This window comes from Malaclemys terrapin, chromosome 1, assembly GCF_027887155.1.
Source record: "Malaclemys terrapin pileata isolate rMalTer1 chromosome 1, rMalTer1.hap1, whole genome shotgun sequence".
In the NCBI taxonomy this organism is placed as follows: Eukaryota; Metazoa; Chordata; order Testudines; family Emydidae; genus Malaclemys; species Malaclemys terrapin.
This window is the reverse complement of record NC_071505.1, coordinates 117,791,213-117,935,391: the sequence shown is the minus strand read 5'-3', so window position 1 is coordinate 117,935,391 and position 144,179 is coordinate 117,791,213. Positions and strand designations below refer to the sequence as shown.

The 144,179-nt window shown below is 43.6% G+C and overlaps 1 protein-coding gene across 3 annotated transcripts; it reads right to left on the bottom strand.

Moving 5' to 3' along the window:
- Positions 1-39,193: 39,193 nt before the first annotated feature.
- On the bottom strand, positions 39,194-138,289 carry BCAT1 (branched chain amino acid transaminase 1). 3 transcript variants are annotated; one of them, XM_054036507.1, is made up of 12 exons: positions 137,481-138,289; positions 110,339-110,410; positions 84,522-84,722; positions 83,406-83,462; positions 81,509-81,619; positions 77,929-78,048; positions 71,158-71,321; positions 69,545-69,687; positions 59,722-59,807; positions 58,708-58,848; positions 56,897-56,971; positions 39,194-50,050 (listed from the first exon to the last, which is right to left on the bottom strand). In XM_054036507.1, the coding sequence occupies exons 1-12, from the start codon at positions 137,484-137,486 to the stop codon at positions 50,009-50,011; spliced, it is 1,218 nt and encodes a 405-aa protein (XP_053892482.1). In that variant the 5' UTR covers positions 137,487-138,289; the 3' UTR covers positions 39,194-50,008. The 3 variants fall into 3 exon arrangements, with proteins under 3 accessions (XP_053892482.1, XP_053892478.1, XP_053892487.1); XM_054036503.1 differs by lacking the exon at positions 137,481-138,289 and adding an exon at positions 111,704-111,784; XM_054036512.1 differs by lacking the exons at positions 83,406-83,462; positions 137,481-138,289 and adding an exon at positions 111,704-111,784.
- Positions 138,290-144,179: the final 5,890 nt, after the last annotated feature.

Genomic DNA, 144,179 nt, shown 5'->3' with positions numbered 1-144,179 from the left:
AAGCTCATTAAAGTTTGGGTTCAATGAATAATCCTTCCTGAGTTTTCTCCAGGCTCTAACAAATTCATATGCTAAAGTGGTTTCTCCTCCTTTTTCTCTGTGTAATTAACTGTCCTAATCTCTAGAGAACCTTACACGGACCCTGCTGTTCTGCTACCAGTTTTGATCCTGTGACAGGTCTACACGATAGCATTCTCAAGTTAAGAGTCTCCTTGGCTATGCCTCTCTCCTCCATTGTGCACAGTGCCCTCCATGAGTTGCTACACCAAGCAGCTTTTAACTGTCCTAACTGCACACGCATATGTCCTAATTGCACAAGCCTTGCCTAGCACATTGTTGTAGTAATAACGCCAGTATCCCACTATCATTGCTTGTATACGAGTAGCCTAAAGAGTTGTAATGAGTGTCTACATCCTCAGAGTTGCTTCTATGTCCAGTATTCACAAGCACACATGCTAGTCCATCTGGGCTCCTAGTGGGGAAATTACCCACTAGAAAAGCATCTGCTCGAGGCTCCTTTTTTACATGTAGAACTCAAGTATCTTCAGGGGAGAAGAATACTGTTATATTGGGATAGAAACTTGTAGATATACCATCTATCTCTTGCAGTCCACTGCCGCAGACATTGTCCTTGCCAATCCATACCACAGTCACCCTCCCTGTTAACCAGGCAGAACATCCACTTGCCCCCCTAAGCCAGTTCTCCTCTTCAGAGCTGCACAGGATTCAGTGACCAGCTGAATACACTACAGTGATACACTATAGCTGCCAATGACCAGCGAAATAGAGATGACCCCTCATGACAATTCACTGGGAGAGAGGCTCATCTCACGGAATGTTATGGGGATGCTGGACTCCCTCAAGACTGTATCAGAGAAGATCATATAGACAGGACCCAAAGGAATCTCTCTCTCTTTGAATCACATATTGCTTTACGCCCCCAAATCTCCACCAGAGCAGTGCACGTAGTCTGTAAACCAAACCAAGTCCTTGATATATGCACGACCCCCCAGCTACAGCAAACGAATGAGATCACCTTAGATCCATTGATATCTGCCTCCGTCCCTCCATCTTACTTTCCTGCCACCATGCTGCCCATCACTAGCACCCATTAAACAGCACAGTGCTCTGCTTTCAGCACAAGGAGAGTGGCAGAGTTATCCAGCATCCTAGTGGTAATAGTCTCCCACATAGCACCTGACCTAGATGGTCCTTCAGGAAGGTGGCTGTTCCAATAGGCAAAATTAATTTATATAAAATATGAATGAGAAAGAGAGAGAGAGAGAGACTGACTCTGATGGTCAACAGCATCCGGTCCCCGTCCCCTCTTCCTTAAGAACTCAGTCTATCACATAGTCAGATCAACTCCTTTGGTTTTACCCGTAAGCATCATGAGGTCATGAAAGAGCACATCACACGCTCGATCCATGACAATTTCACTGTTATGCAAATCACGCTCAATGCTGCCTGAAAAAGTGTTGGCAAGCTGCTACTGAAAAGTGCATGTGCACAAGTTCTCATCAGAGCATAAAGAAAAAGCCAGAGAAAGGGAAGTTTTTAGCTTTTGTTTTGAACACACAAAAATGCCTTGTAGGAGGGATGAGGTCTCCAAGCACACCTCCTTGGGCAAGGCATGTAACTGCAGTTCCCTGTCTCAGTTTCCCTCCAAGTATCAGGAATAACCTACTCGTATGCAGATTCTTTAAGTAATATTCCCCCTCTTCTGGGATCTAATGTATTAAACAGCATCCAGCTCCCAAAAAAGTTCCTCTTTGGCCCCCTCTTCGGTTCACGGTTCCATGGTCCTCCTTTCTTAGGGCTGTATGGTTGAAACCCTGGCCTCCCCAGCCTACAAACTCTCCCCTGAAGTTCAGGGTTTGCACAGTTCTCCTTCTGGAGCTGTGCCCTAGCTGAGTTCTTCCTCTCGGCATGCTCTCCTTGATTGGGCTAGGGGCCTCCCTTTTCATTCACCCACCCAGTCACCTGTCCAATCCCTTGACCCTTCCCAGGTGGGTCTAATAACTCCAAACACCTGTCTGGGCTGATTGGGAGAGAGGGGAAACTTGTCCTACCCTATCAACAAGGCTCCTGGCCCTAGGCTCTTAAAGGAAAAATGGCCTGTGCCTTCCTACTCCTTCCCCATCCCAGACACTAACTATCCTCTGGGATCATCTACCCCTCACCCTATCGTCCCTAGACAATTGGAACAGGGTAACTGCCCTCCCAGACGGCCTCCTCTGGCCCTAAAGCACAAGTACCCCATTACACACTTGAATGGATTTAGCTGAAAATTAATTAAACAACCAAAGCGTGTATTAGAAATATAAAGCTTAAAGTTCAAGTTGTGGAGCATATGCACTTGTTGCTTGCCTGGTCACACAAATCACATGATATTGTTTTTGCTCCTTGATTGGCAGTCTGGGGCAAAACTGCCATAGGAAAATAATTTAATATTCACTTTGCACAAGTATTCATTTGTACAAACCTAAAATTAATTCTTTATGCTTATTAAAATTCAGTTGCATGAATGTTCATGGAAAGAGATCCCGGAATGGACACAAACGAGGCCAGTGTTAATTAATATAGTATAAAGATTTAAATGAATATTTGCAGAGATGTTTTTAAAGCATTCATTCGGTTCTATTTTAAAATCTTCAGAAAGGTTTTTGAGGGATGTCTTTAAGAGAAGTCCAGTATTATGGAATATATTTGTTCTGTAAACCACAATTTTAATATTCTGGGCATTTTTATTCTGGCCATTATATTTTTTAAAATGGGTTGCACCTTTTTTCTTTTAGAGGCACTTTAGTAACCATGTTGTTTCAGGATACAAAGGACTACAGAGCATTGCCCACTCTGAACAGATCCTCTGAATGGAGCCTTTGTTTTCCAGGCTGTTTTGGTAGGAAATGGTTGCTATTTAGGTCTCCAAGAGGGAATATAAAACTATGCTCACCTAATCAAACAGACCAGTAAATACAGCAGTTAATCTGACAATTTCAAATTCCTGAATTGCATTTGGAGAAACAATTTAACACAAACAATCATTTAAAGCCTGCATAAATCATACACCTTGGTTTAAGATGCAGGATTTGTTTTAATTATTGCAAACTCACAGTCTTAAGTGACATTTCCAGCAGCTGGACATTTAGTTGAAAACAAAAAAATGGAAAAGGCAGACTTAATTCTAAAATATATCATCATCAGAGATATAAAAATCAAAACAAATAAAAAAGCAAACAAACAAATTAGGGGCCATCATACAAAAGGAGAATATATTTTTATCATAGGTCTATTAGATAAAGAATAATTGTCCCATATACTCTACATAATAGCTGTACATGACTACAATACCTCATGAGCCAAACTAGTTATTGCTCTCTCCAGCAACAAAATGTTCCTTCAAACTAAGCTGCTCAGTGGATATGAAATGGCCTGTTTTGTTCAAGTTATTAACAGATTTACAATTGCTTCACAAAGTTACCTTGAACAGGTACTCAATGAGTACTTCAAGAACAAAAGGGAGAAGGGGAAAAAATAAGTGAAAAAAAATTCCACCTGGCACTTAAATGCAACACAGAATGGCACTTTAAAACAAACAAACAAACAAACAAACAAACAAAAAAGCCTTCTGGTTTGGATATACTGAAATATACAATATAACTAGCATATTCATACCTTATGCCTTTTCAGAACAATGGCAATAACCTCTTGGGTGCATGTCCTTGCAACACAGCAAGGTACTTTGTCCAATGCTCACTGAGTTTTTAAAGCACTAGCCAAACTCTCTCTCGCCTCTTTAAAAAAAAAAAGTTCCTGGCTTTTAAAAGAGCCATTGTCACTTCTGACTGAATGTTTATTGTACTGTCTCCTGCACAGCAGAGGGCATTCCACCTATAAAAAGTGATTATATAGCACTGGGACAATTTGAATACTCTAATCAATGCTAGCTAAAGTGTAGATAAATAAACGTTTACAGTGCCTGAGCTCCTACCCTCCCTGGAAATTATTGTTAATTTATTAAAGCAATAATCCCGGAACAATAAATTACAATGCCTTTTGTTTTACTAAACCCATCTTGCAGCACGTTTAAAAAGCATGGCTTTATAAATATTGCAACGGGCTAGGGGGAGATTTCCCACCAAGGCTTTATGTCTGTCCCATTATGCAAGAGATTAGACTGTAAAAGCAAAAACTTGAAAGTCAGGAGACATTGGGCAAAAAATAATCCTTAAATACAGAAACTGGCATGGTTGTAGGTCGGTCCTTTTTTTGTCTGTTTGTTTTAACTCATTCAGTACTGAAGATACCTCCATTACATTTCTTATATCCAGTGTACTCTTTACATGTTATCATTTCAGAACTTGGAGATTTGAAAGCACAACGACCACAGCCTGAGCTCCATTTCACTGTAAATCTGGAATAGCTCCATTAATTTCAATGGAGTTTTTTTGGAGTTACACCACTGTAACCTAGATTAGTCTTGTAAATTAATTTCCTTTTGAGACAAAAAAAGAATATCTAAACACCAAACCACTTGGACACTTGGAAATAGCATCAACTTATCAACTACTATCCTGTCTCAGGCCTCTTATTTTTCATGAAGATTGTTGATGTTGGAGCCATAGTGGATCCTTTATGTAAGCCTGGCTTGTTACACAATGTGATAAACATTATCTAAAGCAGCCTGGATCAGGTGATGATGCAAACTTGGCCCAAACCTGAGAGCTCTAAGATGGATGTGAGGTAGGGTTACCATACGTCTGGTTTTCCCCCCCGTCGGGGGGGAATTTCCAAAAAGCCAAACATGTCCGGGAAAAATACTCCCAGCTTCCGGCATCCCTGGCTTACCTTAGAGCAGACTCCAGCGGCTGCAGTGCTCCCTGACTCCTGGGTTCTGTAAGAGCCAACCTGCCCGAGCGCTACCGGCTTCGGGCAGCCCCCATGCCTCCGGACCCTGCGCCCCCGGAGTCCGGGAGGGGAAGTGCCCAGCTGGCAGCGCAGAGTCCGGAGGCATGGGGGCTGCCCGAAGCCGGTAGCGCTCGGGCAGCCCTTTTCGCGTGGCTGGGAGGGAGGAGGAGAGGGAATGTGGGGCGCTCAGGGGAGGGGGCGGAGTTGGGGCAGGGACTTTGGGGAAGGGGCAGAGTCGGGGTGGGGACTTTGGGGAAGGGGCGGAGTTGGGAAGGGGAAGGGGTGGGGCCAGGGCCCTGTGGAGTGTCCTCTTTTTTAAAACCTTAAATATGGTAACCCTAGTGTGAAGAGAACTGGTTGCTGGCAACTGTGGTGGTGGTTGTTGAATATATGGGAGTGGGCCACAATTGGTTGAGTTGGAAGTAGAACTTCCTGATTTACAAACTAAGAGTGCCACATATTTTGATTTGTCCTCTGAATTTCTAACTCTTGGGTTTAGCAATACTGCCAATTGCCAGATGGGCAGCCTCACTTCAGATTCTGCTTCCTCATCAGCTGGGATCCATGCCAGGCTAGCTTCAATTAGCTTCTGCAGTGACGCAACACATTCAAGCTATTTCACCTCGCTATATCTACTCTATGTCTGCTGTCATATGTGCCTTAGTAAAACACCTCTTCTTCACTACAGCTGCTGTGTCTGTTAAATGTGCACAGCACTATGCCTTTTTTTTATCCCTACATCACATGCCTGCTGGGCCTCATGTTCAGGCTTCATGTACCAACCATGAGGTGAAAATTTCAGTGGGATTACTTTTACGGTGCATCTGATACATTGCATATCTTGTGTAATTACTGGGGTTATTCTGGACCCCAAAATCCTAGGGCACCAGTAGTGTGCCCAGGGTATTGCATCTTGGAGGCAAGCACTGTAGCTTCTTCAGCAGATCAGGCCTTGTAGGCACCAGGCCTGACAGATCCCAATAACAACTCAGACATGTTGTGGCTAAGGGAAAGGTTTTTACTAGGGCTTGCAGGAAAGGGGAAAGGTTGTAAATACTCTAGTTACAGAGGCTTAAATAGTTACAGTTCAAAGTGTACAATAGTAATTCTTGTTTGGGTCTCTGGGGCAGTCCAATTGAGAGTAAGGGCTCTTTAGGCCTAATGCCTGAGCTGCCTTCTTCACTCCAGGCTCTATTCAAACAAATAAGCATTTGCAGGTTTCCAAGCTAGGTTCAATTGGTATCTCTCATGGAGCCCCTTTGCACGTTCCCTGCCGAGCCACTGCAGCTCCACCCTAAGCCCCACACAGACCTGCACCCAGCTGTGATGTCTGACAGTCAGAGACAGTTCCACAAACAGCTCTGCATATAATTCCTGGGGCTTCTCTCCTACTCCCTACTGCCATGCAGTTCCCACCCCCAGACAGAGTCTGGCCACTTCCTGGTTCAGGACCTTTCCCCTTACCAGGTCAGGGGAAAAGCAAGTGCAATGGGAAGGGGGTTGGTGGGAAACATAGTCCCTTGCTATGCAGATCCATCACTATTGTCAACATCTATTGCAAACTTTAGCCGTTCATCTGCTCCCAGGCCAAATTTGGCTCACAGGGTTGGTAAAGTCTCTGAGCATTTTGGGGACCTTGGGGATGAAAAAAGCTATATAATGTAAATATTATCATCTACCCATATGGGGCCTGATGCTGAACCACGGAAATCAACGGGAGTTTTGCCATTGATTGCAACAGGAACAGAATCAGGCCCATAGTAAAAAAGCTGCATCCAAAATACAAGGACATGCATTTTTTAAAATTAAATAAAAGACAACACACATATTTAGTGATATCTGCAGATAAGCCATCACAACATAAACAGTATCCCAGAACTACATGATATTCTAGGTTTTTGCTATACTGTAGATTAAGCTCCTCTAATGGCTCTGCAGCTACCGTATAAATTATCTACTCTCTAACAGCATCCCTAAAGCAGATGTAATTAGGGATCTTTGGAGCCAAGATATGCATATCTTAATTACAGAACCAATATGGGATATTATTTGTTCCAACATTTAAAAAATTCTTCATGGACACATCTAATTTAACAGAAAGTTATTTTTACGCTTACTTAGACTTGAAAGCACACAGTTGGGATGGCTATTCCGAGTGTGATCTTGCATCTGTGATCTGGGTGAATAACTTTACTGCACCTGTTCCAAACTTAGAAAATTCTGGGTGGAAATATGAGGCCTGATTCTCCAATGCCTTGCACCTTGTGTAATTGTTAAATACTGTGCAAATAAGTGTAAAACATTACTAGATCAGAATTCTTCATTCCCTCCCATCAGTGGTAGTGTTTTATGGCTGTTTTGCACAGGTATGAATGGCTATACAAGGTATAAGGCAATGGAGAATCAGACCCTTAATCTCTAGAATTCAAGTAATTGCAGATTTATCAATTTCTTGGGTTCCATATTAGTGCCACTTTGGAGAATTATTTAGCTAGCAGAAGAATATCACCCATTCTGGAAAAAACAGTTCAGACTTCTTGTGAAACCAAAATCTCAAATCCTTATCTAACAGATTCAGTTTCTACCCCTGAAATGAGTGGCTGACTCATGGTTCTCAATGATTGCACCACTATAGAATGGCTATCGTATAAGTCACATAAAATATTACATCCATCTGTGGATATCTGATCTGCAATGCTCAGGTTTTTATAAATAAGCTAAAACTAGATCAATAACTTTGGTCTAATTTCCATACCTGGTACCTTCTTCTTTCAGGTATTTCCTCTCTCTTTTCCTGAAAGGATTTTCTCTCTCTTGTTCCAAGAGTTCTCTTAGCATTATCTATCCCTGTTAGACAAAAGTTTGAACCTCTAAGATAATGGCCCTTCCTTTCAGGTTCCCCGTTCTGTCTCTGTCCACCCTTAAGTCCAGACAGAGGTGTGAACTAAAGGTCTGACCAGAAGATTAACAACCTGATTGCCAGTCCTCACTCTGAGACTTGGACTAGTCACTTATCCTCGCTGCCTCAGTTCTCGCATCTGTAATTGGAAGATATTAATACTTACTATTCTCAACATATGGCCTCGGTGAGGATTATAATTCCAGAGTGAGGGCTGTTGAATAAATGCCTGAGTAATCAGATTAAATCAGTCCGCAGTTTTCCAAATCACACCCTAAAATAGTTATTAGAGATGGAGCTGAGTGAATTCAACAAAAAGTATTTGTGAATTCTCAGTTGAATAAAATAGAGGAAATCACCTGATCTCTTTATTTGCTTTCCAGTTTTCCAGTTCTAGATCTTTATCCTGCATGCCTCACTGTCTTCTGTACTCTCCCCTGACCTGAATAATTTTGTCTCATCTGCAAATGTTGACCCCTCCTTTTCCTGGTCATTAATACGTACTCTTTATATATTGTGATGAGTTGGATCACAGAAACCCCTTTTGGGACTGCCACCTGATGTGCCTAGACTACCTCTGAGCCTGTTTTCCCTGTCAGTTTGGGACTTCATTGCCCTGCCTGGTTGTGCCAGGCATGATAGCCTGCTACTAACACAGACCCAGGTCTGAACCACATCCCCCAAAAGCTGCAGGCTTAACTGAAAACAGCTTAAGAAGTGCTCCTGTCTCCAGCACTCAGACACCCAGCTCCCAATGGGGTCCAAACCCCAAATAAATCTGTTTTACCCTGTATAAAGCGTATGCAGGGTAAACTCATAAATTGTTCGCCCTCTATAAAACTGATAGATGTGGATTGCCACAGGCACGCAGGAGTGAAAGAAAATGCAGGCCTGTTATTTACCAGGCTGCACGTGGCAATAGACTATATTGGTAAGGGATGCAAGGAGAGTATGGGTCACGATGCAAACTGCAGACACACACACACACAACTAAAATTAATAAATTTAAAGTTTTATTGGGGATAATTACAAGGGGGAAGGGAGCAGCGTTTGATTAGCTAATAGAGTTAATGAAACTTAAAACACACAATGACTAAAATATCTACTAACAATATTTATAAACAAAGATGCAGCATTTAGTAATAACTGATACTTACAAATAGAAACCAACGCATAACGACCGGCAAACGTAGAAACTCTGTTTGAAACACGTGAGCTGAGAGAGAGGCTTCGAGGTGATCAGGCTCGGTTACGGGTGTACACAGGATACACAGGATTCGTTTTTCTTTCTCCTCTCCCTGCCTGCACATGGCAGGCAGGCCCATAAAGTACCAACTATGACATCATAGAAGAGTCATAGGGGACGGGGTCCAAAACCTGTTTGTGTTCGTTTCTGATTGGCACAAGCAAAGTTTACATCAAGTAGGGGAGCAGGTGCCTCAAAGTCTGGCTTTGCCCCCAAAAGGTGTGGAAATGCATATTGTTTTAGAATGCGTGCAACACTGAATGACAAAAGAAGAGGCCAGGGCAATACCGGTATGGGCAAGTTTTACAGGATGCAGACAGGAACTCATCTCAACAATAGAGAGATATGCACAGCTGTTTCCCCCCACACACACACACTAAACTTACTCTGGGTTAATTAATAAGTAAAAAGTGATTTATTAAATATAAAAAGTAGGATTTAAGTGGTTCCAAGTAAAGACAGACAGAACAAAGTAAATTACCAAGCAAAATAAAACAAAAGCACACAAGTCTAAGCCTAATACAGTAGGAAACTAAATACAGGTAAATCTCACCCTCAGAGATGTTCCAATAAGCTTCTTTGACAGACTAGCCTCCTTCTAGCCTGGGTCCAGCAATCACTCACACCCCTGTAGTTACTGTCCTTTGTTCCAGTTTCTTTCAAGCATCTCTTTGGGGTGGAGAGGCTAACTCTTGAGCCAGCTGAAGACAAAATGGAGGGGTTTCCCCAGGGGCTTATGTAGTCTCTCTCTCATGGGTGGAAACCCCTTCCCTTCTCCTATGCAGAATCTAGCTCCAAAATGGAGTTTTGGAGTCAAATGGGCAAGTCACATGTCCATGCATGACTCAGTTCTTTACAGGCCGACACCACATTCCCAGGAAAGCTCAGATGTGGATTGGCATCTCTCAAAGTTCATGGTTAGTTTAAGTGTTTCTTGATTGGGCACTTACTAAGAATAGTCTTTTCTCAAGGAACTGACCAACTGCTTCACTGAAGCTACTTAAAATCAAACAACTACATAGCCAATATTCATAATTTCAAATACAAAAATGATACATGCATGAAAATAGGATGAATATATCCAATAGATCATAACCTTTGCAGAGAGATATGTTACATGGCATATCTAGCATAAAACATATTCCAGTTATGTCATATTTAAACTCATAAGCATATTTCTATAAAGCATTATGAGGTGCAACGTCACACATATCTCCAGTCCCTCAATAAAGATGTTGAGTATATTCATCTTTAGTGCTGCCAAGATCAAACTTTTTTGGATAGTTACTGGGAAGTGGGGGGAGCTGCTCTGTAATAATTCATGCATACTGTATTACTTTATTTGACCTGGTTATTGCAGTGTTTGCTGTATGAATAGGTTGGTTTAGCTAAATAGCTGGATGTTGGAAAAACAAGCAGGAAGATAAGATAAAATATTGTCATGTAAACACTCTAGAGGGTATTAAAAGACAATGTTCGAGCTACTGTCTGGGAAAATCCTACTTCCTTGGCCCTTTGTTACACAGCTTATCTTGCCAATGCTGGGAAAGATCAGATCAAAAGGACCATAAAGAGATTAAAAGCTTCCCTCTCTCTGGAGAGGAAGCAGTTCTTTGGGTGTTGTGTGAGGGGAAAAGACTGGCACACACACACACACCTCTGTTTGGGGTCTAATACCCAGCCAGACCCACTGCATAAGCACGGTTGGTAACCAATGCACTGTAGCTCAGGACCTGGCCTAAGAGCAGGGATTCCACTCTGAGAGAGGTGAGGGCACAAGGCCTGAGGTGAATTAACTAAGAGAGAGACCAGGGGAGGGGTCAGAGGTGCAGCTAGCCTTAAAACTGTGACAATATGTAAGCAATAAGAATTAAGGGCACAGGGCATTTCACCTGGGGATTAATGACCAGACTGAAGAAGTGGATGTGACAAGAGTCATTGACCAAAACCACCCATTGGGTATGTCTACACTGCAATAGAACACCCACATCTGGCCTGTGTCAGCTGACTCAGGCTACAGGGCTGTTTAATAGTGGAGTACGCATTTGGGAGCTTGAGCTCTGAAACCTTCCCCCCTTGCAAAGTCCCAGAGCCTGGACTCCTGCTTGAGTCCAAATGTCTCCACTGCTATTTTATAGCCCCACAGCCCAAGCCCCATCAGCCCAAGTCAGCTGACATGGGCCAGCACGGGGAGTTTTAATGCAGTATAGACAAACCCATTAAGACCTAGATAAGCCCTATACTCATGTTGCTATTGCTATTCGAAGACTAAAATGAAATGAAAAAAAAATATATGATGAGGTTTTTTAATGGTCGGTACAGTTTCAAGTGTCAGTGCATTTCTAGATAGAAAACGATAGCACTATTCCCATTTCTAAGGCATTGTGAGGTTACATGACTTGCCCAAGGTCACACAGCAAGAGAGTGTCAGAGCCAAAGTCAGACTCCAGGAGTTCCTATCTCAGTCCACTAAACCATGCTCTAACATCAAATAAAACTAACAATAACACTTATCACTTAGTACTTCGCATCATCAGAGTCCCACTCAAACAATAATTAAACACTGTTGCTGAATTCTGGATAATTCTATGACCAATAAGAATGTTTGAAGTTATGCAAAGTAACAGTAATCATATCTCATTGGTCACAGAGTAAATTGGTTGTCCGGCATCATATTGGCTCAGAGGGTGAGGGAAGGGAGAAACAAGGCAGGCCCTCTGGAAGGTGGAGTCAACCCCAGGAAGCAGGAACTTCCCAACAACAGCTGAAAGCAGTAGTGGCGACTGGGACCAGACAGTATCTCTACATGTTAGTTCAGTACTTAGCATAACAGGGCCTCATCTAAAGGGCATTACAGACAATGGGAGTTTTACTGCTGAATTCAGTGGGCTTTGGATTAGGCTCTTACTGAGGGAAAGCTAAGTCAAAGAGATGAGTTTTGCATTTAGGACCTGAGTCAGCAAAAGCACATAAGCACATGCTTAACTTTAAATCCATGCTTGAGTCCCATTGAGCCAGTCCCAGTGCTTAAGTGCTTTGCGGAATTGGGACCTTAGTTCTGAATGCAGTGAAGCCCATGATCATTCTTTACTCTTGGTGGAGTGAGTTTCACACTCTAGATCCATATCCTGTGAACGTTCTATCTCCTGCACAGTACCTCTCACGACTGGTTGACAGTTTTGTTGGAACTTAGCTGTTTCTGGTAGAACTTCGCTGTTGTAGGAGGTCACCATCCTGTAAGGAGAGTCAGTCCCCTGGAGAGCTTTGAACCTCAGTACAGAGATGTTGAACTGGACAGTGCAGAGCACTGGAGTGATGTCTCCAGGGCGGCTTTTCTTATTTATCAGACAGGCTGCTTGCTGCATTTTGTACCAGATCAGATGGAGGTTTTCAGAGTGTGTGGCTTCTTTCCTAGATAATGTAATTTCAGTGGGGCTCTGTGCAGGTGCAGGAGTCTGCCCACACAGTTCTATTGGCAAGATTGGGCCCCAAGACTGGAGGTTACAAACATGTGGAACATCATGGCCAGATCTGTAACTCATAGGAAAAAAGTGTCTTCTTCTGGCTAGATATAAAAGGATGTGGGTGCTTTTGGCCACCTTGATTGTTTGGGCATTGAGGATTCCCTGGTCACGAAGGAGTCCAATAGATTGTTGAGTGACTAAATAATTTGAGCGCAGATGTTAGTGGAGGATTTATAGATGAGGCAAGTTTTCCTGCTTTCTGCTAACAACACCTCAGTCTTGCCTGGGTGGCATTTTTTGGAGGGAGGGAGGTAGTACTGCCAGAGCCTTCCACCGAGACATGTAGCTACACACCACAGTGTGGGTGCAGCCTGCTTTTCACTATGGCATGTAGCTACACATACCCCTACATGCCACCACCAGTCATGTGCAGTGTAGATGTAACCTTAGAGTGATGGGAGAAGGTGGGCCTGAATGAGGATTGAGTGTGCACGCTCCTATACCAGCTCAACTCCACTGCCAGGATGGGCAGCATGCAAACTCCTGGCTCCTCCTTGCACTGTCTTTCTCCACTCCCCTGATGGGACTGATGCCACTGCCCATAGTAGACTCTCTCCACCTTTGCATGGTGGAAGGAAAGGCAAGGACTGAGAGGATTTCTACGCCCTATTTAAGAGTCCAATGAGGATGATAAAGTTCCCTGTGCCATCTCCTCAGCTGAGCCCCAGCAAAGTGCTAACCAGAATTCTAGCCCATAATATTCAGATTCAGAGACATTAAAGGGAAAGCACTTAAGCACATGCTTAATTTTAAGCCCTGTGGCAGCCCATGTAAAGTTAAGTGTGTGCTTAAGTGTTTTTCAGTATCAGGGCCATCAGTTCAAATTTACTAGAGAAGATTAATTGCTTGTACCCTGACCCCCCATCACCCAGTTTTTTAATAAGCTCTAGCAAAAGCAGGGAAGTAGCATCAGTTTGCAATAACATTCCTTTCTTAACATTATTGTGTCAATTCCTTATTTGTCCAGGCGCTGAATCATCCCTGCCTCCTCTGGAACATTGCTCTGGCTGTTGTGAAACTTATTGGTGAGGGCAGCAGAGCTGATTAACAGCAAGGCAGCCTGCTTCTGAATTCAGCCAACAAACTGCATATGACCCATTTCTCCCACAAAATTTGTCTGCTTTGTGAGTTTATTGAAAATTATGTAGGGGATTTCCCCTTTTCCTCCCTTCCCGCAACAAGAAAATGCTCACTCAGCCAAGATGCAAAACCCTGTTGTTTGGCCCTGGTGGCAACAATAGATGCAGACTTCTGTGGGTTCCCCTCTAGGTACCACAGAATTGCATGATTTCCATGCGAATCAATGCTGCTCTGTGTTTCCCAACAAGGAATGAGGGGGCTGGCTCACCCCAGTGCTCTGTGAGATTCAAACCAGAAGCATTTTTTAAATTGTTGGAAGCAGAGTACCTGAGGGGATATCTTAAAGTTAAGACAGTATGGTAAGTGGTGCATTAGATGGACAGATAGGTCACTCAAAGCTACCTGCTGCCCTAGGTAAAACTTCAGTATGCCACCCCCTTCCTCATAGGTCTAGGGTAGTATATTTGGCCCAGCTGCCTTTCCACCATGACAGAGGGATGGCTGGGCCAAATTTGAATGAATGGCATTGAGACCTGCTGCATAGGGTCATAGTGCCACACAAATTTGGCCCAACTGCCACTCCATCATGATGGAGGCACAGGTGGGCCAAATCTGTCACCCTAGGCTGCTGCCCAGAAATCTGCCACCTTAGGCAACTGCCTAGTTTGCCTAGAGCTAGAATGGCCCCTGGATAGAGGGGGGGAGAGACTGTCAGAAATTCAAGTGGAGAAGACTTCACATTTGTACAAGATATTGCCTGCTCCAACAGACATATTGGTCTGAATCTGAGTGATTTTATGAGCAAAATAACTTGAAAATGCCTCACAATGGGAAAGATTCAACTCAGTTACTAAATGAAGACAGATTGGATTGAACAAAGTATTCACTACTAAAACAATTCCACTGATTAAGGGTGCTATGTGGACTCTTCTTTGCTTCCAGTTCAGGGCACAAGAATGGAAAAAGTGTCTTACAATGCAATCAGTCAGCTTTGGCACAAGACTTCTGTCACTGGTGCTGTAGCCACCTTCCTTCCTGCTTGAGTTGTTACACACCATCCACAAACCAGGGTGATTTGTGCTGGTGAAACTGGAGAAGAGGTATTTAGGTGTCATTCTATTGAAAGATGAGGACAAAATCATTACAAAGTGCTACCAAACCACTGGTAGAATTGTCCATCAGAAAAACAATATTCTCCCTTGGATCTCACTGATAATACCCAAGTTCCATCAGCCTTAGAGACTGTACCAACAAAACTTATCCCTTACCTTGACACAAGTGGTGAGTCCTAACCTCAAACCACATAAAAGTCAGTCCATGATAGGGTCAATATTTCCAATTGCTCAAGCCCAAATGCCATGTCACGAGTGTGGCTAGCTAGCTGAGTGGAGCCTCTGACTACCAGGAATAGTCTCCTAGCTGGCACTGTAGCCAACTGAGAAAAATCAGCATTAATGTAGGTGACTGAATTAATACTGCAAAGCAGAACTGGTTAAAATTTTTTGTGCAAACACATTTTTCAATAAGAGCTTTTTTTCAAAGTGAAATTTTTTGCAGAGAACTTTCATTTCATTCAAAGTTTTCCAGATTTTCAATGAAAAGCTAAAAATATTTTTGGCTTTCTTTTTTGTTTGCTTTTTGTTTTTGTACTACCTTTGAGACATTTCTTCCCCCTTTTCTTTTTCCCACTAGAAAAGAAGAGGGGGAGGGGACTAAACAAACAAACACTCAAAAGCTTTTCAGTATTTGAATTTGGGTTTTTTGTTTTTTTGGATTTCAAGAAAAAAAACGTTTTTTGATTTTAGTTTTTACTGAAAAACAAAGTAAATTCATGGAAAAATTTTTAAACAGTCAAAACAATGACCATTTTCCCACCAGCTCTCCTGCATAGCTGTTAGGGGCACCAATATGAATGACATAAGAACAGGCCAATGCCTTCTTACAAAGGAACCTCTTTCCAGGGTCAGTTAACGTTTTTTGTTCTTTTTCATATTCACACTTTTCTGTGGTTGGATCCAGAAGCAGTATTATTAAAAGGAAAGGCAAGTGAAATTAATTGAGTTGGTGAGAAAAGGGTTAAGCCTTTTAGTAATATTTATTGTATCACACAGATTTATTTGTTACACTGACCTATTTACGGAAACAGTAATTAATACTGTAACAAATATGTGGCCACATAGGAACTTCATGAATGGGTTTAGTGTGAAAAAACTGGTGGTTGGTGGCCTGTGATATACAGAAGATTGGACTAGATGACCTCGTGGTCCCTTCTGGTCTTAAACTGTATGGGCTTGTCTACACTGCAATAAATCACCTGCAGCTAGCCCAGGTCAGCTGACTCGGGCCAGCTGCAAGTGTTTTATTGCCATGTAGGCATACCCAATGAATGACTCAGTTTTGCACACCATGGTTACCTGGAATTTCACAGCAATAGCGGGACAGAACCTAGAACTTCTTCTTCTGAAAGCACAGACCTCCCCTAGAGGAGCATCACTGCCTGTGAAACACAGGGCATTTGAATTGGAACCTGAACGCTGCTCCAACAGTAGCTGTAACCGTTGGTCTGTCCATGCTCAAGAAGAGAACATTCTTTTTTTATTTTAAATTCGCAAATTGCATCACAATGCATTGGTCAAGTGTGTCTGTGAAACACATCCCTGCAGTGGATAGAATCAAAGATTTGTAACTATGTGTCATATACTACTCACATTTCTCTATTGTGCTTAAAAAGCCAACAGAGGTCGAGGAGATGGTGCTTAGATTCAGAGACTTAGGCAGAGCATATCTTGTAGACATCCAATCTTAACTGACAGACCCCAACTGATGGAGAATTCACCATCATATCCCTTGGTTAGTTGTTCCAATGGCTGTCTCCTGACTCGCCAAGAGTCTTGCCAGCTGCCTCCTGTAGGTGGCAGTGCTTTACATTTTTCTCACACAAAGCAAGAGATGCTGTAAGTTGCCTATTGCTGTATAACACGAAGGCTTATATGACAAATACTATGGGCCAGATTTTCAAAAAAAAACTCAGCTCCCAGTTAAGCACCAAAAATAAGCAGCACAGTGAGAGCTCCTGGGTGCTGAGCACTTTGGAAAATCGGGCTCTTCTCTTCGTGCGTAAATGAGCTCTGAGCAATTTTGAAGATCGGGCCCCATGTCTATATGAGGGAAAATTTGAATATGATACACATTTAATCTATTAGTTCACAGTTACGCTTTCAGAAACAGAAGACTCAAGATCCTGACTCTCAAATGTCCTTCATTTCAAGAGAGGTTACCTATTTTAGTCCCAAGGGCACCACACAAGTTTGGTGTCATCTCACTTGACAGAAAGATGTGTTTACACTAAAGGAATGAATGCTGCATCATTTTAAATTTCCTGCATGAATAATTTTGTGTATCTCTCCTGTTTCTTCATCAAATGTCATGTCCCACATTAGGGCCTTGGCGGATTGAGAGCTATGATCAAGATCATTTTTAAAATATGTTTTTTTTCTTTTGAAGGGGCCAGTCCTGTGAAGTGACAAATACCGTAAATTCCCATAGACCAACACCTGAACTGTCAGCAATCACCCTAGTTAAGGGTGCTCAGTCCCTTGCATGATTGGGTCCTTAGTTAATTAAGTATTCGTAAAAGGTACTGGCTTGACAGTCCTGGAGAATAAAGTCCTTTTTACCTTCAGAGCAATTACAGCTTGGACAGCAGTGGCGTAGACTTCTCCCATGCTGTCAAGATGTCAGCTTGACTTAAAGACATCACCTCTAGGGTCTCAAGTAATTCACGGTCTTGTCAGAGTTCAGCCCTTCTGAAAGTCAGCGCATGTCAGTCCCGGTGCCCACATCACCCCAGCTTCTCTCTGGACCCTGCCGACAAGGGTGATAATAGAGATGATGGTTCTGTGGTACTTGTCTGTTGGGGAACAGACCGAGAGAGAGTACTTCTGACAACACAGGGAAGCGTTAAATGAAAGTGCAATCAAAATGCTTGTTCCCCTTTGCCCACGTAGTGCAGACCTGCACCCAGGGACATGTAACACTTACCCCAAATTACAGTATAAAATTAATGTGTTCAGGATTAATAGCTCTTATAATCAGGGCTTGTACCATATAATATTCAATAAAAATGCATGGTTTTCTTCTGAAACACATTTCAGCTTTTGTGTGTGAAAAGAGCCCATTATTCAGCCTGAATTATTCAAGCAATATTGCAAGTGCCCCTGCCCTTTTGTTAATTTGCTTGGCTTGGTGCACATATGGCATTTGTTCTATATCATCTGTGGAACTTGCTTCTTTAACAAGTTTGCAGGTTTCAAATTCCTCTGTTTTTGATAGATGTACTGTATGTACTATTAGGTTAAAAAAAAAGTTACAGGTGGCTGGTCTTTTTCTCAATTTAACCCCACAAAAGCCCCTTTATTAAAAGAAGTCTTAATGAAAAGTAGAGCTACTGTATGTGAGGCTGCAAAGATCCCTGGTGGAAATATTTAGTGTTTACATTTTGCTGAACTATTTATAGTGTGGACACATACTACACTAAAGGCTCTCTTTCCCCCATATAATAGAAATCCTTGTTCCTGAATTCTATATACTTAGTATGGTTTACATTTTTTTATTCAGCCTTACCACATTTTATTCCACCCAGCTTTCCACACTACTTTGTGTGTCTTTAACATAGCTGCATAACAGCAACACCTTCTGGAAGAAGGCAGCCATTGGAAAGCAGAGCCATTTTGGCCTTGCACAGCCTGTTGCAGTCACTGGTAAGTGTATAATGTGCACAGAACATTTAAAAAAATAATTAGAACATATGAATAACAGTATGTGCATTTATTGCTCCAGTTAGTGGTAATTGAAAACTTTGGCTTTTAATACCTCTTTGAGAGTCTTTTTTATTAAGGGTACTTTTAACACTAACATTCGGTATTTTAATTACATCAGATTTATAGGCCTAATCCCTGCTCTATACACTCTTTGTTTGAGAATATTGAGCAAAGAGCTTTGGAGCCCCTCTGCTGGTTAGTGGAAGCAGTCTCCTTTTCCCCCCACAGAATGCTTTTGGCTAAATCAGTAGTTCTCAGAGTTTTATATTGGTGACCCCTTTCACACAGCAAACCTCTAAGTGGGATGTCCCTATATGAATTAAAAGCCTCTTTTTTATATTTAACACTATTATAAATGCTGGAGGCAAAGTGGGGTTTGGGGGTGGAGGCTGACAGCTTGCGACCCCCCCCCGTAATAATTTCGTGACCCCAGTTTGAGAACCCCTGGACTAAATAGTATGAAGAGCACAGAACCAACATTTTCAAACCTGAATGTCTAAACCTGGGCTCCTAGCTCCATATTTAGGCACCTGAATTGAAATGGTCTCATTTTCAAATGTGCTGAGCATCTGCAAATCTCATTTGTTTAAATGAGAGCAAGGGTTGCTTAGCACCTCTGATAACAGAGTACTTCTACTTAGGTGCCTAAGTTAGGAACCCAAGTTTGAAAGCTTTGGATTATAACAAACTGTTCCTGCAAGTTAGTACTGTTGGACTGCATGAGTACAGATGGGAAGCACTGGGTTGGTCATGTATTCTTAATAAGCAGTACTGTAGTTCTCCTTTATCTTTGATTTTTCACTATATTCCCTTATTTAAAATACTACAGCCTATTATAGTAATAATAAACATCTCTGGAGCAGCATATAAACACGTTAATTAATTCTCACACCAATATTGAGTGGTAAGGAATCAGACATTATTATCGCCTTTTTGGGGAAATAGGTATAGACGAGTTCAGTGACTTTGCATAAGATCACACAACCAGGTAAACAGCAAAGCTAGAAGTAGAATTCGGGATTTCCTTATCCCAGACTCTCATGTTTAGTCCTCTAGATCACAGTCATCTACAATCATCTAATCATTTACAACTTGCTTGAGTGGTAGTAGATTGTTCCCGGCCATTAAATAACCATAGCAGCTACTGTTCTAGGGATTGATCCTGTACTGTTGAAGTTAATAGGAGTTTTCCCATTGACTTGAATGAGAGCAGGATCAAGCCCTGGATAAGCATTGTAGAATTTTATTCCCTCACGCACTCAGGGCAAGTAATACTTTTGGATGGCCAACTAAAAGAGTATTAGCTTTTCATCATCATGGGCAATTAGACCTGGGGCTGGTCAACTTTGATGGCAATCTTGCAAGGGTGATATACAGGGCTTTTTCAGTTTCAAAGCCATTAACAAACACCATTGTAGAATACTCTTTTTTAAAATGCAGGTATGTCTATAGCCAAAATACATTCAAAGTTGTGATTTTTAACCTCTCTCTTCTATGTACTGTTCACATTTTTTTTAATATGGTTTGTATTTATTGGTTTCTACCCTTTCTCTCCCCACACCTTTACTTGTGCTGGCTCCTTCCTTAGCTCCCACCAATAGCCAGCCTTCACTGATAAAGAAGCTAGTGTACTGCAAAGCTTTCACACAGCGCAGCCATCATCCACAGGATCGCTCTAATTTTATTTGTTCCGTCGAGAGAAGCAGCTCTGAGGAGTAGCCTGGTGAGAAATTAGGAAGAGGTTTGTCCAAAGTGGCAGTTATGCTTAGGGGTGCCTTCATGGGGAAAATTATTTAGGAAAAAAAGCCTGTGAGTGGTCTGCGTGACCTGACTTACATTGGTAAAACATTCAAGGGCTAACTGTACCCATAGGCTCCCCAACAGCATGGAATACGTACTCTTCCCAACCAACCATAGCAGTACACAGCCTTCCCTCTCCACTTCACTTTTCTCTAAGTAAAATAATATTTGCTCTTATGAAGCACAGATCTAGGGCTTGATCCTGCATGAGGGTAGCTTGAGAGGCATTAAGAAAGCCACTCGAGGGCAGCGAGCAGCTGCTCAGCTCAGCGTAGTGCTACTAGCCAACCAGAGAATATGTGGTGGGCCATATGGCACCAGCTGTGCCCCTGCTCCCCACAGGCGTACCCATTTCCTAAGCAGTGGCTGTTGCAAGTCTCATATTCTGTAGTTTGCATGAGGATGCAGCATGCTTGCAATAAACAGCCCTCGCCTCTGCCTCTGCCTCCTCCGCTGCACGGCAGGGAAGGTGCAATATGCTGAGAACATCACATGGCTTTACCTACTTCCTGTTCCCATGCTGGGGTGTAACAGGGAAACATCTCCACTCTGTGATCCCCTTTGCCCCCTCCCCAGGTTTTACATTGCAAGATTAAGCCCCTAGTTCTACCAAAAAACAAGTACATTTGTTTCCCAGAGAAGTAAAGAACAAGAGCCCGGGTGGAAGTCAAGCATGCTGCACGATAGAGTAGGGAACTGTACAAGTTCCTCCCCACCCCTCCAGTTCTGAAAAGGCATCATAATCATGACTGAAATTGCCCAGATTACGCCAATCCTAAAGAGAGAATATAAATCATATGGGCTTTTGGGGGGTTGGTTGGTTGGTTGTTTTTTTCAGAGAGGAGAAAGTTAAAAATCAGTAGAGATGTTTTAACTTGTGTGGTCCAAGACAGCCTTCAGCACAGGTCTTCAGAAGTGACAGGCATGAAGTGCCCTACTCAACAAGAGAACCTTCACTGTAGCTGTCCTCAAGAATTTGCATATCCCTGCTTCTTCCCTTTGTCTATGTTGGCAGCCCATTCTTGCAGTCAGTCTAGCTCACCTAAGCCTTCTCCAGCTGGTGAAGCATCTTGACTTTCCTGGCTATCCACGTCCACACATTTTTACTGACTTCAGTGAATAACCCTTTTAAATGCTGTCTTGTGGGCCTAATTATTTAAAGATACACTTTCTGATTAAGAAAGCCAGACCCATGGAAGTTGAGCGCCATCTATTGTTAACTCATAAAACAACAATTTGGTTTGCAAGCGAAAGGGCCCTTCTTTCCATCTAAGAGTGGCCTTAGCTACAGCGATCATGAAATCCATGAGAACAATCCTTAAGGCTGCTGGGAGCCTCATTATCTGAGCTGGTGGCTGCCATAGTTTATTTTCACATTTAGAGAATAATCTGAGCCAGTGTCTTCGGGCTGGAAATCTTATGAGATCCAGCTTTCTTGTGAGATTGTCAAAACAGCCTGGGTAAATCTTGTCCTCCAACGTTATGACAATAGTGTCTGGCTGGTATTTCGGTACATATGTGAAACTCTATGACACCAGCCTCATGCTGGTATTTCATTAACTATCACCTAACTAGCACTGTACATTTACATGGCACGTATAATAGAGTAAGATCTATTTGTAACCTATAAATCCACTCATGCAAACACTTACTACCGAGTACAGTACTTACTACTGAGAGTAATTCTAGTGAAATCAGTAACTACTCCCAACAGTAAATGCTATCTCAGCTTTCAATTAAAAAAAATAGTTTCTAGGGCTCATGGCTGCAGAGAAAGGCTTGAAATTGTGAAAAAAATACACCCTAAAAGCTCAGAAACCCAAAGGAAAAGGAAAAGAGCACAAACATTTTTGTGGTTTTTTAATCTCATTATTTTTAAGACACTCTCATGACATTTTGGGTCCTGACTCATGATTTTTGAATGCTGGGAATTGGCAATGTTGCTGATCCAAAACTAACATCTTATTTAGAAGATATGAACAGACCAAAGAAGGAGAGATGAGATACTGGTGTTGCTGTAGGGTCAGATTTAAAGTTGTTTGAGTGATCATAACTGTGCATTTTAATCCTTTCAAGTATTTGGTTTTCTTTTATTTAACTATCACTGTTGTTTTTTGATAACTGCAAAAGTCTTGTAAAGCTTTTTATCCTTATGTCAGTGATACGCACTCTCAAGTTTACCTCCTAATATTTTTGCCTTGGGTTTTACACATGGTTAGACAGCAATGTTACATAGTACTAAATTCCAGACAGTGCTGTGGCCCCTTGGATAGCCCCAGAAAGCTGCCCTCCCTAACTTAGATACCAGAGGCCTCTGCAGGCCCCAGAATTGGGAGGGAGCAAAGGTGGCTTAAAACCACCATAGCACCTCTGCCCCTGAGCTGTGAGTTTTGTGCTGTGCCTCCAAGAGGCACGGTGCAGAATCACATCCTTGGGCTGTAAACATGTTTGGTGGTGACAGTGGTTATATATAGCTGTGTACTGTGTAATTTAAAACTATTATTTAAAACACTGTGCTGTCTCCTGGATACTTTACCTTCGTTCTTTCTTGTAGCTGTTTTCCCTACTCAAAATAAGCCATTTGAGACTGAAAGTATATAGCTGCTCTTTGTGTATGGAGAAACAGAACACCCGTGTCCTTTAGAATTTGCACAGGACACAGAAGGGGTTCTGTTTTATCCCAAGACTGACATTTTTCTTCAGGTGGGAAGAAAGATCCAATCATGCGTTTCTAAAAGTTAAAGGAGTAATTTGCCTGAAAAGTTAAAACTGTGATAAACAACCCAGAGTCATTCTGCCAGTGGAAATCAAAGGGGTCATGGCCTGATTGCTGGAGACAAGGCAGGTTTTAAGCATAAGCTAAATGAATAAAAGTTGGGAGCTCTGTGTTTTATCAGAGAATGAATGTTCCTGCAGCTCAGGCATTCAAAATTGGATTAACCTGGAAAAGCCAGAACAGGGACAAGATACAGACATGAATGTAATAGGTGCTGACTGCAAGGGCTTCAGGGTCCCTGCTTGTCAACTTTTGCTTCTGCAGTGGAGGTCACAGAAGATTTTATTTGGTGAAAGGAAGTTAGCTCACTTTAAAAACAAAAAACAAATAAACAAACAAAAAGCCAGTACTACAGAATGAGTTGCAGTAATAGAAAATACCTGATTAGCAGCAATGAAGGAAGAGGCCAGATGTGGATCTCACTGTCCATTTACATGTGTCTCAACCCACCTTTCTCATTATTAAACCCTTTGGGCCAGATTTTTCATCTACTAAATACATTTTGTGCCATATAAAGTGGAATTAAAGCAGCCAGAAATAGCCACTAAACACTCCCCCTGTGGAGCAAAACTCCCCCTAGCATAAAGTTGGCAAAGGTAGTCTAGCCACCCCCAGCCACCTTCAGCCTAAGTGGAGGGAGGGTGTGCACATGTCTGACTGGCATTCCAGCATGCCTGATCCTCCATTGACAAAAGGTCCCTTGCAATTCCAATTTGCAGGGAAGCCAGGCAGCTTGGGTTTGAGGAGCAGAAGATCACAAAGGAAGCCTTTGCACAGCTGAGAACTCATGAGGTCTCATGAGTTTCAGTTCAGCGACACAACTCAAGACCATGCTTCTCTTCTCAATGTGAATAATTTGTACTTTAATGAATAGACTGTAGTTGGATTTCTTATTTTGCAAGTTATGTCAAGAATAGCAAAGATAAATACAGTAAGTATTATCATGTACTGCATGCCGGATAATAACATGAGTGGACTCCATACTTGTAAAACTAAACGAGCTCTTTACACAGGTGCTGCGACTGCCGCTGCCATTGAAACCATGTGCACACAGACTAACTTCCTGGTGCCTCTTCCAAACTCTTCCCTGTTGCAACCTGTGATTCTCTCTCCAAGTTCCAAGCAGGTTCCTACATTCAAGAGACAGAACTGATTAGATTTCAAGTAGCCAAGCACCATTTAACAAGTACATATTGCTGTGCCTATACTCCGTTATTGTTATGGTTAATTTGACATCAAGCCCTCAGAGTTCTGATAGACCTACCCCTAGTCTCCAACTAGAGTTGTGGAAACCTTTCCAAATTTGGGTGACAAATTGGCTTGCAATTTCTTTTTCAAAAGTCAGAAGCAGCTTGATTCACAAGCCCTGAAGCTCTACAAGGTTTGGGTGTGAGCTCAGTTTACTTATATTTGAAGCCAAGCTGAAGGCAACATTCAAGTTTGCAAAGCTTTGCTGGGACTGGAAGTGATACTGATCTTGCCATAAATCTGATTGTGAGGTTTAGTTGAGAAGATTTTGTAGAGAATAAAGAAAATGTATTAACAAAACTAGGCACTTTTAAAAATTAATGTGGCAGAGAAAAGAACTTATAAAAGGAGGAGCTGTGGGGGTGGCAGAGGAGGACCATGGCAGAATCTATTTTAGGTTCATATGGCCCCCCATCACCATAATGTCAGAAAACCTTACAATCTTGAATGTATTTTTCCCCATCATGCCCATAGAGAAGTGCTATTATCCCCATTTTACAGATGAGGAACTGAGGCACAGCAAGACTAAATGACTTGTTCAAGATCACACAAGAAGTCTGTGGTAAAGCAGGAAATTGAACCCATTTCTCCCGTGGCTGAAGCCAGCCACTGACCAGGTACATGCCTCCATGCCATGGGGCCTGTATGCTAGGTATGTCTTTAAAATGAATCATTTAGCTCTTCCAGAATAACCATAGAAATACCAATATGAATTTAAAACGTGCTATTTGATATAAATGTCAGGGATTTATTCCTAAATGAAAGCTGTTTCTTAACTGGTAATCTTTCATTAAGCACTGAGTGCAAGAGGAGCAGTGGTCTTTTAGGAACTGGCAGAGTTTTAAAGATTTACCATGACAGCACTTTTGATTTTCAGCCTACGTGTGAATGATCTTTAGCCCACAGCCTATGATTTTAGCTATGACTGCATGAAGCAGAGGTTTGATCTGTAGATCACAAGTAGTCTGCAGAGTCGAACTAGTCAGGAAACAATTTTTTTTTTATGGAAAAATTTTAGGTTTTGTTTTTTGAAAAACACATTTTTCCATGAACATTTCAGTTTAGCTGAAAAGTCATTTTTCATCAAAAAAAGTTTTGACAAAAATATTTCAACCAACTCGACTTCAGAGCATTTGCTGACGGTCCACAGAGAGCTGACAGGGGTGCTGGCTCCTCCTGCTTGTTTTTTTCCTATTAAATCCCATTAAAATACATTAAATCCTTTCCTAATGTAACTTTTACATTAAAGCAGTCACTATAGTTGCCATAGAGATGCTATGAGATTGTGCCTGGGAAGGGATGTGTTCATGAGACTCTCTCTGTTAGGATGTGAGCCTTATGAAAAATTTTGGAATCCCTGGCATAAAGTATTCTTGTCCCTTTGGCCCGAGCAGTCAGCCAATATTCAGGGTCTTCCAGGGTTGTTTCAGTTAGAATGAGAAATCAGTGATAGGAGTCCAGTATATTCTTGGGTGTAATCTTGTTCATTTACTAAATATGTACACAAAATGTTGTTTCCCTGAACATAAGAATGACCACACTACTGGGTCAAACTAAAGGTCCATCTAGTGCAGTATCCTGTCTTCCGACAGAGGCCAATGTCAGATGCTCCAGAGGGAATGAATGGAACAGGTAATCATCAAGTGATCCAGCCCCTTTTGCCCATTCCTAGCTTCTGGCAAACAGAGGCTAGGGACACCATCCTTGCTAATAGCCATTGATGGACCTATCCTCCATGAACAACCAGCAATAGTTAGTTACCCTGCTCAGATATCCTCAGGTCTGCTCTCCCATTGATCTCTGTGCCCAAGAAGCTCTGTCTCTCTGCTTCCACTCAGGGTTACTTTCATCACTGCTTCTCCAGGCTTTCTGCCTCTATTACGCACATGCTGCAAAACCAATATCCTAGCCCTCCATGTTTGCAGCCAGGGAAATTCCTTAGTCCATGTGGTTTAGCTGTAACTTGCCATATGGTCCCACCATTGTAGTAAAGTTGGGCAGGAACCAGATTTTCCATTTCATGTGAAAGCCCATGACTGTGAAATTTTTCCATTCTGAAATGGAACAAAACACACACACACACACTTTCAAAATTGCCTTACAAACAAAATTTGCCCCACTCCAAAAAAATAAAAAATAAAAAAATCATTTCAGGTCAATCAAAACATTTAACTCTGATTTTGACCTTTCAAACCCCCTTTTAAATTTGTTTTGTATAAAAACAATGAATTTTATTTCAAAATGAAAAATCAAAATCTTTGTTTCTGAAATTATCGCTTCAGCATTATCACTTTGTTTAGGAATTTTTTGTTACTTTTTTTTTCCAATACAAAATTTTGTCAGAATCAACATGTTTTTCATGTTTCATTTTCAATAAACTAGCGATTTTTGTCACAAAAAAAATAAATAAAACATTGCCAATCAGCTCTAGTTTGTAGCTGTTAATATTATTCAAAATAATTTGATTGGTTCTTTCAATGAGTCGGAAAGTATGCTATTGCAAACCCATTGACGCTAATGAGGTCTGTGATTGACTTTGAGTCATAGACTCACCTGATGGCAACCATTAACACCTTTCAACACAACAGTATTATTACCTGCAGACAAAGAAACCAAGGCACAGATAGTGATTTGCCTAATGTTGCATGGGAAATTTATGGCAGAGTAAGGTGGAGAACTGAAGTTGATCTCTTGCTTCGAAGTCCCATGCCTTAAACACCAAACCACCCTTCCTCCCCTGCAGCAAAATTATCCAAAGACCTTGTTTATTTTTCTTAAAGAGATGGAATAGGAGTGGTCTTTAATCAGGCAATTTATCACAAACCCCTCCAGCCTTATCTGAATAATCCTGACAAGGACTCTACAAGTGCAGGCAACTTTGTGAAGAACAGGTTCTTCCACTAAACTTGAAGTTGCGTGGCTGGGCTCTCAGGGCCAGGTTTTCAAAGAGAGTCTTGATTGCAAAGTCATGCTCATTATTACCAGCAATATTTATATTATAGTAGCACCTTGGAGGCTCAATCAGGATCAGGGCCCTATTGTACTGGTTATTGTACAAACATAGAGGAAGACATGATCCCTGTATGAAAGAGCTTACAAGACACTCGTTGCATGTGCAACCAGGTATCTGTGCACACAACTAACCAGCGTGCATGTGCAGCACAGCTGCATGCCACCCCAACTTCTGTTGAAATATAACCTTTAAAACAAAGCTACAGACGTATGCCATTTATGTGCCATGCAAAGTTAGCTACAGTTTTTAGGCACAGTATAAATGGGAAGCCAAGGCTTTAATAAAATCTCTCTTACTTACAGTACAACTGGGGAGTCAAGTATTTTAAGTTAGATTGCTGGCAACAACTTTCACTGAGTAAACACAGGTGTGGAATACTCAGAGGGGTTTCACTCTATTCCATTCAGTGGGGCAGGAGGTTTGTGACTTAGGAGAAACCTACAGAAGGTTGTGATTTGTGACTCAGGAGAAACCAATTCAATTTCAAAGACCAGAGGGTACATTTAAATAACATGAAGGCTGTGACACAAATTCAAAGTTGATAGGAGAGTCTAAATGAAGGCTGATTCTTCCTAATGGTGGCAAAAAACAAGGCCCAAAACATTCACAGGACACCATATGAACCAAATTCTGTTCTCACCAGCATCCTGCAGCCCCATGGGGAGTGATAGGTGTAACTGAGGACTGGATTCAGCCATGCTCCAATAGGGTACTTCCAGACTTTGGTCTGTTTGTCATGGGGTTCAGAGTCCTCTCATTCACACCAAAGTAAATCCCTGGAGTTAAAGCAGTTAATCAGGCACACTGCTTCTAAAAATACAGTAAGATCAGCATGTATTAGGGGAAGCGGAGGAAAGACTAGGAGGAATCAGACAGAAGTGACATTGAGAAGTGGGGAGAAGATTTTAAAAAGGTGGGAGAAGTGGTGAACTTGGGAGCAAAGGACTGGCAGTGAATGAGTCGGACAGACCTGAGGCAGTCAAGGTCATCAAGTCAGGCTGTAAGGAACAGAGCATCCACTGTGACAATGGTAAATCCATACCAAATAAAGAAAACTGTTTCTTTAAACTTTCTTGTGTCTGCGCCAATCCTTTTAAACTGTTTAAGAACCAGTGCATATGGGAAATTAGCCTGAACATATGGACAAAGTCACCAAGAGCAACATCTCAGCACAGAAATAGAGCTACAGTCCAGAACACCAGGGAGGCATTACTGCTATTTAAACATAAGGGTTTTGAGGGAAAGAGACTGTGTCTGACTTGCCTTCTGTGTTTAAATAGGTTTCTTGCTTCCTCTATAGCATCGCCCACTACTAAAGGCATCTGCTCTCAACATTATTAATCAGCCTGCAACCTTGTGTTCCTTTCAGACTCCTCAGTCCTACGTGGTGCTCAAAAAGATATGGAGGCAGAAAAACAAAGTGCCCATTTTGATCATCTCACTAGAAGGGTGCATGACATCCTATCAGACACAGATCTGTACATGTGACCCTCCTGTTTGTGACATCCAATCTGGGGCCCTGATCCTGCAAACAGAATTGCATAAGTGTACCATTGCTCCAGCATGGTGCCCCATTGAAGTCATGTTATCTTAGGGTGACCAGACGTCCCGATCTCTGGTCGGGACGCAATTTGTCCTGATATTTTGCTCGGCCGGCAGCACTCGTATTTTTTTTTTTTGCCCCCCCCCCCGTGTCCCGATATTTTCTTCATCACATCTGGTCACTCTACGTTATCTGGGAATGATGCCACACACCCTGAAAAAAAACTCCATCTGGTACAAACTCCAGAAGCCTGTCTGCGTAGTCACCATGGATGCATCAACCCAATGTGAAGAGTAAGATCTCCATAGGATTGACTCAAACCACCCAAGAGGTTGCCTTTTTCTCCATGATCACTGTGACGTTGTGCAGTCTATATGGTTTTATAAAAACTTGATAATAAGTCAATATAATGTAACTGAGATAGTTTTAGAGAAAATACGGTAATAAGTGAATGTAAGTAACCTCATGCAAAAGGTCTCTTGTAAGGTATCATTACAAAGCTTATAATCTACTGAGTGTGATCATCTGATTTGCATAAATGTACCACTCTTGTATCTAAAACTAGAAATATAAAATGTAACTCTGAGGGCCTATTGTAATTGTGTAAAGTGTGGACCATTAATGATGGTTTGGAATCTTGATGACTCCCATTGTCTGCAGATGGCTGTATTTACCTGTGAGTCTTCCTGTATATGTGTGTGCTGGCAAGTGAGTAATGAAGTCTTGCAGTGACATGATCACATGTCCTGAACTGGAATCCATCTTTAACCTGGTGCTTTTCCAGTGAGGGGGGGTGGAAACCCAGAGAGACAAAGAGTTCCCGCCTTATGCAAAAGATATATAAAGGGGGAAAGAGAACAGAGAAGGAGAGAAGCCATCATGAAGAATCCCCTAGCTACCACCTGAGCTGCAACAAGAGCTGTACCAGGGGAAAGAATTGTGCCCAGGCCTGGAAGGTGTCCAGTCTGAGAAAAACTTACTGAAACATCTCTGAGGGTGAGATTATCTGTATTCAGTTTGATTAGGCATAGATTTGCGCATTTTATTTCATTTTGCTTGGTGACTTACTTTGTTCTGTCTGTTACTACTTTGAACCACTTAAATCCTACTGTCTGTATTTAATAAAATCACTTTTTATTTAGTAATTTACTCAGAGTATGTATTAATACCTGGGGGAGCAAACAACTGTGCATATCTCTCTATCAGTGTTATAGAGGGCGAACAATTTATGAGTTTGCCCTGCATAAGCTTTATGCAGGGTAAAACAGATTTATATGGGTTTAGACTAGGGTTACCATTCGTCCGGATTTACCCGGACATGTCCTCCTTTTTGTGCTAAAAATAGCGTCCGGGGGGAATTTGTAAAGCACTCACAATGTCCGGGATTTCCCCCTCCCCCGGCACAGCAGAGTGAGCGGCTGGGAGGGCTGCAGGAAAGTCCCGGGCTGGACTCCGGAGCAGCTGGAGAGGAGCTCCGCCCTGCATTCTGAGCAAGTGTCTCAGCACAAAGTGCAGCCCTCCCCTTTTGCAACTGGGAGCGGTTTCTGCCATGCAGCGTAGCAAAACGGGAGCGAGAGCACTTTGTGCTGATACAAGGGCAGCTCTCCCCTGCAACCCGGTCCGGACCTCGGACCGGGTTTTGTTGTGCAGGGCCAGGGACCGGGTTTTGTTGTGCTGGGGAGCTCAGCCACGTGTCGGCTCGCATAGAGCCCAACACCCTGTTCTGGGCAGCAGGGTAAGGGGGGCAGGAGAAGGGGCAGGGAGGTTCTGGAGGGGGCAGTCAAGAAACGGGGGGGGGCTTTTGGGGGGGAGTGGAGAAAGTTTTGGGCAGTCAGGGTACAGGTAGGGGGTAGGGTCCTGGTGGGCAGTTGGGGGGGGGTCTTAGGAGGGGGCAGTTAGGGGACAAGGAACAGGGAGTCTTAGGTAGGGGGTGGGGTTCTGGAGGGCAGTTAGGAGCAGGGGTCCCAGGAGGGGGCAGTCAGGGGACAAGGAGCGGGGGGGGTAGGGGGCTGGGAGTTCTGGGGGGGGCTGTCAGGGGGCAGGAGTGGGGAGAGGGATCGGAGCAGTCAGGGGACAGGGAGCAGAGAGGTTTAGATGGGTTGGGAGTTCTGGGGGGGGGCTGTCAGGGGGCAGGAGTGCGGAGAGGGATCGGAGCAGTCAGGGGACAGGGAGCAGAGGGGTTTAGATGGGTTGGGAGTTCTGGGGGGGGGCTGTCAGGGGGTGGGGAGTGGTTGGATGGGGCGTGGGAGTCCCAGGGGTCTGTCTGGGGGTGGGGGTGTGGATAAAGGTTGGGGCAGTCAGGGGACAAGAGGCAGGGAGGCTTAGATAGTCCTGGGGGGCAGTTAGGGGCAGGGGTCCCAGGAGGGGGTAGTCAGGGGACAAGGAACGGGGGGAGGGTTGGGAGGTCAGGGGGGGCGGGAAGTGGGAGGGGCAGGGGCGGGGCTAGGGCGGGGCTCCTCCCGTCCTCTTTTTTGCTCGCTGAAATATGGTAACCCTAGTTTAGACCCCACTGGGAGTTGGGCATCTGAGTGCTAAAGACAAGCACGCTACTGCGAGCTGTTTTCAGGTAAACTTGCAGCTTTGGGACAAGTGATTCAGACCCTGGGTCTGTGTCTGGAGCCAGACGGGAGTGTCTGGCTCAGCAAGACAGGGTGCTGGAGTCCTGAGCTGGCAGGGAAAGCAGAAGCAGGGGTAGTCTTTGCACATCTGGTGGCAGCTCCCAAGGGGGTTTCTGTGATCCAACCCGTCACAGCACAACCTTCACACTGATACATTCCAGCGGAACAATTAAACTGTCAACCAATAGGCAGAGGTTCTGTGTAGGAGACAGAACATTCACTGGACGTGGACCTACAGTGTGGAACTCACTCCTGTACGAGAAAAATTGACCTCAGATCTTGTCATGTTTATAACTCAATGCAAAACTAATTCAGTCAATTTACCTCTGTCCCTCAGTAAAGCCCTGACCCTACACCAGTCAAGCCCCTGGGCATTTGCCTTTTACTTCTATTCACTAAGGACCAGACTTTTAAAGCTGCAGACAAGTGCTTAGTGGGATTTTCAAACATGCTTAGGCACCTAAATCCCACTGGACACTTTTGAAAGCCCCACTAGATTCCTATTTGCATCTTTGGAAGCCTAAATACTTTGAAAATCTGCCCTAAAAACCATCTTTCACACATACCCTCAGACAACACATCTTCCCCTCCACCCCCCACAAACCGCTACAGCATAACCAAGCTGTTTCTTCTACAGGTTGGGAGGAAGAGAGAGAGTCAGAGATTGTTATTACTATTTTTATATACTTGAGGAGTACTTAGATGCTAGGGACCTCATAAGTAGGTAGATAGAACATACCAACATAGTGACTAGAAAAAAATCTAAGATATGGATATATAATTCAATACTATAAAAATGAGGTTTCAAACTAGGACCTGATTCTGCAGCACATCTGAAGCACAATACTGCTTCAACACTAATCTCCCTGGATGGGAGATGGATGGCACACGGAGCTGAGCACCATCCTTGCCCTGCCCCTGCTCTTTGGCTCAACTATCACCTCCCTTTGCCTTCATTCAGAATACCTTAACCACTGAGCTCTTAACTATGTTTTTAAATCTAATATATATAGGTGAACCCTTTGGGAAGATGACAACCACCTCAAATATGAGACTGAAAACCGGTATGCAAAATCTCTGTGTAAGGCTGTTTCCATTGTTCCTTCCGGCTATTACAAGGAAAGCTGGTTGAATTTTTTTGACATTCAAACTTCTGATGAAATTTTGAATTTTAAAATTGGGAAAAATGTTCACCAACTTTTTGTGAGTCCTCCGCCCCTCCCACACCTCCAAACACACACACACTTCAGATAACTGTAGAGCTGGTTGAAATTTTTCAAATTTCAAAATTTCAAATGAAAGAGAAAAGGAAACACAGTGGATCACATATTGAATTTAAATCAACAGTGTGATGCTGCAGCCAAAAAGGCAAAGGTCATTCTGGGATGTATTAACAGGACTGTAATATGTAAGACACATGGGATAATTGTTCCATTCTGCTCAGTACTGCTGAAGTCTCAGCTGAAGTACTATGCTCAGTTTTGAGCACTGCACTTTAAGAAAGATGTGAACAAATTGGAAAGAGTCCAGAAGAGAGCAACAAAAATGATAAGAGATTTAGAAGTCATGCCCTGTGAGGAAAGATTGAAAGAATTGGGCATGTTTAGTCTAGAAAAGACTGAGAGGGGGACATCAGATATGTAAAGGGTTATTATAAAGAGAACGGTGATCAATTGTTCCCCTCTTATCAACTGAGCATAGGACAAGAAGTAATCACGTTAGTTTACAGGAAGGGAGATTTAAGTTAGATATTAAGGAAAATTTTCTAACTATGAACCTGTTTCAGTGCTTAACTATGCGATCTACGGAGGTTGTGGAATCCCAGTCATCGGTGGTTTTCAAGAACAGGTTAGACAACAACACTTTTCAGGGATGGTCAAGGTTTCCTGCCTTGAAACAGAGGGACAGATTAGATGACCTGTTGAAGTCCTCTCCAGCTCTACATTTCTATGATTATTTTTACCCTCACCTAGCATAAAAACTTAATAAAAACTTTTCAAAAGTGCTCAGCATTGACTTAACTCCACTCCCATAGAAGTCAATGATAAATGACCGACTGATTTAATTGAGCATAATGAGACCAACGCTGAGCCCTTTTTTGATAATCCTACAGTTGAATTTCAAATGATCTAGGATAGAGATGGACAAAATTGTTATGAAGTCATTTTAGGTAGGGCCTGCCACTTGCTTTTGGTTCCAGGTCATTTTGGATCGTGGTAAAAAATAGTTCTTCGAATAATGTGCCTATAGGTGTTCCACTTCAGGTGCGCAGGCATCTCTTGAGCCTTTGATCAGAGATTTTCCATTAGCAGTGTCCATTCAGCCCATGCATGCATCCTATACAACCTCGTGCCTTGCACCAAGGCTACATAGGGGTATATGTGTCAACTGCCCTCAGTTTCTTCTCAAGCACCTCAGCCTGAAATGGTGCCCTACTGTGTCCGTCTTAAGCATGTCTTGGCTAATTTCTTGTTTATAGTTTTATATTAGTTGGTATTAGACATTTGTTAGATAGTTAGTAGATAAGTAGTGAGATGATTAACTTTGTTCCTCTACCTCTCTCTTGGCAGATCATGCCCGGATCTCCAGGATTCAAACACTGCCATTCTTGTTGGGAGGCTAACTCAGTCAGCAATGGACACTCTAAGGCCATCTCTACACTAGCACTTATGTCAGCAAAACTTTTATTGCTCAGGGGGTCAAAAAAAAATACCCCTCTGAGCGACATGCGTTTTGCTGGCATAAGTGCTCATGTGCACAGCTCTATGTTGAGCTGGTTTTAGTATGTCGACGGGAGAGCTCTCCTGTCAGCATAATGTGGCTACACAAGCGTTCTTACAGTGGCACAGCTGTATACTCTTCACTATAGGCCAGGAACTCGTTCAATACAGATTGCTTCCTTTAGTCTTTCCTTGGCCCTAATGTTGCCCTGGATTTGAGGGGTGTGTGTACCCCAGAATGTGATCAAACTAATTGCAATCATATTATGAGCACTCAGACACTATGAATTAATAAAATAGACCACCACATAGTTAAGGGTTAATTTGGAGACAGGCTTTCAGAAGCAAGATCATAATTATTTGGCAGTTTCAACTAATGAGAATGGGAGGAGGGGAAAGACCAGTCAGCAACTGAGACTGAAAACCTTGGTGGAAGGAGGACCTTGAGTCTGGATGCCTCTCATATTAGAAGTATTGAAAATTAGAAAAAGTGATGATCCAGAAGGGATAATTATGACCTATGTTTTTTGTAGAAGTTAGTTATAAAAAGATTAGCGAATAGAGTGTACTTTGGAGCAGTCCTTTGAAGCCATCTTGAGAGATGTTTTTCCTGACATCTTTTCTTCCCGGTGGGTGAGCAACTGTCCACTGTGAACCCGTTGTTAATTACTCAATACCATTCCAGATGTTAGGTAAATATCTGGGATGTTCTAAACCTATTGCTTATGTATGTGTGCACTTAAATCTAATAAACTGCAGTGTTAGATAAGAGCACACTTACTTGCATTTATTAAATGGAATTACTGTGTTCCTGTTGATTTATTCCTGACACTGCCTGGAGTGAAACAGTTAAGTTACCACTGCTGGGGGTTCTCAAAACCCCGGGTAACACTAAGGATGTTCTCAAAGGTTCAGAAGTAGTGGTCACTTACCTTCGCTAGGAGGTAATTTTAGTCTTCCCATACCTCAACAACTAGCTGTTCAAGGGTCAATTTTATGAAGCAGTAGTCATCCACTCAGATAGTCCTTTCTTTTTTCCAGGAATTGGGTCTTCAGCTCAATAAAAGAAAATCCACAATGGCCCCTGTACAGAGAATACAATTCCCAGGGGTGTACTTAGATTTGTTGACAGCCAGGGCACACCTTCACACAGACAGATCCTTAGCTTTATCAAACCTAGTCAGGACAATTCAAGGGAGTCCTCAAACCTCAGTAAGAAACTGTCCACAGCTTCTGGGTCATATTGTACCTTTGTGACCAGTCACACAAGATTGCCTCCATTGCTTCCAGGTGGAAAGATCAAACTCAATGTCAGTGCCAGCACTCCTTTCATTCAGTCACCTCCAACAATAACCGTAACAATGGATACATCTCTGTTAGGATAGGGAGCTCACCTCAGTTCTCTCACAACTAAGGGCAGATGGTTGCCTCAGGAAATCAGTTTCCACATCAATCTGTTGGAACTCAAGGCAGTCAGGAGTGCTTGTCTTCATTTTCTACTCCTCATCAGGGAAAATCCATCAGGATCATGATGACAACGTGGCCTTCATGTTCTATATCAACAAACAAGAGGGAGAAATATCCCCCTTCCTGTGCACCGAAGCAATAAAGCTGTGGAACTGATGTATAGCCCATCGGATCCAAATTTCAGCCATTTACCTCCCTGGGGTTCAGAAAACCAGAAGGTGACATCCTCAGCAGGCATTTCTCCCAGGACTCTCAAATTCCCCACAGCAGATCTCAAAATTGGGGACTTCCAGAGGTGGATCTCTTTGCTACTTCCAGGAACAAGTAGTATCATCTCTTTTGCTCAAGAGGAGGTCTAGGACATCACTCTCTGGAACATGACTTCCTTCTATCTTAGATGACGGTACTATTCTATGTGTTTTCTCCAGCACTGCTAACACTGAGAGTGATGAACAAGATCAGACACAAAAAGTCCAGGGTTAACCTTTTCGGACTGACCTGGCCAAGACAATCTTGGTATCGTTACCCTGCTTCATCTGTGCGCCCACCCAGTGATCAAAACTTCCGATCGTTCCTCATCTCTTCTCCCAAGATGCAGATCATTTACTTCACCCCAAACTCAAGGCATGGTTCCTCAATGGTTCGCAGGATTAGAATCTATCTGCTCTATGGAAGCATAAGTGTTACTGAATCGTAAAAAGGAATCCACCTGAATTACTTACCTGCAGAAATAGAAGAAGTTCAACCATTGGTGTCAACACCACTGACTCATGTCTGAATCCTCCTTGCTGTCAGCTATCCTGGATTACCTGTTGGATTTAAAGAAATCCGGGTTACCAATTAGCTTGATTATGGTTTACTTGGCTACAATATCAACATCCTCCAGTAGAAGGATTTCTATATTTGCTCACCCTATCTCTTCACGGTTTATTAAGGGTTTGGGGAACCTCTACCCCTCAAGTTAGGAGCCCATTCTGATTTGGATCCTCAACCTCATACTTAGATATCTAACAAGACCTCCATTTGAATCAATGACAACGTATTCTTTGCCTCACTTATCCATGAAGACAGACTTTTTAGTAACTATCACGTTAGCCTGTAGAGTCAGAGAAATTGGGGGGGGGGCGGAAGGAGAGGGGCTTGATAGCAGACCTCCTCCACTTGACAGTGTTTTTCAAGGACAACATCTCTTTACACATAAATTCTTACCTGAAGTACTACTAGATTTTCATCTTAACCTGTCCATTCATCTGGTGTTTTTGTCCAAAAAACACAGAAGTTTCAACTTATTTTCATACCTTAGACAGACATGGGCCTTCTGCTTACCCAGGACCAGTCAATTTTGGGAAGTCACACAGATGCTTCATTTCCATCGTGGATAGATAGATGTCCACAATCTCTGCTCAACCCCCCAAAGTGAGGTAGCACATTCTACCAGATCACAAGTAACATCTATGGCATTACTCAAAAACATTCTAGTACCTGAGATGCACAAGGCCATTACATGTGCTTCACTACATACATTTTCTAAACACTATGCCTTGATCCATGTCAGATGTGGCACTTGGTAATGCAGTCCTGTCTTCAGTTCTGGACTCAATTCCTCCCCTCCTTCCTGTGGGGATACTGCTCCGAAGTCACCGGAAGTGGAGCACCCATAGGGGGAATGCATCTCAAAGAACCACAGTTACTGCAAGAGTGAGTAACTTCTTCCTTACACAACTAAAAGGCATTTTAATAGACTGTGGTGATGTAGGGGTTTTTAGGATAGACGTGAATTAATGGAAGTGTATTACAGTACTTTATTGTTCAAAAGAAGTAGCACCATAAGGATTTCCCTGTATGAGCTCTGAAGTTCATTCTAATGTCTTGGAACAGAGAGAGATCAACCATTGCCAAACTCATGCAGTTTCTGCCAGGAACACCTCTTTGGAGAAGCATAGAGGACAGATGTGGAGATATTGGACCAAATTCTATTTTTCGTTGTGATGGTGTAATTTTAGAGCAACTTCACTGTAATGATGCTTATGACCACAATTGAGCAGGGGGAAGGGGAGAGGAGAAGCTAACATGAAGTTGAAAACCACCTTTGTGCCAACATAACTCCAAGCACTGAATTCCAAGTCTGTATTTTGACTGCATTTATTGGAAACTCTGGCATAACTTTTTTGCATCTTTCCTTGTTTGAAGAGCTATATAGCAAAGACATTTTTTCTCTCTGGCCCCCATCTAACTAATGTTTTAAAACCAGTCTTTCAATGACAGACATAGCTGTCACCTCTGTTTTAGAGGAATCTGTACCTTAGAAGTATTGTTCTGGAAACTATAAGTGCAAACTTCAACCCTGCAAGAACAATGTTGCCATTTATACTATTCTTCTCTCAAAGGAGCAAACAAGCTCTTTGGCAAATAAAGCTTTTGTCACTCATTGGGAATCTCCAAATAGTATTGGTGATTGGATCCTCTCAAGATTTTGCAGTGGGAAGCAGTCTCTCTCTCTCTCTCTCTCTCTCACTAAGGGTATGGACCTATTGATGGTGCTAATCATTTATTAGAGAGTGCTCAGCACTTTGCAGGACCAGGCCCCAAATTAACACCACTTGGGATAAGCAGGCTTTGAATATTGTATTAGCAAAACAAAGGCGAAAGATTTATACGATCTGAAGAGAAACCAGAGTAAGCACGGTGATTGAATGGGGGAGAATAGAAAGGGGGAACATGGGAATAAGTCTGATTCTGACATGCAGGCTTGTCGTTCCCTTAGCAATAACTAACACTTAGTACTTACATGAATATGGGGGGCACCACTGATGTGTACCTCATCGGTGTATGGATCTGTACCATCTTATTTGCAGTATTCACTGTACCGAGAATGGGAAATAGGGCAAGTCATTTGGGAAATGTGACTACTAGATATGGTAAGTGTCACGATTTTAATGACAACCATTCTACAATCCTTTCCATCTTCAAAATGCTTCACGTTAGTCAATGTCCTTACCCCTCAGAAACACCCTGTGAAATAAGCACTGTAAGTATTCAGTTTTCTTCTGGATTGCTTCACTCCCTTGAAATCTTTACTGAGAAACCCTGATAATAATGGCTTCATTTAATCACTGCTGCAAAGTTCTGATGTGCTGTTAAAAGCTGTTTCATGACATTGTGGTTAGCAGCCAGTCAGTTTAACTGCTTCATTTGCCCAACAGCTTTTACTCTAATGAAATAAGTATATCTACATCCAGGTTTGGCTAGAAAGATGCATGTCTGATATTCTTAGGGCCCAATTCTTCACCCATTTCCTTGGATGTCATGCCCCTTTACTTCAATGGGTAACTGAGGGCAGAACCGAAATTTAGGATTTTTACTACACAATTAGCTCCTCAGCACTGTGTGTGTTTCCATTGGCCTAATTTGATAAAATACTTCTTTAAAATTCAGCTTTCAAGCTTCAATTTTATACATACATGTGGTATGTATGCCATATTAGATGTACTTGACAGTGCAGATTTCATAACATGCCACAAACAGCGGTCCATTAAATTCCTTTATTGAAAACAGAAACACTGCATAATTACAGATCTGATGAGGAAACTGCAAACAATATAGACTACTTCTATTGCCAGCAAAATACAGTTATAACAGGAAGTTTAGACATACAAATATAAAGTGTTTCTTTCATGCCAGATGGTTTGTGTATAACAATGCCATTAGGAGTGTTTAATTGTGCTTCTACAAAATCTTTAAAGAAGGATGAGGTAGAGTTTCCTTTGCTTTACCCAATATTTTTTTCCCACACATCTGTTCCTTTAATACTTTTATATGCTCAGATCTTGGTAAAATATCCTGTTAACTTGAACATTTATGAAAGCAGAGACTCTTCAGAGGTGTTTATTTCTCCCTGTTTAAGTTGACAATTTCTCCTACTTAAAATGCCGGAATTCCAAGTATTTCTACAGTACATTAATAACCAATTCAGAAACTGATTAGATTGAGGCATTCATTGACCCAAACACATACCACTCTAATGAAAATGCTTTAATATAATTTAATATAAAAACCCTATTATTCCTCATCATTATAAAGACCCTTCAATATCCAGTCAATTTATACTGCAGCAGCCCAGGCAACCCTACTAGAAGGTGAAGGATGGAGAAGAAAGAGATTAATTTCTTGGCAACATCTTAAATTAAGGGATGATAATAGTTAACAATTATCTAATTCTCCTCCTATCATGAGCCCTAGCCAGCTACTGGCACATGATATGATAGAAAGGTTTTGTGGGAGTTGGATTTGAAAAGATATGGAACCTTTCATCTTACACGGTTGGCTTGACTCTAGCACCTAACATTTTTTTGCTGTTTGGTGACCTATATAAAATGAGTTGCTGGTCTCAGTCAAGCTGTTAGGCTCGATTCAGGAAAGCAAGTGCATAACTTTAAGCACTTAAGCTTGTGATAAGCACTTTTCCAAACAGTGATTCACATCATAAATCATCACTCCAACATTTGGCACTAATTGGCAGTCTTGCTCTAAGGGCCGAATGGGCATAGAAATACTACGTGGACCCCAGAACATGATTGAGGTACTGTGGTGGAGCACTGTAGGAGAAGGTTATACTGTCACTGCCCTTGCTGTACCTGTTCTGCGGATAGAAGGCTTCACCCTGGCACCTCCCACTAGCACTTAGTATTGACCAAAAATCATTGGAAGCCAAACACAATGGGAGCTACATTTGTATTCTAAATCAACGCGAGGAAGTGCTGTCAAATGGGGAGACACCAAAGACTAGAACCACCGGGGGTTGTCTTGTCTCAGGAGTGCAAAGATAAACTCTGAGGTATAAGAGAAAGGAAAAAGGACCCCCTACGTTATCCATTTCACTGAGGAACACCCGGGGGGGGGGGGGGGGAAGGGGGTGATTCATGAATGTTTTGGATCCTGGTTTGACTGAAACCAGCAAGCTCTGCAGAAAAAGCTTAGGTGAGAGACGATTTTAGACAAAGGATTGTAGCCTGCTAAAGTTAAATTTTAATCTAGCAGCCGTGTGTTATACTTTTATTTGTAATCTTTGGCTCTTATTACCATTCCTCACTCTCTCTTAAATCTCTACTTTATTAATAAATATAGATTTGTTTTGAGTATTCATAGATTACAGTGCTGTGTTCTTAGATTGGAGCTGGTACTCAGTTGAATCAGGTAAACTGGTATTTGTGTTCTATTCCCTTGGGAGTTGCAACCCCCGTAATTACAGGTGTCCAGTGACAGGGCTGAACATTACGGGAGGGATGCTTTTGGAGTGGCTGGGGGACTGGGATGTACCTATTGTTAACCTGCAAGGCAAAGTAAGGGCCGGCAGAGCCCAGAGGAGAGTGTTTGAAGGCTGAAGGGCTGGCAGTGACAGGGAGCTGACAGCCAGCTACCAAAAGAAAGACTTCCTCATGCTGGAGGCAGCAGGGTAATGTGACTCAGAGTCCTGGGTACCCTAAGAAAGTGTCACAGCAGTTGCTTGCTTTTCTTCTGGACACTTCTTAAAGATTATGGGTGAGTTTGGGGATGTTGGGAATATTTTTTCAAAAAATTTAAACCAAATTATTTTTAAATCCATGTATATTTTAAAAAGAAAACCAAACAATTTGTAAATATTCCTGTACAGAAAGTTATCAAAAGCTCTTTTTTTTTATCTCAATCACTTTTACAATTATGCCAGACATAATAGATCTGATGACCCCTTCAGTGTGTCTGATCCTGGTGGAGGGCAAGTGCCTCCGATAGCAGTTCCCACTTAAGTCAACCGCTAAGCACCTGGCATGATCAGGTTCTAAAACAGACTTAAATGAACTAAGAGAACTAACTATTGTATGGATGGAAAGAGAACATATTTTACCTAATATTTTTCCACAGACATAGTTGGTCATTAACATAAGTGATTTCCTGTGGGGGTTATTACAAAGAATTGTGAAGTCATTTGTAAATCATGGTTAATTTCTTCTTCAAAGTCTTAGTTTCTTTTCTTACAATAACCTCATCCAGCCTGCAATTCTAAACATTTAGGCAAAAAAAATCTTCCAAAACTTAAAGTTAGACCCCTGAATCCTTATCTGGGCTCCTGAAAAAATTGCCAAATTTTCATAAGTTCTTAGCATCCAGCAGCTCCCATTGACTGTTAGGGTCCAATTTTAATATCTTGGCCTTAATAATTCAGGTAAAAAATGACTGATTGTGTCTGGTTTTTAAAATCACAATTTTTTAAATGAGCAACCCCAGAATAAACATATCCCCAAAAACATTGATTCTATCCTTTATCTATTGAGTCTTTCTATCCTTTTTTTTTTTTTTTTTTGGTGGGGGGATTTATTTTGTGTATTTCAACACAGGTCTTCCTTCAGATTAAAGGAGAGTCACATGGGTCTATCCACACTGGCAACAGCAGAGTGTTTCCAACATGACTGGTCCCAGTAAGGTACTGGCATGGTTCTCTAGCCCATGGGGACAGGGTTTTTTTGTGTGTGTCTGAGAAACGACCTTTGCAATTGTGCCACAGACCAAGAGCATGACCAGTCTGATTTGGTAGCATTTTTACACCTACTTTGCAATGGTGTAAATGACTGCACAAGGGCAATGGAGAATCAAGTGGAATTGGGGACACCTATAGCATGGTTTGGCTAATACTGTTGTCAGATTTTTCCATCCTGGTCAGGGAAAATATATTGGAACCTAGCCTAATAACCACCATGTTTAACAAAGGAAGATGATTCTAATACTACTGTTTCTTTACCAATTCAATGTCAGTATCTTCCTCCTCCATTATGAATAACAATCTAGCTACCTAAATTAAGCAAGAAGGAACATTATCTTACCATTAGGAGGAGGTATTTTAGCAAATATCAGTTATTCTTTGCACAATCTTGACCTTCATGACACAATGTATGTCTGTAGAATTGGATAAAACACAGCACTCGAATAATTCTCAACTGCTACTTGCTGAAGTCAAGAGCACTCAGCACCAGAGTAGGATGGATCCCACAGGGTGATTGGAATGTTATGTTATAAGGCACAGCTCTAAAACGGGATAGGGTGGACTTCTCGTATACAGGGGTTTAGAAGCATGATGGATGAAGTTGCTTCTACGCCCTTGATTTTATTTTGACACACGTAAAAATTAAATTTATCTCTGATCAGTGAATAGTGCTCTTGTCAAATCTGTACTGTGTGTCAGATGCAATTTTAAACTTGGAACTGAGCTATGCACTTTGCAGGATTATGGTCCTACTGCAGGAAACCTTAAAAATAAGACACATCATACGAAAAGTGTATGTCTACATATAACATTTTCCTCTGTATAATCAAGATGTTGCAACTAATCAGGAAGGGATGCTTCAAATGCTGGCTCTGCGTCTGGCATCTATCTGTGCTGTTTAAACAGATTTCTTGAAGTGAATTAGATTCATAGAAGAGATTTTACCTGTAGCAAAATAAATTCTGTTTTGTTAAAGGCTAGATTGAATCCTACGAGCCACATAAGACGTCGTAATAATTATAATAATATTTTGCATTTACCCACAATGCTTGTTGTCCTCAAAGTGCTTTGCAAACACACAGTTCAATTTTTGGATTATAGGAGAGCTGATGGTTAGAGGATGGTGACAATACACACCTCCCCAGAAAGACTCCTGGATGAGGATCATTCATCCTCCTTCTCCTTGCTCCAAGGAGGACCCACTTTGTTGGCCAGGGTCTTTAAGGGAGGCTATTGCTGGCAGCACTAGCCTGATTTAATCCTTGCATTCAGGGGAGTGAAAGGACAGACTGTGTCCACTTCCTGGATGGACAGGCATAGGAATTGCCATACTAGATCATCAGATCAGTGCTCCCTCTACTCCAGTATCCTGTCTCTGACTGTGACCAGTACAAGATGCTTCAGAGAAAGGTGCAAGGAACCCTGTGGTAGACAGTTATGGGATAACCTTCCCATATGGGGAAATGTCTACCTAGGTCCCAGCAGCTAGTGGTTGGCTTATGCTTCTGTGCTCATAACAGGGCAGACTTTTTAAGATTTCTCCCGTGTCCCCCAGGCCAAAAATATGAGATCACTGGGTATTTATTCCTCACAACACCTGCGAGTTAGGTTGCACTGTTTCCATTTTGCAGGTGGGCAAGTGGAGTCAAAGAGAGGCTAGATGACTTGCCCATGATCACAGAGTCAATGTGAGAGCCAGAACTGAAACTCTGGAGTACGTGGCTCCTCAGCCTTTGCTCAAACTCCCCTCCTCTCTAGCATGTGCCCCATTTTGCAAATGGGATCAAAGAACTCAGGGTAAAAAGTTTTTGGCTAGGCTTTTGTGTTATGCTCCAGGTATTAATAGCCTACTTGGCTTTCGGTTATAATTTGGTTAGATACATGGAAAGAAATAAGAATTCGGCAGTATATTTTGCATTTCATGAAGGCCATGAGACTCCAGACTTACTGTTTAAACTAAAGCTGTTTTTGTTCATTATGTTTAATAGAATTTGAATTAATGGAATGCACTGTGCAGTCTTGTCTAGAGGCCGACCATGTGAAAGGAAATATAGATTTAAAAGTTTAATAAAAATATTTTGGAAGAGGCACTTTGCAGACTGGGATGAGTAAAACACCTGCAATAAAATGTATTGTGCAGATAAAAGACCATCACCTTTTTCCTCATTCTGCTGCTCTTTAATGACTTCCACACTCCTTGACCAGATATCTGTTTGAGCACCAAAGAAATTGCCTTTCCAGCACAGTACATAGGGAATTAACTGCAAAGGCCCCATTAATATGAGTTACTAACTGTGCTAAAATTTAGCCCCAACATTCATAGGCACCGACTCCGTGGGCTGGAGCACCCACGAAAAAAATTAGCAGGTCCTTAGCCCTCACCAGCAGCCAGCCAGTTCCTCCCTCCCTGCAGTGCCTCCCGCCCACCGGCAGCCCTACTGATTAACTTCTCCCCCTCCCCACAGCATCTCCTGCCTGCCGGCAGCTCTGCCAATCTACTCCTCCCCCTCCCTCCCAGTGCCTCCCGCAAGCCGCTGTTCTGCGGTGTGCGGGAGGAGCAGGGACCGGGCACATTCGGGGGAGGGAGTGGAAAGAGGCAGAGGTTTGGGGGAAGGGGTGGACTGGGGGTGGGGCCTGTGCCCTGAGCAGGGGTTGAGCACCCTGGGGAAAGGAAAAAGCTGGCACCTACCTGTGCCAACATTACTTGCAAAATAATAGGTGACGGGGAGAAAGACCCAGGCGATGACTGAAAGCACAGACACTGACAGCCCGGGGAGGCTATAAATACAAACTTCTTACAAATACATTTTAAGGCCAAAAAGAACTGTTATGATCATCTAGTCTGACCTCCTACATAGCATAGGCTGTAGCTCATCCAGTAAACTCTGCATCAAGCCCATAACCTCTGGCGGAGCTACAGCGTATTTTCTAGAAAGACATCTCCAATCTTTGATTTAAAGATTCCAAGTGATGGAGAACCCACCCCATCCCTGGGTAGGTCATTAGTATTAGCCCTGCTTTAGGTATCTGGAATGCGAGTGTGTCTACACTGCAATAAAAGACCCACAGCAACAAGTCTCAGCGCCTGGGTCAGCTGACTTAAGCTTATGGGGCTTGCGCTTTGAGGTAAAAACAGCAGTGTAGAAGTTTGGGTTTGGGCTGGAGCCTGGGCTCTGTAACCCGGTGACAGGGGAGGGTCTCAGAGCCCAGGCTCCAGTCCAATCATCTGCACTGCTATTTTTAGCCCTGGAGCACCAGTCCGAGTCAGTTGACCCCAGCTCTGAGACTTGCTGTGGTTTTTTTTTTTTTTAATTGCAGCACAGACATACACTGTGATACAAGTGCACCCACCTGCATGCTGCTTTTCCCTCATTACTGGGCCTGTCTACTCTGTGCACCATATGTAGGGTCCTGAAGAGGTGAAAGGAGTCTGAGCAAGGCCTGGAAGATCAATCACTGTGCCATGCTCTGACAGGGCATTGCAACATTTGCTCTATGACGTTGCATCGTTACATACTGAAGCAAAGTAAAGGGGCTAAGTGATTTGAGGAGATGACATAGGTTGCTCTATAGATAACACTGGACAAGAGTTCCTCCTCTCCTTCCCCCCAGGTGATGGAGCTGTGAAATAGCTCTCAACTCTCGCCCCTTCTGCCTTGCCCACTGCTTGGACAGGGGCGGTGATTCACATATCGGTATGTCTACACATCAAGCTGAAGGTGCGACTCCCAGCTCAGTAAGACATACCCACGTTAATTCTGACTGAGCTAGCATGCTAAAAATAGAAGTGTAGCTGCAGTAGTTTAAGGAGCTAGCTTCCCTGTGTACGATCCCTTCTGAGACCCCAGGGATGTTTGGATGACTAACCCCTCCTGCTGCTCACACCATCGCGGCTTATACTCTACTTTTAGCATGCTAGCTCTATCAGCGCGAGCGTGGGTATGTCTCCTCAAGCTGGGAATCACGCCTCTAACTTGAGTGTAGACATACCCTATTGTGTGTTCATTCCCACCAGCACATACTGAACCTCTACCTTTCAAATGCCCTATTTTTCAGATTACCATTCTCCAGGTGTAATATAAAATAAGGGCAAGAGAATCACCAGCACTTAGGCAAGGAAGGGTCAATTATATCTCCCAGCACTCCAGTGGTGATTCATCCAGAAAAAGGGCAGGTGGTATTACCACTGCAGTCCCTCGGGGACGTGGGCAGACTTAGCTTATGGCTGGGGTTTTCTGGGAATCCTTCTCATGGACACTGTTGAAGACTATATTGAGTCATTGAGATCATCCAATGGCCATATTCCCTGGCCAGCATCTCCCATTTTTTGGTCCTTGCTGCCCTCCTAACTCCCCTCTCAAGGAAATTACATTTGCTTTGTGCTGCCACAACCTCTTCTGGATGGACTTTCTACTCTGAGGATCCTTTGCCAGAGTTCTCACCAGAATAAATCATTGTTACCCCTGGGTGAATTTGCCCTGAACTGCTATTATGAATCTGGCAATGCAGTGACAGCTGCTAATTCCACAACTCCTGCATCATCAAGGTTTGAATGAAACACTAGTTTTTGTGGACCTCTGAAATGGGATCTCATTTTAAGGACTTCTTTCTGACAGATAAATAGCTGAAACTAAACTGAAAATTAGGAACATGCTCAAGGCTGAAAATAATCAAAGAATGAAGTGGGGGAAAGAAAGAACTTGCAAAAATTATAGTTCATCATTATCATTTTAAAGTACCACTGTTTGTAAAGCATACACATGTGAGAGGCTGAATCGCATTTGATCAGCCAATTAAACATTAAATAATTGCAGCCAATTATGCAAATATCACACAATTATTAATTTGTTGATCTTTTCTGAACAGCCTCAAATGTTCCTAATGTTAGACTATCTTATTTCTTAAATGATCAATTAGTGTAACCATAACTAAGTGATGAAGAATGGATAATTGCCTAGTTATGATGTACCATACCCTTTCTATGTTAATCTGCTACAATTAAACAAACAGCGCACATAGAAAAGAGATGCGCAGATGTTCTTTTACAGTCTATCAGCTCAGGGAATAGCACGGTTCCTCCCTAAACTTTATGGGCTAAAATAAGGAGAACACAGTATTGATCAAGTGCTCACTGTTATTTACAAATGTTATTTCTTGGAATTTTATGATAAAAGAATAAAATAATACAGATGCAGAATGCAGGCTATGTATTTCCACACAGGATTGTCATGAAAGATCAAAATACTCTGCTGGTTTATTTAGTATATAGTGTTTAAAAACTGGAACCTATTCACCCAGAGCCTGAATGAAAATAATCAAGGCTGTTTGAATTTACCAAGAGGGAGCAAAAGTATTCACAGAGATGACACTAGCTGACTGGGAGTGCTCTACATGGTTTCACTTTTTCTCTAGGAAATAGCTCATATTTTTGTGGATCTTCCAATTTTATCCTCTGTTAACCCTTGCACTTTTGAGGTCTCCAGCAGTACAAGAGGTGAAGAGATAAGACAGGAGGTCTAACTCAGGTCTCCCCAAAAGTCAGTGTAGACTACAACAACTACAGGCCAATGTTGAGCCCCACTTAAAATTACTGTAGTCTGATTTAAGACTTTAAGGCGTCAACCACTTAAAGCGTCAACCACTCTAAATCAATTATTATAACTGGGTCTTCATTTTTTCATTCTGACTTGTGAGTAGATTACTGTCAGTACTGTCCATGGGGAATTCGATGTGCAACTTCTGTTAATACTACTGATATCTCAAGTATGGGAGTTGCACATCCAATTCCCCAGGCATCTCAGTCAAACCGAACCACCTAGACTTTTGCTGTCAAAGACAATTATCTAAGCTAAACGTGAGGGAACAGGTTACAGTTCAGTAATAGGAAGCCATTTAGTCTCATTCATGACGTAATCTGGTATGAGCTCTATGACACACTCTAGTCAAAGGCACTCTTCAGTTGTGGTACTTGCCTTGTTGGAAAAACGCCTCTACCTCACATTGTATCTCAATGTATTCCCCATGTTAATTTTTCCAGTAGACGAATAAAAATAAATAAACTACCACTGGCCTAGGATATATCACAAGAAACTGAACAGAGACCAGAGCACAGTACAGATTTAAATTGTGAGTAGAAGAGATACACAGTACTACTGCTACCATAAATGAAACAGCATTTTGTGCTTGTAGGTATATTCTAAATAGAACACTGTCCAACAACTCACTCTGAACAATTGTCACTGGTAACCTTCAACTGTTCTTCAATAAGGTATCAGAACAGACTGCAGCAAGATCTGTCTAACCCATCACTCACGGGACCAGCAGAAAATGGTGGCCTAGTAGAGACTGAGGGTAATGTTTGACCAAATACTGTACAAGAAAGCCTTGTGGATAATTTTAAGTGGTGGCTTAAGACAAGGGGCTGTCCATTAAAAATGATGCTTAATATATTTTACATTGTGTTAGCAACTGCCAGTTATAGGTGGGGTCAGTTAGAAAGTGTGGGAGAGAAACTCTTCCCCCCCTTATTAAAAAAATACAAGTTAGTTCCCAAAATACTGCTGTATGGCTAGTGTAAAATGTAGGGTCTGAGGCTCCATTCTGTTAAACTGATTTTATGCAGGTATAACTCCACTGACAGCTATGAAGTTATATGAGTTCTATGTCAGAATAACAGAAGAATCAGGCCCCTAGCATTTTGGAGTATTACTACCGAATACTATAATTCCTTTTTGGCAAGAGACATCTTAAAACTAGTTGAGAAAAGTGTGTGCATAGATGAGAAAGCTTATATGGATGGTAGCATATTTAAGGGTTAAAGAAAATTTGCAGAAGTTATTCATTTCCCTAATTGCGAGCTAACAGCTCTGTATCTGCTTCCAAATGGCAACAAGAGAGTGTATCATGAGTCTAGTGGTGTATGAAAAGGTAAGGGAACATGGTAGTGCAGAATGACAAGGGGTGAACAAAATCCCTCTGTTCTCCTGCATTGAGCACTTTTCCACTGGCAAGCAGCGGAAGATATAGGAGAACCCATACTGGAAAGCCACAGCCTCTTCAGAAAATAGAAAGATCATATTAAGAAACAAGTGGGCCAGCCAGGGCTGGGAGCACTGTAAAGCCTTGGGTGGGGAAAGATCACTTTGTATCTTGTAAGTTCTTATAAGCTGATTTAGGAGTGGTGTTGCTGGGCTCTGAAGGGATTTCCCACCAAGTCATCCTCATTCTAAAGGCGTGGTTGCTATGACATGGGGCCTAAAAGGTGAGGGTATGATGTTGGCAGAATAAAAAACAGGGGCTCCTCAGGGCTCTGGGAATGCAGAGAGGAACCTCCCACATAAGTGGAGTAACAGAGAAAAACATAATCCATTGCCTGAGGATGCAAATGAAATAGGACTAAGGGATAGTAACTGTTCCCCTAAGTAATGGGCAACTTTTTTTATATGGCAGTCTTCTCCGGTAGTGGTGGCAGTTGAAAAAACACCATGGCTTACACTGAAGACCAGTTGAAGAGTATCTGACAAGTTTTTGGACTGTACATAAGACACAAGGAGGCACCAAGAAAACAGTTGGGACAGTTCTATTGCTTACATCTAGCATCTCTAACAAGAAGATAGGCTTCTATTAGCAAGACTATGGTAGAAATCATAATGATTGTGTTCACATTCCCTGGCAAGTGGAAACAAATCACCCTGGGGAGGAAAGGGAGAACACTGACTACCCTACGCACAGCTCTAAATGGGCAGCTACAGCAAATCGGTGATTGTTCTGGTGTAACGGTTTGGCCTGTCGGGTAGTGTATGGAAGGTCTGATCCCCGCCACTCTGCATTCATGACACCAGGAGTGTCCATTCGCTGTCTTCTCTTCCGTACTGAAACAAAAACAAAGAACGTATTTCAGGAAATAAAGATAACTCTGCACCAACAAAATTTTCCCGTGACCTGACTTTCGTTCACTCTAAGGCCCTTTTCCACCACTCTGGCAGGGTAAAGGGACCTGTAGGTGGGAGTAACTATAACTTACACCTACTTCAAAGCTCCTTTCCACTGCCACAACTGCCCCCTATAAAACACATTATTTGTGGTTTTATGCCTTAGCTACAGTCTGTGTTTTAAACAAAGCTGAAGGCAGTTTGACACTTTATCCATCTCTACGGAGTAGGCTGTGAAGGGGTGAAGATACTCTCCTGTGAGAGGATATAAAGCAGACCAGTCCTGCTTTGATGGAGGTGTTTATGCATTTAATACAACCTGTGTTAAAAGTCCCGCAACTATTCCCTGTGGTCATTTTACTAATCTGCTCACATGTGCAGACCCTGCTCAGGTCCCAATATGCAAATGTGTCTATTTCCCCCTTTTTTAAAAAGTAGCTTTTTATTACATCTTTTTTATTAAACCTGAAATAAATCTAATCACAAATATCACAGAGTAAAATTAGAGAAGATGTTACACCAACATGGTAAACCAAAAAAACCAGATCTACTGTGGATGAAGAATGAGTCTGCTCTCACTGTGTAATAAACAGGGTTACAGACGGCAGGGATGGAAAAGACCTACCATCTCTCTTCAAGACAGTCCCAGGGCAGAGGACAGTTAGCTATTACACTGACACTGCATTTGATCTTAATCTGAAGGTAAACAGTTCTAAGGCTCTCTGTCACAAACCCTAATCAGACACAGCTCATTCATTTAGGTAAATTATATGTGGATATAGGTTAGTAGTAGATGGAGCACTGGATCCTTCTGAGAGGGCATGGAAACTCTCTGCAACAATGGGACAAGGAACCGTTCAGAGTCCATTTGTGACTGTCTGGCCACAGAGGGTGGAAGGAAGCTACTTTTCAACTTCTAAATCAACAGTGAGGGAGACCAGGGCAGACCTGGGTGGAGAAAGGACTACAGCTATACAAATTAGCCCTGGGAAGGGCCAAGAAAAAGACTAGTCGAGCCCAGGAGGGCTGAACATTGTTTGGGGTTTGGACTTTTGTTTATCTTTGGAAGGTGAGGACTTTGGCTTTTGACTAGCGAGTCAAGTGTACCACAATGGTGAAGGTAAAGCCCTGTTACAGTGAGAGAAAACAGCGGTCAGAGTAGAGAGAGAAGAGAAATCAGTAAATGATGTGGGATTGTGGTTAAGGGGACAGGTGGAAGTAAAGTCTAATCTCAAATATTGGACATGTCAACTCAATTACTACTTATATTACAGTAGCACCTAAAAGCCCTGATATCAGAGCCCTACTGTGCTAGGCGCTGTACATATAAATAGTATGAGACAGTCCTTGCCATGAGGAGTCTACAATCTAAATAGACAGACAAACCAGGGAAGTAGTATCCTTGCTTTACAGGTAGGAGAAGCAGCATAATAATGAAATAATTTGCCCAAAGGCACATGGGGAACTGTGGCAGACCCAGGAATGGAACCCAGATCTCCTGAATCCCAGGCCAGTGCCTTTGAGTCAGATTATCTCTAGACTTCACCTGTGGGTCAGACTAAGATGACAACAGAGAGCTGAGTACCATCTGCATACGGAAGGCACTGCAGCCTATACATCTCTAGTGGCCCAGTATACACACTGAAATGGAGTGTGGAAGCATGGAGACCATAAGAGAAAAACCTTAGGGCAGAAGAGCAAATTAAAAGATGAATTCCCAAGAAGAGAAAAAGCTCTTGGCTTGTTGCTGTGTTCACTTGAAAACACAGCATTTGGGAGTGCTGTCTTCGAAGGCCAGTGGCTGAACAGCTCTCTGTACAACACAACACCACAATGTCTTCTAACAGTCCTTGGGGATATTTCTTCTCCTTGTTGCTAATTCTGCTATCACTGGACACAGGTCTGCAGCACAGCTGATGTAACACCATGCTCGAAAAGCAGGGCTCCACTCATGACATTTCCAGGCCAGTTCCTTGTCCCCACCATAGATGCTTCATGCTTCCCTGGCATTGCAAAGCAGCCATAATGCCAGTTTAACCAACAAGCGCAGGATTCCCACAGCATGGGCTAATCCCTGGGTGGCAAAGAGACACTGTAATGTAGAGGGCATGACTGGAGAAAAGGGAGTTGGCGCTAACCCTGGTGATCCTTTACTATGGGAACAGCCCCTTGGGAGTCCTAGGCAGCTGGTATAAGTCACAGCAGCTGTGAGGCTCCTCCGATTCACACTAGAAATTGACCTGGCTCAAGCACTGGCCAATGAGGCACCATAAAGGCTCCTGTCTCCCTTCATGCCCCCTCCAAGCTGAGCAGAGGCTGCATCAGCATTTTCCATTAAAAGAGGTGAGTTCTTTATGTTGAAGTTTACTCCGCTAATTAGGATAATTACTGCTATTAATTCACCTGTCAAGTAACTGAGTGAAACTCAAAAACCTTGGGAATTTATCTGAACCTCCAGAACCTGCAAAAATGGGCAGGAAATCTCCTGAAAACAAGCTCTCTTGTGACTTCCAGTATCCCCTGCTTCTGTTCGTAAGAACAGCCTCACTCAGGGCAGATCTACACTGGGGGTGGGGGGAGATCGATCTAAGATACGCAACTTCAGCTACGAGAATAGCGTAGCCGAAGTTGACGTATCTTAGATCGATTTACCTCGGGTCCTCCCGGCGCGGGATCGACAGCCGCGGCTCCCCCGTCGACTCCGCTTCCGCCTCTCACTCTGGTGGAGTTCCAGAGTCGACAGGAGCGCGTTTGGGGAACGATTTATCACGTCTAGACGAGACGCGATAAATCGATCCCCGATAGTCGATTACTACCCGCTGATCTCCTGAGACGTACCCTCAGACTTCAGTGTCTCACCCTGTTCAGCACCAAGAAATGCAGAGGTGCATAAAACTGAAATCACAATCTAGACTTCCATAAGTTCCCCAAAAGGGTCAGTATGGATTCAGTTTTTGCCAAAGGTTTGAGTTCATTCTCATATTTTAGAAAAGAAGGATGTTTGTGCAGTTAAGACACTATTTTGGGACTAAGTAGATCAGATTCCATTTCTGGATTGGCCACAGACTTCCTATGTAACCTGGGCAAGTCACTCAATCTCTCTGCTGCTCAGGTTCTGATGTGTAAAATAGAGATAATAATACTTCCTCCTCTAGCCAACTCTCTCTACCACTATTTTCTCAGGCTTGCCTATTTAGTGTGTGTAGCAGGACTGTCTCTTATTATATATTTTTACAGCGCCTGGCACAATGGGGCCCTGATACTGATCGTGGCCTTTAAATTCTACTCTAATACAAATAATAATTTCACCTGAAACTGTTGACCTATCCCACCCAAATTGCTTTCTGAGCTACACTTTAAAAATGAACAAGCTTTCACTGCATCCTCCTTAAAAATACAAATCATCATGAAGAAGCCATAAATAATCTACAATATTTGGAACCACTGGCCATATTAGCCAAAGCATTCAGGGCTTCTTATTTAGGGAAGAAGGAGGTTGCCTGCACTGATTGGCATTTCAGAGGCAGTGCAATTCCCAGAGAGAACCTCATCTTTAAATCCTCTAACTCAAGCTGTTATAGAACACAGTATTCTGTGATTGATGCATTCATAACCACACCAATGCTATACACAGAGTAAATTATTTCATCTAAACTCTCTATCAATCTATAGTAATCACAATTTCCTTTTAGTAACACAAGTGTAAATGCATACTGCAGTGTTCCCCTGTCTCTTGCTACTGCCGCGAGAAATGTAATCAGTACTGCCCACAAAGTTCTAATTTGTCATTCTAGCTCTACTTTCCACTGAACAGCTGTTCAAATCTAAGTAAATCCTGTTGCACATGGAGGATTGTGGATTACAAAAAACAGTAAGTGGCAGGAAAACAGATCTAGATGCAAAATAATCAAAGAAATCTGAAAATGTTAAACTAGTATGTATTGCATACGAGGGAACTGGATGGCAGAGGTGATTAGCAATTGGATACGGAGCGATTCACCTCTAGGTTACTGGTTCAAATGCAGTGTTCATTGCTGGAACTGAAAGTCTCATCATCTACTCACTGTCAGTTGGCATACACAAAATGAATTAGTAGTCTCAGTCCAGCTCCTAATATAGAGACCATTACGACAATTGGGCCTAATTCATACAGCATCTTTATGCAGAAGCACACACAAGCCCTTTTCATGCTAAATACAAACATCTGGGAATTGTTTCCTCTAACACTGAAATGCTCCACACCTCCATGGTGGAATGTGGAAGCTGCTTAGCAGAGCACAGCAAACAATACTGTATTCCACTGAAATTACATAGGGAGATTTTTTTGAGGGGAATCAGAATATAAATGACCCAAGTGAAGGGCATGGGAGCTGCCTGTGATAGTTTATTAGTATCGTGTGTTTCATCTGTCAGTTTGATTATTATTGTGTTGTTTGCTATATGATTATTAAGGGTTACTTTTAGCATGGGTTAGTTTGCAGGTAAACAGGAAAATGGAGAAACCCTCCTGATAGCCACCAATACTTCATGGGACAAAGCAGGTGTCATTCCCTCTGAAGTTTATCTCAGACCATGCTGGGTTCGACACCCTTGCCTTGGCAGAGGAGAGGGGAAACCCAGGCAGAAAACTGAAACAAAATTTTGTAGTGGATAAAAACCTGAGTCCCTGAAGCTCTGGTGGCAGGGATGCAGAGACTGCAGGTGTGCAAACTGTCTCCCCACCCCAGCGGTGGGGCGTCTGGATAAGCTAGGCCTACCTAAGCATTAGGTAAGACAGGCATGCATATAGGCTGTTTGTTGTGTTGAAAAACCTTTTTGCCTTGTTATGTTCCTGTTGTGATCAAACAATACTTTGTTTTGAAAAGGTGTAAAGACTACCCTGGATGGTGTCCATGAGGGAACTGGAGACAAGCCTAGAACCCACAATGGTGGATCTGTGCCACCTGAGAATTCTGTCACAGAGGGGGAATCCAGCAGGGTACAGATTCAACAACTTTCTAGCTGCTTTTCAGCAGGGTGGTAAAAAGCAGCTCGGACAGAATCTATATGATAGTATCCATGTGTGAAACCTGCAATAAATAGAACAAGAATCCAAAAGAGCTACTGAAACTACCTAAGTTGCTCGACTGTCCCTAGTCCAAGGCCGGTACACACTACTTGATTTAAAAAATGAAGGGTTAGTGGAATGCTATTCATTTTATTTTATTTTTAACTACTCTATTGTAAAAAGAAGAACAGGAGTACTTGTGGCACCTTAGAGACTAACAAATTTATTAGAGCATAAGCTTTCGTGGACTACAGCCCACTTCTTCGGATGCATATAGAATGGACTATTCTATATGCATCCGAAGAAGTGGGCTGTAGTCCACGAAAGCTTATGCTCTAATAAATTTGTTAGTCTCTAAGGTGCCACAAGTACTCCTGTTCTTCTTTTTGCGGATACAGACTAACACGGCTGTTACTCTGAAACTACTCTATTGTACAACACATTGAATATCACATTGTAAATCTCAATATGTTAGCCATGGGATTCCAGGTGAGTTGATAGCAGACAACGGGCCACAATTAATGAATGACTCAATCTGACAATTTTTTTATGGCTCTATCAGTTCATGCCCACCAGGTGAGGATTTGCAGAAGAGTCAGTAAAAATTTAAAATAAAAGCCCTGATAGATTCAAGGGATCCATATTTAGTATGGATACTGCAACACATCTCACTATGTTTTATTAGGATCACCAGTTCAGCAGCTCAACGGCAGGAGGATAAAAACCTTAGTGGCAACATCTAATGTGCTTCTTGAGCCACAGACCATTAACTCTGCGGCAATTACGAAATAACTATTGCAACCCAGATCAGAAGAAATACTATGAGAAGAATGCCAAAGAGTTACTGCCATAGTAAGTGGGAGAGAATGTTAGATCTCAAACAAAGCGACTTGCAACCTGTCAAGGTAACAGCTATTCTATCCATGCTGAGGCCATATATCATTCACCACCCCCTACAGGAGAAAGAGAAGACATCTAAATAAACCAAGGAGGACACTGGTTCTCAGCTTCTTGAGGATGTCCAGAATGCTATTGACAGTCTTTGTGCACTGACCGAAGTAAAACATGCCTCTCCAGATACTGAGAGCAAATACAAGTGCCAAATGGTAGATCCATCCATCTTAACATCCAACAAGCCACTAGAGGAGGAACTGTTTTGGGAACAAGTAGTGGCTGCATGATCAGAAAGACACTGAGCCTACAAGATAGCAGTTACTGGCCAATATCAAATACCATGCCCACCATCCAAGACATCACTTTGTGTGTGTGTGTGGGGGGGGGGTAATTGATTGGCTGTACTATTTTGTGGAAGTTGATATTAGGTTTTATCTGACTGTGTATTTTTTTAAAGGGAAGATGAAACAGCTGCCACTGGAGTTTGTGGATAATGACTGGGTATAACTTTTTATAATCCTGGCCCATGTCATGTGACGAGGACATAAACATCAGTCTTTTACAAGCACTCCTGTATTTCACACCTGTATTAAAATCACTCTGTTTCAAGATGAAAGAGGGAGTGCACGTTTTAAGGAGTAAAACAGCATCCCTCAGTGACATGTAGGGTAAATATCTTCCTGCACCATCCCTTACCACTGATAATCTACCAAGGTTTCAATGCCAGGAGAGGTGGGAGAAAGAGTCTATATTTTGATTCCTGGAGCCTGTAACAGAAAAACTATTCATTCATTCTATTTCATCTCTTTCATTATGTTATCATACCAAAGAAGAGAATCCCTTACTTGGATATCAGTCAGCTGATTCAGGAAGCGGGTTGCTAACTGAGGTCCATTCTCCATAGTTGGAATGTGCAAATTCTAGGTGGAATTAAAATGAGAATAAGTCCTAGAAGCTCATCATGTACAGTCAGATAACAAAAGCAACAACAAGTACATACAGATATAAATGCCTTTTAAATCTGAGGACCTCAAAGCACTTCACAAACATTAATTAAACCTCACAACACTCCCATCAGGTGGGTAAGGATCATTAATATCCATTTTATAGGAGACACAGAAAGCTCAAGGATCAGCTGACATTCATGTCAACTGTACTACTTCTATTGACTGTAATGAGAGTTGGTTTAGGCCCTCCTCAGTGACTTGGCCAAAGGAGAGGCAATAAAGCCAGGAATAGAACCCAGTAATAGAACCCAGCTGCTACCGGAGTCCAAGCAAGGTCTAATCACTACTCCACACTTACCTTCTTGCTCAATCAGTAAGGCTTGAGGAGGAGGATAGTCAACTCAAAGAAGCACCTTTCTATTTACTATCTACACTGTGTATTGTGTTAAAACAAGTACATTTACCATAATTTTCAATAGTCAATCTTAATGTTTCCCATTCGTATCTCAAAAGCATGATCATATTAATAGATATAGTCCCTCTATTAGAAGCAGCATTTTCTACATAGTTATTTTATTTGTTCTATTGTCTATCTTCACAAAGAAACATATCAACATACCTCTTGGGCTGGATTCACTGGTCTGCGAAGTTCATTTTGTGCAATGTAAGCAGTGCAAAGTGAACTTAAACAGGACAGAGAAATGCTCTACAGAATTCCCCTTGTTCAGGGGGAATTTCCCAACTGGTGTACAGCAGACAGAAACAGTTATGCCATCTCCTGTACCAGTTCTGCCATCTGTGTCCTCTCCAACAGAGCTGTGCTGCCTGGTATAAGGGGAAGGATTAAGTCAGGCATGGGATGGGGTTAGGAAGGAGACATATTAGGGCAGGGGCGTCTAAGTGCCCGCGTACTGGCTGGCGGACAAGCATCCGCCGAAATGCCGCCGACAAGCAGCGTCATTCAGAGGCGTCACTGCCGAAATGCCACCAAAATCAGCGGCATTTCGGCGGCGATGCCTCTGGATGACGCTGCTTGTCAGCAGCAACGCCTATTGACGTTGCCGCTTGTCAGCGGCATTTCGGCGGATGCTCATCCGCCGCCATGGTCCTCTGTGGCTCATCGTCTGGTGCCCACCAGACGAAAAAGGTTGGGGACCACTGTATTAGGGTATGGAAGGGGAGTGGTCATGGTGGAGCAAAGCCATGTTCTCTGTATGACCCGTTTCTGCTGATGGAAGAATTTAAATCTCCTCCTCTGCAATTTTAATTTATGCCAGGGATGGGCAGAACAGAATTGAGGAACTGTGACTGGCTGTCAGCCTCCCTATTAAGGGAAGATTTGATTGCAAATCACATCACAGAGCTGGCTGAAATGCTTCTAATTGCAAAATGTTGATGAAATTTCAAATTTTGATTTTTTTTGTCTGAATGATTTTTTTTTTTTACTTAAATTTAAAATAAATCTGCCCCCCACTTTTCAACGAACTATAGAGCTGGTAAAAAAAATTAAGTTCTGAAATTTCAAATTAAACACAAAAAAGAGGGTGGGGAAATTTTGAAAAAAAAAAATCAGTTTTCCCCAACTTGAGAAGAAGTTGGGAAGAAGTTAGGAGGCAATATACTGATAAGATACTTCCCGCATGAACCTCAGACAATGCCAAGCTGTAATTATATGGGGAAGAAAAAACAAACACAAATACTTTCCTTACCTTGCCTTTGTATAATATTTTAGAAATAGGGCATACGACACAAGCTGTCCCAGCACCAAACATCTCCTTCACTCTGTTTTCCTCCAAAGCAGCTGTCAGATCACTCATGGTGATGTACCGCTCAGACACTTTAAATTCTCCCTGTGCCAGAGATCAGAAACACAAAACTAGAGCACACATTCTTAAAGGTCGTAATTCTTTCCTTACATTAGACACCTGTAATTGTATCACAGAGGTGATATTTTTAACAAACCCAGTTGTAGCCAGTTAATTTTCAGTTCTCATACAGCTAAGCAAGCGATGGCCTAGTCAGTAGTTAAATGAATGACCTCCAAGGAAAACCCAAGATCTAGAACGAGTGATGATGGCAATTCACTAGGTGGCACTTTCCCCTCAAATTTGGTGCTGAACCTCAGCATGGTGTTCAGGAACTCTGTGCAGCTGCAGCAGAACTTTTGGATGGGATGTAAACGGAGGACCTGTATGCTTTTGATCATTGCTGAGCTTATAGTGTCCATGAGAACTTGTATTCAAGTACAGATTTGAAAACTGCCAGAATACAGGCATTACATCTACGGCTGGACTTAAGGCTGTACCCTGGTTGCTCAGAATGAAGGTGGAGACACATGGGCTATAGGTGGTGGAACAAGGAGCTGATGAATAGAGTGTAGATGGGGTGATGAATGACAGTTGCTTATTTCCTTACTTTAAGCCAATTGTATTAATGGGATGTGGAGTCTGGCAACTCTAACACAAAATTAATGAAGATTTTTGTGTGGGAATACTTATTGGGAACTAGTTAGACTATATGTGGCTCCGTGGAACGAATGCTGGTGTCTGGGTGGTTTGGCCAAGTCTTTTTAATTTTAACATGCTTCCCCAGTTCGTATTTGGTTTAAAGGATCAGGTGGAACTGTGAGCCATTACTTGAACACAATAAATGAGTTACTTTCATAACAGCGTATCTCACAGTTGTTAAAATTGCTACTACTGAGGGACAAGGCAAACACCCACCCACTTGCGTGCCAGCTCCAAGATGCTCTGCCTTGTCACTCCAGGAAGAATGATGCCATCTAACGGTGGGGTTGCCAGTTCCTCTTCTGTTGAAACAAAAATGCAAACAAAATAAAATATTTAAATGAGAGCAGAATTATCAGATACCATCATGCAATATCCGATATCATAAGATACAAACATTGGTTAGAATTTCAGAGGGAGTTTCTAAATTGCACAAACTCAGTTGGATGCCACCTGTTTTGAATCTATGCATATATCTGAGGGCAGGTCTACACTACAGCCTAAATCGATACAATTTACAGAGCTTAGGGGTGTGAAAAAGCCCCCCTGAGTGATGCAAGTTTCGTGCTGTCCACACCGGTGCTATGTTAGCGGAAGTTGCTCTCCCGCCAACAGAGCTTCCACTTCTCGCCGAGGTGGAGTAATTATGCTGACAGGAGAGTGCTCTCCCATCGGCATAGAGTGTCTTCACCAGACATGTTACAGTAGTGCAGCTGGGCTGCAGTGTAGACTTGCCTTGATTGAATTGGGATTAGGTGTATTTAGTAGTTAGAGCACATGACTGGGTTCTATTCCCGGCTCTGCCACTGGCTCACTGTGTGACCCCGGGGAACCATTTAACTGCCCAACCGCGACATAAGGAGCCACAAGTGGAAGCTGGAAGTGACCCACTCTGTGTCTAGCAGTCTCGTCTATAAAATGGATTTGCTACCACTGGTTCCCTCACCGGGGTGCTGTGAGATGCAGTAAATAAACATTTGTAAGGTGTCTGGAGGATGATGTATCATACAAATAAAGCTCAAAGTTAAGTACATACTTCCGAGCTCTGCTCAATGGGGCCTTCAAGTGAGATGGATTTGATAACCTAACAGGTTTTCTGTCCCTGACATCTCTGATGATGATGATATGATGCTATTTACATTTACTTTTCCCATTTATAATAATACATTTCTCTGTATCCATGGAGCAGCTACAAGAGAGAGAGCAGTGGAAATTTTCTCTTGCTGCCCCCTAACGCATGTCTATCATGAGCTGGTGGGACAATGTCAAGATTGAGAAGGTAGGTCACACTTCATACCCATTCAGTCCTTGACCTTTCTACTGTGATTGCCAGCATGGGTTCCAATTAGTGACACTTCCAATGTTTTTTGTTAGGTGGAAATCTGACTGAAAACTGGAGTTTGATCCAACTCCTTTTACATAGGTTGCCATACAGCCATCGCATGGTAACAGCTTTCAGGCTTCAAAAATCTGGCTGGGATTTGAAATGACAACCTAGAGAAGAAAGACTAAACCCTTCAGTGTCATGAACTCTGTCCTTGTCCATGGTCCTCAGGCATGTGAGGCATTTTATGGAAGAGGACTCCTCGTGTACAGTGTGCCCTTTTGACATGGAATCCCAGCCATGGTAGGCTCCAGAAACCCTTCTTTCACTATTTTATCTTAGAGGTTGAAAGTTATTTAACCTCTCTGAGATAATCTGCAGGAAAATCCAAAACAGCCAAAGATTCAAATGGTTTAACTGAAAACAAGATTTTGGGGAGGGGGTTGTTTAAACAGAGGGAAAAAATCAGATTTAAATAAATATGTGCTTGACGTATCTAATCTCATACTTGGCAAAAAATAACATAGGTAGATTATCTTGGATTAGGTGCAGTAAAGAAACAAAGTATTACATTTCTAGAGAGTGCAATCTCCTTTTTTCCCCTCTGACTCGTTCAGCTAGTCAGCATATCAACAACACAGCTTCTGGCAAAGATTACCAAAAGCGACAAATGATTTTGGGAGCCCAACCTATAACATCTAGGGGCTTGATTTTCATATAATGCTCTAGCCCCTGCCCTTTGAAAAACCAGGCCCTTTACTTTATAGAAACTCAGAGTTGGGCATCCAACAATGGAGGTGGCACCCAAAAGCACTTGTCACTTCCGAAAATCTTGGCCCCTGCTTTTCAGTAGCTTTCTTCTCTCTTTTTCTACTTTTAAGCATCTCGTTCCTCCCAATTACAGTCCTTCATCCCTTCTGATCTTAAATGGTGCGAGCCTGCTCACCGTATCTGGCAGTCCCCAAGGTATTTACATGGATGTCCTCTCACAGCAGGTTATCATCATCTCTTATGCAATGTCCATTGTATGCTTTGCTGCCTCAGTCCATTCAGGGCTGTATTTCTTACTGTGGATCAAGAGCTTTGGTTTCTGTTTTTCCTACATAACTTGAGATGTTCCTTTGAAAGTGGGCACACACAATAGATTCAAATTGTCATGGCAAACTATTCAAGTGCTGCCAAAATGTAAGGAGAAGACATCTCTTAGGTACCTAACAGAGGTAGGTACAATCCACCCAGGATATGGCTACACACTGTGGGTATGTCCACAGTTCGAGCTGGAAGAGTAATTTCCAGCTTTGGCAGACATACATGCACTAACTTTAATGGAACTAGTGTACTAAAAATAGAAGTGTAGCCACGGCTGCGCGAATAGGGGGACAGGCCAGCTGCCCAAGTTTGATCCTCCTCCAGGACTCTATGCACTTACTTGGGCAACTAATCCATCCCGCTGCCTGTGCCACCACAGTTACACTTCTGTTCTCCAGCTCCAGTGTCTATGTACCCAGCGTTGGCAGTTTGTCAACAGTGTCCATTTATCAGCAGTGGCCATTCCTGATTCAGTGGCAGACTGCTAGATGCCAGGATGCCATCTCTTTCCTTTCTCCCAGGGTTGGAAACTCTAACTCTCCTTTTTCCTATGAATCCACCCTAACAACCAAATAAACTCTCCCATGCCTACCTCCAAGGGCTGTCTGCTCTTTGCCTGGGCCCAGCCAACAACTGAAAGTGACTAAGTAGAAATATCTATTATGGGCAAGTTATTCCATAATTGTCCACCTCTGAAACATTTGGTTACTGGCCATTGTCAGACAGGATTCTGGATTAAATAATCCACTGGTCTGATCTGGTCTGGAAATTCCCATGTTGGGCGTTTGCTACTTCACCAATTTTGGAATCATCAAATTTGATCATGTCTGAATGTACATACTCCTACTAGTGAAAATAAGAAATAATATGGACCTCAATATTGAACCCTGTGACACACTTGATACTGTTCCCTCTTCAGAGGCTTTACCATGAATGGTGGAGCAGGATGTGTATAAGATCCAAAATATACTTTGATTGCTGTGAGCTATTTTGAAAGCTTGCCAGGCCAGCTGCCAAACAGCATGGAGTTGATAGAATATGGGAAATATGCAAAATGTTTTAAACTGCCAGCTTTATATAATTTTGTCAAGTATGCATATTATGTCTACCAGCCTGGGGTCACCTAGAGGAGCATCTGCCCCCCTTGCAGCATGTCATCATCTCCGTCTGGTACCATGTGTACACCAAATCTGGCTCCATATGCATTCAGCTTGCCCATCTCTGGGAAATCAGACTATGAGCTCACAAACGCCATTTGTCTTTTCATGGGAGAGTCATTTTGATAAGCTGCAAACTCCTGGATTTATAATAGCACATGGGAAAAACAGCCCTGTATGGGAAAACTTCCTATTCGTCTGCTTTTATTGATTTTTATATACATTTATTTGTACTGAGGTAACTTTCCAGAGTCCCCATGATTTAGGGAGACAATTGCTTTAGCTTAGTTGACGAACATCACATAAAGACCATGGTTTTGCTCCCAGCACGTTTCCCAAAGCTGACAGGCTGGGAAGATCATATCTACAGTGCCCTGTCCAGGCTCGGGGATGATGTTTCCCACAAGATAGGTGTTGAGTCAATTCAGTATGACCATTGCAATAATTTCCCCTGCAACAGAGGGAAGGGAAATGCCATAGTAATTATCACAGAGTGCCCATTCACCCTTACGTTTATAGAGGTGTACAATGTTGGCACCCTTGAAATTCTGTGGCACTGTCTCTTGCTCGATTTTTTGTTCATCTTTGGAAAGTTTATTTTTGCTATTCCATCCTTCCATGAAGGTATGATGACCAGAGTGGTGGGAAATGGCGAGATATCAGACCCCTTTCTGGTCACCAGTGGCACCAAACACAGTTGTGTGCTGGCTTCCACAGTCTTTTCCATCCTTGTATTGGTTATGCTTATGGATGCATTTCATGACACTGACAGAGGAGCATTTACCCAGTTCTGCAGTGTTATAAGTTGTTCAAATTTGCAACGCTTCCATTCTTGCATGAAAGTGGCAGATTTACGCATTAAGGAGCTTTTATTTGCTGATGACTGTGCCCTGACTGACCAAAAGAACCAATGGAAAGGCTAGAACATTTTAAAATTGGGAAAGAAGCTTTCCCTTTGCGTCTGTTGTGTTTCTCCGGGAAAGAGGGGAACAGAGGGCAGCCGGAATGCTGTGTAAATCTTTAAGACAGGTATGAGAAATCATCAGATCATACCTAGAATTACTTATTTGAAACCTCCCAAATATGTAAGTAAATTAGGGATGTTTAAATAGAGGCGATCAGGTTTATTTCTTTATTTTGGCTTGTGGATCTCCTCTGTGCTAATCCCAGATGCTTTTGTTTGCTTGTAACCTTTAAGCTGAATCCCCACGAAAGCTATTTTGGGTGCTTAATTTTTGGAATTGCTCTTTTAAAATCTAGCAAAAGCCTAAGTTCCAGATGTATTTTCTTCCTTTTTGTTTTTAATAACATTTACCTTTTTTTAAAACAAGATTGGATTTTTGGTATCCTAAGAGGTTTGTGCATGTTGTTTGATTAGCTGGTAGCAACAGCTAATTTCCTTTGTTTTTTTTCCTCAGCTCTTCTACCGAGGGCGGGTGAAAGGGCTTGAGGGTACCCCACAGGAAGGAATTCCCAAGTGCTCCTTCCTGGATCCAAGGGGTTTTTTTGCATTAGGGTGGCGGCTGCGTTTACCAAGCCAAGGTCAGAAAAAAGCTGTAACCTGGGGAGTTTAATACAAGCCTGGAGTGGCCAGTATTAATTTTTTGAATCCTTGCAGACCGCCACCTTCTGCACTCGAAGTGCCAAAGTGGGGATTCAGCCTTGACAACTTGCATGAAAGACTTGAAGCTTATGTTGTTCAGTAAAATACAAGACCTAATTTTAAAATCACTTTACGCTCCCCAGATCTGGAATGGTCTCTTTGGTACATGTTTGTTCAGCGCCTTGCGCAACGGGCCCCTGGCCTCTCAATGCTACTGCAATAATGATAATGGAGTCTCACATAGCGTCAACATACGAGCATTCAGCAAACAAACACGTATATGTGAGTTCAGACCAATGTGAGAATTGCAAGCATGGTTACATGGGGGACAGACAAGATTGTCCATGACCATTGCAGGCTGTTGTAGCCTTGCTTTGCGCTGTTCATGTTTTTCACCTCAGGTGTTGCTGATGCACCTTGCTTCAAAGCAGTTAACTGCAATATGACAAATCTGCTGCCACCTTGCTCTGTTGTGGGCTGTTGTTTCCCATTGACTGGGATTGGCTGATATGCTTTCATGCAGGACTTCAGTGTTTCTATATTGTTTGTACTGGCTACCATGAGAGCAGGTGCCATGCTGTAGCTGACCAGAAATAGGGCCTTGGGTATTCTTGAGTCTGCCATATGAACGAGATGCCAAGACCAATGTATAGCTGAGTTTGTTTGTTTTTTGAGCATGCTTTGAATGTCAGACCTGTGGGCTTGTTAACTCTTTACAGGTAAAGCAAGCAGAGAACAGACACCAAGAGGGATTTTACAGCTAACTGGCTGGCTGTGTGTCTACACCCCCTTCATTTATCCCACAACAATTTATGAACATGCACTGATTGATGCATACGAGATGAGTTTAGAGCTAGGCAGATTATTACAAAATGTAGAAAAACACAAAAATGTTTGCATGGGTGGGGCCACCAAGAGAACTTCTGGATCACATAGGCCTCAGGAAGCTCTGGGGTCCATACCCTATCATAAACCCAATCTCCCCATCCCTCTGTGCTGCTCTCTCCTTCATTTTTTCTCTTTTCCTCACACTTTCCTTTCACCCCAGTTCTCCATTCCATTTTCCCCTCCCTTCTTGTTCCGATTGCTACTTGCTCCCAGGCCCTCTATCCCTCTCTCTTTTTTTCCTTTCTCTGGCTGTCATCCCATACATTTGTCAATCTCTCTGTCACTCTCTACAAAAATTATCCATCCTTTTAGGATCATTGTGCATCTAACAGCCCACACAGTGTCACCAGCAAACTTCATGCTCCACCACCACATGGCACTTCCTGCAGCACAATGACCATTTTAACAATCATCGAGCTCTATTTTTCACACATATAATAGCATTATTTTGAACTTCTGTGAGTCTTTTCATCTGAGGTAGGGCTGGATTGAGGGGGCAGGTGACCCCAGCAACCACCTGGGATGCCGGCTTGGGGGACACCAGGCTTGGGGTGCTATTTTTGTTGTTAGTGACAAAAGGAAAAATAGGATGTTTGAAGTAAAATGTTTCAGGTATTCTGTATGTGGATTCATTTTTCACTAACCACGTACAATGTTCTGGACCTTCGTAGAATCTCATGGAAACTTCCAGACTTTCTGAGAGGTACATTTTCCTCAAAACCTCCTAGAATGTTGTATATAAGGGGCAGGACATTGCCAGTCAGTCAATGAGATATAAGAACAAAGTGAAGTGAGAGCCCAGCTGCGATATTGTGAACTTTGTTTTATTATGTAAATGCGAAAGTGTTCTTTGCTTATATATGGCATGAATAAATACGGATTTACAGATCCTGGTGTGCATATTTATATCTTATATAACAGGGATAAATTGTGCATCAAAGTTGTGAAATGGGTTATAAATACAATAAAAATAAGATATTCAAAAGTTTAACTAATGGAGTGGGGCGCTGAAGACGCTCCTCACCTGGGGCACCATGTGGTATAGGGCTGGCCCTCAGCTGAGGATTCCAAAGAGCTTTTAAGGAATTAAGCATCCATCACTCCTGTGGAGTAGGTATTATTATTCCCATTTTATTGATGGGATAACTGAGGCACAGAGATAAATAATTTGCCCAAGGTCACACAGTGGCTTAATGGTTCAGCCAGAAATAGAACCCAGAAATAGAAAGAGTCCTGACTCTTTGCAGCTAACCATTCTCAACACTACCTCTGTATACTGGAAAATAGAAACAGATTCCATAGTGTACAGCCCCCATTTGATATATTTCCTAGACTGTACATTTGTTTTGATTTTAAAGGTCTTCATCTCTGCCAAGCTAATCCCCTAGATAGAAGAAACAGACATTCCATTTAACATGCTTTCCATTCCTGCCACCCTTTGTCTCTCAACAACGTTATGTGCCGGGAAAAGGTAGGCCTGTAGGATCACATAGTGATCAAGCTTTACATTTTGTAAACATGGAAACCTTCCTGGGTATATGTCACTCTCCAAATATGCCACTGGTGAAAGCAGTATTTCATGAACAGAAACTACTGCACTCAGTTATTCCTGTAACAATAGTGATCCAGATTTAGCTACCTTATAAATTCAGCCAGAGCAATGCTAAATGTACAGAATCAGCATAATGTGTGTCATGCAAATTTACCAGAGGTTATTGGGTAATTTCCCCCTCCCCCTACCACTATTGTGAATGAGACATTTTCTAGGGTTCACCCAAGACTGGAATGTTAGACACCTCTTTTGTCCAATTCCAGGGCTAAAATGATCTAGAAACGGCTTGCAGCACTGTTGAAATCAGTCCCCATCTAGTGCATTCATGAAGGTACAGAAAAAACATAGCACATACACACAGAGTTTACATTACTCCCTGAACACACAATGAGCTGTATGGTCCTGATGCTTAAACTGTACCCATGATTTCTAGTTCCAAATCTACTGTATTTCTATGCTTAATCTCCCTCTCCTTCCCCCCACCCCCATCACCACCACTACTACTGCAATATATGCAAAATGAAGCAAACAAAACAAGGACCACCTAAGTAGCATTTAGGGTGACCAGATGTCCCGATTTTATAGGGACAGACCCCATATTTGGGGGCTTAGTCTTATATAGGTGCCAATTAACTCCCACCCCCTGTTCCGATTTTTCACCCTTGCTATCTGGTCACCCTAGTCCTAGTAGCATTCCTTATGAAGAGAAAGAACACAATAGCAGTCACTTTTTGCCACGGTGCAAGGGGGTAGGCAGTTATACACTGGTGCGCATTTTCTTGATGGCAACCAACAGTTGTAGGTGTTTTAGGTCTTACCCAGGCTTCTTAGTAATACATTGCTAAATAGCTAATTGCCCTTGCAGTGCAAGTGATCATAGCATGTGTAATGGCCGGTCTGTTTTGGAATAGGACTGGCATATAGTAGGCTGGATGGCATGAATTACAGATTGTTTGTTCCACCCATGTCAGAATGATACTATTCAGTAGTGCACTGGTAACACATTGGTTAGCAGATCTTTGGAACAGTATGGTATTGCAGCTGGATAATTCCTGCTTATTCCTGGTTGAAAAACAAAGCAGAACACTGAATGCTAACCAACTTCTTGTTCGCTCTGTCCAAATGGGCCAAATTCCTTGCTGGTATAACTCCAGTGAAGGTGCACAAGGGGTGAATTTGGCCCAATAGCTACAATGTCTAATCCATTGTAATGAAATATTAAATAACATTCACATATATAGCATCATTCACTTGATCTCAGTAAGTTTTTTAGAGCTAGGTAAATATTATCCTTATTTTACAGCTGTATAAACTGAGACACAGAGAAATTTAAGGGATTTGCCCAAGAATCAGCAGTCAAATTGGAAACAGAACCCAGATATCTTGACTCACAGACTCTTATGCTAAATAAAACACAATGCTGTTTCCATTGTGAGCCACTACTAACCACCACTATAGCACTGGCAGAAAAATGGCAATGAAATGGCATTTTACAAGAGTGTGCATTGCATTGTCACGAAAAGGATCAGAGCTTGAATCCCGATTTCTTGTTCTTTTGTTTCTGAGACTGGCAGATGGTGGAACAACACTTTGCCTTTATTTAGGACCTGAGCCAAGGTCCTGGGAAGTTAATGGGAGTCTTTCTATTGACTTGTATGGGCTTTGGATCAGGCCCATAGTCCTCAAACTAGGTTACCCTTCTGTACTAACAACCAACTGCAGGCACAATTTTGTAGACATAAATAATTGCATGCACAAATGAAGGCACGCAAGTGTCTAAATATCTGGTTGCATGCAGTAATTAGACAATCAGTTGTCTAAGTGGCATAATTTCCAATCACAAATGATTGCAGATGCAAAAAAAAAAAAATTTAGTATTGCTTTAAAAATCTGGTCCTACATCTTCAAAGCAATTTACCAGGATTAAAGATGTAGAAGATTAAAAGATGTAGCAGCTTCTCCTGTCTTGCTTAGCGGGAAAATCATGATTCAAAAGGAAGGTCTGATTGCTTTGTGGACACAGGTCATGGTTCAGGAATAGATGGGGATGCCCCTGCTCGAGGCCATGACAGAAGCAGAAGAGATAAAGAAGGCAATCGCAGCCTGTCGCAGAACTGCAAGGTCAGAGTCTCTGATCACCTGCCTTCTCCACAGAGGGAAGGTCCCAAACCCCATTTCTTTGGAAGGGACTTGCTGGAAGGAATTCTGAAGAAGTTGTGGGGGCTAGTGGGGATTGACTAAGGGGTGACTTCCCTCCTCCCACTAAAACAGAAAAAGAAGGCAATGCAGACCGCCATTCTTTGGGCCAGAACTACAAACCCAAGAAGCATTATCCATACAACACTGACACCAGGCCTGAGGTTACAACTGGCTCCCAGGCCTGAGGACTGCAACGAGCAGAGGTTTACTGCCACATACTACTATACCTCCATCTTCATTTTCCCAGTACAGGAAAAGATTCATTGTTCCGACTTCAGTGATTTGATGATCCTCTCCATACAGCCACAGAACCTGCTGACACCCTAATTCCATAGCTTCACGCTGGGCATAGATGGAAGAACCATAATTCCTTTCAGGAACAAAAGAAAAAGAAACAGCTATCACCAGCTAGCTGGGTATTTTCCTGCCACAAAACTTCCTAATTCTCCTATTTCTAAAAACAGCTTACATTACTTTCAGTGCCCAGATTGCCAAATCTGCCTCTCGATTAATGCTCTGCAAAGTCATTTCCTGCCCCTGACACGATTCCATTGGCAGCACTTAAATGAATGAACTACAAGTCACTTTGCTTCTGCAAAATAAAACTCTGAAGGGCTCAGCCAGAGTCAAGGGTTCCCCCTACCTACCAGGACCATACTGCTCCACAGGGTCTGTGGACTACCAGACTACCACAGGGTCTGTGGACTACCCCCTACCTATCAGACTACATCCCATTGGATCCTGGGATGTAAAGGTAACCCCTGACCCAACTGACTCATGAAAGTGTGACGTTTGTACAAGCAAAGCGGCTAACAGATTATGCAGTGAAGGCCACAGCACTTCAAGTTTATGGCTTAAAGCTAGTCTATGTGTAGAAGCAGAAAACTTGAAGCAGTTCAATAGGAGACAGGGGATTCCCCTAGCCGTACAGACTCCCTCCCTCCCCTGGGCTCTCACTGGCTGTTGCTGTTGTCTGATGTTTAACTCTTTACCCAATGGATTTGCTGACAGAAATCCAGTCAGAAGAGATTTAAACTTTTTGATTTTTAACTTTGGTTTTCTTTATAACCGCATATTTCATACATGTACACACACAAATTTGCAAGATTTTAGGAAAAACAAGTTTAATATTTTGATAAAAGGAGGCAGAAAATCACAAGGCACTGCATGAACACTTTAAACTGGGATTAATTTTAACTTCAACATTTACAGACAATTACCACACTTGGGAAACGATCTGGTAACTCTAGTCAAACACTGTTGACTTTCAACAGTGACTAAGGTAGATCAAACTTCCATATACATTTTTCCCCAAAAAAATAAGACAGGACAGAAGTTTCTCTGAGTCCCTGCCTCTTTGCAATTGCCCTTATTCCAAACTTTTGCCCTCATTCTCAAAACTTTTCATAGTGTGACAACTTAACACAGAAATTGTCTCATGTACACCTTCTGCTCCATTTTCTGACAGAACAACAGCAACTGCTCACATGGAGAAACAACATTAGAAAAGCATTTGATTTATCTTTATTTTAGCAGCTGGAATCATGAAGAGACAGCTCCACAGACCCATGCAGCTCATTATGGACTGACTACCAGTGGTCCACAAACTACAGTTTAACAACTTTGGCCTTAGTCTATCTATGCAAGGTGAACAGATCGGCAGTCTGCTATTTTGTAGCCCATTTGACTGGAGGTGAGCTACCTCTTTTCTGGAAATGCCTTGTTACAATTTTTGATTTGCAACATTTAATAATACAGCATCATAGCCAAAATTTTACTGAAAGGAAAAAACAATCCAACAGCTGAGCTATGTAATTAATGCATAATCAGGCTCTCTTACCCTCCCAATTTGCAGTCCCCCGTTCCTCCTTTCCAGGCTCTTACATATTTGGGATCTGCCCATAAGGATATTGGATTAAAGCTTCCGCTTGCAAAGTATGGGCCCACAGGACTCAGTATAACATACAGCAGGGCTTTAGTTGGCTTCTTGACTCCAAGAGAAGGCTGCACAGTAAAAGAAACACACATCATTTTTGTTTTGTTTTCTTCTCTTCTTCATGTCAGAGTTTAGATTTTCTGAGTTACCACTTTCAAAGCACCTGCCGCAGGAGGGTGCTCCATCATTGGTCAAAGGGCACAATGCATCTCCAAAGATGCCACTTCAGAAACCAGCCTAAGCCAGTGGTTCTCAACCAGGTTCCGGGGCCCCTTGAGGGGTCGTGAGCAGGTTTCAGCAGGTCCACCAAGCATGGCCAGTGTTAGATTTGCTAGGGCCCAGGGCAGAAAGCCGAAGTCCCACTACATAGGACTGCAGCCCGGGGCACCAAGCCCCACCACCCGGGCTGAAGCCAAAGCCTGAGCAACTTAGCTTCATGGTGTCCCATCGTGTGGTCTCTGGGCAATTCCTCCACTTGCTACCCTCTAATGCTGGCCCTGGCTTTTATATGCAGAAAAAACGTTGTGGCACAGTTGGGCCATGGAGTTTTTATAGCATGGGGTGGGGAGTGGGGAGGGGAGGAAGACTCAGAAAGAAAAAGGCTGAGAATCCCTGGCCTAAGCAACCCTTATTTTACACATGGCTTTCGTTTGACGTCATAAAAAATGGTTACTAACCTTTCCGTAACTGTTGTTCTTCAAGATGTGTTGCTCATGTTCATTCCACTTTAGGTGCGTGTGCACCAAGTGCACTGTTGCCAGAGATTTTTCCCTCAGTGGTATCCGCTGGGCTGGCTCTAGTGCCTCCAGAGCCACACGCTCATCTGCCAGTATAAGGGGCACCGCCAGCCATGCACCTTCTCAGTTCCTTCTTACTGTTAACGCTGACAGAGGGGTAGGAGGATGGGTTGTGGAATGGATATAAGCAACACATCTCAAAGAACAACAGTTACAAAAGTAACCATTTTTCTTCTTCGAGTGCTTGCTCATGTCCATTTCATGTTAGGTGACTCACAAGCAGTATCACTGGAGATGGGCTTGGAGTTCATGCACATGCTGACAGCAACACTGCTCTCCTGAAAGTGGCATCATCCCAGACCTGTTGGGTGATGGCGTAGTGATATGCGAAGGTATGTACTGATGACCAGGTTGCAGCCCTGCAGATGTCCTGGATTGGGACCTATGAGAGGGATGCTGCTGACGAAGCTTGGGCTATTGTGGAGTGAACAGTTAAGATGGCTCATAGCGAGCCCGAATACAGGCAGCTATCCAGGATGAGATCCTCTGGGCTGACACAGGTAGGTCATCCTCTCACCGTTTCCACTATTGCTATAAAGAGTTGTGTGGATTTGCGGAAGAGTTTAGTCCTCTCAATATAAGAGGTGAGGTCCCACATAATATCCAATGAGTGAAGCTGCTGTTCCTCAGAGGTCTTGTGAGACTTGGGGAAGAAAACGGACAGGAAAATGGCCTGGCTGTTATGGAATTGTGACACCACCTTAGGCAGGGTGGAGGACACAGCTGAACCTTGTCCTTAAAGAACACAGTGTAAGGCGGTTCTGATGTAAAGGTCTTGCCATGGAAGCAGGAAAGCATTGGAGAGGGAGCCCAGGCTGTGACCATGCAGTGAGCAAAACCGATGCATTTCCTGTTTTGTCTGGTAGCGAACAGGTCCACCTGGGGAGGCCCCCATATTTGGAAGATGAACCTGGTGACCCCCGGGTGAAGGGACTCATGGTGAGAGAAAAAGAATCTGCTGAGGTGATCCACCGGTACTTTCCGGACTCCTGGGAGATGTGACATGATGGATGGAGTGTTTCGTGCAGAAGTCCCATAGACGGATGACTTCCTGACACAGGGCTGAAGATCAGGCCCCTCCCTGCTTGTTGATATAGCAGATATGGCCGCACTATTGTCTGTCAGGACTTGCACCACCTGGCCTGAGATCTGGTGAAGGAACACTTGACAAGCTAAGCATACCACTCTTTGCTCCCTGACGTTTATATGCAGGGAGAGTTCTTCTTGGGACCAGAGGCCTGAGTCCTGAGGTTGGTAAGGAGGCCTCCTTGCCCTAGGTCTGACGTGTCTGAGATTAAAGCTACCAATGGTTGAGGGATAACAAAGAGCATCCCCATCATTACTGATCTTGGGTCTTTCCACCATTTCAGGGAGGTGAAGGAATAGGGGAGGAACTGTTGGCATGGAGTCCAAGAGGTGTCTGCTTGGGGAATATACTGACACTAGCCACATCAGAAGGTCCCTGAGGTGCAGTCTTGCATGTTGAACCATGTAAGTACATGTCGCCATTTGCCCCTGTAGCTTCAGGCAAACCCGAGCTGTTGTAATTGGGTGGACCCTGGCACTGGATATCAGGTCTGACATAGTCTAGAACCAGGCCTCCAGCAGGAAGGCACTGGCTTGAGCTGAGCTGAGCACCGCCCCAATAAATTCTATTCTCTGAGCTGGGACAAGAGTTGACTTCTGTTTATCAGCAAGCCCAGTGCTCAGAAGGTGGCTTGGACCATGCTGATGTTGTTCTGAACTCGAGCCTGTGACTGACTTTTGATCAGCCAGTTGTCGAGATACTACCGCCAGACACTTCGTGAAAACCCCCCGGGGGCCACCGATAGGCTGAAGGGAAGAGTGCTGAACTGGCTGCGTGGAAGCAGTCATTATGACATTATTCTCGTTTTTTTGGACGTCTGTATGTAACAGGAAGACAGATAGAAACTTGCCTAACAGACTGGGATATGGGATCAAGAGGATCTCTGGGGCTGGATTCTATGCACAATGGAACCCTGACCACAGCATCTAGTGCGTGCAGCAGCCTGGCTGAGAACAGGTACCCCAGGCAGTATGTCAGGAGCCGCGTGTTTGCTGCTTCTGAGTAAATAGGTCTGTTGAGGCCAACTCATTGCTTAAGGAGCTAAACAATGAGGGGAGGGATGGAGATCCTCATTGAACACTGTATTCAGATTAGCCAGCTAAGTGATTTACAGTCTTCTTATCCTGGGTTTTCTGGTTCAGGTATATACTTACCACAGCAGAGTCGTTTGACTGGGTCATTGCTGTCTTCTTCCCCACTAGAATCCCCCTGAAACTGCCCATCTTGAGATTTCTCTTTGGTTTTAGGGGAGATTGCTTTCACAGTGCCATCTGGGGCCCTGCATGAGCTCCCCACCCAAAAAGACTGGCATTTGTGGTTACCACACTACAGAACAGCTCAATTCAACAAGTCTCATTGGATGAATGAACTTCCTGCAGCAGTACATTGATATGAGGAGGAACTAGAACAGTTTTAACCAGATTGCATGAGCAGCATTTATCAGTAGCACCTGAACCATTCAAAACTGCAGGTGATCCCAGGAGAGCGCTATAGGATTGCAAGAGGCAGAAACTGCGACATCCAGCACCCTGAAGTCCCAGACCAGAGCTTTCATGGTCCTCAGGAATGAGAGGAAGACTTGTCTGCAAATGCAACCCTAGACAAGACCCTGATTGTTGTCAGAAGACGCTTGTCTTGATTCATAAGAAGTTACAGTTTCTGAAACCAGTCCACGACACAAATTAATGTTGTAAAAACATGAGAGGCCCAGAATCAGGGCACAATACTGTATGTGAGAACCACTAAACTAAATCTTGGGGTCCTGCTGAGGCCCTGGAACCATTGGCACATTCAGATATATATCCTTCAGGTCCCTTGAGGTCTTTTTTGATTTCTCACTAGACCTCAGCCAAAGAAAAAAGATAGTTAACTAAGGCCCTGATGCTGCTAAGTGGCAGCAGGTGTAGACCCTAAGAGGATAGTGCTAGAAAACAAGGAGTCCTGTTGTTTATCTTTTGCAAGTCAGAGCAATTTTTCTGCTTGATATGGGTAAAGGCCCGAACAGTGTGGACTAACCTGAAACAATGAGAGCACTTTACTTGCCTAATGAAGCCCCACATTGAAGAACCTCTGAAAATCACTATAGCGAATCCCACTTCATATTAATACTTTGCAGTTACTGCAGGGAGATCATTTCATTGAGGGTCTGCAAGTGCTTTACAAACATTAAGTTAACAAAGCCCCAACCCCTTTGTGAGGCAGCTAAGTCTTACAAAAATTATTTACAGATGGGGAATTGAAATGAAATGACTTGCCCAAGGGCAGACAGGAAATCAGTGGCAGAGTTGGGAACAGGAATCACACCCTGATTCCTATAATCTAGCCAGTAAGACAAAGTTTTCCCTCTTATGAGAGCTTACAAGAAACTAAAGTGTTTGTTATCCAAATTGTTTTACTGACATTGTAGACTTGCTTCAATCACATCCGCAAGCAATTTGTGTATATGCACACACATAGTCCTACAGGGGAGCTGCAATGGAGGTGAAATTCATCCATGAATGAGGAAAAATTCACCCATGAGAGAATAGCACTTGGGGCTCCTCCAGAGGGGAACAACTTTAAATTATCTTTTGGTCTTTAATTACCTTGCAGTGAGAGACCATGAAATTCAGTCATTGAATTAGCATGTATATCTCCCACAGCCTTTTCTCTCAATTACTTTTCAAATTTTCAATGCACACATTGCTGTGTAACTAGCTAGTCTCCTTTTCCTACAAAACCTCAGTTGAAATATACTGCATAGAAAAAAAGTTAAAATCATTCACACAGACTATGTGAAAAATTATCTTAAATCTAATGATCTGAACAAGTATGTCCACTAGATGGTGCTGTGCTCAATGTAAATGAGCTGTCGTAAAATGAGGCTCTACGGAGTGGAGCATTTCCTAGGTAAATCAATGTGCTAATGGCAAAGAGAATTTAACAGTCGCAGGTAGGCAATCATTAGAAAAAATGGTTTGGACTAAACACTGTTAAAGATTTTTCCCATCACTGAAATTGGCTTATATGTTCTGCTAGCTGTATAATTCTCACTTGAAGTAATAAAGATAACAGTATTTTTACTGGCAGCCAAACAGTCTGATTTACTGTTTCTGCTACAATTATAGCTCTATAGTTTATCACACTTTGACCAGCCTACCACTTGGCAGCAACATGTGGGGAATCCACAAAAGAGACCACAATTTGTTAGCAAACTTCTGATTCCTCTTTGAATTGGTGAAACCTGGATGCATTTATGTTCCAGCAGCAGGAGTGAGCACAAACCTACCAGCCAATCTGTAGTAGAAAAGCAGGACAGGGAAGGAATGCTGTGATTAGTGAGTATTCAGAGGCATGTATGGAAGGAATTCTTGGAATGATGAGTATGTATACAAACACAAAAAAGGTACATGCAATTACGTGAGAGAGATTATACTGTGGCATCGCTTTAAATGTGCCAGACTCAACGCTGCCATAGGGTCTCACATTGAATGAACAAAAAAATCCAACCACACCAGTGCTTCCAAATTGGTGGCCAAAAGGTCTTTGGTTTAATATATATAATACAAAATACAAACATAAAACACGCGTATGAGATTATAGTACAGATATTGCCAAGGGGATAGCAACTTCTCAAATCATTCTTAAAAAGCAAAAGAGGGTAGGTTTTTCTTGATTATCCAGACAGTCAGGTTACGTTAGTTCTTCTGTTGGCAGACTAAGAAAAAGAGGCTGATGACTGAATGGGTGTTGAAGACTGAACTGTCTCATCACCCTGAGAGATCTTCACTCCAGGATGTGGGTGAGGCGTACAAGCTTGTTCTGATGCTGTCCATATTACATACGTTCTATGTCAGGGGTTCTCAAACTGGGGGTCAGGACCCCTCAGGGGGTCGCAAGGTTATTACATGGGGGGTCGCGAGCTGTCAGCCTCCACCCCAAATCCCACTTTGCCTCCAACATTTATAATGGTGTTAAATATATTTAAAAGTGTTTTTAATTTATAAGGGGGTGGCGTGCTATGTGAAAGGGGTCACCAGTACAAAAGTTGAGAACCACTGTTCTATGTATAAATAAAGGACTTCTGTCCAGGCCAGGCCAGCACCTTTCATGACCACTAAATTCACTTTAAGTGAATTTAGGAAGAAAAAAGAATAGATGCCATTTGATTTGTATGTGCGGGAGTTAAGCAATAAGATTCCACTGAAGCCAAATGTGGTTAATCTATTTTCTAACATGCTACTTTTGAAAGCAATCATTTACATACCAGAGACGGGGGAAAAAAGTAAAATATAGTTAACCAAGCAGCCTGCCATTCATAAAACTCGTGGCACTACATTCACTAGTGCATTATGGGTACTGTGCACTCTTCTGGCAATGCAAAGATGCCATAAACCAACTTTGATTGGCCTGCTAAACCAAATGTATAGAAACTGTACATGGCCAGAGAGACACAAATCAGCCACAGAATACTGGTGAATATATCCCAATGCCTCAAAATAAAAAGATCTGTATAGAATGTTTATTATGAGTTGTATTACAGCAGGGTCTACAGGCCTCAGTCGAGATCAGGGCCCCATTGTGATGGGCACTGTACAAACATAAGGGACAGTCTCTGCCCTGAAGAGCTTACAATCACTGCTCTAGCCTAAGTGCCAAAATATGATTCTACAGCTGGAGTGGCAAAGAGAATTAAATGCTTTAGTCTCCTTGTCATGGCCTATTACACAATATGGATTTCAAAAGTTTAAGATAAGAACAAAGCAATGAAAATGTATATAAAACTCAGAAGAAAAAAAGTTTTTTCCACACCTCTGTTCCAATTAAAGTAGGGCGGATATACAGGCTTGCAGACGTAGAGTGCGGGACCCACTCTTTTTCCACTTCCACAAGCTTCCGGATGCACTCTAATAGCTCCTCCTTGTCAAAACACTGAAAGAAAGAGAGAAAGAAAGAGTTATGGAAAATTCTAATGCAGAGGTGGGCAAACTATGGCCCGCAGGCCACATCCGGCCCTCGGGACCGTCCTGCCCGGCCCCCGAGCTCCTGGCCTGGGAGGCTAGCCCCAGGCCCCTCCCCTGCTGTCTCCCCTCCCCTGCAGCCTCAGCTCACTCGCTCCACCACTGGCGCAATGCTCTGGGTGGTGGGGCTGTGAGCTCCTGGGGCAGCGCAGCTGCAAAGCCGGGCCTGACCTGGTGCTCTGAGCTGTGTGGTGGCAGCGGTGACATGGCCCGGCTCCAGCCGGGCGGCGCGGCTGTAGCGCCACCAGCCACCAGTGCTCCAGGCAGCGCGGTAAGGGGGCACAGATCTGGGGGGGTTGAATAGAGGGCAGGGGAGTTCGGGGTAGTGGTCAGGGGGCAGGGGTATGGATGGGGGGGAAAACGGGGTTGAATGGGGGCAGGGGTCCCGGGGGGGGGAGTCAGGAAGGAGGGGGGGTTGGATGCGGTGGCAGGGGGCAGTCAGGGACAGGAGTTCTGGGGGCAGTCAGGGGACAGGGAGAACGGGTGGTTGGATGGGGCAGGGGTCCCGGGGTCGCCATCAGGAATGAGAGGAGGGGCTGGATGGGGTGGCGGTGGCCCGGGGGCAGTCAGGGGACAGGAGTGGGGGTGTGTGGATGGGGCAGGGGTCCTGGGGGGACCATCAGGGAAAAGGGGGGGTTGGATGGGGCAGGAGTCCCAGGGGAGGGGGAGCGGCAGATAGAAGGTGGGGGCCAAGCCACAACCCCCTCCCCTAACCGGCCCTCCATACAATTTACGAAACCCGATGCGGCCCTCAGGCCAAAAAGTTTGTCCGCCCCTGTTCTAATGGGAACTTTTAATCATGATGAAGAAATGTTTGCAAGCTATAAAAGTCCACGATTCTAACATCACCCTTGCTGTGTAATAAGATACAAGGGAAAAGGCCATGTGATTTTAAGTGCCAAGAAATGAGCTGTCTAAAGATCCTTAATGATATTGTGAAATATATTTCACAAACACAAAGAAAGAACCAGTAGGATTACTCACCTCCAATTCTGTTGTACAAAGCACACTGTAAAGAACTCATTGTGTGCATGGGCAATCCCTAAACTTTTCAGGGTCACATAGAGTTTAAAGCCTGAGGGGACAATCAGATCACCTAGTCTGACCTTCTGTATAACACAGGCCACTAAACCCACACAGTTCCCTCTGCTAGGGTTACCATATTTCAGCGAGCAAAAAAGAGGACGGGAGAAGCCCCGCCCTAGCCCCGCCCCTGCCCCTCCCACTTCCCGCCCCCCCTGACCTCCCAACCCTCCCCCCGTTCCTTGTCCCCTGACTACCCCCTCCTGGGACCCCTGCCCCTAACTGCCCCCCAGGACTATCTAAGCCTCCCTGCCTCTTGTCCCCTGACTGCCCCAACCTTTATCCACACCCCCACCCCCAGACAGACCCCTGGGACTCCCACGCCCCATCCAACCACTCCCCACCCCCTGACAGCCCCCCCCAGAACTCCCAACCCATCTAAACCCCTCTGCTCCCTGTCCCGACTGCTCCGATCCCTCTCCCCACTCCTGCCCCCTGACAGCTCCCCCCCAGAACTCCCAGCCCCCTACCCCCCGCTCCTTGTCCCCTGACTGCCCCCTCCTGGGACCCCTGCTCCTAACTGCCCTCCAGAACCCCACCCCCTACCTAAGACTCCCTGTTCCTTGTCCCCTAACTGCCCCCTCCTAAGACCCCCCCCCCCCCAACTGCCCACCAGGTCCCTACCCCCTACCTGTACCCTGACTGCCCAAAACTTTCTCCACTCCCTCCAAAAAGCCCCCCCCCCGTTTCTTGACTGCCCCCTCCAGAACCTCCCTGCCCCTTCTCCTGCCCCCCTTACCCTGCTGCTCAGAACAGGGTGTTGGGCTCTGTGCGAGCCGGACACGTGGCTAAGCTCCCCAGCACAACAAAACCCGGTCCCTGGCCCTGCACAACAAAACCCGGTCCCTGGCCCGGACCGGGTTGCAGGGGAGAGCTGCCCTTGTATCAGCACAAAGTGCTCTCGCTCCCGTTTTGCTACGCTGCATGGCAGTAACCGCTCCCAGTTGCAAAAGGGGGAGGGCTGCACTTTGTGCTGAGACACTGGCTCAGAATGCAGGGCGGAGCTCCTCTCCAGCTGCTCCGGAGTCCAGCCCGGGACTTTCCTGCAGCCCTCCCAGCCGCTCCGGGGGAGGGGGGAAATCCCGGACATTGTGAGTGCTTTACAAATTCCCCCCCGGACGCTATTTTTAGCACAAAAAGAAGGTCATGTCCGGGTAAATCCGGACGAATGGTAACCCTACCTCTGCATTGAGCCCAGTAATCTGGATTAGACTAAAATATTACAGCCCTCAGGAGACAATACTATTGTGTGCCATAGGCAGAAAAAAGGAGGCACCAAGGTGTACCAATGCCCAAGGCCCCTCAATGGTAGGGTATTGATTAAGTGAGATATACCTGGATGATCCTAGCAGTTTGTTTCCAGAGCTTAGATCGGAATTTAAGGCCTGTGAATTTTCAGAGCATTGTGGATAATGATGAACATTTCACTATAGAATTCCTACATACAATATCACCATAACAAGCATGGCAGGGAACACAGAGGCCATGGTGCAACTAATAGGAGCACATATCTTGTCCTGCTAAAGCTCATCAGCATGGTGATAAACTTGGGGTACCAAGGGGCTACAGGACTTGACTAAGGTCACAAAGCAAGTCAGCAGAAGAGCCAGAAAATAAAACTCTGACCTTGAAGACTTAGCCACTGGAAACAATGGGTTAAATTCTACTTGTGCAAGCCCATGGACTTCCATAACTGTAAGAGAGAGTACAATTTGGCCCACTGTCTGTATATAAATGTTTAGAAGGATGTGTGTATTATATGCCTTCAGCTTCTAAAGGATTGATTAATCCCCTGAACTTTAATTTCCATCAGTGGGGAAGGGCAGCAAGGAGAGATGGAGAAAATTAACCTCCATCTTAGTGCCAATGATCTAGCACAGAGATTCTAAAACTATTTTTTGCCAGGCCCCCCTTTGAAAATATTTAGGCTGTGATGACCCTTCCCCCCTTCCACCCCTTGCCCGCTGCTGCTGGCCAGCCGCCCAGCTCCGAAGGCAGCGCAGAAGTAAGGGCGACAATACTGCAACCCCTCTACAATAGCCTTGTGACCCACTATTGGGTCAGGACCCCCAGTTTGAAAAACACTCATTTAGCAGAAGAGTTAATTTCACCAGCTCCCTACAATGACCCCTTCACCATGACAAGACTCCTAACAAGATTTAAATGGAAGTACTGTATTTTCTTTGTAGTCAGCAAGGGTTTACAACTCCTGCGCACTTCAAAGCCTCACACCCTAAAAATAAAAATACTTTCCTAACCCAAGGAAAGGATAGGTTTCAGTTACATACTGGCAGTGTTGCTCGTGCCGCTGACCGCACCATCCTGTCCATGTTGAGCGTTGGACGGAACAGGCGGATTTTACCATCCACTCCTCGATAAGCCTTCATTCCTTCAAACAGCTACCAACCCAAAAGGAGAAAGGAGCAAATGAAAATTGTGCTGGGTTATCCCATGAACACCAATACAAAAATAAAACATGCCCTTTGGAAGTAACAGAGCTTAGCACTTTCATAAACACTTTACATCTTCAAAGTACTGCATGAATTCTAACTAATTAATCTTTGTGGCACCCCTGTGAGGTAGATAAGTATTATTACTCCCATGTTACCACATGTTAGTGTAGTTGCCTACACTACAAATACATCTGTCCCAGGGGACTAGGTGATAATGTCATTATCCTGAGCTGGTTCCAACAATTAAAATGTGTAGCATGGGTGAGACTTTATGATACCCTCATACCCTGACTAATACCTAGGACTGATCCCAAATAGCATCTTCCCTTATGGAAAAGTTCTATAGAATTTAATAAGGAATGATAAATTTTCTTTAGATCTCCACCTGACGTGTGCCTATTCTGAAGGAAAACTAAGGAAGCCTGTTACAATCCCTTGATCCTGTATCAACTGGCCCTGGCAGTAGTTAGAGCAGCTGAGGCTTGCTCCATCTGTCTCCCAACACACCCCTATGTGGGGAGATGGGGTGAAACGGGTGGAGGACACAGGTGGCACAGAAGTCAGCTCCCTCAGCTTTATGCCAGAAGAAGAATTCAATAATTCTTATGGCCAGAATCCAGCTACTTTGAACCATGAGAGCAGACTGGAAAATCTAGCTCATAGTTTTTTGGACCATCCTATAGAATGTAATAGAAAACTAGTTCTATGTGACCGAATAGTTCTAAAAACATACCGAAACAATTCAATTCTTTAAGTTCTAGGAGTTGTTTTTAGAGTAGTTTCTATAGAACTTAAATGGTTTCATCACTATTACATTCTACAGCACTTTTCCATAAGGGTTAGTACAGTAGAGGACTATCAAAGGCTTTAATGCAGCTTCCAGGACACAGTGAGGTCTTGTCCACACCACAAATTTTAATTGTGTCGTAACTGGGTCACAGGACAACCCAGCTGTAGTATAAACAGAGCCTCAGTGATTTTCCCCTCAGCCATACTTCAATCAAGTGGCAGAGCCATGATTAGAACTCAGGGCTTCTTGCTTCTCGGTGCTGTGGACCATGCCAGCTTCCGCTTCATTAAAACTTCTTGTACAAATTTAAAAGGAAACCATCCCACAACAAAATTTGACACTGTAGCCAGAGAACAAAATGCACCTTTAATAAGTCACGGCATTGCTGATGATATAGGAACTTTAATAGGATTTTGTACTGGACTAGCAATCAGCTAATACCATAATTTTCTTATTGTGCCAATTGTGGTTATTACAAAACAGCTGTTTTCCCCAATATTCATTTACAGAATGTTTTATGAGAGAAAGAGCAAGGAATGTTAGTCTAAGATACGATCAATGGTTTCAGAGAAGCAAGAATCACATCGTTATTGCAACATAAAGATTGCTCAAGCCTTTAAATCTTTTTCTCCATGGATGGATGCTTGTCATTTTTCAGAGCACAGAAAATCTTTTCACTTGTAAAGAGAGAGTACCTGCGGTGTGTTCTGGGAATGCCCAGCTCTAATAAAAGCAACGGCTGTAATTGCTTGCTGGTTTTTATACAATTTGCTGCTGCAAACCGTTGCAGGGCTGTAAATGTGTGCACACTATATCATCTGGCATCTGTAAGTCACAAGAGCTGGATCCAGAGGCTAGCAGATCCAGGATATCACAGTGTATCATGGAGGGCAAGGAGAAGGGAGGGGGAAATGCCAAATTCATCATTTTTAATATACCCACTGTGTATTCATTGAGCCACACCATTGGGACCAGATTCTCCTCTGTCTCTCCTCTTGGCTAGAGGAAACGTGATGCAACAAAAGTAAAAAGAATAAAAAATGGAAAAAAATAAGAGCATATTCATATTAGCAATGATTTCAGACTGGGCCAGAGGCCTAGCATTAAAGCAATATGCTACTATGAGTGAAACATACATTTGGGACTCCAGCGTGGTTTCTTGCTCCCTGGGCTGATCAAGAGCCGTATTTAGCCACCCTCAGCCACAGGGACCTGTAATCATAACACAGATCCTTGAAGGTTAGTTGACTGAATGGAAAAAACGGGGTAGGCCACAGTCTTGTGGCTCAGAAGAGTCTCCCAGGCAAAAAAAGAAAAAGCCATGAGCCTATTTCTCTTCTTTTACACCAGTGTAACTCCATTGAATTCATTGGAGTCACTCCTGATTTATGCTGAAGTGGAAGGAGAATCAGGCCAATGTTTTCACTGTATTTCCTAGATAGCTCAATGTGTCCCTACTGATGCTCTGACACGGACGAGAGTTTAGCACAAGCCGCTCCAGTAACACAGAAAAGGCAGCTTTAGACAGCTAAGCATTTTTGAAAACTATTAACCACGCTGGCTTCCGGCTGTTAACATTTCACTTCCTTATGGGCAACTCCTTGTTGCTATTTGGTCTCTGCTCTAGTACATTTATTTTTAATCTTTTAAGATTGCCTGAGAACTAGTCAACAAGTGGGAATTAAAAACAAGAATCTGCCTAGTGTGTCCTGCAATCCAAGCTATGGATCTTGACTGCATTCTATCAGTTTTTCAGTATGCATGCCCAGTCCCCAAATTAATACCATCAGCTTTCCTAGAGTCTCATACAGACCATTTCAGTGTCACATTAGAGTACGAAGCAGGGTGAGCTGGAAAACCTGAGCCAGATTTTGCTCTCAGTTAATCAAATGTAAATCAAAACTAACTCCACCAAAGCCAATGGAGTTACTCTGGAGTGACACCAGTGTTAACTCAGCACATTAGGTCAGTACTAACTAACTAAGACAGTATACTACGACATGATGTTTTCAAAAGCTAGTAAAGAAAAGGTAATTTCCTAATCCATTTGGTACTCACTTCCACAGCATAGTGGAGAGATGATGAGGCTGGATGTAATGAAAGGTTCTCAAGAGGCCTAATATAAGGTTTCTCCCATCCTGAAGTCAAAGACCATTCGACTGTCAGCATGTTGTCTGTGAAAACAGTTCCGAACACCAAACCACTGGGGTCTGGTTTTTCCTTGAAAGTGGTAGCTGGGTTAATAATTAAGTCTGCAGCCTGGAAGAAACATAAAACAAAGATGTATGAGTATTTAAAAATAAAATAATTCAAAATGGGATTAAAAGTGCTTATGCATCAATCACCACAGAACCATACATAGGCAAGGGAGAATTCAATGTTTTGTTTTACAATTTTGACAGCTATCAATGTTTAATTTGAAGCACTTTTTCTATTTTTATCTATTTACATTTTAACAGTTGTGGGAAATTATGGGGGCGAGGGAATCAGACAGTAATTATTTAATGACAGAAACTGAAATTCAAAAATCTTCCTACAAGGTCACCTTTCCAGGGTACAAAAACTTCTTCATATAAGGGAAGATTGTGACTTGACATAGGCAAGTCATGTGCATTTTTGCTCCCTGCATCATGGTGGAGGGAAGGGGAGAATAGAGCAGGCTCTGAGGGTCTGCTACTCCCCTTGCATACAGAGATGGGCAGGAGTGGCTGGAGCAGAGCAGGACAGGGGCAGAGCCTTGCCTCCATTCTCCCCCCCTCACCTTCTCATAACATGCTGACCAGCACAGCTCAGCTGGCTCAGAGGGGAAAGTAATCTGTCAGAAAAGATTGTCATACTGAGTCATACTGCCTCCCTGGCACAGCTATGCACTGCCCTTTACTCACTGCTCCAAGTTAAGTGTCACTCTTTTATTTGATACTTAAAAATACTGTGCAATTAAATCACAGATGCACTAAGGTAGAAATGGTTCAGCACCAGCCATCACAGATTCTGCAGAGGACTTGGCTTTTCAGACTTAGAAACAACCATTTTCCAAAGGAAGAGGAATTTGGTCTTAGTCTTTTGAAAAAGTCTCTCTTTAAACAATCTGATTTTCAGGAAGCCTTTACTAAACAATGGCCTATTTTTATTCTTCTTTTTGCATAATGTATTTGATGTAAAATGAACGGTGGGTCAAAGCACATAAAGAGCCTGACGTTTTTTCAACCATGATAAGACTTATCTAGGTATTACAGTGCATTAGTTTGACTGTACTAATAAAACAACAATTACAGTTCTCTTTGTAGGAACTTTTAGCCTGCTGACAGTGAACTCTCTAAAGGGAATAGCTCTGCTTAATGATTCCATGAAACCAAGAAAGGATTCTACTGAAAACCTATTATCAACTAACCATGAAAAAGATATCACCAAAAGCTGTACATCAAAATAAAAACCAATATTTTTTAAATTAAATTAATGTGAAAAAGGAAAGCGTCTCCTAAGTCATGCCAGAAAAAAACCTGCAAAAACCTCAGCTGCTCTACACAGCTTAGCTTGCAAACAGGATTTCTGAACGTCCACTAGCACACACACCTGGTGCTACAGCTTGCTCTATTTTGTCTGACAGGATAGGAATCTGAGCTGAATATATTCTGGGTAATATTAATAAATAAGATAACTAATGTCAGAACAGAGGGGACTCAAACCTATGGAGCCAGTTGGAACCGTGGGTGGAGAAAAGGGGAGTGGCAGCTCTGGGGCTTGCTTGCCTTTTCTCCCAGATCCTGAGAAAGCTCCACTGCAATCAAGCTATGCTTGGAGGTGGGGCTGGAGAGGTGGGCAGGGCTAAAGGAGGGAGAAAGAACTTCTGTCTACAGGTTTTGCTTCCCTACTCCCTCAAGGCAGCAGATAACTAACATTAACTCAGGCTCCAAGCCTCTCAGAGGAAGAAGGGGCCAGAGCAGCGGTGCAAAGAGGTGGGCCCGCGACAGGATTGGAGGCTCCCTTTCCTGTGGATCTTGGCAACGAGTGGTGTTGGGGAGCCATACGCATGCCTCCCCAAACTTCTCCTGCTTGTGAACAAGATTTCAAGGAAACTTCCCAATTCATCAGAGCATTTAAGCACAAGCCTAACTTTAAGCACATAAGTAGTCTCATTGACTTCAATGGGACATTCTTAAGGTTAATCATGTGCTTAAGTATTTTGATGGATCAGGGCCTGATTCAAAGCCCACAAAGTCAATGTGACTCTTTCCCTTGACTTCAGCGAGCTTTGGATCAGGTCCTAAAGGAGGCAAAGCTAGCAGAATCGACAGGCTCTTTGAAGCCCCACCCTGGAGTTCCTCTTCAGGAGGGCACAGGTTGGACCAATTACCCTTGTAATTTGGCCCTGAATCATTATCCTTTTGCCCTTCCACTGTCAGACTTGCAGTGAATTTTTCTTTATATAAGAAAGAGGAAAAGTTATTTTTTCTGAATCTTACAGAAAAATTTCTACCTGTAGATTAACAGAGAAAGTCTTCCCTTCAACAGCAAGCAGCGTTTTCTTATATAGCAAAAAAAAATCACAGCAAGCTAATCTCTTCTTTATTAATCAGGTGTTAGACGGGCCCTTTGAAGCATTACCTGCCTCTCAAAAATGTAATAAAAAAAAAACGATCACAGCAAAAACGATGGGGGTTTCAAAATAATACACCTTAATTAGCAGAACAAATATCTGACCAGAAACTGGGAAGAACAATGCAATGACACTTCTGGTCGTTTTAACCACTTGTACCTTGCCTATTGCAAGTGCATCTCGCCCAGGGGTAGGCAACCTATGGCACGCATGCCGCCTTCGGCACACGAGCTGATTTTCAGTGGCACTCACACTGCCCGGGTCCTGGCCACCGGTCCGGGGGGACTCTGCATTTTAATTTAATTTTAAATGAAGCTTCTTAAACATTTTAAAACCTTATTTACTTTACATACAACAATAGTTTACTTATATATCATAGACTTATAGAAAGAGACTTTCTAAAAACGTTAAAATGTATTACTGGCATGCAAAACCATAAATTAGAGTGAATAAATGAAGACTCGGCACACCACTTCTGAAAGGTTGCTGACCCCTTTCTAGTCAATTCATGTATATTAAGAAGCACCAACATCTTAGAATGCTTGGCAATCACAAACCACTCATTCTGTAGCATCCCCATCCCCTTGTAATGTAAGTCTGTTCAGTGAATACACATATGCAAACAAATGCTTGGGCAAAACTCTTATGCCCTGCAATATGCTCTGAAAAGAAATAAACTCTACTGCTAGCAGACCTGAAAAATAGCAAATTATCCCCAAGTATCATGACTTTTTAAAAAAGTATTATACATTCTGCAAATGCAATGGGTCAAATTCATCCCTCAGTTACACCCTTGCTGAGACCAAGTTTGGCCCAATATCATGTGACTGTATTACATTTAAATCTCTCTATATAGCCATATTTTAAAGGATTCTTTTCGTAATGGAACATTTTATTAAACTAATTACACAATATGATTAACAATTAGTATCAAATGCCTGTTTTTAAAAACTTATCTGCCAGCTGGACTGATTGACTAATGTAATTTTTAATGCTGTGCTGTCCTTTGCCTTACAACTGCTGTATTGCTGCACTGAAGCATAAACACCATGTTCCATTTTTAGAAAGCGTTTGCCTGGAAGAAGGTTTGATTCTAACACAAACTGAGGGCTCACGTTGGCCTGTGACACACAACTGGAATACAGAGAAATCTTTAATACTTCAGTGCTAGATCTCACTGTATAGTAATATAATATTTTGATTTATATAGCATCATTCACCTGAGGACTTCAACACTTTAAAATTGACTAATTTCTTGATAAAGCCTCAACCACTTGAGAGGCACCTTGTTACTATAGGTTTTTCACACATATGGAAACTGAGGCACAAAGGATTTTGTGTCAAAAATTTCTAACATGTCGAAAGTTTATATTTATATCCATAAAGTTAGCCACTTAAAGCAGCAGTAGCCTGATTTTCAGAAGAGCTGATTTCATCAAGAGCTGGAAGTGCTTAGCATATATGAAAATAAGGTCACCTATTCAGGTGCCTACCTTCAGGCAAACGAGTTTGAAATTTCCGGCCCACAGGACCCTCCTGCCCTGCCCCTGAGCCCTCAGCTGCTCCCCCATTGTTCCCCCTCCCCCACAGCCTCAGCTCACTGCGTCGCTGGCGCAATGCTCTGGGCAGCAGGGCTGTGAACTCCTGCCGCAGCGCAGCTGCAGAGCCGCGGCCTGACCCGATACTCTGTGCTGTGCGGTGGCACGGCTGCCTGTCCTGGTGCTCTGGACGGCGCGTAAGGGGGCAGGGAGTAGGGGGGATTGGAATTGGGGGTTGGATAGAGGGCAGGGGAGTTCAGGGTGGTGGTCAGGGGGCGGGGGTGTGAATAGGGGGCGGGGCAGTCAAAGAGTGGGGAACAGGGGGGTTGAATGGGGGCAGGGGTTCCGGGGGGCAGTCAGGAAGGACAGGGGTGGTTGGATGGGGTAGCAGGGGGCAGTCAGGGAGAAGGGGTGGTTGGGTGGGGCAGAGGTCCGGGGGGGCAGTCAGGAATGAGAGGAGGGGGTGGATGGAGCGGTGGGGGGCAGTCAGGGGCAGGGAGTCCGGGGACGGTCAGGGGACAGGGAGCCGGGGGTGGTGGATGGGGCAGGAGTCCAGGGGGGGCCATCAGGGAACAGGTGATTGGATGTGACAGGAGTCCCGGGGGGGGATGTCAGGGGGCGAGAAGCAGGGGAGGTCGGATAGGGGGCGTTGGCTGGGCCATGCCTGCCTGTTTGGGGAGGCACAGCCTCCCCTAATCAACCCTCCATACAATTTTGGAAACCCGATGTGGCCCTCAGACCAAAAAGTTTGTCTGCTGGTGTAGGAGCTACTAGTACAAGGACACAGCTGAGAAAAAGCCAGATGCCTACTGCTGCTGCAACAGCTGCTCATCATGATTCCATTGAATGACTGCAGGCAACAGCAATGCCAGAGATTTGCTTTCATTATTTAATTTACAATATTAATGACCTTTTACATTGTAAAAATAACCAAACAATGTTTACGGTTATTGATTTGTGTGTGTGCACACGCACATGCTGAAGAGTTTAGGCTTTTGATAGTTTGAATTATCTGACATTCTCTATTCAGCAGCAAGGGAAATGTTCCCTTATATAGCACAAAGGTCTGCAAAATATCTTGTGCATCTGGGCAGGGTTAATTCATACATTGATGATAAATGAATTTTACAGGAATGTGTAACTCCGCTGTAAGAATATACTTATGGGCTTGAACCATGACAATCGAAGGTCTTGTCTACGCTGGATTTTTTTTCCTTAAAGCTTCCCATCATTGCCGCGCTATCAATGATGGAAGCTGTAGTGCAGATAAGGTGCCCCAGGAGCTGCCAGCATTTGTACACAGTGTCACCTAGATCTGTTCTGAGGAGGGTTAGAAAACATTGTGGTTCAAATACCAGCACCTTTTCTAGCCTCCCACTCCCCTGTTGCTAGCACTAGAGCTGCATGATGGGAAATTTTAGGGAAAAAAATCTAGTGTAGACATAGCCAAAGGTTTCCAGTGAGAATATTTTTGCAATTTTTTAAAATAGGCTACTTTTATGTTCTAAGAGTTAAAAAGTTGGTTTGGGACACTTTTTGCCATGAATTGAATTTTTAAAACAATGATCTTCTCAAACAGAGCGAGAAGGGTATTTTAGATCTGTAAAATCTGTTAATAATGTACACAGGCCTCTTACATACACCTCTACTCTGATATAACGCTGTCTTCGGGAGCCTAAAAATCTTACTGCATTATAGGTAAAACCGCGTTATATCGAACTTGCGTAGATCTGCCGGAGCACGCAGCCCCCCCCGCGGAGCGCTGCTTTACTGTGTTATATCCGAATTCGTGGTCTATTGGGTCGCGTTATAGCAGGGTAGAGGTGTATTTTAAAATAGTACAAACGGCACAGATAGCATTGCCAGAAGCTGGGAATAGGCGACAGGGGATGGATCACTTGATGATTACCTGTTCTGTTCATTCCCTCTGCTGCACCTAGCATTGGCAACTGACAGAGGACAGAATTCTGGGCTAGACGGACCTTTGCTATAACCCAGTATGGCCATTCTTATGTTCTTATAATAATGTTTACAAATAGGAGACAATATTGACACTTTTGAATCCACAGGCAAAATCAGCTTTCTTCCTTCTCCAAGAGGCTGCCAGTAGCAATGCAGACCCTATTTGTATTGAACATATATTGTACAATACAATGAAGCACTTATAGCCCATACTGTGTGTTCTATAGTCAGAAATATATTACTATTTATTTGTATTGCAGTAGCACTTAGGGGTCTCAATCATAGATCAGGAATGCATTGTGCTAGGTCAGGGGTGGGCAAACTACAGCCTGCCCGTGAGCCATTTTAAGCTGGCCCACGAGATCCTGCTGGGGAGTGGGGTCTGGGGCTTGCCCCACTCCGGTGCTCCAGTGGGAGCGCCAGGTCGGAGGCCGCACCACATGGCTCAGCCCCGCTCCGGCAATCCAGCTGGGCTGCGGGCCACCCTACGCGTCTCCCGGAAGCCGCAGCATGGCCCAGCTCCGAGGGTCGGGGGCCACTCCACACAGACGGAGAAGAGACATGTCACTGCTTCCCGGAGCTGTTTGAGGTAAGTGCCACTCGGAGCCTACACCTCTGAGCCTCTCCCCATGCCCCAACCCCCTGCCCCGATCCCCCTCCTACTCTCCAAAGCATTCGATCCCAGCATGGAGCAACCTCCTGCACCCCAAACCTCTCATCCCCAGCCCCACCCCAGAGCCTGCACCCCCAGCTGAAACCTGCACCCCTTCCCGCACCCCTCCCCAGCCTTGATCCCCCTCTGAACCCCTCGGTCCCAGCCCAGAGCATCCCAAAACTCCTCATTTCCAGCCCCACCCCAGAGCCCTCACCCCCTCCTGCACCCCAACCTCAATTTTGTGAGCATTCATGGCCCGCCACACAATTTCTATTCCCCGATGTGGCCCTCAGGCCAAAAAGTTTGCACACCCCAGTTGTATAGGCCCCGACTCCGGGGCTGGAGATACGGGTGCCAATTTTCCAGTGTGCCAGAGGGTGCTCACTGGCTCTGCCACAGGCTCTGCCCCCACTCCACCCCTTCCTGCCCCCTCCTCTGAGCCTGTCATGCCCTTGCTCCTCCCCTCCCGCCCCAAGCCTCCTGCACGCCACGAAACAACTGATTGGGAGTGCGGGGGGGGGGAGGCGCTGATTGGTGGGAATGCTGGTGGGCGGGAGGCACTGGGAGCGGGGGGGGAGAGCTGAAGGAGGTTGCTGACGTATTACTGTGGCTCTTTGGCAATGTACATTGGTAAATTCTGGCTCCTTCTCTGGCTCAGGTTGGCCACCCCTGCACTAGTTCATCTGCCAACCTTCCAATAAACCATTGGATTTGGGCAAATAATGTATGACAAGAGTGCAACTAGAATTCATTACTATCAACAGTATTGCATTGAAGTCTCCTGTGAATATATAATGATGAAGTATGTATGGTATAGTCCATTATTATTACTTATAGGAACAGAAGTGTGGAGATTATAGTTTTACAAAAATAAAATATAACAAACATCTCAGCTGGCATGTTATGTCCCATATCTGGTGTACATAAGCAAGGGGTTACAAACTACCAAACACCCTGTTGCCAGACGATGTACTCGTGCTTTCCCGGAGGGATAAGAATGCTTCCTTATGAATGGGGTTAGACAGACAGACAGCTGGCTCTGTATAGTGCTAGAAAATGAGTATGAAGTTCAAGAAATATGGAAAGTTTTACAGACAAGTAAAAAAGCCAAAGTAAAACAACAGGCAAGCCAAGTTTTATGAAAGAAGTCTGAATCCCTTTCCTACATTGTATTTCCTATCACCATGATGCTAAACTAAAAAAATCATAACATACTGTATTGGGGGGGACTCAACAGCAAAACTACTAGAGGAGAACATAAGAAGGTTAGAGTAGCAATTGCTGGATGAATGGGATACAAACAACTAGAAGGACGTAAGCTTCTTGGAGAAGGTATTGTCTTTTTCTTTGTGAAACAGTGAACGCTGTATTGTTGGTGCCAGGGCTTTGGAAGGTCGCCTGGAGTTGGAACACCGAGCAGTGGAGCTGCAGGTTTTTGCCCGGAGCTGGAGCAGAGCCGGAGCACAGAAAATCTTGGACTGCTCCAGTTTTTTTTTTTTTTCATTTTCAATCCAAAATGAATGATATTTAGCAAGAAAGTCCTAAAGGTGCCAAAAAGTTTCTGATTGTATAACAATTGATATTAACATCTACTTTACCACTTTACATAATATGTCACAGTTATTCTCACTTCGGCCGAAATCAAGATTTAATGTACAGATACAAAAATTACAAAGTTTTTTGGAGAGATGTTTTATTAAAGAATCAGATAATTATCAGACATCCGACAACACTGCAGACTGCTCCCACCCTTGTGCCAAGGTTAGGCGAGTACGTACTCCCGTAGATTAGTTAGATAAGTATGTGCTGATACTTCTTTTGTAAGCGTTGATCAACGAGACTCGCTGAGTGCTGCAATTACGGAAAAGTGTGATGCAAGACGCAACATTTAAGATATCACAAACAGGTATATTGCAAAAAATAATAATGTTTTTGTTTATTGATATATTAAGATATCACAAGAGATATTAACCAGCGGATTTGATTGCTCCAAATCCCTGGTTGGTGCTAAGCAAGTAATGTTAAAAAAAATTATTCACATTGAGAAAATCCACAAAGAGATGGAAAACAAAAAGGGTTTTTCAAAAATATCTCAACCTCTTTGCTGTATGATGCTCACCTTTCTTAAAGGTCAAGTTCCCAGGTAAAATAAATTAAAACAAAGCATCACTCTCCTTCTCCGACAGATTAAGCCAAGAAAAACCTCTTTCCCTGGTTGTTTTTCCAGTTTCTTCCATTTATCTTGGCTCAGATCTGTTATTTGTTGGAGACAATTAGTCTTTCGCCTTTTATCTTTTCACCTCCTCCACTTGAAAATCCACAGAACTTTAGATAATGGGCACATATATACCATCAATGGCTCCACTGCAGAATCATTGGGCAGCACAAAGAGATTCATCACCCATTAAAAACTGCATCAGCACTCCTCCAGCCCTGCATGTAGATTGCACACTCCCCTTAAGAAAGTTCACTGCGCTTTCTCCTGGTACCAAGCTACTGCCAAAATGTCCACCTCCATTTCTTCCCCCTGACAAAATGAGAGGAGCATGAGTGCCAACATCTGGTACACGTAGGTCATTGCTCCAAGTTGGAGCCATGCCTTGCCACCAGTTGGAATGAAGACAGTGGTTACAAATCTGGAGGATGCTAAGCTAGATGTGGTTTACTTTAATGGGTGGCTGGGTTCATACTACTTCCGTGCAGGATCCCCAGAAGGGACAGGCAAGTTCTCACACAAAACATGTCAGGAGCCCAGCTGCAGAGATGGGGCTAAGGCCAAAAGACACAGTCTCCACTGGTGTCATGCTGAAGGGACAGGGTCAGAGTCAGTGAGCCATCCTGACTCAGAATCCCAATGGATTTGCTGAGGCTGGGATAGTGGAGCAGGGGCAGCACAAGGGGCTAGTAGCACGAAATAGGGACCTGAAATTCAAAGCCAGGAGTGAGGTGAGGTATCAGGAAATGCAACAGGGTTACTCCTGGGGGAATTCTGTGCCAAATTTTTTAAAAAATTCTATGCATAATATTTTAAAATTGTGCATATTTTAATTGTCAAAATAACACAATATAATCATGCCAGTTTCAATTATTTTGGTAATTTATTTCAAAGTACCTGTCAGCACATATGTCTGTAACGATACAGACCACAAAAAAGATTCAGGAAATGATTTCTGGCAACTAGATTCCTTACTAGGCATAATAATACAGAAGTCTGAGTAAGAATTCATTTAAACTACAATACAGAAATGTATTTCCCGCACCCCTCAGAAGCAGTGCAATGGTTTGGGGGGTGCAGGGAGTCAGGGGTAACGGCGGAGCTGAGGGAAAAGGAAGGAATTGCTGAGAAGGAGTGTGACGATGTGCAGTCTATATAGTTTTATAAAAACATGATAATAAGTGACTATAATGTAATTGGGATATGCTTCATGCAAAAGGTCTCTTGTAAGGTATCATTACAAAGCTTATAATCTACTGAGTGTGATCATCCTATTTGTATAAATGTACCACTCTTGTATCTGAAACTAGAAATATAAAATATAACTCTGAGGGCCTATTTTAATTATGCAAAGTGTGGGCCACTAATGGTGGTTTGGAATCTTGATGACTCCCATTGTCTGCAGATGGCTGTGTTTACCTGTGAGTCTTCCTGTATATGTGTGTGCTGGCAAGTGGGTAATGAAGTCTTGCAGTGACATGTGATCATGTCACCTGAATGGGAATCCATCTTTAACCTGGTGTTTTTCCAGTGGGGGGGGGGAGGGGGGAGTGGAAACCCAGAGGGACAAAGGGTTCCCACCTTATGCAAAAGATATATAAAGGGGTGGAAAAGAACAGAGGGGGAGAGGAGCCATCATGAAGAATCCCCTAGCTATCACCTGAGCTGGAACAAGAGCTGTACCAGGGGAAAGAATTGTGCCCAGGCCTGGAAGGAGTCCATTCTGAGAAAAAAAACTTACTGAAGCATCTCTGAGGGTGAGATTATCTGTATTCAGTTTGATTAGACATAGATTTGCGCATTTTATTTTACTTTGCCTGGTGACTTACTTTGTTCTGTCTGTTACTACTTGGAACCACTTAAATCCTACTTTCTGTATTTAATAAAATCACTTTCTATTTAGTAATTTACTCAGCGTATGTATTAATACCTGGGGGAGCAAACAACTGTGCATATCTCTCTATCAGTGTTATAGAGGGCGAACAATCTATGAGTTTACCCTGTATAAGCTTTATACAGGGTAAAATGGATTTATTTGGGTTTAGACCCCATTGGGAGTTGGGCATCTGAGTGCTAAAGACAAGCACACTTCTGTGAGCTGTTTTCAGGTAAACCTGCAGCTTTGGGGCAAGTAATTCAGACCCTGGGTCTGTGTTGGAACAGACGGGAGTGTCTGGCTCAGCAAGACAGGATGCTGGAGTCCTGAGCTGGCAGGGAAAACAGGAATAGAAGTAGTCTTGGTACATTAGATGGCAGCTCCCAAGGGGGTTTCTGTGATCCAACCCGTCACAAGGAGCCTGGGAGTGAATCATTTGGATCGTTAGGTATGGGTGGGAGAAGTATGGAACAGGGTTTTTGTCAGGGGAAGAATTATCAGGGAGTTGGGGAGCCTCCCCCATGCAGACCGTGGCTGACCCCTGGCCTCTCCCATTCAGTCAGGCACATCTACCCCTGTCCATGTGTGTCCCTGCACCCCCACACAGCTAGCCCTCCTCCCCCATCCCCATGTGTCCCTGCACCCCCACTATCCTTCCTCCCTCCCTAAGTGTCCCTGTACCCCAACTCAGCCCCCTCCTCCTAACCCATGTGTTCCTGCACCCTCAATCCCATTCAGCCCCTGGCTCAATGCTGTCAACCCACTAACTCCTGTGCCCCCCTCAGCCCTTCTGAACCGCAGTCTGTGTGACCCCCTAGCAGTTCCCTGTGCCCTGCTCGGTCTGTCCCGCCACCTGCCCCCACAGGCAGGGTGCTGTGAGAAAAGCAGCCTCTCCTCCTCCCTATCCACAGCTGGCTGCCCTCTTTTCTGAAACCAAAGCAGCCCCAGTGGGCAAAAACTGTAATTGAAGCACCTCTCTGGCAGAATTTATTTTCTGTAGAGAAAAAAAATTCTGCAGGGGACATGAATTCTGCATGTGTGCAGTGGCACAGAATTCCCCCAGGAGTACAGAGTCTGCTTGCAGCAGCAAGCTGTGGTCCACCTAGTTGCATATACAGCCTTCAAGTGTTTTCCCCAGGTCTTAAATAGCATACCTGAGCCAATTAGGAGATTCAGTATGCACCACCAATTAAGGCCTCTATGGCTGGGGCATCCAGTGATGCCTGAGCAATCAGGGCTCCTGGGCTGCTGTTCCCCGCTTCACCGAAGTTATCAAATGGCTGTGTGGACAGGAGCCAGCAGATGCGAATTCTAGACCCACAGATCCTCACAATATATTGCAAAAGCATTCATAGAGCAATGCAGTTTACTGAAGTTTACATAACCATGGGATGTGCCGCCAGAAGTCTTAGTGCCACATACAAGTGAGTGCAGCATCAGTGTGGATGTACAACATTACAGCAACATCACTCAGCACTTGACTGGTATTGTGTACTGTAGCCATCCTCCCTCATGATAGGCTAATATGAAGAAAGTTACTTAAGGGTAGATCACACAAACTAATTCTGCAACACAGATGTGCTCTTAGTTTACGAGAAGGTAAAAGGATGTCTCTTTCTGCCAGTAGTCACTAGATTAGAAGAACTGCACTGAAAAAAGACACTGCAAGTGTTAGGAAAAATCCCAAATCTAATGCTTTGAGCACAAGACTATGAGTCAGAAAACATGGATTCTGCTCTTGACTCACCAACAGATTCATTGTAGCACTCAGGGCAAATCATTTAACATCTCTACAGTGAGAAGTTAAATTGATAACTTCAGCTTCTCCATCTGTAAAGACGTTGATTAGTACTGCAAAGGGCAGTAATAATTAAACTCTCATACATTGCTTGGAGATCCTCAGTTGGAACGTGCTACATAAGGACAAAGTACTATTATTCCATCAACATCAGAACTGGCTTCTGGTCTGGTATCTTGAGTCTAATAGTGGCTAATGCTAGACATTTCAGAAGGTGATGTAACCCTCCTCCCACCAAATGCCATCAGTGGGTAATATTATATACATTTAACTGGACAGTTTATGTCCTGAGGCAAGAGGAAACAGTATGTAAAAGCAGCTGTCTTGGGTACATGTATTCCTGGAGTTAATGCTCATTTCACACAATCAAAAGATTAGGAAAACAGGATGAGAAAATGTGGATTTATTTCCTTTATGCAACTTTTCTCCGAAAGGAAAATTTATAGCTGAACAGCCAACATTTATCATGAGGACTAATATAAGCCATTAAAGTGGAATTATTAAATAAGGAACTAACATCAGTAGAGGACATCCTCTTAAGAGAAAACCAACCTCTCCAACACAATACATGGCCCTAGAGAGCAATAATACAGTACAAGAACAGGTATTTTATGATCAAGTGGGCAAATGAGCTACAGATGCCAATAAATGCTGATAAATTGAGAGCAAGGGAAAGAGATACTAAAATCTTCAAATAGAGGATAATATCTGAAGACATGTTGTGACAGGGTTCTGGCTAGTAAACCCTGAGCCAGACCTCTGTCATGCCAGCTCCAATCAGGAAAAGGGAACTGGAGCTGGCTGAATAAGTCCAGGCCTATATGGCAAATGGGGAACAGCTGCCGGCCTCGTTAGCCAGGGGCTACATAAAGGCAGGAAGGAAGCCAGAGGGAGAGGAAAGGGAGGAGCCAGGGAGTTAGAGGCTGCAAGCCTGACACTGCCTGTAGCAACAAGGTGGTGGGAACTTCTACTGTAAATAAAGAGCTCAGGTGATAACACCAAAGCAGAGGTCTCTGGCTCATTTGTGGGTGCAGAAGTCGTAGAAGAAAGAGGAGCCCACCTGTGCCCTGTTACACGTGGGGGCTTGTCTGGGACCTGAGCCAATGGACGTGGTTGGAGGCCCGGAGATTGAGGAGACCCTGCAATGGCTCGTCAAACAGCAGAAGGAGATGCAGAAGGCCATGCAAGGCTTCCAGCAGTCCCACTAGGCTGAGAGAGAGGCCTTGCTAACCTGGTGGGCAGAAAAGCCTATAGGACTTTATAAGAGAGCAGGCCAGCGTGCAGCACCAACACGTAGGGGATGGCACCCGGCCGCCTGGCTTGGGACTCTGTAAAATGGGCCTGGCAGATGACCTGGATGCCTTCCTCAGTATGTTTGAGCAGGTAGCCATGGGCGCTGGATGGGATAGGGCAACCTAGGCCCTACAGCTGGCTTCTTACCTGGTGGGAGTAGCTCAAGCGATGGACAGGGGATGTGCGGTCCTGGGCATTTACCTAGAGACTGATGGACTGGGCCACCCGTTGGCTGAGGCCCGAGATGCAAACGGTGGGGGAGATAACAGATGCCCTTGTCCTAGAACAATTATTACAGGGCCTCCCCAAGAATATCCGAGTCTGGGTCAGGCAACATCAGCCAAGTACGGTCGATGCAGCAGTCAAGCTGACCGAGGAGTACACAGAGGCAGATATTCCCCGAAGGGAAGGTCGACCCTATAAAGACAGAGTTGGGGAAGAAGCTGAGGGAACCCATTCCTGGGAAAGGCCCCGAGAGGAAGGAGGAACCCCAAGGAGCTCCCAGTAGAGCTGGCGTGATTGTTCTGCTGGAAGTGCGGGCACCCAGAACATAAAAACGGGGACTGCCCAGATACGGAATGTGGCTGGGCCGAATTTTGTGGCTGGACTAATGTTGGAGGGCGGACAAGGGGGCAGAGGCTGTTCACCATCCCAGTGAGGGTGGGGAGGAAACCCCATAGGGTCCTGGTGGATACAGCTTCAGCCTGCTCGCTCATCCAGAGGGGGCTGATAAAACCGCACTGGATAATTCCAAGTGCAGGGATGGCCCTGGAGTATATCCATGGAGACAGGAGATACTGCCCGGTGGCCCTGGTGCCCCTAGATGTGCTAGGCAGCTTTAAATGGAAGCAGGTTGGGGTAATAGAGGGGTTACCGTACCCTGTTATGTTGGGTATGGACTGGGGCCCTCTCCCCCGAAGAAAAAGGAAAGGTTCCCTGAAGGGGGGGACCCCTAGACTGAGAAGCCCCGAGAAGGAAGAAGAGCAAGGTCCTTGAGGTAATGAACATGAGAACCCTAGACAACAGAGCCTGGATAGGGTAGACAGAGGAGGTGCGGGGGAGATGGCCAGCCCAAGCCCCATAGAGGGAGAAAAGGGTCAACTGGAGCTCCCCACACCGCAGCTCCCAGGAGAAGAAATGGGGGCCCCTGTTGGTGGCTTGGGAGGGCCTGGGGTGTCCAGCAGGAGGTCAGGATTGACCTTGACCTCCTACTGGAAGAAAAGGGGATAAAGGAGAAGGGACACCCGCAGGGGTCAATTGGTGTAAGGTGCTGTGGGTGGCGGCAGAGCTATGGGGACATCCACTCCCCAGTGTACTTTTTGTGAGTGGGGGATGAAGGAACCCACAGGAGATGATGCAGGTGATCTCCTGAAAGAGGGGGAGAGGTTTCCCCGGACAAACCCCACCGGATGAGAGCAGAGAGGTTGGAAGGACGAACCTGGCAGTTCATAAGGGGGAGGTGTGTGACAGGGTGCTGGCTAGGAAACCCTGAGCCAGACCTCTGTCATGCCAGCTCCAATCAGGAAAGGGGAACTGGAGCTGGCTGAGTAAGCCCAGGCCTAACTGGCAAACAGGGAACAGCTGCCAGCCTCGTTAGCCAGGGGCTACATAAAGGTGAAAAAGTGAATTTGTGAGGAAATTTCCCACTCAACCCCTTTTTTTTGGTAAAGAAAAAAAATTATCACCTCTACAGCTGATTGACTTTACAAGGAAAGAGTTGCAAACAGAAAAATGATTATTTAAAGACAAAGTGAACATTTTTAGAAAATGTTCAGTATCTCAAATCAAACACTGGATGGGTCAGATCCTCGCTTCAGACAGACACACACAGTTGCTACTGACTTCAGTGAGAATTGGACCCACCCATGCACCCACCTTAGAATTACACTGGTGTAAAAAATGGAATAATGCAGTGATGCATCAGGCCCTACATTTGGAGACTATTTTGCAAATGGGGATTCCTAGCTTCCACTGGAAAATGGTAACTATTTAATGCTTTCTGGATGTATTCTTCCTGTAGAAAATCCTGCTGCACAGAGTAACAACATCCAATTTGCCTTGCAACTTACTTACATTTGTTTCCTCATGAGCCAAATCCCATCATGCATTCTCTGGGCTGCTTATTTATGCTCACACACATTTAGGAACTAACAGCCAGTTAAACCGCACACCTGCACAGCTCTTCACCTCAAACCACAATACATGAAGCTTTTAATCTCTGCTACATTAGCTGCCAGAAAATGGAGAAATATAGACCGCCTCCCCAATGATGCGGAGAGATGAAAAGCACAAGCCGCTCACAAAAATATGACTATCAAGAGTTACTTGATTTGGGGATCCATAGGCTGAGCACATTAAAACATAGAGCTAAGACTCCTAGCAGAAGGAATAGGGACAGCTGTCTAATAAGACCTGCAAGAACAAAAACCAAAATGTGCAGGAAATTTTACTGGCAACCTCTCAACATGGACCATAAGCACGTGCACTTCCTTTGTAGTGTATTTTTAGTTGCTTTACACTTAATCTGAGTGTGGAACAAATTACTGTTTGGCGCTACTGTGACAGAGTTGTTTCTCTTTAACAACTCTTTTTGGAGAGTGAGTACGAGTGTATACAGAGAATATTATATTACTCAACTATACAGGTTCAAGGGGAGGGAGCCTTTAAAGCTCAGAATCTGCACTCTCCCCCCCCCCCCCCTTTCACCTAGTGCCTGTATCACCAACACCATTAAGTGCTCTTTAAACCCTAAATCAATTGTAACCATAGTTTCCTCTAAACCGGTAAGTCAATTGAAAATTAAGGGCAAGATTCTGTAAACTGAGGAAGCCTTGAATTTCTTGTTTAGTGTTCATGTATGAACTTTTCCCTTTATATTTAAAAAAAAAAAAAAGGGGGGGGGGGGGCGGGGGAATTCCATGACACAAAACTATGTTAAGGTTCAGAGTAAGTAGCAGTAATTTAAGGGTAAAAAAAGTTATGCAGATATTATAATTATCCCAGGAGCAAACATTACAAACCCAGAACATTCAGAGCTAGGGTTATATTTAAATATGAAATTCAAATATGATAAAGTACAGAAATGAATAGTTGACACCCAAGCAACATTAATCTACCCTTGGCATAATCATGAATGTGACCAACCACCCTAATGTGATTTTAAAAAGTAACTTCAATCTAATCTGGAACCAATGCCTTAATCATAATCACAGCCACTGCATGTTATCACTACCTGGCAGAGTTGGAGACTATATCTGTTCTGCTGTGAAGATTTTGCACTTGTGTAAGCTCATTTCCTGTACGTACGTCAACCTCAGAAATATTTTCTGCAATGCATAGTATGAGCACAATTTCATTGATCAGTTTCCTGTGTTTTCATGTACTGCACTCTTTTGAATACAAACTAGATGTAGAAGACATCAAAAGAGCTAAACACACCTTGTTAACCACTGACAGTCCTTCGAAAAGTACAGAAAAAGATTAGTTGAAAAAGTGATATTAATGCTGGTGAAAGGTTCTGGGTTGACAGCCCTAGAGACTGAAATCCATTGTACATAAAACTGATACAATACAGGTAGCAGTAGTGTAAGCATTGCTCCCATTGATGTGCCTCATCCCTAACTTAATTAATGGTGCGGTGTCAGTTGTAAATGTGAGATTGAGTCTTCAGGAAGCCTAGACTTTGAATACAATAAGGGTTAGCTTTCTGACTGCTGGAGAAATTTAAAAGGTATTTTAGTGATAATTCATGCGCTGGAAATGCGGAATCTAGTCTACTGACTTCAGAGTAGTCAATGAGAGTGGAGAGCAATGAAAAGCTAGTGGCGGAGTTCGGTCCTTAGCACACCCAAAGACCCATAAGAAACACTTCCCGCCAGTCTGCAATGAGATGAGCCTGCAGTCTTTTGTTAGATAAAAGTCCCACTGATGTTCATAGGAGTTTAACCTGTCTAAAGACTACAAGCTAGGATCTAAGAAGAAATGCTGTCTCAGGAGAAGGAATCTGGCATTCAAGAATGGGCATTACACAATTTACACAATACATTTTACTAAACACCATTGAACTATGCCCTCTTTTCTGTACTTCCAATTGTAAGATCTTGGACCACCAGGTTATTGGTGCATAAATAGCAACTTTCTCCAGCGTAATCAACCTCCTATTGAGTTTGATTCCCTTAGCAATATCATTATCGGTTGTTTCTGAAGTCACAGCTTTGCAATTTGCTTCCACTGAAATGGTTGTGAAGTGCACTGGATTGGTTTGGGGTTTTATTTTTCCCCACTAGCTCCCTGCCCCTCCCCAATTTATACAGTGTTTTTAATTTGGTTGTAAAGTTCAAAGCAAGTATAAATTATTATTTCATACAGTGTGACCAGCAGGATCCCCAGGCGGCCCTCTCAAACACATAGACAATAGAATATTTTCTAAAAACGCATCCCTGTCAGGGGTCTGCACTTAATCTTACCTCAAGTAACAGAGCCGTAAGGCAGAAATGGACTTACGAATTAGACCTTATCCTGAGCTGGCTGCTTTTTAGGGTTTCTCCATTCAGGACCCTCTGTCCCTCCTGCTAGCACTCTCTTGCCTCAGATTGACTCTCAGTCATTATTCTCCATTCTGGCTAAGATGCGGTAATGGAGGGGAGCAGAAGGAGGGGGAAAAGGAAAGTGCCTCCCAGTATTCTCAGCCTGCTGGGGATCTGCAAGACTGACAGTCTAATTTAGCACAGCCACAGGGCTGCTCTAATCTATGCTCAGTCTGCCCATGGCCCAAAAACAGTCAGAGCACATTGGCACGCTGGTCCTGTCTTTCCTCCCTTTGGCATATGCTGGAGGTTCCAAGTGGGGGAGGAGAAAGCACATAGGGCAGTTCTGCCAGCCCTTACAGCAGGATTATTTTGGTGTTTGTTCGGGTTTTGTTTTTTTACACAGGGGAGAGCCACTGGCTTTAAGGCCTCTTTATAGCCCTATAAAGTATAAAGGGATCAGAGGATAACAGTGGACCTAATGAAACTTACCTAGTCTGTCTGCCAAGGGGAGTCAACAGAACAGCTCTAGACTTCCATACATACTGGGCCCCTGAAGCTTGACAACTAGTTACATACAATATAAATATTTTTAAAAACTGACATTCTCCAAAGCAGAACTTCTAGTGGAAGAGTCATCCTAAACCATTACCCACACAGGCAGAACTGTGGTGCCCACTATGAAATGGCAGATATTAGGATCTGGCTTCCCGGCATCCCTCTTTATGTGCAGAGGGAGGCAAGAACTACAAGAAAAGTGGTGGCTTGTTGCCATGCGGCCAAATCTTGCTACCAATGAAGTCAGTGGCAAAACCCTTGTGAATGTCAAATGAAGGCCAGGATAAGAATAGGCCTTATCAAGACTGATTATAACCTTTGGTAGCATTTATTTTTCATTTCTGATTTAAGCCTGGGCAGCTAAAAGGGAAATAATTACTTAAGCCTAAAACAGAAGTGTGCACTGGGCTGGCACAGCAAGCAAAGAATCAGGAAGGGCAGGCTGATTACCAGGGTTATCACTACAATTTCGTCCCAAATACCACAGTAGTCAACAGTAACACACAAGGAAATGCTGAAAAAGCACATGACAGTTCAACTGGGCTTTTTTAAAAACAATTGCACAAATCTGATGGGGCTTTTTAAAGGACATGAGTATAAAGTATGAAGAGAGAGAGAAAAAAAAAATACACAGATGTGAAAAAAGGAAGAAAGGCAAAACTTGTACAGACAAAACAAAGAGGATAAGTAGGAAGGAGGAGGAAAGAAGGAAGAAGCAAAGGCAAAAAATAGCATAGAAGATTAAGCGGAAGAGGAGGAGTTTCTGGGGCGCTCTTGCTGAGCTCCAATTTTCCTGCAGAAATCATAGAATCATAGACTTTAAGGTCAGAAGGGACCATTATAATCATCTAGTCTGACCTCCTGCACAACACAGGCCACAGAATCTCACCCACCCACTCCTGTATCAAACCTGAGCCATTGAAGTCCTCTGTGAAGTTGACATCTGTGCACATACACTGCTTAAAATCACCAATGCATTTTGTAGAGGGGGTAAAGGGCGAGAGGAGGAAAAGAGAAGAACAAAATCTTAAATTGCTTTAAGTTCTAAACATACAAGAAAAAGCGGGGCACTGCTTCGTAGCAGCTTCTGGCAGCTCATCAGCATTAATAAGTATTGTCTGGTTGTTAAGCTCTGACAGTATGCCCGAGCTGAGGTGCTAGGCTTTGAAGTGGCTGCTCAGACCCTTGACTCCAGAACTTTGAAGCGGGCTGGAAAGGACTTACTTGTGAACATTGCAAAAGCTTAATAAATAGGAATAATAAATGTATATGATACAGTCTTTGTTGGGAGGAATTTTCCATCTCTGAATCAATACTGGATGATATTGTTTTACATATGGGAATGGCGGTATGTTGTAAGTGTTAAGGTACACGGATAAATGCCGTTTTTATTTAAATTTAAAGACTAATATCCAGCAACTTTTTAGCAGGCACCGGATGCGGTAAGATTAGGTTAGTTCTCAGGCAGTCCTTTGGACAGTACATAAGCCACCAAATGCATTATGCACCTCCATGATGTTCTGCCCTGAGCCAAATTGGGCACGTTATGTAGTAGGATGCCTATGAAGGATAGGTGTCTGCTGACACCGTCCAGCCATCATGTTTTAGATCTTTGGGGAGGGGGGGGTCCTTTTTCTTCCTGCTTTCACTGGGTCAAAGTTGAAGATGATTCTTGCAGGGAAGTTGGTAGGCATTCGGAGAAGTTGACCATACCGCCTTAGTGAGAGTTGGGTGACTGAGAGAGTGGGACCTGTCTAGTTAGGAAGCAAGTCACTTCACTTGACTTGAATTTGATGTTTCAATCATTCAGAGATGCTTCATCTGAATAGTGTCCAACTTCTTTTCACACTTGACAGTAAGGAGCCATGTTTCAGTCCCATAGGTCAGAATACTGACCACCAAAGCATTATATATCCTCATCTTCATCTCACCGTGGGGTACTGGCGAAGATTTGTTGCACAAGTGTTGCAGCATATGTGTGGGGCCCACCTCTTGTCCTGATCTCCAATTTTGCAGCCAAAATAAAGGTGATAGGCTTTCTTAACCATAGTGGTTATACTGCGCTTTTGTGATGCAAAAGTCACTTCACCACAAACATAGCAGAAGTTATCTGCACTGTTCACACAAGTACGAGGCATCTCTGCTCACTTTGGATAAACAGAAATATGTGTCCCTTTGCAAAAATCAAACACTGACAAATAAGAGAGCAAGACACTGTATGATTTCTAGAGCTGATAGAGGGCAATTTGTTCAGCAGAGTGATGTAAGCTTCGTTATGATTGCATCATCCATGACTTCTAGGAATAACATGATGCAATTCATATCATGTATGATGCAATACCAGCTTCAGATTGCATCATTCATTGTTTTGCCTAAAAAGCAAGTACTGTCCAAACCCAGTCATAGATTTATTCATAGATCCAGTCAAAGATGTATTTTAGTCATTTCTGGTTTAAATTGAGATCCCTTCCCTTTATAACTCACTTATCTTCCGCCATTCCCAAGTCAAGGGTCGTATATACTGACCCAATAGCATATCTTGAAAATTAGAGCCAATCAACAATTTTAAGCATCATTTTCTTTCTCAGTGACCCAGAATTAGTAAAGTTTGACTACATTTATTTCAGAAGCATTTTGGCTGTAGAGCAGTGTTATCAGCAAAATCAATGTCAATGAGGTTATCATCATCATGCAGTATACCTAAAATGCATTTTTTTAGTGTCAATTCAAGCACAGAGTCTATGACAGCATGGAAGCGTTCTGGGGCAGCAACGCATCCTTGTTGAATGCCCAACCTAATTTGGAAGAAGGCAATCCTTTCCCATTTACAAGAAAGCAGCTGGAGGAGTCATCTTATATAAGAGACAGAAAATTCTTCAGAGCTTGTCAGGAATGGCTCTGAGTTTCAGCCAAAGAGATTCCCTGTTAACAGAGTCAAAGGCAGCGTTGATATCCATGAATACAATTTGAAGGGCCTGCTTGAATTCTCTTGCCTTCTTGCTAAGCTATTGACTGTGACGATTTGCTCCACGGCGGAATAGCTGGAATTGAAGCCAGCTTCTTGTGGTCTTCTCTTGCTTCTTAAGATATCAGTGGCTTGGGCCAACAAAGCAGAAGCAAAAAACTTTCCCTGGTATGAACAGACGAGTAATGCCACAATAGTTACAAGAGAGTCTCGTTTGCTGCCTTTACATTTCCAAAGTAATAAAAATTCTTTTTTGCCAGTGGGACAGGACCGACTCTCCAGATGATGCTGAACAGCATCGCATTCACACAAAAAATAGCCGGTCCAGCACTTTTTAAGAGTTTTGCAAGAATTCCACAGATTCCAGGTGCCTTTTTTCCCTTAGCTTTCTTTACATCTCTGTGGATGTCATCAACAGTGAATTTGCCAGCATGATTTTGTGAGGAATGAGTCAACTCAGCAGTGGCCTTAATGTCAGGGACCAAAGAAATTGGGGGTGCATTTCACAGCTGGCTGAAACGTTCACTCCAGCATGCCATTTACTCTGCTTCTGTATCAATTAGCTGACCTGAAATGGGAGTAGGTCATTCACTTGGTACAGTCTCTCTTGTCCGTGAGGTCACAAAAGTGTTTATAAAAGGAGGCAAAATCATTCCTGGCAGACGCTTTCTCAAGTGCGATGGCTCTGGCTTCCATAAAAGCTTTGCAGTCACTATGTATTGCTTTGTTACGAATGCCATCTAGCTTACAATACATGACCATATAACCTATCAAATGAGCCATACGCAACTGTTCCGTGATAGCTAAAGTATTAAAGGAGATCCAGTCCATCCAGGTGGTTTCAGCATCAGTATACTCTGGCAGGGTCTCAAACCTATTCAAGATTTCAACTGTTTAGTAGTTTTGAAAACCATCAGTTTCGAAGTTGGGTAATTCAAATTTTGGTGATCCGCTCATCACTTTGCTTGCACTTTTTAGTCTAAGATGGAAATGTGCAGAGAATATTTTGTGATTGGTGTTACTAAGCTTGGCAGACCAATAAATTCTACAGTTGCTGATGGATGATCTTCAACAAAAGCAGATTACATTCTAATCAATCATTTTCTTTGTTCGGACTTTGTTACTTGACCAAGTAAACTGGTGAATTCCTTTCCTAAGAAACCAGGTGTTCATAATGACAAACTCATTAGAAACACACAACTGTAAAAGACATTCACCGTTGATGTTTAAGGTATCTGGAGTAACTGGTACAGTAACAATTTCCATGTGCCACTAGAACTTTAAAGTCACTAAGGAGAGTGACGATGTCATAATTCGAGATTGGTGAAAGAAGAAAGCAGAATTAATTATAGAACTGTCTTGCCTTCATCAGAAGCTTCACTAGTTGGAGTGTAGCAGAGAATTGTCCATCTTCCATGCTTATGCTGGACCTCAGCTGTAAGCAGGCAACTGGAAATTGGTTCAAATAATCAGCTTGATTTCATAGATTCCAAGGCCAGAAAGGACCATTGTGATCATCTAATCTGACGTCCTGTATAATACAGGCCACAGAACCTCCCCAAAATAATTCCTAGAGCATATCCTTTAGAAAAGCATCCTCTCGAGTTAAAAATTGTCAGTGAAGACTACCATGATCCTTGGTAATGGTTAATTACACTCACTGTTATAAATTTACACCTAATATCCAGTCTGAATTTGTCTAGCTTCAACTTCCAGCCATTCAAATGGGTTATACCATTCTCTGCTAGATGAGTGGTTTTCGTGGGTCGTGACCGAGTGCTGGGTCGTGGAATGTAAGGCACTGGGTTACAGTGGTTCTGGTCAGCACCGCCGACTGGGCCATTAGAAGTCGCTACCTGTTCCAGCACCACGCTGCACCCCGGAAGCGTCCAGCAGCAGGTCCGGCTCCTAGGCAGGGGGGCCACGGGACTCCACGCACTACCCCCGCCCCAAGCACTGGCTCTGCACTCCCATTGACTGGTTCGCCATTGACCGGGAGCTGTCCAAGGTAAGCCCGCGCCCCAATTTCCTGCCCCATCCCTGAGCCCCCCCCCCAAACCCAGGGCCCCTTCCTGCACCCCAAACCCCTCATCTCTGGCCCCAGTCCAGAGCCTGCACCCCTAGCTCAGAGCCTTGACCCACTCCCATATCCCAACCCCCTGCCCCAGTCCAGAGCCCCCCCCCACACCCTGAACCCCTCATTCCCGGCTGCAGCCCTCACCCCCACACCTCAACCCTCTGTCCCAACTCTGAGCCCCTCCCACATCCCAAACCCTTCATCCCCCGCTCCGTTGGGTTGCAGGCAACAACAATTTTCTTCAACTGGGTCGCCAGAAAAAAAAAAGTTTGAAAACCACTGTGCTAGACTGAAGAGCCCTTTATCAAATATTTATTCCTCATATAGACACCTACAAACTGTAATCAAGTCACCCTTTACACTTCTCTTTGTTAAGCTAAATAGACTCAAAGAGCTCAATCACTATAAAGCATATTTTCTAATCCTTTAATCATTCTCGTAGCTCTTTTATGAACCCTCTCCAGTTTATCAACATCCTTCTTGAATTGTGAGCATCAGAACTGGACACAGTATTCCAGCAGTGGTTGCATCAGTGTCAAAAATAAAGGAAAAATAACCTCGTTACTCCTGCTTGAGATTCTCCTGTTTATGCATCCCTGAATCGCATTAGCTCTTTTGGCCACAGTGTCACACTGGGAATTCATGTTCATCTGATTATCCACTATGACCTCCAAAACCTTTTCAGAGTCACTACTTCCCAGGATAAAGTTCCCCATCCTGTAAATATGGCCTACATTCTTTGTTCCCAGATGTATACATTTAGCAGTATTAAAACTCATATTGCTTGCTTGCATCCAGTTTACTGAGCGATCTAGATCACTCTGAATCAGTGACCTGTCCTCTTCATTATTTACCACTTCCCCAATTTTTGGGTCATCTGCAAACTTTATTAGTGATGGTTTTATGTTTTTTTTCCAGGTTACTGATAAAGATGTTAAATAGTGTACAGCCAAGAACCCTGTGGGATCCCACTGGACACTGATCCACTCAATGAAAATTCCCGGTTACAGTTACATTTTAAAACCTATTAGTTACCCAGTTTTTAATCCTATTAATGTGTGACATGTTATTTATACTGTTCTAATTTTGTTATCAAAATGTTGTGATACCAAGTCAAACGCCTTACAGAAGTCTAAGTATATTATGTCTACACTGTTACCTTTATCAATCAAATTTATAATCTCATAAAAAAAAACCATCAAGTTAAGATCTATTTTTCTATACACCCATGTTGATTTGTATTCATTACATTACCCTCTTTTAGTTCTTTATTAATTGAGTGCTGTATCAGCCACTCCATTATCTTGCATGAGATCAAGGTCAGGCTGACAGACCTAAAATTACCTGGGTCATCCCCATTTACCCTATTGGAAAATTGGCATGACATTAGCTTTCCCCCCCAGTCTTCTGAAACTTCCCCAGTGCTCCAAGACTTATTGAAAAATCAACATTAATGGCCCAGCAAAATCCACTTGGCCAAATCCTCAGATTTGTAAACATGATATTTAAGAGGCATCCAACTTCTTCCTTTCTTGTATCCCAAGCAGCTGATCACAGAAGATAGCAGTTGCTTATGCTTTCCTCACTGCAATAAGGAACAAATGTGGGTGGTTTTTTTGGAATGCTCTAATTTCTACAGGGGTTAATGCATTATCTTCAAATGCTGTCAGCATGAAACACTTATGTCCAGCATTATGATGATCAAACATGTCCATAAACCCAGCGTCGTGCACAATGATCATAAACATCTCCAGATCACCGTCTCTCACTGCGTCTGAAATGTTTCAGGCACCTATCATTTTGCAAACAACTCACCTTGAAAGATTCACTCGCTTGCTTTGTGGCTCCCCCTGTACATCCTCCAGCTGGGCACTCATTCTGACAGCCCTGCAAGAAATAAAAAGCAGGAGATACCAAATTAAATGCATGTTGCAAAGAGGCAAATACCTAGTCAATTAATACTTTGCATGACAAAATCAAATCAGGCTTCATCATCACTTGATCAGAATAAGAATATTAGGCACTGTATTTTCCACCATCCTCCTGTTTTGTTTTTTGTTTTTTATTTTTCTTTCAATTGAGTGATTTAATATAACTGCATTTCTGGGCTTTAGCAAGACTGGTTAAATCCCACATTAGCCTTATATGTCTCAGGGTCACAATCTGAGAACAAAAGTGCAATTGTTTCACTTAAAGCTGAATAAATACTCTGGGATTTTACACAATTATATCAGGTCACTGAATCCCCTTTAGAGGCAGACACCTCAGCCTTGTAGTTTCCCCGTGCCTTTATTCAGTGAAAATGACTTGGCAGGGGAAGGGACGGGAGAGAGGGAGGAAACATTTACTCCAAACCATACTTCCTTAATTGAATGAGATAAGCGGTAATGAATGAACATCCACAAAAACAAAATTAGTCATGAATCTATACCGTATTTCTCTTATAGCCATTTTGTGTCTTTTAAGTGCTCCACAAACAAGTGGGATTATATTAGCTAGCAATTGAAGGAAAGGGGAGGGATAGTGCAAATCAGAAGAATAAGCCGACAGGTGCATGACCCACGAAAGCAAATCATCTAGCAGAAGCATCCCATGTCCTCAAAGCAGCTTCCATGTTGCTTTCTTAGCATCCTCTCCCTACCAGTTCTACAGCATTCTGGTCGCAGACATGAAACGCACATTACACACAGCGGCACCTGGGTAAAGAGGAGCGGGGAATCTGACATGTCTTTCTGGCTTTGATCATTGGAGCTAATCAGGACTTTCCAAGACAGTGCTGGAAGGATTAAGGGATGCAGGAAGGATTTGCGGGCAGGGATCACAGGGATGGAATATTTGGGGGATGGGCACTCGGAAGGCTATGGTGCTGAATATACAGGAGGATGGATGAGGGAATAATCAGTAGAATGCACAGGAGGATGGACGGGAGGGAACGGGCATTAAGAGGCTTCAGTGCTAGAATGAATGTGGTATGGGGAGGAGGAGGTTAAATTATAGAACAATTAGGTGAAAAAGGGATTTTGTGCTAGGATCATCTGGGGGAGGGGAATAGCAATGCTGGAATGTTTAAGGGCCAGGAGGAGGGGAAGTTAAGTTCTCTCCCTTGGATCAGATGCTTTCTCCCTGTTTCTCTCTTGCCCCCAAAAATAAATTCAGAAAGCCATGCAAAGTGGGAAATACCTGGCAAGAGAAGGCATCGGCTGCTCCCTGCTCAGCTGTCAATGAGCTTGCCATGCTGCCGGGTGAGCATGCACAGTGCACCTCTTGCTTACTGAAGCACTCTCTACTACCCAGCTGAGGATCACAAGCAGCAGTACAGCTACCACCACCGCTGAAAACCAAGCCCCTAATCATACCAATGCTCTGCAAGTAACTACATGACGTAAGATTTAAACTGTAGCACTGTGTTGTCTGAGAGGCCAGCTCAGTGCCTGGGGGGCCAGGGGTTACTAGTATATGTTGGTAAAATATAAACTAGCCCCACAATATTCTCTCATTAAAATATCCACATACTCCCATATAACTCTCTGTTCAGAAGATGACAGTGATATACCTGTAGCTATTCATCCCATTCATTAAACCAAGAGACAAGTACCATTCTGTCTGGAGTTATGGCAATTTGCATAAATAAGACATTAAGGAGGGAGGGAATGACATAGGAAAATTTAAGCCCCTTGTAGAAACTAGGTGCAAGCAAAATCCTTCATCATCAGATTGAAAGAGCCTTAAAATTAATCCCCACTTGTGAGAGAGGCTCTGCCCCAGATTTGTGAGACTTGGCAGAGCTGTTTATAACCTGTAGACCATGCTTTGTGACACAAGAGCCACAGTTGTGATGGGACATTCATTTCCGTCATAAGTCTGGTTCTGGGCAGTGCGTAACTCAGAACCAAATTTGCTCTGAGCTGAACGTGTAGGGCCCAATCCTGCTCCCTTGTAGCTATGGGAGTTTTGCCACTGCCATCAACAGCAGGATAAATTATGGTCTAGCCATTATAATTTATACAGACACAGGAGAGGGAACCAGGTGAAGGACTAGGTTAATCATTTCAATGTGGCTTAATATGCAAGATTCTTCAGCCAAAGAGTACTGAACTTGAAGAACAACGCAGTGTGTGTCACTGAAGCACAGAAGTTGTAGGAGAGTTTAGTAGTTGAGAGACTAATACAATGTTCTTTCACTTTTGCAGCCCTGTGGTTTGTTTATGGGTTAGAATAGATTACAAATGAATTGGGATGTGGTGGTCTCCAAGTAACCCTTAGTGGATGACAGTCCCAACAAAACCATCCCCACAGGGTTCAGGAAGCTTGCATCTCCATCTGTCCCAGTAACCACATACAATCCCTTGCCCCTTATGCTCATCCTCTTGCTTGTCCTCATCCTTAACCTCAACTCTCTCCTCTGCTTCCTTCCCCTCTGTCACACCACAGCTCTGCCATGGAATTATGGGTCACACACTCATTTAAGACCAGTTAGAGGAGGAATGCAGATACTTTACAAGGAAGAACCCACAATGGGAGAAAAATGGCACATCACCAACACCACTACTAGCTCTTCCTCTGCCTGCACCTGCGCTGGCCCTGGCCAGACAGGCAATCTGACCTGGGGGCTTCTACCAAGGTCCAAGTCTTGACTTCCTGGGAACGCAGCCTGCATGTCCCTGAAGAAAATGAGGCAGGGAGTACCACCTCATGTGAGAAGTCTGTTGCTGGTGTCCTTGAGGAAGCAGGTAAGAGAGCTGCAGGAGGACATGGCTCATCTGCATAGCATCTGGGACCACGAGGACTTCATCGACAAGATGTACATGGAGTCATCAAGGCCAACTACAGAAGCACCAGAGAAGAAAGGAGAACCGGCTGCTGTGCAAGAAGGAGATTGCTGCACAAGGTGGCCAGGCAGCCAGACAGTGCTTCACCCCCCCACCCCACTCCAGATCCCCTGTTCATTGCAGTCAAGAACCACTATGCTGTACTGGCAAAAAGAGGAGAGAAGCAGACCCCAATGACTGAGGAGGAGCCACCTGCCCCCACATCTGGGAGGCTCATGGCCACTGCACCCAAGAGGAGGAGCCATAGGGTTCTGGTGGTCGGGGCCTCCCTTCTGAGGGGGGACAGAGGCATCCATCTGCTGACCTGAAATCCTGGGAGGTGTACTGCCTGCCTGCAGTCTGCATCCAAGAGATCACAGAAAGGTTGCTGAGGCTCATCCATCCCTCTGACCACTACCTCGTGCTGCTCCTCCACATGGGCACTACCGATAATGCCAAGTATGACATCTACCCCTGAGCAGATCAGACCACCAAATCAGGAGGAGATGGTGGAGGAAGCATTTCTACAACAAACAACAGAAATATCCAAAACACAAGACCTGGTAACAATGGGGAACTTTAACTACCCAGACACAGCAAAACACAAAACGTCCAACAAGTTCTTGGAATATATTAGGGACAACTTTCTGTTTCAGAAGATGGAGGAAGTAACCAAGCACACAGACATGTGAGACTTAATCATGACTAATAGGGAGGAATTGGTTGTGAGTCTGAAAGCTGAAGGCAACTTGGGTGAAAGTGATCATGAAACAAAACAAACAAACAAACAAACAAAAAACACACAACAGCCAGGAGTCCTCCTTGTTTTTGCTGATACAGACTAACAAGGTTACCACTGTGAAACCTGTCATGAAATGATAGATATTCTTATTCTAAGGAAAGGAAAAAGAGTGAGAACAGCAAGATAAGGACAATGGACTTCAAGAAAGCAGACTTTTCCTGAGAATAAGATATAAGGGGAAAAAGTAGTTTAGGAGTGCTGGCAACTTCTCAAAGGGACAATATTAGAGGCAAACAGCAAACTATTCTAATATGAAGAAAAGATAGTAAGAGTATATGTCTCTACCAGGAGCTCTTCATTGACCTGAAAATCAAAAAGGAAATTTACAAAAAAAAAAAAAAAAAAAGAAAATATGGACAAATTCCTAAGCAGGAGTACAATAGAAAGCACATAGGGGCAAAAATCAGAAAGAAGGAAAGGGAAGATTTACTTAGTGGGGAAGGAGAGCTAACTGATATCAAGAAGGCTGAGGTGTTTAATGCCTATTTTGCTTCAGTCTTCACTAAAAAGGTTAATTGTGACCAGATACTTAACAATTAATATTAACAACGAGCAGGAAGGAATGCAAGCCAAAATAGCGAAAGAACAGATTAAAGAATATTTAGGTAAATTAGACGTATTCAAGTCAGCAGGGCCTAATGAAATCCATCCTAAGGTACTTAAAGAATTAGCTGTAGCAATTTTGGAACCATTCGTGATTATTTTCACGAACTCCTGGAGGACAGGGCAAACATAGAACTGGTCTCTAAGAAAGTGAATGAAGAGAGCCCAAGGAATTATAGACTAGTCAACCTAACTTCAAATTCTTGGAAAGATACTGGAACAAATTATTAAACAATCAATTTGTAAGTGCCTAGTTGATGACAGGGTTATAAGGAATAGCCAACATGGATTTGTCAAGAACAAATCATGCCAAACCAACCTATTTCCTTCTTTAACAGGATTACTGGCTTAGTGAATGGGGGGAGCAATAGATGCGCTATATCTTGATTTTAGTAGGGCTTTTGTTACAGTTCCACATGACATGCTCATAAGCAAACTAGGGAAATGTGGTCTAGAGGAAATTACCATAAGTAGGTACAAAAATAGTTGAAAGATCATACTCAAAGAGTTGTCATCAATGGATCACTGTCAAACACGGAGGACATATCTAGTGGAGTCCCACAGGGTCATTCCTTGGTCCTGTACTATTCAATATTTGCATTAGTGACTCGGATAGTGGAGTGTAGAGCATGCTTAAAAAATCTGCAGAGGACCCCAAGCTGAGAGGGGTTACAAGCACTTTGAAGTTCAAGATTAGAATTCAAAACGATCTTGGAGAATTGGTCTGAATTCAACAAGAAGGAATTCAATGAAGACAAGTGCAAAGTACTACAGTTAGGGAGGAAAAATCAAATGCACAAATACAAAATAGAGAACAGCTGACTAGGCAGTAGTACTGCTGAAAACATCTAGGGGTTATAGTGGATCACAAATTAGAAATGAGTTAATGGGATTAAGTTACGAAAAAGGCTAATATTCTGCATGAGTTCAAGTGGGTAATAGTAGTATTGCCTTTCTCAAACACTTCTGTAGGATTTCCACTGTAATTCCAGCATAAAGGAAATATAAACTTTATTAAAGGTTATATTAGTCACCTATCAGTGTGAGGGAGCTGTGCATGTTACTCTCTTTAACACTAATGGAGGTTATAGACTTGACAATATTTTGTGTTTATATAGAACCTTTCATGCCAAAGAATGACAAAATGATTCACAAATAGAACCATGGAAATAAAGCTGCACACGGAATGGAGAGTGACAGACAAATGGCATAGAGCACAACAGTAGAGGGAAGAAATTTTGACTAAGGATTTTGAGGCAAATGCCTAACTTTATACAAATATAAATGCATAGTAAATAGGAACAAGGACACAATCACCTTGACATTTAGTCAAATTAAAACACCAGTTTAAATTAGTTTCAGGTATTACACCTCCTTCACACTCCCTCTTCCAAGTTTTGTTTGTTTTACCATCACATTTTCCTATTTTAAATTCCCTCACCTGATCCTGTATGAAGGATGCACACAGACAAAAGGGGAAATAGTGACCATAACTGCTGTTAAATGTGCAAACTTAAAAAAAATCAACGTAAGAAAGTCCACAACAAAAATATTTTTCTAATCTCTGTTAATTCCTGTAATCCTAGATGTTATTTGAAACAAAAATATGTGAAGCATTTCCAGACAGAGTGAGATTTTAAAGTTCAGTGTCCCTTTAAGGCCTCAGTCAAGAGACCTCACACTGTAATCTGTCTACTGGCCTGACAGCTTGAAAACTCCACTCACTTGCTCATCACTGAGGACCAGAAGTGGAGAATTTGGGGAAGGAGGGAGACACGAAGGCATTGCAAGCAACTTATGCAGAAGCCAAGTTTTCATTTAAGAAACATTAATGGCCAGCTTTTGAAAATAGCTGCACTTCTAGCAATTCCTGGGAACAGCAGCAGAAACATTTGAGTGGGCACATACTAATCTACATATTCTCCAGCCTCCTTTCTGGGGCCGCCTCTCTATTGAATAGTTGCAGTGCCTACCCCTGCCACCACTCACAGCTTTCCTAAGCAGCATCCCTGGGAGTTGCTAGGTGCTGAGCACTTATGAAACCAAGTGGTAAGATTTCAGGTGCCCAAACAAGAGCAGAGCTCTCTTGAAAATCTGTCCTTAAGTGTCTAGTCTTTATGGCTGCGAAAATAGCCTTCCAAACATTAACTGAGTGTAAACTGATGCAGTGAGATCTTACATGAGTCTGAACACAGACCGTTACGGTGTCTCTACTGCTACTCAGAGCGTACATGAAAACAGAGTGAAAACTGACCAGAGTTTTGCTGGTTTTCACTTCAGCTATTTAAAAATACATGGGCAGCAGTAAGCAAGTCAATTTCACTCTGCTACTGCTTGGGAAAGCTAGGATTAGTAGAAGAGGCAAGCAATGCAGAGCTATTCACTGGGAAAGAGGACCCAAAGAAGCAGCTAGTAGGGTTGCCAACTTTCTAATCGTACAAAACAGAACACCCTTGCCCCACCCCCTTCCCAGCCCCTTCCTCAAGGCCCTGCCCTTTCTCCATAGCCCCATCCCCCACTCACTCCGCCCCCACCCCCCCATCGCCCACTCTCCCCCACCCTCACTCACCCACTCATTTTCACCAGGCCGGGGCAAGGAGTTGGGGTGCAGGAGGGGGTGAGGGCTCCGGCTGGGGTGCGGGCCCTTGGGTGGGGCCGGGGATGAGGGGTTTGCAATACAGGAGGGAGCGCTGGGCTGGGGGATGGGGCCTTAGGATGGGGTTGGAGTGTGGGAGGGGGTACAGGATCTGGGCTGGGGGTGCGGCCAGATATGAGGGGTTAAGGGTGTGGGAGGCAGGTCCAGGCTGGGGACGAGGGGTTCGGAGTACAGGAGAGGGCTCAGGTGCGGGCTTCGAAAGGGAGTTTGGGTGATGTAGGGGGCTCAGGGCTGGGGCAAGGGGTTGGGGTACAGAAGGGGGTAACACTTCCTTCAGGCGGCTCCCGGAAGCAGCCAGCATGTACCTCCAGCTCCTTGACAGAGTCACGGCCAGGCAGCTCTGTGCACTACCCCTTGCCCACAGGCGTCGCCCCCGCAGCTCCAATTGGCCGTAGTTCCTGACCAATGGGAGCTGGAGAGCCGGCACTCAGGGCAGGGGCAGCGCGCAGAGCCCCATGGCCACCCCTACACCTAGGAGCCAGAGGGACATGGAAGCCACTTCCCGGAAGCCACACGGAGCTGGGTAAGGAGCCTGCCATCCCCGCACTAACCGGACTTTTAACAGCCCAGTCAGCGGTGCTGACTGGAACCGCCAGGGTTCTTTTCAACTGGGTGTTCTGTCGAAAACTGGACACGTGGCAATCCTAACCTACAGTGGAGAAGGTGCAGTGGAAACATCTTACAGCACTTCTACTACCTACAGCTGCCACCAGGTTGCAGATGGGGTAAGGTAGCTCAAACTCAACCCTCTTGAAGCAGCCCTCAGGCTCCAGCAGAGAGACTAAATTAATGTTCCTCCTCCTTTCAGGACCAGAGGAGGTTCTTCAGATATATCAGACACCTAATAGCCAGAAGCTATATGAAAAGTGGCACCTCCAATGAGGCTCCAAGGAGAGCACCCTTCCTGGCAAACTGACTAAGGCCTTGCCCATGGAGAGTGACCTACCCTCCTCTTCCATATTTGTCAGACACTTACTAGCCAGAGGCAAATATTTCAAGCTCTAATCTCCCTTATCAAGATAGGAATTCCAGCTTCTGTTATGTGTGATTCCAGGTAATTAGTGGCTCAGGCCAAAATCCTTAAATTCTTTTGGGGAGCTGGGCCTCAATTACTTCATTATTATTGTTAAACATTTATACTGTACTGCCTACAGGCCAATCAGGTCAGGGCCCCATTGTGCTAGATGCTGTACAATCATTAAGTAAACAGAGTTGCACCCATGGGCCTGAGGTGCTGGAAATGATGTTTGCTCTACTGAGCCACCTATAATTTTGCCTTTATCTAAGCACCAGGAGAAAAAGCTTAAGACAAAAAGTTACCCTTCTGATACTGTGTGACTAGAGTGTCAAACAAAACATCCCTGTTTTTTAAAAAGCTAACAATAATTAAAGACCAAACTATAACAATGCAGAAAGATCACTCTCTTTTGTGGCTTTCCAGGGAATTCTAGTACCACTTGGCAGCCACACAACATAAAAAAAAAAAAAAAAAAAAAGAGGCTACAGAAAAAGTTGCACTGAAAATTGTAATGGTGCTTGTTGTGTTTAAAAAAGGTCCACAAATTCTGTCAGATGGAGTGAGAGATTTTTGCATGTTGCTCTGGGGTTGAGTCATAGAATACTATTTATAACATCAACTGAAAAAAACATTAGCTCATCATGACCTTTACAAGGGGCCTCTAGACTGTGGAAACTCATTCATGGTATCACAGAGCCAGACACAGATGCTTTCAGTTTAACTCTGTTGAATTAACCTATACTATGTTCAGCAATTGGTTGCACAGTACAAAAAGTAATGAAAAGAAAATATCTGCTGAGCTAGCTCACTTATAAGAGAGTAAGACTGGACGTCTTTTACTGTAAGAGAATGGGTATATCTCACCCACATTTTCTCTTCACGCCTTCTTCCTCAGGTGAGATTGAACCAAGAGGAATGATCGGTTGGCTGCTACTCAAATTGTGGTTCCAACCACTAATCCAGCCACACACAGGCGGCCCTTGAAATGTTTTGGGTTTGCTGAAGTCTGTTAGGTACCAGCTTGATAGACTTAAGATACAGAAGTCCTCTATTTATCCACAGAACATATACAGCACAGGCAGCAATAGTGCACGTCCCCAAACTGACCCATGGAAGTGCCTCAACCTCATTCTGCAGGGACCTCCTCAAAAAGGACAATTCAGCTTTAGGCTCTTTCAGGGCTTAGCCTCTCTTCCGCCAAGCAGAATTACAGTTATGGTCGTTTCTGATCTCTGATATGTTTCCCTCAGAGAAGGTTTTCAAATTTTGGTTGGGGATACAGAGCGGAAAATAAGATTGGTGGGATGCAATAAAGAAAAGGAAAATTTAGGCTATCAGGAAAAACTTCACAATGATGTAATTAGTTTTCTCATTAATCTCCCAAGGAAACAAGAAGCTCCAAAGCTTGGCACATTCAACGGCTTGTCTACATCAGAAAGTTCCACTGGTATAAGTTATGGTTGAATTAAAAACCAATATAATTAAAATAATCCAAAAGGCTGCATAGTTGCTCTTATTTTGGTTTAAGAATGGCTTGTTTTGGTTTACCTTAAGTCAATTAAGAGAAACCGAAATATTCTGCTCTTAAATCATAATAAGTATCCATCCAGGGGTCTTCAATGGTTTTACTAAATTGATGTAAAAGTCCATTCAAGTTATACCAGTACAACTTTCTTGGTTATACAAGCCCTAATACATTGGACAAAGAAGTAGAAAACTTACTACAGATGGGACAGATCAATTAGTCTGTCAAAATTTTATGTTTATATAGACAAGGGTTAATGTCAAGAAGAACAGGAGTACTTGTGGCACCTTAGAGACTAACAAATTTATTAGAGCATACAGCCCACTTCTTCGAAAGCTTATGCTCTAATAAATTTTTTAGTCTCTAAGGTGCCACAAGTACTCCTGTTCTTCTTTTTGCGGATACAGACTAACACGGCTGCTACTCTGAAACCTGTTAATGTCAAGAAGGTTCAGTATTGTTATATCTATGCTCTATCTTTAAAAGCAGACTGAGCTAGTTTCAATGGGCAACTGCAGCCAAGATGAATAAGTTGCCAAAGTAGGGTCATCAAAGCCAGCAGTCAAGTTAGACAGTCTTGGAGGAGGGGATATTTACGTGGGGTGGAAAAATAAAAAAAAAGGGGGAACAAAAATACAGGAGATGAAACTTTTTAGTCACAACACTTGAGTAACATTCTGAATTTGGCTTTCTACTGTAATAAGAAGCTAGGAACAGCAAAGACGCCTGATACATACAGCAGCAGGTAAATGAGAGGATATATATAAAGAGGTATAGCAAGAGGTAAAGAATAAAGCACACCTGAAACCCAAAAAGAATGTGTGTCTGACAGGCTGGGTGACTGAGAGAGCCGGAGGGGAAAAAACACTCTTTAGAAATGTAAAGTATTTTTATTCACCGTAGTAAGCCCTAAGGGGAGCCTGTCTAAAGAGCTATACAATCTCAGACTAGGCACTGCTGCTACCTCACACCAGGTGCAGCCACTGATTTACATCTATGCAGTGTGGGTCTAAAATGTTACCATTCTGACCGGTTAGTGTCCTAAACCACCTAGCACCAGCGTACCTTACGACATCAGGTGCAGAACAGCTTGAATCTCCCCCCCTTACTTATTTTTGCTGCTTTTTTCTCACAGATTACTACTGCCTTGAAGAGATGAAAACAGACAAACAATTCTACTTCCTATTTTATATCATTAGTCCAATGCCTAGAGATACAATGACCTTATAGAAGTTTCCTTCCCAAGTGACCTCCTAATGTTCTGTCTTCTTCCTTTTGTTTTCTACGCCTATTTCCCCTAATGTTCTTCCTTTTGTTTTCTTCTCTATGAAACTTTTGTTATCACATTCAATACTATTTCCTCTCTTCACCCTTTTGCTTAGTTCAACAGCTTCTTCCTTTGTCACTGTAGGAAACAATCTTGCAATGGTAGACAGAAAGACTAGATTTCCTAATGATTTTCTTCCATCTCTAACCCCTATGAACACTGCTTCAAAGTGTCTCTTTTGTTGGCTTGTCAGCTCTCGCATTAATTAGTTTGTTTAACAAGGGCATTGTTTGCTGGAATGACACAAAGGAAAACACATTAAAGCAGCCAGTTGTATTCAGTTGACTTATAAATGCATAAGCAGGTTTCTTAAACAGACAATTCATGGCTGTGTGTCATGGTTATTGCTAAAAACAAAAAATAATTTTTCAATGTGTATAAAACACACATAAGGGCCTTGTTCTATTTGGCCTGATTCTCACTCCTGCAGCATGAAGGGGACATAAACATAATGTATACCCCCTTTAAAAGCACCTTTATATTCCCAGAGCGCAAAAAGGGGTCTTAATGTAATGAAAATCAGACCACCCTTTGTGTTTATGTTTAACCTCATTGTTTTTTGGTCTAGCATTTTACTTTGCCTAGGTATTCTACAAGGCCAGGTCTACACTGTAAACTTTTGTCCATATAGTACTGTTGGTTAGGGGTATGGTTTTATATTTATTAAATTCCTATACTGGCAAAAACCCTAGTGCAGATGTAGTTATACTAGCATAAAAGTACTTTTGCTGGGATAGTTTATTTTGCTCACTGAATGGGTATAAGCTATACTGGCAAAAGCACTTTTTTGCTTGTACACACAGCTATACCAGCTAACCTTGTCTACTGTAAACCAGACTTAAAAATGCAATAAAATTTGACAGTTTTTTATTTGTGACATTCCTCGGTGGAAATCACACACAGATCTTTAAGTTTCTGACCAAGCTAAGTGGCTTGTTCACACATATTTAGCACAAGACAATGTGAATACTCCTCAAATGTATATATACTGGAGACAAATAAAATAATTGTCTGAGGAATTACTGAACTTTTAGAACCAGGAAACAATTTCGTGGGGGATTAGACTTTCCCTGGCTTGCAAATGAGGCATTAACACTTAGGGTTGCCAACCCTCCAGGATTGCCCTGGAATCCACAGGAATTAAAGATTATGTTATGTGATGAAACCTCCAGGAATACATCCAACCAAAATTGGCAACCCTATTAAGACGGAAAAAAATTAAACTAACTGACTCATAGACTTTAAGGCCAAAAGTGATCATCATGATGTTCATCTACTCTGATCTCTTGCACGTTGCAGGCCACAGAACCTCACCCACCCCTTCCTAGAATAGACCCATAACCTCTGGCTGAATTGCTGAAGTCCTCAAAACAAGGTTTAAAGACTCCAAGTTACAGAGAATCCACCATTTAGTCTAGTTTAAACCTGCAAGTGACCCAGGCCCCATGCTGCAGAGGATGGTGGAAAACCCCCCAGGGGTCTCTGCCAGTCTGACTCAGGGAAAACTCCTTCCTGATCCCAAATATGGCGGTCAGTTAGACCCTGAGCATGTGGACAAGATCCAGCAGCCAGACACGTGGGAAAGAATTCTCTAACAATTCAGCGCCTCTCCATTTTAGTTAGGGTTACCATACGTCCGGATTTTCCCGGACATGTCCGGCTTTTTGGGCTCCAAATCCCCGTCCGGGGGGAAATCCCAAAAAGCCGGACATGTCCGGGAAAATCGGACATGCGGTCGGCGGCTCGGGTGCCGGGCCGGGGGCTCGGGGGCTCAACCGGCGGTGCTCGGGGGGGCCCGGTGCCGGGCCGGGGACTCGGGGGGCCTGGCCGGCAGTGCCGGGCCGGGGGCTCGGCCGGCGGTGCTCGGGGGGGCCCGGGGCCGGGCCGGGGGGCTCGGCCGGCGGCTCGGGTGCCGGGTGCCGGGCCGGGTGCTGGGCCGGGGGCTCGGCCGGCGGTGCTCGGGGGGGCCGGGTGCCGGGCCGGGGGCTCGGGTGCCGGGCCGGGGGCTCGGCCGGCAGTGCTCGGGGGGGCCGGGTGCCGGGCCGGGGGCTCGGGTGCCGGGCCGGGCCGGGGGCTCGGCCGGCGGTGCTCGGGGGGGCTCGGGGCCGGGCCGGGGGCTCGGGGGGCCTGGCTGGCGGGGCCGGGCCGGGGGCTCGGCCGGCGGTGCTCGGGGGGGACCGGGGCCGGGCCGGGGGGCTCGGCCGGCGGCTCGGGTGCCGGGTCGGGTGCCGGCGGTGCTCGGGGTGGCCGGGTGCCGGGCCCGGCCGGGGACTCGGGTGCCGGGTCGGGGGCTCGGCCGGCGGTGCCGGGCCGGGCTGGGGGCTCGGGGGACGGGCTGGGGACCTGCGGTGCCGGGGGTGGGCCGCGCCTCCTCCCCCCCACACACACCCCCCCTTACCTGCTTCAGGCTTCCCGCGACTCAAATGTTCGCGGGAAGCAGGGGAGGGGGCGGAGAATTTGGGGAGGGGGCGGGGTTGGGGCGGACGCGGGGGCGGGGCTGGGGCCCCTTTAAAGTGTCCTCCTTTCGGAGGCACTAAATATGGTAACCCTATTTTAGTGGCCCATCTCCAGCCGTTGGAGATATTTGCAGTTGCAGATTGGCTACATGCAGTTGCAGTTGCAGATTGGCTACATGCCACTGTAGACAGTCTTGTCATACCACCCCCGCCATAAATTTATCAAGCTCAGTCTTGAAGCCAGTTGGAGTTTTTGCCCCCACTGTTTCCCTGGGAAGCAGTACCAGAACTTCATTTCTCTGGTGGTTAAAAACCTTCACCTGATATAAAGCCTAAAACTTTTTGATGGCCAGTTTATATCCATTTGTTCCTGTGTTAACATTGGTGCTTAACTTAAATAACTCCTCTCCCTCCCTGGTATTTATTCCTCTGATGTATTTATAGAAAGCAATCATATCTCTCCTCAGCCTTCTTTTGGTTAGACTAAACAAGCCAAGCTTCTTAAGTCTCTTCTCCTAAGGTAGGTTTTCCATTCCTTGGATCATCCTAGTCACCCTTCTTTGCATTCATCTTTCTTAAACATGGGAGACCAGAACTGCACCCGGTATTCCAGGTATAGTCTCACCAGTGCCTTGTATAATGGTACTAACACTTCCGTCTCTCTACTGGAAATGCATGAGCCTTTTTCACAGCCTCATCACACTGGCAGCTCATAATCATCCAATGATCAATACACCCAGGTCTTTCTCCTCCTCTTTCACTTCCAACTGGCATGTCCCCAGCATATAGCAAACATTCTTGTTGTTGGTCCCTAAATGCATGACTTTGCACTATTTAATTTCATCCCATTTCTATTACTTCAGTTTTCAATGTCGTCCAGATCTTCTTGTAGGAGATTCCGGTCCTCTTTTGTAATCCCAACTTTGTGTCATCAGCAAATTTCATTAGCACACTCCCACGTTTTTTCCCTAAATTCAAATAAGATTGGTCCCAAACAGTGTTTCCTCTAATTTTTCCTACCCGTGTGCGGAATTAATTTTGTTATGTGCACCAATATGGAGGTGATGTGTCAGGTGCACATAACAAAATTCATGTAGCAGGGGTGGGGCTCAGGGATTTGGAGTGTGGGAAGGGGCTCAGGGCTGGGGCGTGGGGGGGGGTGCAGGCTCTGGTTGGGGGTGTGGCCTCTAGGGTGGGACTGGGGATGAGGGGCTCAGGGCTGCAGCAGAGGGTTGGGGTGCAGGAGGGGTGAGGGCTCCGGATAGGGGTGCAGGCTCCGGGGTGTGGCCGGGGATGAGGGGCTCAGGACTGGGGTGGAGAGGGGGAGGGCTTTGGCTTGGGGTGCGGGCTCTGGAGTGGGGCTGGGGATGAGAGGTTTGGGGTTCAGTTGGGCTCCCCAGGGCTACAGGGGAGAAAGAGGACTCTCCCCAGCTCTCTCTCTCCACAGTAGCACCTGGGATGGGTGCGGGGTGAGAGGCGCCTCTCCCCACTGCAGCAGGTCCAGGCTGGGCTGGGTGGGGGCTGGAGGAGGGGCACCTGTCCCCCGGCTGCGGCAGATCAGGGGCTGGGCTGGGTTCAGGCCAGGGAAGGGGCGCCTGGCTCCCAACCGCAGCAGGTTCCAAGCTGGCCTGGGCCAGGGGAGGGGGCCAGGGGAGGAGCACCATGGCAGGTCCAGAGCTTGGGGAGAGGCATCTCTCCCTGCCGCAGCCCTGAGCGCCTACGTGGTGCTTAACAGGCAGCTGCGCGGCCACACGCCCACGCAGCTTAGAGGGAACTTAGGTCCCAAGACTGATCCCTGAGGAACTCCACTAGTAACCTCCCTCCAGCCTGACAGTTCATCTTTCAGTATGACCCATTGTAGTCTCCCTTTTTACCAGTTCCTTATGCACCTTTCAATTCTCCTATTAATCCTCATCTTCTCCAATTTACCTAATAATTTCCCATGTGGCACTGTATCAAATGCCTTACTGAAATCCAGGTAGAACGCATCTACTGAATTTCCTTTGTCTAAAAAAAAAAAAAAAAAAAAATCTGTTATCTTCAAAGAAGGAGATCAGGTTGGTCTGGCACGATCTACCTTTTGTAAAACCATGTTGTATTTTATCCCAGTTCCCGTTAACCTCTCTATGTCCTTAACTACTTTCTCTTTCAAAATTTGTTCCAAGACCTTGCACACAACGGATGTCAAACTAAAAGGCCCGTAGTTTCCCAGAACACTCCCCCCCCTTTCTTAAAAATAGGAACTATATTAGCAATTCTCTAGTCATAGGGTACAACCCCCGAGTTTACTGACTCATTAAACATCCTTGCAAATAGATTTGCAATTTCATGTGCCAGTTCCTTTAATATTTTTGGATGGAGATTATCCAGGGCCCCCAATTTAGTCCCATTAAGCTATCGGAGTTTGACTTCCACCTTGGATGCGGTAATTTCTACCTCCATATCCTCATTGCCAGTAGTCACCCTGCCACTACCCCTAAACTCTTCATTAGCCTCATTAAAAACTGAGGCAAAGTATTTATTTAGATGTTGTGCTATGCCTAGATTATCTTTAATCTCCACCCCATCCTCAGTGCCTCTTCTTTCCTTGTTTTCTTCTTATTTACATGATTCTAGAAACTTTCACTATTGGTTTTAATTCCCTTTGCGAGGTCCAACTGTGCTTGGCTTTGGCAGTTCTCACTTTAATCTCTACACTTTGACCTCCAAGAGGTAGCCTTCCTTGCTGATCCATCCCATCTTCCATTCCTTGTATGCTTTCTCTTAATCACCTGTTTAAGATGCTTGCTCATCCATCTTGTTCTGCAACCCTTCCCTATGAATTTTTTCCCCTTGCTTGTGATGGAGGCTTCAGATAGTTTCTGAAACTTTGACTTAAAGTAATTCCAAGCCTCCTCCACATTCAGATCCTTGAACTCTTCAGTCCAGTCCCCTTCCCTAACTAATTCCCTTAATATTTTTTAAAGTTAGCCCTTTTGAAATCAAGGATCCTAGCTGCAGACCTATTTTTGTTTATCCTTCTATTTAGTTTAAACTGAATTAGTGCATGATCACTTGAACCCAGCTTGTCCTCTACAACCAGTTCTTCTACAAGGTCCTCATCACTCACCAGTACCAAATCTAAAATGGCAGTTTGGTGAAGAAATCTGTCAGCTATCACATCCAGGAAAATCAGGGCCTTACTATTATTAGTAACACTTGTCCTCCAAACTATATCTGAGAAATTATAGTCTCCATAATCACACAATTCCCAGTAGTATTTATTTAATTAAAAGGCACATTCCAAAATGAGAACTGCTTAAAGAAGAAAGCAAATATGAGAAAAAAAAATTACATTTAAGGACCTGATCCTTTATTTCTTGCAGTGAATAAAATTGGATTATTTTCTTTTAAATAAAAAATTGGATTTTTTAAATACATGGTGGTGGGGTTTTTTTAAATAACCCTATTTATAATTAAATTGGAAACTGAAACTTAGGTTAAGGCTTAAACTTATTAAAATCATTTAAATGAAATACAGAAAATAATATGAAGTACATATTTGCTGCCAAGTTTTAAAGAAAGTCAAACCACTAAACTGGTAGAAGTCACTGGCTAGGCACCTGGAACCAGTTTACTGAAGTGCTGAGACAGCTTTTGACATGAGTAGTCTCTTCTGTAAGTGCAGAGAGAGATTATTTCCTTCATTTCATTTATTCAACTAATTCAGTTCAATGATTAGTTCATTCAAAGTTAAGAAACCAGTTGGGAGTTAGAAAAGCAGGAAAGCTTATTTTCCTCCTCCAATATATGAAATAAAAATGAGGTGTGAAAGAATGAGATGTACTACTTCTAAAATCTGGAAGGACATGGTGACCAGAAAAAAAATCAGTTAAATTCACTCTCTACAGATAATACTTCCTTTGTTTAATAAATCTGTTAGTTTTCAATGCAAAACATATTTTGGTAAACTGACTTTTCTCTCTTATGTATTCATCAGCACACTTAAGGTACTTTTATTTAACTAATAAATGAATTTGAAAATGCTTGCTTTTGTGCATTTGTAATTGAATTCCAATTTCTATCCAAATGCAATGTGACACAAATCATGAGTAAAAAAAAAATTAACCATCTAGTAATTAAGAAAGGTGTCATTTGCTATCTTTTAACATAATAAGCAATGTAAAAATTAAGAATCTGAATAAATGTAAGTTAAGCTATATAATTGTATAAATGAATATGCATAGCTATCATGTATCCTCCGGGTTAGCAAAACCAGCACCAAATTTAGTGTAAAGGCTATATTTAGTTGCCAATTAACATGTTTTAATGGTTACCAACCAATGAGAATCAACCTTTTTTTGGGAAAATATCTGAAAAGTACAAATGCAAAACAATTAAAATGAGTTAAACCAAGGTTTCCTGCTTGCCGATTTAAATTATGATTAAAAATCAGCAATTTAAATTGCTTTGATTTAAAACAATCCATCCTGATTTCTTGAGCATCCAACTCCTACAAATTTCAGTGGGAGTTTTGGCCTTGGAAGGAACATATGATCGAACCCTAATGACCCGATTTACTGTTGCCCTGCACCTTGTGTAGCCAGTTATAACAATGCAAAGTGAATGCAAAATACTTGCAAATCAGAATGGTAACTTTTAGGCCCGTTTTGCCCTGAGGTAAAGGGCAGTAGTGAATCAGACCCAATATGCGCATTAAAAACAAAGGCTCTGGTATTTTTCTGGTAGACAAGGACGACTCCTTTTTGTCCCGCAAGTCATGCTTACACTCCCACCGGAGCTAGTCAAGAACTTGCTGGCTCTACCAGCCACCAACAACAATGCTAAGAGAATCAAAATGTTCTCTGACTGTGCATGAGACTCAGGCTGGTAAGAGGCAGACATACACTGGTCTGAAGCCGGATTCAGCCTTAGTAACTTCTACAGACAACTTAATTGATTACTGAGCTGTAAATGCCACTGGTGCATGGAGACACAAGGAGCCTGACTTTCTGGATTGAGTAGAGCTGCCAGTGCAGTTGGCTACAGTATAATAAATTTATTGGAATTAGGGTGGTAGGAAAAATGAAGCTGATAAATTATACCAGCAACAATCTGTCATAGGATCTGAATGGATTAGTTACTGCAGCTGGACCCAGTCCAACTATTAGAAGGATATTTACAGGGTTAGGCTGTTTGTATGTGTTAAAGGTAGCGTTTAATGTGTTAAAGGCAGTGGTTATTTTCAAAGGTAGTGGGTTGGTATGGATGCTTTCTTTGTCTGGATGCAGAATCCTTGACAGCTAGATGTGGTTCTTGGATGGACATCTAGCCACCTGTCTGAAGAGTGAGTGTGAAATATGGATCAAGAGACCCGGAGGTTGACCTCAGCTGGGAAAGGGTGGTTACAAAGCAGGACAAACCAAGACGAACAGGCAAACAGCAGCTTCTGGCTAAGTGGGGGCTAGAATTGTGTGCTTTATCTTGAATTTGGAGGGCAGAATGGTCTCTGTGATGCTTGTAGTTATTTTGCCACCTTTGTTCAAGGTGAAGAGGAACTGTGTCCATATTTTTAATAGGCTGTATAGGCTTTAATAATACTGTAGTAGCTAAATGTCTCCAAAGCGATTACAGGTTTATCCTCACAACACCTGTGAGGTAGGGAAGTATTATTAGGCCCACGGTTGGGGGTGGGGGTTGCCTATGAGTCTTCACACTGGAGAAGACAGAAACAAAAGCCATATCTTCTGAGTTCCAACTGAACATCTTAATCACAAGACCATCTTCTCTCACACTAGAACACATCTAGCCTTCTCCTCTGGGGCTGTGGAGGCTTCCCAGGCAGAACTAGTGTGGTTTCACCGCACATGGGAAGTTGAGGGCTGTGCAGTGGCCGTATCTCATCTGCACAAAGCCATGCTCTATGCATATTCTCTCCCTGAACAACAGCGCACAGGCACTGCTTGCTCGAATCTTGTCTACACTGCTGCTCCAGCATGTTTTAAAACTGGTGTAGTTGGTTTGAATTTAGAGGGAGAATTTCCTCAGTTTTGATGAAGCCTGAGTTACATCCTCTTGGTGCATCTCACGGTGTTTACAAGGGTAGCTTTAAATTATGTCCAGTTAGCTCCTATCTTGAAGGATAAGAGGAGCTGAAGCCCCTTTTCTGCAGCAAAGGGTATTGGAGATAGAGACATACTGCACGGAAAACTTCGTCAGATGCCCAAAGTGGGTATTCACCCACAAAAGCTTATGCTCCAATACATCTGTTAGTCTATAAAGTGCCACAGGACTCTTTGTCGCTTCTTTCTTCTGTCTCCTGAATTCCCGTTTCAGTTACCAAACACGGTTAAGCATGTATCATGATGAATATGATTGCTGCAGGTAAATACACCAGTTGCATCTTTGTATGTGCACGGGGTCCGAGTTACAGTTGTGGGGAGAATCTTTACTTTGACACATGGCTTTATTGATGGAAGGTGCTCAGATACTATGGTGATGGGCAGCCGCATAAACCCATGATAGATATTTAAGAGTTTTAAGTTAAGTTATGCTAGTTTTTACATGTGCTACTTGTTAATTATATGAATCTCCTTTATACTTAAATTATTAAATTTATGCTAATACATACTATAAAGTCCACAAGGTGATGCAAATAGAAATCAGTGTCTACAATTATTTAAATACTGAGCGTAACACTGTGCCAACATTTTACTTCTCACATATCAAAGAAAGACAGAAATCTTATACACTTTAGTAAATTTAACAACTAACCATTGAGAATTGCAGAAGTGAAAATGGTATCAGTCACTGTCCTCTGAAAAACAGTTACAAGTGTTCTACCAGTTTATGCAAATTAAAAGTGTGGCATTTCTTCCAGGCAAAGTCCCATTAAAAAACACCAAGAACAAAGTAAATGCAGAGTAATGCACATTGGAAAACATAATCCCAACTATACATATAAAATGATGGGATCTAAATTAGCTGTTACCACTCAAGAAAGAGATCTTGGAGTCGTTGTGGAACAATTTCAAACTCAATGAGAAATTGTTGATTTTTATATAATAATAAATAAATAAATAATAATAAAATCAACCTCTAGAAGTGCTATGGCACAGCAAAAGCCTATTTTTGGAGGACCACAGTAACGTACTAGCCTTCAGAAGAGATAGGGGAGGGAAATTAACTCACATAGCAATGGAGCTGGTAAAACAACACTTTGAAAGCTTAAATCCGACTTGATTTCCTATTCTTCACACATCTAGAATGAGACAGAGCCAGGATTGACCAAGGATCACACTTTGACAAGCCCTGATATTTCTGTGCACAAGCATGCATGTGCTAAGGCCATGACCCTGCAGACGCTGCTATCAAAGGAAGGAGATTTTCAAAGACACAATGGTGCCCAGCTCCTATAGACTTTGAAACATCCAACCATCCTTTGTGCCTCTGAAAACTTCCCCCAGTCAATGGGATTAACCCATAGAAATAAGCAGCATGTCCAAGAATGAGTGTTTCCTAGCTCAGACTCTAACATTGCTTACAGCACAGACTTAAACCCTGAAGATTGGAAGGGCTCCAAGTCCTCAATTTTTTTTTTTTTAATTTACTATAACAACTCTGGACAATCTTGTTATCCACATCCCACTATGAACCTCATTACATTCTTCTGTATGCCTTGGTCAGGTCCCCTCTGTTTCCCCTCCTCTCTGAGGTAAACAGTCAGCATCCTTTCAGTCTCTCTTCATATGGAAGTATTTGCATGCTTCTGATCACTCCCACTGCCAATCTCAGAACCTCCTCAATTTCTACTAGACCCCTTTTCAGATAGGGTGGCCACCACAGAAAACACAGTATCCCCAGAGAAGCTGAACCACTGGTTTATATAATGGCATTATCACATTTTTAGTATTATTCTTGAGCCCATTCTTTAAACTGTTTGCTTTTTTTGATCCCATAGACCATCATCTCCCCTGTGCCATTCTGGCCCTCACATCCTCTGAGTTTTTTGTTTCCCTCCTCCTTTTCCACATACCTCAGAGTGAGGTAGATGGGTGTGTAATGTTCCTTGGTGCCAGCGGTGGTCAGGGTGGGATGAGGAGAAGACAGCCAGCTGGGAGGGAGTAGACTCTGCTGCTGCCAGATCAGAGGAGGAGGCAGTAGCTCGGCTGCCCCATGCCCGGAGGAGGCAGGAAATTCAGGGTTTAAATCCCTTCTCATTGCTGCCTGTCTGGCAGAGGCTCTGGAAATGAGTGGGGAAGGCACTGTCCCCTGGTATAGCTTCGGAATACTGATGAGTCTCGCTATGGGTTTTAAGGAGTTAATTAAATGATTCAACTCATAAAAAGCAATTGGGTGTCAACAAAATGACTATGCCTCTGTAGAATTATTACGAAGACTTCACGTCTCAGAAGACATATCTATTCAGTATCTTTAGGTAGCTTTCTAAAGAAACCACCTACCTACATTACAGGGTTGATTTAACTACTACGGTTTGTAAAGCTCTTCAAAGTTCCTCAGGATGGAAGTATTACTGATGGCTTTGTACAGCAGTTTTCCAACTTGTTCAGTCCATCAGCATCTTCCACACAGAAGTCTCTGTCTTTTGTGCTCATCTTAAGGACAACCATGAGCAAGACCATCAGCAGTGTGAACACAACAGAACCTCTGCCCAAGCAAACACCAATCTGTACTATTGTGTGCAAGACGAGGGCTCAGAAAAAGAAACCTTGGACCTCTAGCTCCTCATCTGAGAGTCTTGTTTTCAGGCTCCAGGATGAATAGCATACCGTGTACTACTGCACTCTGCTAGCTGATTGTGGAGCAGGGCTGCACTCTGGAAGGCTGCCCATCTTCCCAGCTGCAGAATGAGTTGTAGTAATCACAGCTGCTACAAGGAACTGAAGTGAAATAGTATTAAGAGCAATTCCCCAAAATTAGATAATGTGAAAGCGTTCAGATTCTGGCTCACAGAAAGGGTAAATGCAAGTGCTAGCACTGTTTGGGGAGGTAAGGGAGACCCTGAGGACTGGGTCTGCTGGGTCTGAACAAGAGAAAACAAAGGGACTGGTCCTGCGCTGCTAAACTCTCATGGACTTAGTGACCTTGAGGAGGCATAGTAGAGTCTGCTGCTGATCCTGCAAGATTCTACGTCTGTCCCAGCTCGTTGTCTCCTCCTCCCACCCTGACCACTTCTGGCACCAAGAAGCACCAACAAAAAAATCAATATTCTAGTCTTACAATCAGCATGAGCATTGTTGTTAAATTCATGAAACACTCAGGTAGGTAAGTTGTACTAGTTAAGTACAACTTACACATAGTTAAGTACTCATACTATATAGTTCTTTTCATATATATATATATACACACACACACACTAAAAATGTAACTTGGGCATGAACGGTGAACTTCAAAAGGGAAGGTAAGTAAATGAATAACTCTGGTCCGTAAAACAATAATAACCTATGTGCCAAAATGGGTGTATCATGGAAGACAGATGGGTTAAAGCTTTTGATTACTTTTAACAACAGTTTTAATTGGAACTTCATGTTATTTTATTTGGCTCTTATGGTTTGCACAAGAGAAGGAATCGCTGGACCTTTAGACAAGCAAACAACTGGATTTTCACTGTCAGTAACATATGGTAATATTTGCTAGACTCCTGATGGACCAGAGTTAATCTCACCTCTAGTATAATAAAGGTTTATGATGACAGGTGCTCTGTTTTATGAGGTAATAATCTGGTTCCTTAACGTATAAGCTATGAGCCAACGGAACCATTTCTAAGGAAAGTGGGGCCAGGCATTCCTGTAGTTGTGAGGTAAGGATATCAAGTTACCAGAATGGGTGACTGTATGATAAGTTATGGCCATATACTCCCTCAACATGTGCTCAAGCTGTCATGGGAGTTTATCCTTTCAGTGCTGAGGCCAGGAGTTCAATCTCCACATTACAGACACCAGGGCTCTCAGTCAGTAGCTACACTTTGTTACAGACTAGTACTCTGGACAGGACTTGAACTTCTCTGGCTCTCAAAGCCTTTGACTAGCTTGTCCAACAAGGTGGAAGATATAACTCATTTGGTATAGTGACTATGATCGTGTCATCCCTGCTGGTTGGGGCTAGCAAGAATAAAGTCCACTATTTTCTCACAGCAAACAGACCTCACAATTTTTTTTGCTAAAAGTCCTGGTTTCAATGCCTACTACTGACCACAGTGTTTTTATTTATGTAGCCACAGTTATTTACAGATACAAATAAAATGACATGTTAGTATGGGAGCAACTATGCTAATACATATGCTGAATCTTTAGCCTGCCTAGTGTGGATGCATTGTTTCAAAAGGCCTGAATAGACTGTCAAGGCTGAGTGCTCATGCCATTAATAAAATGTGATGTGTCTCTTCTCCTGACAATCCTGACCCCTGAGTAATTACTGATCACTGTACTCCTAAGGAGAAATTCATTCCTGGTGTAACTGCAGGGGAATAATTCCATTGAGTTATACCAGGGATGAATATGGCCCATTGAAAAATATAAGCTGCGTGCAAGCTAACCTCTTTTTTGGTTCCTTCTGTTTCTCCTGTGACTCTATAACACTGATTTGGGCAGTCAGCCCCAGTGCCAAGGAAATCAGACCGCCCACATCCTCACAAGATGATGCAAGTGCTAGGCCTGTCAGCTGAAATCAGTTGCCACAGAGGGACAAGGGAGAACTAGAGAAACCAGCGGTAAATTCAGTTCTTACACATAATATTTCTGTAAAGAGGGCTCAGAGACAGGAAGGGAACTGGAAAAGGATTGAGGGAGAATGTGTCTTTATTGAAGTAGCAGGGATTTAAAGCAGGAAATAGTGAAGAGGGGAAACCTCAAGGGACAGGGAAGTGTAATGATATATTGCTGACAGATACCTTCATAGTTTTATTTGTACTACAGTTATGCCTAGAGGCCCAAACTGTGATTGGGATCCCATTGTGATGAGTGCTAGGACTTCCAAACACACAGTGACAGTCCCTGTCCTCAAGCGTTTACAGTCTAAATAGATAAAACAAATGAAGGACAAAAGGGAAAACAAAGGCACAGAGAAGTGAAGTGACTTGCCCAAAGTTACACAGCAGGCCAGTGGCAGAGTGTACAACCCAGATCTCCTGTCTCCTAGATCAGAGTACCATTATATCATTCCCAATATATCACTCCCCTATGTTTCTTCAGTCCAGCAGAGTGATCCTTTTGCTTAGAAATAGGGTAATTTCATTGTCAAGCTCACTGTTGTCATGATCAGTCACAGCGCTATGGATCATATTTTACTTCCTTTTTTTTTTGTACGTGCATGGTTAGTACTGCTGTAAGATGCTGGATAACAGTCCTGGAGACTGAAGTCCACTGCTCTGGTCAGTCATGCAACCGGTACAGCAAAAACACTATATGGTGGATAGAAAGCTGGCTAGATCGTCGGGCTCAACAGGTAGTGATCAATGGCTGCAGGTCTAGTTGGCAGCCGGTTTCAAGCGGAGTGCCCCAAGGTCGGTCCTGGGGCCGGTTTTGTTCAGTATCTTCATTAATGATCTGGAGGATGGTGTGGACTGCACCCTCAGCAAGTTTGCAGATGACACTATAGTGGGAGGAGTGGTAGATACGCTGGAGGATAGGGATAGGATACAGAGGGACCTAGACAAATTAGAGGATTGGGCCAAAAAAAATCTGATGAGGTTCAACAAGGACATGTGCAGAGTCCTGCACTTAGGACAGAAGAATCCCATGCACAGCTACAGACTAGGGTCCGAATGGCTAGGAAGCAGTTCTGCAGAAAGGGACCTAGGGGTTACAGTGGACGAGAAGCTGGATATGAGTCAACAGTGTGCCCTTGTTGCCAAGAAGGCTAACAGCATTTTGGGCTGTATAAGTAGGGGCATTGCCAGCAGATCAAGGGACATGATCATTCCCCTCTATTCAACATTGGTGAGGCCTCATCTGGAGTACTGTGTCCAGTTTTGGGCCCCACACTAGAAGAAGGATGCGGAAAAATTGGAAAGAGTCCAGCGGAGGGCAACAAATATGATTAGGGGCCTGGAGCACATGACTTATGAGGAGAGGCTGAAAGAACTGGGATTGTTTAGTCTGCAGAAGAGAAGAATGAGGGGGGATTTGATAGCTGCTTTCAACTACCTGAAAGGGGGTTCCAAAGAGGATGGATCTAGACTGTTCTCAGTGGTACCAGATGACAGAACAAGGACTAATTGTCTCAAGTTGCAGTGGGGGAGGTTTAGGTTGGATATTAGGAAAAACTTTTTCACTAGGAGGGTGATGAAACACTGGAATGGGTTACCTAGGGAGGGGTGGAACCTCCTTCCTCAGAGGTTTTTAAGCCCCAGCTTGACAAAGCCCTGGCTAGGATGATTTAGTTGGGGATTGGTCCTGCTTTGAGCAGGGGGTTGGACTAGATGACCTCCTGAGGTCCCTTCCAACCCTGATATTCTATTCTATGAACAGCAAGCAATTGTACAAGATTGTAACCCGCTCCCCAGGGCCTACGCCCCTAGCTCACAGCATACTGAAACGGAGAAGCCACAAAGTGGGCTACTAGGAGCATTTTCAGAACTTCTCCCATCACTGGTCTAATCCTGTCTCAGCTGCACTGATGCTAGCAGTTGTGGGAATCCTCATGTACATGGAGCACAGATGAGGTGGGGTGGTGATAAAACACTTATCTACTAGTGTTCCCATTACTGACAGCATCTGTGCAGCTGCACCATTGCTAAGGCAACAGCAAGGAAATTTCAGAAAATGTTCAACGTAGGCAAGATCAAAGGATGAGAAAAGGGCAACACGACAATCGGCAGGGGAGAGCAGCACGAGTGAAGTCTACTGATGTTTCCCCTTCCTCCCCTGGGTGGAATAAGCTCTCATCTCATCTAGCAGAATCATTTAAGTGGAGCAACTATGTACAAGCCGAAGTGCAAATTCAGGACAAACAGTGGTCAGTTCAAAGTCAGCTTTGTACAGAACCTTCTTCAAGACCCCAGACCTTCACATGGTGCAGCTGTTCCAGGCACTGTAAAGTTACCAGTGGAGAAGTTAAAAAAGCAAGAACAGCACTAAGTCCTTTTGGAAGAACAAGGCGTCTCTCCCCACATCCCAGGGGATAGCACGCACACACGCACACAAAGACTGTATAACTTAAAGGAAGTAGAGACCAAACTGCGACTATAAAAGACTGGTTTCAAAAAAAAAAAAAAATGCAACATCTCACATTAAATTTTAACCCGTGAAAACGTTACATTTTCCACTTACACTAAACCACGCTACATTCTGCTGCCTGTTATCCAGATTCAGGTCTAGCATGACTGCACAGCTAAGAGCTATAATAAACTCCCGGGCACTTTAAATCCATGTCGCCTGTCAGCAGACTATACCCTTCCCAGATTTTTTTCCCCCTTCTGTTTTTTTAACCCCTTAAGAGACCCATGTTAGAAATAAACCCGCGCCGGTAACAAATAATTCTCCCATGCAATATTAGATTGAAAGGTTTTTCCTCCTCCTCCTCTCCCCCCCCCGCCTATTATTTTTCTCAAATGCCGCCTGCAATTCAACCATTAAAAAAGGAGACGAGAGAATCACGCACATCCTGCCTCTGAATCAGAAACAATCAACTAGCGAGGACAGAGCCTCCCTTGCAAGGCACCAAAGCCAAATCAGAGCAACAATAAATGAAATGCTGTTTTATTGCCACTGTGCATCCCACAATGGACGGGCACCCATGCTGCAGCACAATTGACTCCAATTACCTTCATCGTGCTAGTACAAGAGCAGTAATTGCCAGATGAGGCAGGAAGAGCTTTCTCCGCGGCCCCGCTCCCTTCGGCCAGCGAGCAGGATGAAGCGCCTACGGACTATCTGTCTCTCCCTATGCAACGCCTCCCTGCTGGGACACGTTGCAGCTGTGAGAAGGAACTGATATTCTCCCTGCTCCTGCTGCTGCTGCTTGGGGGTTCCGATTGCATCAGCGCGCGGCAACGCCACTTTCCCCTGGTCGTCGCCAGGGGGAGCAGCCGCGGGACATCACCCAGTGCTTGCTGCAGCCAGATCTCCCTTCCCAAAGAAGCAGCATCCCCACAATGCAGTGGTTCCCAAACTGGGGTTCCTGAAATGTTACAGGGGGTTCTCGGGGAAAAATTCCCTAATGGCGGACAGAGCTGTCCTTAGGGAGCAGGGGACCAACACCCCGGAGCCCCAGGACTGCCAAGAGCTAAGCAGATCAAAGCAAGCACATCTATCACACTGAGGAGATTTAAACTTCAAGACTCCTTATAAGAAATAGAAAGGGAGGTGGATTTTTTTTTGCTGTTTTTAAAATTAAATAGGCAGCTAGTATTGTTTTTAAAAGTATTATGAAGAACAAGTTTAAGCTTTGTTATAACGTGTGTTGTTTGTTTGCTTGAACTGCTCAAGACCTGAATGCTTGTATAAGAGGAACTCTTTGTATTGACTTCTTACATACCTTCATGCTATTTTCACATCTGATACTCCTTGATGAAACATAGGAGCCTTATCTTATAACAGGCTTATTCCAAGTGATACAAGCTACGAAAGTGGATCTTGGAACAGTGTTGCCGTTTTCATAATGTAATAAAAATACTGTAATGATAAATAATAATGAATAATAAATAGTGTGTAATAAGCATGTCATAAAAACAAATTTTATATTTCCAAGATCACTGCTTTTATAATTTATACTCAGGTAAAGGAGAAAATCCCTGGATATTCATTTTTAGGAGGGGGTTCATGAGACTTGACATTTTGGTGAAAGGGGTTCACAGGTTGTTAAAGTTGGGGAACCACTGCCATAATGCCAAGGTATTTCACCCTCCTCCCCAAGCCAGTCACAGCACCACGCCTAAGCAAACACTGCCATGGTGCCCAATGTCCCAGCCCAGCGTGTGCTGTGAGAGATTAGTGCCTGGGTGTAATAATCTGCCTATCTTCACAGGCTACCCAGACAAGGTAGCTACCAGGGTCCAGTGTGGGTCCATTACTGGTCTTCAGAATGTCCCAGACATGTCATTCCACCTCCTGCCAAACAGGAATTCTTTGCACTGAAAATATTTCACACTGACCTAGTGACATTACTCTTTTTCCTGCACCTCCTTTATAAACACCAGTAAATGCTGATTCGCTCTCTGAGTCATTTCCTCTTACCGGCTTTCAGACTGTCTGGACACTCAACACCTCTCAGTTTACCCTCCCCTTTCCCCGAATCAACACTGCATCCTTCAGTTCTCATTGCAGCTGGATTTCATGCACACTTTATTTTCTGCAAAATTTGCACCACTGCAGGTGCAGCTCTTCCAGTGGTAGCAATGGGAGCTTTAACGTGGACAGGCCCCAACTTCTGAACAGAGATAGATGGGACAGGGAATAAACATCAGAGCCCCAAGTATATGCACAATCCCACCATTGTTACTGCCAGTTGAGCTGCACCAATAGGAAGTAGTACATTGGTGAGAATTCTGAAGAAAATATCGGAGTGTAGACCCAGCCTAATCTCCCCAAATAAGGGTGCTTATTCTCATCTTCGCAGATTTTATCTTTTTTCTTTTGTTACCATTTTCATAACTGGTTTCCCTCTTCCTGCCTGCTGGTGAGCAGCTGTGTCCAGCTCTGGAAAAGAGACTTTTCTTCATTGATTCTACTGCCAAGTGAATACTTCAGTAAACTGTTTTGCTATGCATTTGTATGAATGATTCTCCCGAGAGAGAGAGAGAGAGAGAGAGAGAGAGAGTGTGATTCTCCCTTGAATATACGTGTTTGTATAGTTGCAAAAATAACTCTGGCAGAGCATTTTCATGGGAAAACTCAAATGATAAACAGTAAAAGAATGATGATTTTATAGGTGAGAGTGGAATTACACGAAAAAAGTTGGCCAATGTATGCTAATTTTACAAATCCAACAGCTAGTGTCCTGCTAGTGAGGATTGCAAAGCCTTGTGCTCCAGGAGCTTCCCACCGTGCTAGCTGAAAGTAATATACCTGCAGTGTAGGAGCTACTAGTACAAGGACACAGCTGAGAAAAAGACAGATGCCTATTGTTGCTGCAACAGCTGCTCATCGTGATTTCATTGAATGACTGAAAGCAACAGGAATGACAGAGATTTGTTGTCATTATTTAATTTACAATATGAATGACCTTTTAAATTGTAAAAATAACCAAACAATGTTTACGGTTATTGATTTGTGTGTGTGCACACGCACATGATGAAGAGTTTAGGCTTTTGATAGTTTGAATTATCTGACATTCTTAAGAGGCCACATACACCTCCATCTATGGGCTCTATTCAGCAGCAGGGGAAAAGTTCCCTTTTATAGCACAAAGGTCTGCAAAATATCTTGTGCATCTGGGCAGGGTTAATTCATACATTGATGATAAATAAATTTTACAGGAATGTGTAACTCCACTGTAAAAATATACTTATGGGCTTGAACCATGACAATCAAAGGTCTTGTCTATGCTGGGTTTTTTTCCTTAAAGCTTCCCATCATTGCAGTGCTATCAATGATGGAAGCTGTAGTGCAGATAAGGTGCCCCAGCAACTGCCAGCATTTGTACACAGTGTCACCTAGATCTGTTCTGAGGAGGGTTAGAAAACATTGTGGTTCAAATACTAGCACCTTGTCTAGCCTCCCACTCCCCTGTTGCTAGCACTAGAGCTGCATGATGGGAAATTTTAGGGAAAAGAATCTAGTGTAGACATAGCCAAAGGTTTCCAGTGAGAATATTTTTGCAATTTTTTAAAATAGGCTACTTTTATGCTCTAAGGGCAGGTCTTCACTATGGGGGGGGGGGTCGACTTAAGATACGCAAATTCAGCTACGCGAATAGTGTAGCTGAATTCGACGTATCGCAGCCGACTTACCCCGCTGTAGGGACGGCGGCAAAATCAACCTCCGCAGCTTCCCATCGACGGCGCTTACTCCCACATCCGCTGGTGGAGTAAGAGCGTCGATTCAGGGATCGATTGTCGCGTCCCAAATCGATCCCCGAGAGGTCGATTTCTACCCGCCGATTCAGGCGGGTAGTGTAGACCTAGCCTAAGAGTTAAAAAGTTGGTTTGGGACACTTTTTGCCATTAATTGAATTTTTAAAACAATGATCTTCTAAAACGGAGAGAGAAGGGTATTTCAGATCTGTAAAATCTGTTAATAATGTACACAGGCCTCTTACATATTTTAAAATAGTACAAACTGCACAGATAGCATTGCCAGAAGTTGGGAATAGGCGACAGGGGATGGATCGCTTGATGATTACCTGTTCTGTTCATTCCCTCTGGGGCACCTGGTATTTGCCACTGTTGGAAGACAGGATACTGGGCTAGACGGACCTTTGGTATAACCCAGTATGGCGTTCTTATAATAATGTTTACAAACTGGAGATAATATTGGGGAGGGATAACTCAGTGCTTTGAGCATTGGCCTCCTAATCTCAGGGTTGTGAGTTCAGTCCTTAAGGGGGCTACTTAGGGATCTGGGGCAAAAATCAGTAGTTGGTCCTGCTAGTGAAGGCAGGGGGCTGGACTCAATGACCTTTCAGGGTCCCTTCCAGCTCTATGAGATAGGTATATCTCCATTTATTTATTTGACACTTTAGAATCCACAGGCAAAATCAGCTTTCTTCCTTCTCCAAGAGGCTGCCAGCAGCAATGCAGACTCTATTTGTATTGAACATATATTGTACGATACAATGAAGAACCCATACTGTGTGGTTCTATAGACAGAAATATATTACTATTTATTTGTATTGCAATAGCACTTAGGGGCCTCAATCATAGATCAGGAATGCATTGTGCTAGGTCAGAGGTGGGCAAACTACAGCCTGCAGGCCAGATCCGGCCCGTGAGCCATTTTAAGCTGGCCCACGAGCTCCTGCTGGGGAGCGGGGTGTGAGGCTTTCCCCCCCCACCAGCGCTCCAGCAGGGGCGTTGGGTCAGGGGCCGCACCACGCGGCTCGGCTCCTCTCCGGCGCTCCTGCCAGGGCTGTGAGCCGCCCTACGTGTCTCCCGGAAGCCGTGGCATGGCCCCGCTCCGAGGGTCGGAGGCCACTCCACACATAGGAGCCGAAGAAGGGACATGCTACTGCTTCCAGGAGCCGTTTGAGGTAAGTGCTGTTGTAGCCCTATGCTCTGTCATGGCGTCCGGATGGCCATTTGTCGGTCAGAAGGTCACATCGGTGTTGTGTGCAGCACCTTGGTGCTGTGTGCAGCGCCTTGGTGTCGTGTGCAACACATTGGGGCCGTGTGACCATTCTCGAACCTTCTGCCTGGTCAATTGTAGGTCACATTGGTACCGTGTGCTACAATTCCAGCGGGCCGTGTGCATAAGCCTAGTGTGCCATGTGCAATACCTGTTACGTAGGGGGCACCAGCTCGGAGCCTGGTTGGTGTAGGAGCGGGGAACCAATTAGATGCTAGCACGTGCAAGGGTCTTCGAACAAAACTATGTCTCTGGTCTAAATCAGCAGGAGTGTCCGCGTGTTAGCTGAAAGGCCTGATCACCCTTTCAGCCAGGATCTCCTCCGGATTTAGCTAGCTCGTGTCATGTAATTTCGGGTTCCATCTCATCATGTCCTTGGTGTCTGTACTGCTGGTCAGCTGCGCCTGGAGTGTGGTATGCATGTATTAATTTTTGTAGATATTCTGTTGGTTAGGCCCTTTTTTCTTTATTACTTGGTACCAAATCTCTTGTACAGTGTATAGAGGGCAAATTGTTACAGTTTATTCAGTTTTGTATGTTTGTTCTGGTTTTTGGTGAATGGTTGTAGATTCCTTGTTGTTAAATGTATATAGCTTGTTTTATATTACTGCTCTGGTGATATTTCTGGTTGGTTACTTGTTTGAATTTGTATTGTTGGTTGGTAAAAGTGCTCCTCCCCAGCCCAAGTTGTGATTTTTTTTCCCATTAATAAACGGCCACCTGTTTTTGAATTGCAATCTGCCTCTGTCTCAATTTTCTCCCTTCCACTTGATCCTCATTCGAACCTGTATTGGTCTCGGACAAGTGCCACTCGGAGCCTGCACCTCTGAGCCTCTCCCCATGCCCCAACCCCCCGCCCCAGCCCTGATCCCCCTCCTGCTCTCCAAAGCCTTCGATCCTAGCATGGAGCACACTCCTGCACCCCAAATCTCTCATCCACAGCCCCACCGCAGAGCCCACACCCCCAGCCAGAACCTGCACCCCTACCCCAGCCCTGATCCCCCTCCGAACCCCTCGGTCCAAACCCAGAGCGCCCTCCTACACCCCAAACTCTTCATTCCAAGCTCCACCCCAGAACCTGCACCCCCAATCAGAACCCTCACCCTCTCCTGCATACCAACCTCAATTTTGTGAGCATTCATGGCCCGCCACACATTTCTATTCCTCGATTTGGCCCTGTAACGCTATTGACATAATCTGGGACCATATAGAACATGGTTGCAACCAAAGTCCTGTAGTGGCACCAAATCTTGCATAAAGGGGGTCAAATGAGGTGTCTAAGACAAGGTTATGGTTTGCTGGTTATAATTATGCTGTCTATATGTGTGTATCAAAGTTGTAGTTGAAGTTATGAATGTTGGCTCTATACTGTCTGTATTTCAAACTTACGCTATGCTTCTGGGAAACATCCCAGACAAGTTGGTGTTAGCTCTGCCTAGCCTGCTTGATGGCCCATTAAGGACCATCAGCTATACAATTGACCCATTAAGAGAAGGCAAATATGCCTTGCAACTCAGCAAAGTATACAGGGACTGGGCCATGTAACTCCAGACTCCATTTTGCTGTAATTTTCCACAGTAAGGACAAAAAGGTGTTCTTACACCTGGAAAAGAATATAAAAGGCTGATGCCTCATCTCCATTTGGTCTTCAATCCTGCTTCTTACCTCTGGAGGGACTTTGCTACAAACAGAAGCTTTGAACAAAGGACTGATGATCCATCCCAGCTGGGGATGTACTCCAGAGACTTGATTTTGAACCTGCAGTTTATTTCATCACTGCTACAAGCCTGAACCAAGAACTTTGCCATTAGTGTATGTAATTGATTCCATTTAAACAATTCTAGTTCTTATCTATATCTTTTTCCTTTTATGAATAAATCTTTAGATTTTAGATTCTAAAGGATTGGTAACAGCATGATTTGTGGGTAAGATCTGATTTGTATATTGACCTGGATCTGGGGCTTGGTCCTTTGGGATTGAGAGATCCTTTTTTCCTTTATTGGGGTATTGGTTTTCATAACCATTTGTCCCCATAACGAGTGGCACTGGTGGTGATAACTGGGAAACTGGAGTGTCTAAGGGAATTGCTTGTGTGACTTGTGGTTAGCCAGTGGGGTGAGACCAAAGTCTTCACTGTCTGGATGGTTTGGTTTGCCTTAGAGGTGGAAAAACCCCAACCTTGGGCTGTAACTGCCCTGTTTTAGCAATTTGTCCTGAATTGGCACTTTCAGTTGGGTCCC

Bases quoted from the DNA above. Each gene is read 5' to 3' on its own strand.
- BCAT1 (XM_054036503.1), bottom strand. From the start codon at position 111,757: ATGGCAAGCTCATTGACAGCTGAGCAGGGAGCAGCCGATGCCTTCTCT. The intron at 71,322-77,928 runs GTGTGGAAAAAA...TTTACTGTGCAG, and splicing joins CTACTTTAATTGGAACAGAG to CCTTCTCTTGGAGTCAAGAA. The intron at 56,972-58,707 runs GTAAGGAAAGTA...AATTCCACCTAG, and splicing joins AAATATTATACAAAGGCAAG to AATTTGCACATTCCAACTAT.